General features: G+C 40.6%; 3 protein-coding genes across 5 annotated transcripts; 1 reads left to right on the plus strand and 2 right to left on the minus strand.

Annotated features, from left to right (window-relative positions):
- Nucleotides 1-52,483: 52,483 nt before the first annotated feature.
- Nucleotides 52,484-58,761, minus strand: DNAJB9 (DnaJ heat shock protein family (Hsp40) member B9). Of its 3 annotated transcripts, none has more exons than XM_033088215.1 (3): nt 58,522-58,761; nt 56,044-56,270; nt 52,484-55,063 (listed from the first exon to the last, which is right to left on the minus strand). In XM_033088215.1, exons 2-3 carry the CDS (start codon nt 56,258-56,260, stop codon nt 54,612-54,614), a joined length of 669 nt encoding a protein of 222 aa, XP_032944106.1. In that variant the 5' UTR covers nt 56,261-56,270; nt 58,522-58,761; the 3' UTR covers nt 52,484-54,611. The 3 variants fall into 3 exon arrangements, with proteins under 3 accessions (XP_032944106.1, XP_032944104.1, XP_032944105.1); XM_033088213.1 differs by lacking the exon at nt 58,522-58,761 and adding an exon at nt 58,050-58,201; XM_033088214.1 differs by lacking the exon at nt 58,522-58,761 and adding an exon at nt 57,905-58,043.
- THAP5 (THAP domain containing 5) lies at nt 58,310-63,283 on the plus strand. Its single transcript, XM_033088216.1, has 3 exons — nt 58,310-58,523; nt 61,576-61,768; nt 62,286-63,283. The coding sequence occupies exons 1-3, from the start codon at nt 58,444-58,446 to the stop codon at nt 63,189-63,191; spliced, it is 1,179 nt and encodes a 392-aa protein (XP_032944107.1). The 5' UTR covers nt 58,310-58,443; the 3' UTR covers nt 63,192-63,283.
- Nucleotides 63,284-81,423: 18,140 nt separating this feature from the next.
- GPR141 (G protein-coupled receptor 141) lies at nt 81,424-114,938 on the minus strand. Its single transcript, XM_033088056.1, has 2 exons — nt 114,745-114,938; nt 81,424-84,062 (listed from the first exon to the last, which is right to left on the minus strand). Exon 2 carries the CDS (start codon nt 84,046-84,048, stop codon nt 83,137-83,139), a length of 912 nt encoding a protein of 303 aa, XP_032943947.1. The 5' UTR covers nt 84,049-84,062; nt 114,745-114,938; the 3' UTR covers nt 81,424-83,136.
- Nucleotides 114,939-138,760: the final 23,822 nt, after the last annotated feature.

Consider the following 138,760-nt stretch of genomic DNA (forward strand, 5'->3'; position numbering starts at 1 on the left):
CACAGTTCTAAACCTATTCTGTGGCTTTGTATTCGCTTTTTCAAAAGTTTAGATGAGACTATCGCATACGCACTATTTCATATGCGTATTTTCACAGGAAACTTTGTTGTAAATATTTTCTCCATGTTACTAAATATTTTAACAAAGATTTTTGTCAGCAGTGAATTCCAACTTGCCATTTAATAAATACCCATTTGGGGACGTTTAGATTGTTCCTGATTTTTCACTCTTATAACTAGTAGGGTAGTAGACAAATTCAAAATTTTATCTTATGTACAAGATATGCAATTTCCACAGGATAAGTTCCTAGTAGGAGAATAGCTGGATCATAGAACATAAGATGTTGAGACTTTTGACAAAGTATTCCTCAGAAGGGTACTAATAATTGAAAGTCCATCAGCAGTGTATGAGAACGCACGCCAGACAGGGCACTGGAAGCCTCAGGCAAGGAGTGCCCAGGACAGTTATTATATCTGTACAGAGTGACAAGAGGGATTCTGCCACCTCTCCAAAGGCCCGAAAATGGTTCATTGAGAAATACTAGATCTACACTAAAAAGTGAAAACTAAGGTTTAGTAATAACGTTGATGTGTGCAGACTTCTAAGCAGCTATGAATACAGTGCGATTCTGGCTGAAAAGTCTATCTTTTCCTCAAAAATGAGAATGCCACCCCAGAGGGACTGAGGGTGGCCAGTCTCTCTTTGGTTTGGATACTTCTACCTGCCTTGACAGAATTCTCAAAAGTGACCTTATTGTTTTTACTCAAACATCTGCTCTTCTTTCTGAATTTTCCTGTCTTTGTGTATAGAACTGTCATCCCCACACTTGGCCAAGCCAGGCCTGGGAATGATATAAACAGACCACCTTAAGCCCTGACCCCTACCCACCAGGCCACTGCCTATCAATTCCTATGAGTTCTAGACCCGGCGTATCTTTCAAACAAAACCCAGTTCTGGGGCAGTCACTTACACCTTTGTCATTTCTTGTTCCCGCACGTTCTTGGGACCTTCAGTCTTATTCTTCTCCAATCTATCACACTGACACTACAGTGAAACTCGAAAAGGCATATCAGATCGTGTCACGTTCCTGCTCAGGATTTTAAATAGATTTCAACGCCTACAGAATAGACACAAGAACTAATGTCCTGCCGTCCCTGGTCCAGTTAGCCATAAAGCCCTCTCCCACGTTATACGGCTGGTGGCACATAGCACCCGGGCGCTGGTCATAGTTTCCATCCTGAGCTGCCTGCCTTCGCTCATCTTAGGCACCATATCCTGACTTGGGCCTTATCCCTCACACTTGTGATGTGTGATTTATCTTCCGAGGTACAGCCTCCCTTTTTCCTTCCCACCTGAGGCTCAGCACCGCGTCTCTGGCTTTGACTTCTTGTACCTGCCCTGCCATTACCGAGCGTCTCCCTTTGTCCTTGCTGCTGTCTGTTACTGTGGAAAAGATATCAGGAATTCTACCAGAATCAGTGCATAGTTCCGAGCTGTTCAGAGCAGGCCCACAACCTCGAGAGAGACAAACATTCCAGAAGGGGTTCAGTTGGCCAAGCATCAGGGTTGAAGGTCTCTAGCACCAGAACCAAGGCTGACCAAGGCTCTCAGCGGCAAAGCTCCATCTCAAAGTTCTGTCTCATTTGCTGTTTTTCCAAGAAAGCTATCAGAGGAGCGCTGTAGAGACAACGGAACTTCTCACAAAAGTATCCTCCTGCAGGTTTAGAAAGAATGATTTGTATTTGTCAATTTTTTGGAACTGAGGGAAGAGTTAGGATCTTAGCAAGCAGGGAAGCACAATATCCTGAATTGAATCTTAATCTATTAATAAATGAGAAGGTAACGAATCAAGCCAGCTATCTAATTTAAATGTTTTCCATGCAATCGGTTAATGAAAGAAAACAGAAACATTTCTCACGTAAAAAACACAGACATATATTTAGCTTATTAAAATGCTTTTTAATGTTTCTGATTAAAGAAGAATACACAGAATAAACGCATTTTAAGAAAATCAAACATTGACATGATGGTTAGTTTCCTTAATAACACAACTAACGTATTTATAATTTACCTGTTGAGTTTGAAGGGCTCTGCTACCAGCTACTTAACAAGAACTTACATGTCATAACCTTTTGCGTGAAAATAAGACTTAAAATTTCTTATGTGCACAGAAAATGAATATAAATATTGAAATAAAGCAGTGTCGTAAGATGTATAAATAGGCCTTATAAGAACCCAACTTGTATGCAAATCTTTGTCATAGTTTTAAAAATTATGATGAACAATAGTTTTAGGTTGGAAAGACTTCTATCGGCCTTCAGTCATAAAGTGTGTGAATGGATGAGGCTGATTTAACTGGGAAAGTACCTGAGCCCCAAACAAGAGCATGGGGTCTAATTTGTCAGGGAGTCATAGAGGACAGAAGGGGTCACAGAATAGAGAGAGAAGCAACAACCATGTAGCCCCAGTCTGACACAGGCCGTGTTAAAGAGATGCTCTCAAATGCATGTGAATATATGATCTATATTTTCACTGAGTATTAAATAAATACTCGCCAGATTAACACTTAACACGTCAAAGTATAAGAGAATGGAAGGTGCAAGATTCCTTTTTTTCATGAAAAAGATAAAATATTTATGTTTACACAAATGTTGATTATTAAACAAAATGTTGATTATTATTATGTGGACTTGTTTCCAGATCAAAATCATCGCTTCTCCCTAACAGAAGCACTCACTGACATCCCCTCTTGAGCAATAACAAACATTTTAAAATCTATCCAACTGATTAATAGTCTTTGGCTTTTAGGAGAGTTTTCAGTAAGACAGAGAGACTGGAGTGGAGAGGAAGGGAGGCCATCTGTTTTAGTGTTCAATTTTAATTTCCATTATTAATGTAACAATGGATAATTATTTCAGATAAAAGCTGTGTTCGTAAATATTTAAAACAGGACAAATATGTGGGTTGGCTAGATAACGTGGAGGGGATTTGGATCAATGAGAGCAGAATTTAGTGGTCATATGGTTTGTGTTTCTTGTTAAATTCTGGAATGGCACTGGGATATAGGACAGAAGTAAATTAATTTCTTTTTCACTCTCGTTTTCATGCAATTTTCCACATTATACCCTTTGCTATAAAATGTGCCATGTTCAATTAAGGTGTGCTAGTATGTTGAAGTATTTTTCAACACCTCTGTTGAAATCTCATGAATGAGGTCAGCTCACAGGGTCAAACTAATACATGCTAAATGCTTGTATGTAATTTTTTAGCTTGAGACAGGCTTAGAGGCATTTATTTGACGAACTCTTAAGAATAATTGGTTCTCCAGCAACCTTGACAGAATAGGCTTTTTGAGAATAAAATAGGTCCTCTTTCATCCCTTTCCTGCAGCTCATTTTAAGTAGCATCTTATAAAAATCCCAATATTAAAGTGACTTCTATTCACCCAATCAAAGGAACGTTTTTATCCTTTTGGTTGTTGGGTCCTTAAATTGCTCAGAGCCGCTCTCTCCAACTGTCACTGTTCATCATGCATATTTATTTTGCCTTATGCTATTAGTAGGATGGAATTTACTAACTTCTTTGCATGATCCTGTTATACTGATACACTTAACATCTGCCATAAATGATTTATTAAGATTTAGGGGAAATTATATTTCAACATATTTAAGGAGCAAACTTCACTGAAAACATAAATGGTTTACTCACGTTTCAGCACTCTCCAAAGTGTTCTAATTATATTTAAGATATAATTTCATTTCATTATTATTTTGGAGGCCCAAGCTGTCACAACCTATCTTTTCCTTTATGCAGCATTTTCCCCTTAAACACATTCATAAAACTTTCATTTTATCCCAATAAGTACAGGACTTTGGTTGTAATTTCTTTTTCAGATCAGATGCGTGTTTCAGAATATAGAAGATTTTGTGATTTTCGGAGTAATACAAAGGCCTATGCTAGGAATTTAACCCAACAGATGGAATACACACTGAAATTTAAGTCTTTTTTTTTCCCTTTAATTGCTGACACCAAAAGTTATGTTATTCAAATGGGTGAGATCACTTGGGTCACTAAAGCTAATGTAGTAAGTCTAGCCTGTTATGTTAAATCATTAGCTTAATGGATTAATATGTCTCCTCTGAATACACAGCCCTCTTGAGATTCGTTCAGCTTGTGAGTTCAGTTAATTTACCACCCCCAGAAAGCATTAGGCTTTAAACAGAGTTCTACTCCCTTGGGACATCAGCCTCACCAACTCAAAATGAAACTTTGCAGGGCCACCTACTGCATCTCCTCACCCATGCTTCCTTCCCTTCCCTCTGTTGCTCCCACTTGTTTGAAGAGACCTGTGACAAAGGACACTCAGCCGTACAGTGTTTAGATTTGTAACAGTTTTAACTACACTGCTGTATCCACAGCCCAAAAGCACCATTTAACTTCGGGCAACTCAATTCTTTGGAGCCTGAGCGACCTCATCCCTACAATAAGGAAGGAATTTTTATATTTTTGTGGATAAAATGGTTAAAAGGAACACTTCCAGAGCAGCTATGGGGAGGTGGGTAATGGGGAAATGTCTTTTCAACTAAGACAGAATCCGTTGACCTGAATTCAGTAAATATTAACTGTTGTTATCATCATCATCGTCATCATCATGAACAAATTTGCAACAATTTTCCACGTCCAGGGAATAGACAGCACAAATTGCTACAGCAACAACACAGGACAGAGGCTCATATCAGAACAAAACCCCATTTCTGTGTTAGTAAATAAAATGTCACAGGGTTTAGTCTGAGTATTTCTTTTTAAAGAATATACTGAAGCAAACATCCATAAAAAACCTTTAATAAATGTCTGTTGCCCAAAGCATAAACAATTCTTAATCAGAGACTCACACTAATCTACAATAGTGGAAAATGAAAAAAAAAAAAAAGGGTTGCAATCTGGAGGTCCATTAGTGAAAATTTCCCTTCAGTGTGTTGTGCTTGACTTTCAGGATGATGTGAAAAATAAATTTGAAATGAAAATTAAAAACAATATCAAAATCGTAGAATGCTGCAAAAGCAGTGCTTAGAGGGAAATTTACAGCACTGAATGCATACATTAGAAAAGAAGATGTAAAATCAATAATCTAAGTTTCCACCTTAGCAACCTAGAAAAATAAGAGGAAATTAAATCCAAAGTAAGCAGCAGGAAAAAAAAATTGTAAGAATTAGAGCATAAATCAATGAAATAAAAATAGGAAATCAGTAGAGAAAATTAATGAAAGCAAAAGCCAGGTCTCAGGAAAGATCAATAAAATTGATAAGCTCTCAATAAACTAAAAATAGAGGGGAATTTTCTCCACTATTTATTTGTAGATAAAGACTATCTACAAAAACCCTACAGTTAACATCATACTTAATGGTGAGAAAGTCAACATTTTCCCACTAAGATCAGGTACAAGACAAGGTCCTCTTGCACCACTCCTTTTCAACATTGTACTGGAAGTCCTTTATAATAAAATAAAGCGAGAAAAATAATAATAAAAGGTATACCGATTGCGAAGGAAGATATAAAACTGTATTTGTTGTTCACAGAAGACATGATCATCTGTGTAGAAAATCCAAAATAGTTGATTTTAAAAAACTCCTGAAACTAATAAGCAGTTATAGCAAGGTTGATTTTCTTATTAGTTATTGTTGTTAAGTTCTTACTGCACCTAATTTATAAATGAAACTTTATCGTAGGTGTGTATGTATAGGAACAAACCTAGTACATAGAGGTTTGGTACTATCTGCGATTTCAGGAGTCCATTGGGGGTGTCAGAACCCATCACCCATGGATAAGGGGGTTTCTGTATACATTTGTCCACACCCACAGAATGGACACTACCAGAGTGAATCCTAGGTTCACTGACTTCAGCCATTATGACGTGTGGATGTAGGTTCATTGTTGGTGAAAAGAGCACATTCTGGTGACAGGTGTTAGTAACACGGGAGGCTGTTCGAGGGCACGGGGACGTGGGAAACCTACCTTCCGATTCTGTGGTACTCCAAAAGATGTTCTAAAGAGCTTCCAACAAAAAGTACAGTGCCCCTGTGAAATTATTTTCTTTTCATGATAAAAATATAATGGAACTTGAATGACTTTATTCCAGTTTGCTACAGGCTTCACAGCTCCCCCGTGTTTTGAAACCGGCCAGGTTCAGGTCCCATGTACCCGTCCGGGCTTGGTGGCCGACTGAGGTGACGCTCCCTGAGAGTCAGGCGGAAGAAGGTGCCAGACCAAACCAAAGAGAGACAACGCCTTGAGCTCAGGCTCAGTAGTCCCGTTTTTGAGGAGGAATTAGAACTGACTGCTACAGTTTTTCTGAAGACTATCCACAGATGGTTAGAGATAGTCATAGATCAACACAATTATTAAACCTTAGTTCTTACTTCTTACTGTGAATTTAGCATTTCTCAGTGAACCAATTTCAGGCCTTTGAGAGGTGCAGAATTCCCTCTTGTTGTCACTCTGTGCAGATATCTGTCCTGGGCGCTCCTTGCCTGAGGCGTCCAGTGCCCTGTCTGGCGTGCATTCTCATACACTGCTGGTGGACTTTCAGTTCTTATCTTTTTGAGGAATACTTTGACAAAGTCTATCAAAAACGGAACACACTTATATTCTCTGATCCAGCAATTTCCCTTCTAGCAACTTGTCCTAACGAAACGATCAGGGATGTGCACAGAGATTGGTGCGTGAGGACGTCTAGCATGCTATTCGTTACAGGAGTGAAGAATTTAAGTACTACCCAACGGAACTGTCTAGGGAGCAGTTTCCCCCATTCGAATGGGCATGTTTAATCTGCAAATCCCTGTCCGTCTCCATGCCTTCCATCCTCCCCTAACCCAGATCTTATTCCTGCCCTCACTTTGCTTCATGCCTACTTCATGTTTGATCCAACCCTATTCTGCCCTCTGAATTTCACCTGTCTGTTCCTCATCCAGTCCTCACAACTCTGTTCTTCCCTAGGTAATAAATGGTTAATCTGATACTTAAGTGCAGGTGACAACACAGATAAAAGGCCAGATCCGTAGGGTGCTCTCTACTGTTCTCCAAGGAGAGATGTTTATGTTGGCACTCATGCCCTGAACCCCGTGCCCTGCGTTTGTGTTCACAAAGGAGGAATGCCAAAGGTGGAAATTCCAAACAAAGCACAAGACAGGAAAGATATGAATGAGTCAGGTAAACAGTCTAGAAATGGGGCTCTCTGGTAACCATCTTTATCTGGTCTTTCATCCTAGTCTAAACCTGGGTCCACTCTGGTCTCTGATCTGATCCAGTCAAGGGCTGCTTGTATACTGCTTTTCTGGAAAGTTAAAATAAGTCAGCGTTTCCAACAAATATTTATCTTGCAAAATATTACCATTATTCCTGAAATAGACTAAAATCATTATTACAAAAGGATACTTATTGAGTATATGAATACCTTCTTTAGCAATTAATGATAATAGTCAGCTCAAGAAATGGAAATACTAATAAGACATTTAGCTTTGGATAGTTAAACTATTAAGATGTATTATAAAACTTGCCCAAATACATTGCCCTAGATGTGATGATGTCATATCTTCGTGAAACATTTTCAGCAGTGAATACAATAAAAAGTGAGAATTAAACATAAATCAATGTTAAACAAGAAATGAGAGCAGTGGGTCTATCTGATTCCACCATTTGAGAATTTATACAGTGGCCAACAGTCATACAGATACTATTAGTAAATAACTGTGGGTATTTAAGAATGAAACGAAATATTATTTTGCTTCCCACTTATTTGTATATTTTTTTCCAAATGACTTCTATGATGCTAGGACATAAACACTTATTAAGTTATTTGGGCCTAAATGCTTAGTAAGTAGATGTATTGGGATTTCTTTTGCCCTAGGGAAGCAATGAAAAAATTACCAGACACTGAAAGTGCTGTTGACAGAAAAAGTTTCAAAACCCCTGCTAAAATGCTATGAAACTCTAGATATAAATTATACATTATTATTGTATCTTGGCCCTTTCACAAAATTGAACGAAACACTATTCATAAAACTGTATTTGGTTACTACAAAAAGTATTTAACTTCCAAATTTAAAAAGATTCTTAATTTGTTTGCTTTTTTTATGAAACTAAATACTGATAGCCATTGTATAGGATTTTATAATGGTAAATATTAAGTCCTTCATTTCAGAAAATTACTTTTCCTTCCATCTTTGGTTTCATATTTCTGTAATTTAAGTTCGCACAGACTTTTAGGCGAAGTGCCTAGCAAGCAGTTGCCAAAGAATGTATTTGTATGGAAATTTCTCTTCTAATGCATAAATACAGTAAGGAAACTTGAACCTCATTGATAAAGAAACACCTGAGGTAATGGCAATCAAGCTAAAATCTTTTATAAAATCGCAGGCCTGTGTTTTGTTTTCAGTATCCAAACTGGCACCAATTATCCAAATCAGTTTACTTTATGTAAATTAATCTTATCAGACACCATCCTTAATCCGGACAGTTATTAAGTGAAATGGGGTTTACCTCAGCTAATGTCTGCACAAAGAGAAAATAACATGCCAGGGATGTCCTGTTATTGCTTCCAGCACTGGGCTTCCCTTTGTTTACTTACAATCCCACCTCTGGCAAGAATGAGCAGGTGTAATTGTATTTTTGACTGTCATTTTCACAGTTTTAATTTGACCCCACATTTTAAGGAAAAGAGAAGAGGCATACAATAAAGGAGCCCTTTTGTTTATGCCAGTCTGGTTTAGTGATTAAGAAAAGGAGACAACAATTTTGCCACTAATTTCAAAAGGGACATATTTAAGAAAACCTGTACTTTCATGCTTAGAAAATACGGTAGACTGATTTTCCAACTGGCATGACTACTTCATTGCTCAAAATAAAAATGATTTTCATTATAAAATGGACTTCCAACTTGGATATTTTTCATCCCATTAAATAGGAATGCATTTTTTCATAAAATAATTTAGAGCTCTCAAGAAGATTTAGTCCTAGACATGAATCAAACATGGGTTTTACATTATCAAATTGAAGACATTTAAAAGGAGATGAAGGTGAATTTTGATGTCCGTTTTTAAAAATTCTTAATTGTTATTTTTCACGAGTAAAGATTAGCCTAAGAGAAAAAATCACTAATACTTGGAATCAAATGCACAGTCGCTGGCAACAGACTTATTATATATTCTTTTGTTTACGTTCAGACCTTGCATGCGCTAATTTAAAACTGACAGACAAAATCCTCATCACCTGGAAGCCTCGGAAAATGAGGTCCCCTCACAATGTCCCTTTGAAGGCAATGGCTCACATCCCATCCTCAATAGAAAGTGACACTTAATTTGGCAGATCCTGGTTTTAGAAACCCGAGAGGATAAAATTGTCCTGGTAACATCAAATACACAATTGAGGTTGAGTCGAGTGAAATTTGCTTCATTAGAGTGTCATAAGCAGCCAAAGTTGGGAGCTGGTAGAAGCGGGGGCAAGGGTAGGGGCGTTGAGAGACACTATAGGATTGATGATTTTGTGTTTTGCTATTTTTGTTTTTCAAAGACCTTCATTTTGCCAAGTAATTTTTTTATTACTTTAATACATTATTCCAGATTCTAAGTAAAAACAATTAAACCTTAAACACATAGTTAATTGCCACACATCTATGCCACGCTATTCCTCTATCCCCATGTCAGGTGAATCCTACTGAAGGAAAGACAAAATGATATTTTTGGTCTGTTTGCCTTGTTTAAACATCAACACATAATAAACTCCAATGACTAAAATAAGAGTCACTCATAGAAACTGGAACAAAATCAGAAAAGTCATCATCTGCTCTTGAAGTTTATGTTAATGAAAATCGAATGGGTATGATTAGCCTCCTGCAAGAGTGACCCAAGAGGCACTTGGAAATGACTTGTGCGGGAGACCAGGGAGTCTCTGAACCTCCTCAGGTCCCCAGTTCCCAGATAAATCACTACATCTGAGTTCTGACTTTGGAAAACCTGCATGACCACATGCTAGTAATAAACGCAAACGAAAACCAAGTGGCTCTCTGCACGGAGGTCAGAAAACGAGGAGTTGAAGAAGGGTGATTTGTTGGGTTTGATTCAGAAAGACCTGGAATAGAAGCCATTAGAAATACGTACACTGTGGTAACGCAGAGGCGATCTTCCAGCTTCTGCCACAACCTGAGCGATGCATCTTTCAAGACTACCTAATTTATTTTACCCTGATCTCCTAGGTCCACGTTTGCCTCGCAATTTCTTGACTCGCAACTTGGGGTCCAGGGAAGTTTGATAATAGGAAGAGCTGTCTCAGATAAGGAGGTTCTAGTGACAAGAAAGGCCAATCCCCACTAAATAATCATGTTAGCACTTACTTATAAATAAATTCATGAGACTTGTTAGTCTGAAGCCAATCCCCAGGAACTCGTCATTCCTACGTGAACTGACAGCATTGAGTTCCCCGAAACTAGATTCTGGACCCACAGAGATTTCATCCGTCTGCCGGAGTAAATGCGTGAAATGGTTCAAAAGAGAGCATGTCATGACACAGGTGTCAAAACGCACAGAATGTACAACGCCGAGAATGACCCCTGATGCCACCTACGGGCTTGGCGTGATAATGGTGTGTCAGAGGAAGGTCCCTGATTGTAAAGGACGTGCCCCTCTAAGGCAGGACGTCCGTGGTGGGGGAAGACGTGGTTAGGGGCAGGGGATGTACGGCAAGTCTCTGTGCTTTCGTTTTTCTAGGAATCTAAAACTGCTCTAATCATGCAACACCATGGATGGGCCGAGAGGATACTATGCTGAGTGAAAACAGTCACACAGAGAAAGACAGACACCACATGATTTCACTTCTATGCGGAATCTAAAGAACAAAATACACGAACAAATGAAACAGAAACAGACCCATAGATACAGAGAACAAATTGATGGTTGCTAGATGGGAGGGGGGTTGGGGAGATGGGGGAGAAAGGGGGAGGGATTAAGAAGCACAGATTGGCCATGGGGAATATAGTCAACAATGTTGTAATAGCTGTGTACAGTGTCTGGTGGGTAGCAGACTTGTTGGGGTTATCACTTGTGAATTATATAAATGCCTGACCACTATGTTTTTCCACATGCCTGAAACTACTAAAAAATGAATAAGAAACAAAATAGATATCGAAAGTCAGAAAGGGAAAAAATATAAAACTGCTCTAAGAAAAAGAAACAGTAATGCACACAACCAGAAGTTAAAGGCATATATTCTGCAGTCAAAGAGACCTGCATTAAAATCCTGACACTTCCACTGGTTGGGTGATATGGGACAAGTCATTTATCCTGCCTGAGCTTCATCTTCTTTCTCTGTAAAATGGAGGTAAGAGTATGTACCTCCAGCATTGTGAGAGTTAAATGAAATAATACACGTAAAGCATGTAGCATAGGGCCTGGCACACAGTAAGATTTCGTAATTTCCATACTCTGCCCAAAGTCAATCCGATAAGCGTTGACAAAAATATATAAATCTCACCCTGGCTCCTCAGAGAGCCTATGGAACACAGAGATAAGAGGAAAGACAGCAGGCTGCAAAAGCCAGCGAAAGAAAGCTTCCAGGCAGTAAGAGACGGTCAAAAATTCTGCAAAGCTTGTCGGCTGCGTCAGTTTTTTGCCATTAATACAATTGATATAAACTTTATTCTACTGTCTAAACTTTAACGAAATCGCAGACCTAGAGACTGAGAATTTTCTGCAATTAATCATAAGGGTCTTAATGTAAGAAAGTGATTCTTATAACAAATACCAAAGGAGGACACAAAACAATAGAGTATGAAGACCATTCCGCAGAATTGGAATGATGAAAGAAAAACTTGACAGAGGTAACCGCTCTCACCGAGTTTAGCTCAGGGGCTGGAAAATCCAATAATGATAAAACAATGGGAATTAATACCAGCTTACACTGACCCATTGTATGAAACAGCTTGATGAAACTGAATGTTTTACTGTTTGTAGGGCATTGTTGATGATTTCACTCCCTACATCCAAGTGTCCTGTTGCCATAGTACCAGGGACAGGTATACTTTCCCTGAGCAAGTTGTTCCTGTGGGCCTTAGGAATCCCTAGGAATATAACGGTTGTGTTTTCTTCTTCATGTTCGCTGCTACAGAAACTTGTGCCTGACCTCTTGTAAAGATGATATAAAATATCATGACTAGCATTTGTATATTCATGGATTCCTCTCCTTTTATTACATTCCCTTCGGCCAAGTTCTCTCAATTATTTTTAATTGATTCCAACATGACATAGTAATGTATGTACCTTTGTAAGCCATCATTTTGTAATAATATGAAGTGAAAACAAATTTTAAAATTTAATTAGGAAGGAGCTTTCAGGACACAATCCAAAAATGAAATGGGTGCTATGTGGATGGCTAGGTCCCATTAATACAGCTTTCGAAGTTGTTGTTGTGCTTATTTTCCTTCCGTTGCTGGCTTTGTGTCATGTATTACAAGCAGCAGAATTCAAGATAAACTGCACGGCGCTACATGTCATGGTTTACAGTTTGGTTGAGGAAAGAAAAGAGCAGGAGTAGCAAGACGAGAAGCAAAGCCAGGGACCCACCACTCTTGTTCAGTAACACACCATTAGATCATATCTCCACTGTACAGACACAACAGATGTCCATAACTCCGAGATCATAGATAATCATAAAATGTAGTACCATGAGTAGAAAGTGATAAGTTTAGCGTACTACCAGTGTTTTTCATTTAACTTAATTGGAAATTTATATAACTTAATTTTTAATGAGGGCTCTGCTTAACAGGCTCCCTAAAATAATGAGAATGTAGGAATTGACTGTCGCGAGTCAGCACCAGGCAGCTGCAGCACTCCTCTTCCTACACCACGTCTGGTTCCAGAAAGTGCCACGAAAAGTCCACTGACGGTTCAGTGCGGCTAGGGAATGTTTCCATCTTTTTCTTTTTCTTTTTTTTTTTGATTCAGGAACAGAAGGAAGAGATCAGTACTAGATTACAAAGCCTGGCTTACACTACCCCTTACCAGCAATAGAATTTACAGCACATAAAGCCCAGGAGTGTTACACAAATTCTAGTGTGATACCACTAAAATATGAAAGAGGTGAGATGATCTCACAGCTTTTATATATATACATATAAACACGTGTATTGAATGAAAATAACAACCATCACTTTTTTATTCCCTAAAATACTTTTCTTTTATCACTTAATACACACTTCAGTATGTGTTCATTATTCCCAAAGTCAAAAATAAGAATGGTGTTTCCAGACCTTACTCCAAAAGCCCTCATTAATTCACAATAAAAACATCACTGACTGAGTCCGCTTTTGATGTGGTTAATATTGGAGGAAATAGTTTCTAAAATTAGAGTGACTAGTACTTGAACAGTATTTCATAGTCTGTATATACGGTCTTACTCTTCCCTATAGCCCTCAAAAGCACGTCTTATTTTCATCTCTATTTTGTCTATAAGGAAATAGAAGCTCAAATACAGGTGTCGGTAGTGACTGATCGAAAACCACACAATCTAGTCGACAGAAAGACCACACATCTCCTCCTATCTGCCTTTTTCCCTTCCTTTCCTCTTTCCTAAAGTATTCTTTGGGGTAGTAAATTAGTCAGCTCGGGCCGCCATGACAAAAGACCACAGACACGGTGGCTTAAACAACAGGAATATATTTTCTTACAGTTCTGGAGGCTGCTAGTCCAAGACCAATGTGCCATCAGGGTTGGTTTCTGGCGAGTCCTCGCTGCTGGCCTACAGATGGCTGCCTTCTCATTGTGCCTCCCAGGGCCTTTCCTCTGTGCTGGAGGGAGAGGGGGGCAGGGAGAGGAAGAGAGAGAGAAAGGGCTATCTGGTGTCTCTTCCTCTCACGATAAAGCCACAGTGACAGTCCTACTGGATCAGGGCTTCACCTCATGACTTCATTCAACCTTGTTATCTTCATGAAACCCTCATCTCTAAACAGAGTCACATTGGGGGTTAGGGTTTCAATACATGAATTTCGGGGGGGACAAAATTCAGTCTACAAAGGTAGTTAGCTATTATGTGACAGACTCTAGAGATGCAAATACAGTGATGAACGAGAGAGACCTGGACCCTGAGCAGACACTGAGTACATCCCCATTTCCCCTCACACAGCACTACCTATGGAAGGCACGACGTTGACCTGCCTTCTTCATACCATGATTGAAAAAAAACGAAATCATGGACCTATAAAGAATAAACTTCAGACCATTCGTTTGTCTTAAAATTTGTGGAGACTGAGATAATAAAATTTGCTCACAAGTCCCCTGGGAGGAAGGTGAGTGGGGTCCTTTCTAAAGGGAGAACGGGGCTGGACCAAGACTTGCCAGTAGAAATGGTTATTGCAGTGGTGGGGGGCGGGGGACAGGCAAGAAATGCCATTGTGAATTCTGGGAGGTGGGTGTTGTGCCTTTCTCTCATCTAGCCTGCGAGCCACAGAAAAGCTTTGTTTTCACCAGTTCCAAAACTCAAGAGCCTTTCTAGTTAAGAAGTGTCTGCTGTTCAGCTGAAGCAAATTCACCAGTGTGTCAGAAATGTTTCTAAAAGAACACAGAGAACGGGGCTGAACGGCATCGCGGCCCCTGGAGACTGTGATTCTGTGTCACCTCCCTACAGTGCAAATGGAGGTTAAAAAAAAATGTGGGAGAAAAAGCATTCTAAGACCTTTGTTTAATGACATGCAAATGAAACAGTTACTAGGTAGCCAAGCACCATGGATGCTAATTCTGCAATGTTCTGTGAATCCATTCTTTGCTTCCCAGCTGGCGGAAGCTTTATATTGAATTAGACATAATATGGGCTCTGAGTCAGACAGATCTGGCTTCTGCTCTCACTCCAGAGCTTACTTGTTTTATGAACTTGAGCAAAATACCTAGTCTCTCTGAACTGTGGTTTCCTCAGCTGTAGAAATTAGAATAACCTGCTGCATTGGGCTCTCTCGGGTTCAAGGAAAAGCGATATGGTCCAGTTACCACAGGATACTTATTCTAAAGATGAAACGGAAACTATCTCAGTCCCCATCCAGATAGCGAGCATGTGGCTCATCATGATTCTGAGAAGGGCAGGTGCTGCTCTGATGGCCCTCAGGGCTCAAGGTCACCCAAAGGTGAGAGTTCATGACTTCCTCCAGGAGCCGCTGTAGTGCAGGGGATCCTGCTGACTACGCCAAGTGTCATGCAGGGTGTCGGGGGGGGGGGGGGGTCTCCGCTCCCGCTCCCCACACAAGAACGCAGGACATGGTGAGGCCAAAAAGGAACACCCACGGAGCCATAGGTAGGGGAGTCACACCACTATACTCTCGCTGGCGGCTGGGTTGGAGACACGGAAGCAGGAGCAACACAATTCTCAACCCTCACTGCGCCGCTTGCAGGCTCAGCCCCCATCGTCTTGCTAGCTCCCCCTTTTTCTGCTAGCCTAGCCACGGCAGTTATATTCATGGCTAATGGCTCACTGGTTACAGCTGACGGCCAACTAGCCACAGCTGATGGCCATTTGATCACAGTCGATGGCCATTTACTACCTGAGCCAGCACCTTTCTATGTGAGGCCGAGAGCCTGGAAACTGCTTTTTGGGGCTCTGTCCCCACAGCCGCTCTGCCTAAAGGGTGAGTCTCTCTGTCTCTCTGTGTCTGTCTCTTTCTCTCTCTCACTCCCACTTCCTCCCCCTCTCTCTCCGCCCCCCTTCTTTTTCTCCACCTTTCTATTCTACCAACCTCTCTCTACTCTGCATTTTATGACTCTTGTTCACTCCCTGCTTCTATTGCCTTCATTCTATGGCCTTTTCTTTGTGGATTCCTTCCCATCTGCTCCTGCCACTCATTGTATCCTTGTGTGTGTGTTATTTTTAAGCTGCCTAAGAGACAGGATCAGATCAAATTACTACTGAGAACAGAACTGTCCTTGGGACGGAAGTTGACGTCTGTGCCATACAGACCACTATGCAGCCTGTGGGGGCCTGCCCTAGACACTGATGCTCTCACGTGTGGCTGCAGGCTCAGGTCCCACAGGGAGAAGCATGGTTTTGCCTGCACACAGACCTGCTGAGCAGGCAGGTCCTCCGGGCTTTCTCAGGAGAGCAGTGTAAGGTAGCACTCACTTGCATGAACTGCCCAGCACAGGCGCTAGTGAGGGTAAGAAAAACGGGCAAGCATCTTGACTAGTGCCTGGCTTATAGCAGATGCTCAATAAATCTTAGCCCCCGTCTTTTATTCCCACTGCTACCAGTCTAGTGCAGGCCTAATTTTTCTCTTACTACTGTAGGTTCCCGCAAGTCTCCTTGCCTTCACTTCATCTCTCTCCAATTCATCTCCCACACCTCAGCCACAGCAATCTGTAGAGAACAGGTGGAATCATTCATTTATTTAACATATTTAACTTAAATCAAGTGCTCGTTATGTGCCAGACACTGTCTTAGGTGATAGAAATACAGAAATTAATAAGGTGTGTATTCTTCCCTTGAGGGACTCAAAGAAGAGTGAAGAAAACCAATAATCATAAACATATACCATAAAAGGTGCAGCGGAACCCCCCAAAACAAACAAGTTCATCCCTGGTCGGCAAAGAAGTGTCTAAAGAGGAGGCAACAGGTGAGGCTTGAGATAGTGGCTCAAAAAAAAAAAAAATGCTCAAGGAGAAGTTCTTTGCACAAATAGGACCAGATCATGAAACGTTTGAAATTTTCATGCAAGGAATCAGAACATTGTAAGTTAGAGAGGCAAACACAACTTTTAGGGGATATTAACAGGGAATAATGTAAAAAAAAAGAAAAAAGAAAAAGAAAAATACCGTAGTCCATAATCCAGCTGGATTAAAAAAAAAAGTAAACAATGGCACACAGGTTTCTTTACTGTAGGATTTCTTAGAGTTTTTTTAATATGCAACTGTGTTCTGTGAATCTCCAAGAGGAGAATTTGATACAAGGCATTTTCCAAACTAATTTGACCTGGAATCTCTTTTTCCATGGAATGCCTGGTAGGATGTGTCCTTAAACCCGTGTCACTATATATCATATTCTCGGGTATAAGGTCACTCACTGTCTAAGAGGAGGCGTTAAGGACTTTCTGCAGGAGAGTGAGGTGAACAAAATCCTCCCACAGAGCCCAACGTCCCATGTAATAAAGTACAAACTCCTGCTCTGCCCCCCAGCCCAGCCCCACACTGCCTCTTCAGCCACAGTTCTCCACTCCTTCCTGTTATGTTCCCCACACACTGGACAAACTGGACACTTCATTTCCCCTAAGCGTGCTTATATTCTCCTGCTTCTCAACAGTCTCCTTTTGCAATTCTCCTGCTCCTTCAGGATTCATCTCCAAGACCACTTCTTCAATAAAGTCTTTCATGATTCCCCAAATCCGATTCAGAGTTATTCTGCTCTCCCCCTGTGTGCTGCTTTCATTTCTAACTAGCCCTTATTTCACTCCATTCCACCCAACAGAGGGCAGCGTTCACGTGTAATGGGAGAAAGGAAAGGGTGGGGCACGCTGGTCACTGCTTGGGAGAACCACTCAAGAACCGGTTCTAAATTTCTCCTTCTATATCACTACTTCCTCTTTGGGTTCTGAGATGGACCCCTGCCCCACTAAAACCCACACACAAAAACGTACACAGCAGAGGATTCCAAAATTCTCTCACTGCACACAAATACGCAGAGGAAATTCAGCTTCCCTATTTTCTCTGTAACCAACCTAATTCTCTTCATTAGCACCCACCTGCTGAGTGGCGATAAAAACTGAGCTCATTCCAGTCTTCTAAATTCATCTAATTCTCTCTAGAGAACAGTCTGTTTGGGGATAAATGTCCAGTCTCTCAAATGTCCTCTCTCTCCCTGACTTCTCCAAGAGGCCATCTGGGCATTTGAGGCAGTTTCCTGTGTCCTCCTGACAGTAGGGGAGGAGGTCCAGGATTCTATACTCTGCCCCTCTGCTCTTTCCTGGGCTGGCACCCATAGAAGCACCCCTAACTATCCCTGGGGCTTCTGCTGACATCTGCTCCGAAATTTCACAGCTGGCAGGATGTATGGCCTGACCTCTTGCAGTTTCCTTTGGCCTCGTGGTCTGATTTCAGCTCATCTCATCTCTCGTTGAAGCAGTTGGTCCTGACCCAGGTGGCTTACCACTGTGACTCTCAGCCACAGAAACCCTGGACAGGCCAGAGTCTCAGCTAATTTACTCTGCCGCCATCCCTGCTGGGGCCTGCAAGAAAATCGAGGACTCCATCCAAGTAGGACTGGAACAAAACGACAGCCTAGAAAGAAACAGTCAGGGTGAGGTACAGGGTGGTTGCTCAATAAAAATTTGAATGGAAGGTTCCAAAAAGAAAAAAAAAGTATAAATTTTTATTTTATCAGTGCCTATGATATTTTATTAAGAAGCTCTACTATAAATGATAATATAAATTTCATCTGAGGATTTCAATATTTCTTATAACCATTTTAACATAAGCAGATTTGATTTCTTACTGATTGTAGCTTATCATCATCACCATCCATAAGCATTATTTTAGCAAGAGCAAGGTCCCTACCTTCAGATCCTTTGAATTTTAATAAAAATAATCATGGCATAGATAATCAAATGAGGAACAAGCAGATAATAGTATCTAAACAAATTATTGCCTTTAAACTGAAAAACAAAATGAGGACCTCACAGACTAATCAGTGAGGAAGTCAAGTCACAGAAAGAGCCTGAAAGTGAGATGAGGGAAGTGACAGGAGAGAAGTGGGATTTGGAAATTTAGGCAAGGTAGGGTCAGGGAATTTCTTGCATAGTTATTCTCCACAAAGGTAAGCGTGCCATATTATTCTAATGAAATTAAGCATCTCTAAGAGTGCCTTAAGCTCTTCTCCAAATATGAGACTATCTAAGTGAATTCCAAACTGATAGAATCTTTGAAATTGTTTTCTAAAACATAGGCTCAGAATAATAAAGAAGAGCAAAGAAGAAAATTAAACCCTTTCTAATATGTTAACTGCATCTGTATTAGTTCACTGGTCAGCAATTGGCTTCTGGCTTCCTGTTAATTGTGACATTAGCAGAACATAAGGCTTGCTATTGAATCGTTTATTGGGTAGTAGTGGCTGTAGGGGGTGGGGGGATTAAATATCATTTTAATAGTGGGTCAAAAAAAGGCAGGAGCTTTAGAAATCATCTTTCCTGGGAATATCTTTGAAGTGATGATCTTTAAAAATACGTATATTTTATATTTGATACAGAGTCAGGATTTCATGGGTTTATTTATTTTTTGTTTTAAGTAAAATCTTCCCTGAAGATCAATGTACCACCTAAATATGAAGCCAAGCTTTGACTATTTCATCACACCAAACACCATTTCTTTCCCTCTGAAAGGTGTTGAAAGGTTCATTTAATCCAATGACTCAATTGGAACCTTTTATAATGCATTTTATGTGGCACACAATTCATCTAAGTTTTAAAAATGCATTGGAAGAATACCTTTGTACATTTCAACGACCCTGAGTGAGCCCCCAGTCATTTTACATTCACGGGTATTGTGCTACAACCTGCTTGCTTCACTGTAAACTTTTATTTCCAATTAACTTCTGCCTATGATCTATTTAAACCCTCAGAGAAGGTGGGAGAGGTAGGAAGTCAGAGAGGCAAAGGGTTTCTCCTGGAATAAGGCAGCTCGCAGTTGGCTTCTAGGTATCAGAGGAGAAGAAGGCCAACAACAGCCGCAGAAGGAGGGGGATCTTGCCTTTCTTCATTCAGCCTATGCTGAGCCCAAATGAGCTCGAGCTGGCAGGTGGAGCTGAAAAATGGAAACATTCCAGCAAAGCAACAAGGATAAGAGCCCAGCCAGTCCTCCCAGACTCAAGAAGCATTGGTTCCAGGTGACCAGCAGGATTCAGGATCTGAAGATCCAAACCATCGAGGGCACTCATTAGGACAAATGAGGACAGAAGCAGAAACAAGATGCTAGAGCCCATACAAGCATACGCATGTCAGTTGGAGGAAGGCAGTGTCAAACAGCAAATAACTGATCCAAGAGTAAAAGAGCTGAGGGCTATTGTAAGTGAAGCCAAAGGAATGGCAGAAGACAGGATGCCACCTCCCAAAGTGAGCTGTGTCCACTGGGCTCATGTCACCATTTTGGAAAAGTGAAAAAGACCTTCCTTTCGTGTGCCTACCAAGACATGACCCCTTCCTTTCTTACGGAGATTATAGCTCCTTGATGATGTGGACCTTTGTAACACACTTAACTCTACCAGCACTTAATTGGCACCAGCAGACCTGACTTCTCCCTCCAGAGAGATGACGTCAGACCCCGCTGAGTGCTTGCTCTGGGTTGGCTAATGCCACTCAGAAGTGTGGCATCATGGTCTGCTGCCCTCCACTAAGCCACGTCAACCACTCCTCTCCGTGGGGCCTACATCCCTCTGTGTCCTGGGCTCCCACTTACAACAGACAGACAGGACACCGAGCAATTTCCACTCAGAGTCCCTCACTAAAGAGTAAATGGTCTGAGTTCAGAGTCAAAACCTGAGCTGCATATTGGGATCACTTGGGGAACATCTGAAAAACACCCCGAGTCTGGGGTGGGCTCAGATGTAGATAATTTTTGGAAGCTCCCCAGAAGAGTCTACTGTTATGAACAATTGTCCAGGTGTGGGCATTACACACAGCAGCAAAGAAACGCACCACAAAGAGAATATACACGGAGTGTGCTGCAGGTAAACGCCATTGCTCGGGCGAGTCACACCATGATCACACGCACAGTTAAATATTCTTTGTTTAACGAAACTGAAGCCAAAAATAAACTTAAGTTTACAATTAACAGTAACTGTGTTAAGTCCGTCACTTTTGGCCTGGCTATAAGTTCTCCACAAATGGCAGAGTTCAGGAAATGCCAGTGATTTCCTTGGAATACAGACTATTTAATGCTGTGGTAACAAACAGACCCCAAATTTCTCAGCAGCTTAACAGCAGTGAAGGCTCATTTCTCACTCATGCGTCATGTCTGTCACAGGCTGTCATCTGATCCCGCTCCCCGCATAAGAACGCAGGATGTGGTGAGGCCAAAATGGAACCCCAATGGAGCCATAGGTAGGGGAGTCATACCACTATGGTCTCACTGGCGGCTGGGTTGGAGACACAGGAAGCAGGAGCCACACTATCCGCAATCCGCCGTCCACTTCTCTGCCTGCCAACCTCACTTGCTAACTGCAGTCTGTGCTTCTCTGCCAACCAACCAACCCCCTAGTGTAGCCATGGCAGTTATATCAGTGGCCAGTGGCTAACTGGTTACAGCTGACGGCCATCTACTACCCGAGCCAGCACCTTTCCACGTGAGGCCGAGAGCCTGGAAACTGCTCTCTGGGACTCTGTCCCCACACAGGCCAATTGGGGACTTCGTTCTTCTTTGTCCTCAGTTCAGAACGCTGGGTTAGAGTGCCCATTGCCTGCGGCATTCCTGAGCAGGAGAGCATGGTATGCCATGTGACAGCTTTGAGAGTTCCCTTTAGGATGTGACACACATCATTTCTCTTACTCCATGATCAAAGTAAGTCACGTGGTCACACATAACATCAATCTTACCATGAGCCCAAACAAAGCTGGCTTACATGCAATAGGGAGATTTGAGCAAAACAGATTAAAAATGTAGACAGGCCCTTCTCTTTGGTAGAATTATTGTATTTCCTAATAATAGCTACAAGTTATTGAGCACTTCTTATGTTCAAGGGGCTGCAATAAGGATGAGACTGGTACTACTGAATATTCACAATAACCATACCTTACTCTTATGACCATTTTACAAATGAGTAAACCTAGGCTAAAAAGAGTAAAGCAATTTTCCCAAGGTCACATAGTTTGAAACAAGCTGTTGAGTTGGGTTTGAGCGGCTCCAGAGCCAGCCTACTGGTACAGTGGATGTGGGGACAGAGCCAGGAGTGCAGTTTCCAGGCTCTCGCCCTCACGTGGAAAGGTGCTCACTCACTCGGGTAGTAAATGGCCATCAGCTGTGACTGGATGGCCATCAGCTGTGGCTAGTTGGCCGTCAGCTGTAACCAGTGAGCCATTGGCCATTAATATAACTGCCGTGGCTATGCTAGCAGTGAGGTTGGTTGGTGGATTGTGGGTTGCGGATTGCAGAGAGGCGGATTGCAGTTAGGACTGCGGGTTGCAGTTAGCAAGTGAGGTTGGTTGGCAGAGAAGCGGACAGCAGGTTGCAGATCATGTGGATCCTGTTTCCTGTTTCTCCAACCCAGCTGCCCTGGAGACTATAGTGGTATGACTCCCCTATCTATGGCTCCATGGGTGTTTCTTTTTGGCCTCACTATGTCCTGCGTTCTTATGCGGGGAGCGGGACCAGAGACCCTGCATGACACCCTGCATGACAGTGGACAACTGTCAGATTTGCTCAGAACTAAGGGGTTTCCTGGGATGTGGGACTTCCAAAGCTCATTGCTAAATCTGAAACGATCCTGGGCTAATCTATGAGTAATGGTTACATTACCCTCTTATTGATCAGGCTTACAGTAAATGACAGTGCTTATTGTTTTTCAAATCAGGGAAAAGCTCTAAAACCTGCTAATCGGTGAGTATAAAAACAACGTGACATAGTTCCTACCCTGCAGGAAAGTGATTCCCAACCTTGTTTTTTCATTTTTGTTTTTTTGTGTTGCTGTTGTATTAACAGAGTGGCAGCTCATCATGGATATGCCCAAGAATCTCCTGGCCAGGAAATCCTCAGTGGAATTTATTCATTTAACCTGGGCTTCCATGGACCACGCAGACCTGCAGACCAACACTGCCGTGGGGACAATCACAGGGCAACGGATTCTACCCCAAAGCTCCCCGTCCTCTCCTCTATGACTGTGATAGTCCTGAGTGGGTCATATTCCTCCTTGGCCATAGTTTTCACCGTTTTGCAGCCATTCCCACTGTTGTCAATTCTCCTACAGCTGCAATCACTGAAGGCTGATGACAAACTTCTGCTTATTGATCAACCACTATACGCGAAGCAGGACGCTAGCCCTTTCCAGGTAGCTCAAGCCCTCCCTGACCACAAAGGTTGGGTTAATCAGCCTTGCAGCATACTCCAATTGTTCACTCTACCTACATTCTGACGAGAGTTTCTGTTCTTTTCCAGACCTGGTGATTGCCGGTGTTCTTGCCTATATACCCTTGTATGCACCATGAGAATGGGACTAGGCTTTTATCCATCACTCTATCCCCAACAATCTCTTTCTCCCTTAATTACAAAGCAGGACCCCTTGGAGACAGTCCACTTAGAGGCAACCTGACACTGAACCAGACTGCCTGATTTCAAATTCTGACTGTCACTCACTGGGCAAGTTTCTTAACCTCTCTATGCAAGCATTTCCTCATCTGTAAAATAGGGGCAATAAAAGTGCCTACCTCACAAAGTTGTTAAGATTAAATATGAAGCATTTAGAACAGAGCCTGGCATTAATGACAAATCGTTCTGGTTTGCCGGGGATTGAGGGGGTTCCCAGGATGTAGAACTTTCCATGCTAACACTGAGAAAGTCTGAAGCAAACCAAGATGAGTCGGTTTCCCTACCTGGCACATAGTAAGCTATATACACATATTAGCTTTTTTTTTTTTTTTGATTGATTGATGTACTTGGTGATATGTGGAAAGGTGGCTCTTTTGGACCATAGTTAGAGTGTTACATATCTCCAATTTCTGTTACTTTTCAAAAGTCAAGTCATTTGAGCAAGTAGGCTGCACACCACCTAAAATGCTCATCCTGGGACAGGACTCAGTATGTTACGGATTCTTCCTTCTTCAAACCTATCTGAAGTGGGGGCCTGAATCATCTCTGGTCCCTCTCCCCCAAGGTTTTTATACTAGAATCACAAACTGCCTTCTCATTGATTTATTTACCCTTAAGACCTGCTTGTTGGAAGTGGGGCTTTCTACTTATTGGCTCATTTGCTTGATCTTGTTTAACGAGGCAAGGTTTTGTAATACTAGGAGGTAAAACATTATTACTGCCAACAGAACCCAACGTTATTTGGCTTTCCATGTTTGTTATGCATGAACAAATGACATTTCTTTACCTTTCCACATCTTTCAAAGCTCCATAATCACAAATAGAAGGTAAAGAATATCTCTTAGGCACTGACCCAAACTTACATAGATACGCACATAAATGTAACATAATTAAAAAAGCAACGTGCCTGCAGATCTGGACATGTGTGACTTAATTAAAAAGTAACATGAATTTTCAGAATTTATCATTCCAAAATGATGATGTCACCCGAGAAGGAGGTGAGAGGGAGTGTAGGCAACAGTAGGACGTGTGAGATAAATCCCAGTTCGGCAGTACTGCTAAGGAATCTGAAATTACTTACACATTTTGATCCTGTTTTCCCACCTGGATGGCAGGGAGAATACCTGCTTCGTAGGACTTTTGTGAGGATTAAAGGAGAGTAATGTATATTAAATCATTGAGCTTTCTTCTTCCCACTTTTAAAGCTAAGTGTTCCAGGGGCGGAGGAGGAGGCCCACAGCCATTCCAGAGAGGATGCTGCCACACAAACTATTTTGGAGTAGCTTCCACCACATCCTTGTAAATTCTAAACAAACAGAAATTCACTCTGCGTCAAGTTGGACGAACACAGTGGGCGACTCCAGCAGAGCCACAGTAGCTGTAGTAAAAATGGAAATCTACAGTCCCTGGGAGCGTTCCCGGACACTTCCAGTCTGGCGCCGCCTGATGGGAATCGGTGTTTGCACAAATAAACTCTTAACATGTGTAACGCGCCTCGGTTGATCTTTTAACAGTCGTGGTGTCAGCAAAGGGAACGGAAGCAGACCCCCACCACCCGAGTTGTGCCCCGTGAACTCGGGCTTTCTCACTGCCTCGGGAGGTGGGGGGCCAGCCCCTCGCGGATCCTGGATCCCAGCGCCACTGCTTTTGCGTTTTGAGCTTTCATACTTTATTTGAGCGTGTCTTTGTCCGGACCGGGTCCGGGAACCAGCCCGAGTTTGATTGAGTCTGGGGGTGAACTGGGTCCGACTTAGGAACCAGACTGGGTCGGGAACACAATGGGTTTGACCTGGAAACCGGACTGGTTCCCACTTAGGAACTGCACTAGGTTTGGGAACAAAATTGGGTCCGACTTACAAGCCAGATGGAGTCGGGGGATGGACTGGGCCCGACTTCACTGGGTTTGGGGACGGACTTAAACTGGACTGGGTCCACTGTGAGGCCTCAGGTGAACACAATTTTGTTTTAAGGGTACAAGTAGGTTAAGTTAACCTTACCCAAGAATCTTGAATTCCAGCAGCCACGGTGGAGAACGTTTAACCACCTTAGGTAAGCTGATCCATTTTCTTATCCATTTATATCGGAGGTGCCCCAAGGAAAAAGGGATCTCAGCCAACCGCTCACTATAAATAGCAGAGGGAAAGTTATTTTTCTTCCTGAACAGTTTCTGATGAACAGTATGAGACCTGCTGGGACCTATCACTTATTCTAGAGCCTGAGGGTGGGATCCTAGAAAAACTGGAATTCTTACCAAAGTCAGCTCTCCCAGATCTCTCTCTGTGGTGCCTGGTAGAGAGAGGAAGGTAAAATGTCACAATGTCACTTCTTTTCCAAATTCAGATCAGCATGAAAAACATTGATCCTTTTTCTCCCAGGGACAGTTATTGCCTTCTTGTTTGTCTCCTTTTGTGCCCTGAGAAGTTGGCTTGGCAACCGTCAGGTTGGGGGACCCAAAAAATATGGCCAGACAAAATGTGGGTTGCACCCCACTTGTGACTAAATATAGCTGGGTAGAAATATGGGTTATATTGTTTGTGGCTAGGGTTCTACCAACTGTTTCCAGCTGTCGAGGGAATTGTCTCAGTCTTCCTTTTGGTTATCTTTGGGAGTGGCTCTGGATCCTGGGAGAGTAGTATCTTTTGCACCTTCTTTGGGGGCCCCTCTTCTGTCAATGGGGTTGTTCAGTACTGCCAGGCTCCTCCCCAGAAGCAGACGGCATCTTGAGGTGGGTAGCTCTCCAAAGGTCACAGATTCTCATCTCCAGTATGAAACCTGTATTCCTTTTGCCTTTCTGCTGCTTGCTTTTTCTCTCTGTTAATGCACAAGAAGACAAGTCTCCTTAACTCTGGCCTCTATCACTGAATCTATTGCTGAGGCCACAACTACACAGCAAACATCCCTAGAATTTCTTCCTAAGGTGGTTTAGATAATACAGTTGCTTTAGATGACTTATTAACTGAACAAAGAGGAGTGTATGCCATAACAAATACCTCCTACTGTACCTGGATCAAGACCTCTGGAATTATAGCAAATACAGGAAATCAACACAGAAGCCACATGGCTAAAACAGGTTGATACCTCTTCAGGTGCAGCCTTTGGTTTATTGGATACCAGCTGATTTGGTCATGAGGGCCTTGGCTAAGGAGTATACCCCAACCCCTGTACACCATGTTCTCTTGAACGTCTGAAATGCCTGTTCACAGCCATTAGCAGGACATCAGATGGTTGCACTGTCCTTGGAGAAACAGAAACAAAATGCAAAGCAAGAATGCTTCCACAGATCTGGCATCATAACTGATGAGTTTCACAGTGAGACAAGAGCAGTCGAACTCGGATAGTACAGTGACGCTAATACCAAATTTTGGGTCAATCTTTCGAGTGTGAGAGGATGAGTAAAAGGTGGAAATAGTTTAATTAAACAAGAAGGCCATTAGATTGAGGTGGTCCTATTGCAGTGGTGGCCTACATAAGGAAGCCCATAAATGTCTTAGGGTTCACAAGTCAAAACTCGAAGGACAACCAAAGACAAGCAGCCAACTAGGCTTTCCACTGTAGCCAAGGAATAAGTTCCTTGCTTCTTATCCTCTACAAATGTCTCCCTGAGCACTTGACAATGAAGTGCTCCTAACCACTTCTGGTACGGCCTAGCCCAATTCCGATTGGTTTTTTGCTCAAATAAACTCTTAAAATGTAATAAATAAATAAAGTAATATGACGAAGCAGGTTATAAACTAACTCTGAGGCAATTCTGATAGAGGAGTTTCAAAACGTTTTGAAAAATGATAGAATTTTTCAAATTTGTTTAGAGCTTCCAAAGGTGAATGAATTGATTCTATTTTCCTTTAAAAAAAAAACCACCAAAAACACATCACATTTATGATAATCCCTTTTACATAATTAAAATGACTTCTGTCTGAAACTACAAAAAAAAAAGAAATGAATTCTGATTTCAGACACTGATTTAAATATTCTAATCACCATTGATGCTTGATATGTCATAAATTAAATTCGAAAATTATTTCTCCTTATGTTCATTCTTCAGGGTTTACGTAACAACAAATACTGCTATGTATATTACACATATGGGACTCTTGCGGATGGCTGGCTACAGGAAGGGCAGAGTTCTGTAGTCAGAATGAAGAATAGGTTTGTGTTTCTTATCTTGACTTTTAGGATAAAATGCCCACATAAGTTGGTTAAAATTTTCTTGGGCTCAGTGTGATTACATAATACGCCTGTATCCCTGTCTCTTCACTTTGCTGTGAACACTTGGCCTCAGCGTGCATTATCAGAAACAGTGAAACCTACTTCCTAGTTCTCTTATTTCTCCAAGTAAGAGGCATTTCTACTTGTAGTGACTGCCATAACTGTCTCGAAGGAAAAAATATGCCCTCGGCCACAAAGATAACGTATAGGAGGATTTATTTTTAAAAGGTTCGGTTTACTGATTTAAGAGGCACTTGGTGAGTCTTCAGACCTCAGTTAGGGCTGTGATTGGAGGGAAAAAAAATGAATTTTCCAAGCAATTAGGTGGTAATAGATCTAATGGCTTTAGCGCAGGGGGGCGGGGGGCCGGGAAATGGGTATATTTAACTGTGACAAGTGGCTGCCACACATGTGTCATAGGACCTCTTTTGAGAAGTATTTTTGCTCGAAATACCTCTTTTAAATTATCTGAAAATGCCTTTTATAGGGAATTACAAAAAGCAAAGGACACCGGCATTCTGCCCTACTGAGTCGATAGCATTCACTTCCCTAAAAACGATCCCAAACTATGTGCTTACCTATACACCAGAAGGTCTCAGAAGGGTATTTTACAAGGCAATGTGTCAGCTTTCATAAACTTCCACAGGGGACCCTTTTCCTTGTGAAAGAAAAAAAAAATGACATTGAAAACACAGTGGAATTTGAACATGAAAAGACTTCCTAGCAGCATGAGAATGCAATAGAATCCAACAAAATCAGTATATTTCATATTAAAGGAAGGCCCGGTCTTCAGCTCCTTCATGGGAAAAAGAACAAACCATCAGTTACTGTTTGGGAGCAGAGGTATTCAAAACGAATGGAGATTTCCATTCCTCGTTTACTTATTGTTAAAGGACAGGCTAAGATCGATTCATCTGAATATAGAGCCACTTTACGATAACTTATTCCCAAGGTAAAAATCTGTTTTAAGCTTTTTCTGTTCACAGTGTACAATTTTGTCATTATTTAACCCTACTTTCTTCCCTGACAATTCTTCAGAGTGCCAAAATGTGTTCTCCAAAGTCTGACAAGGGAGGACATCCTCCATCCTCCAGTTTCATAGGAGCGGGAAGTAAATTCTCGGAGCTTTGTTGCCATCCTCCCCCGAGTCCCAGAAACATAATCTCTCCAACCTACAGCACAGAAAAAAGACTTGGCCTTTGGGTAGCCCAAAATTTTTCAAGCTAACCACTGGATGAGCATTCTCTAAAAGAGGGCATACAAAATTAAAACATAAAAAAAAAAAAAAAAAAAAAAAAAAAACTTTAAAACTGGTGAACCTAAAACTTGGCTGGAGACAAAAGAAGTTAAATGTCCACTCTGCTAGAGTTGAAATAATTGTTTATGAAATGAGGACTTTGAGTTCCTACCATCAATTAATCCATCGGTATCAAATGGAACAACTGCCAACCAATTCAGTGACTTCAGCCACACTGATAATGAATAGCGATTTCTAAAGACAAACCATTCAGGAGGTGATCCACAAAGTTTACTCAGACAACACCACCAACAGGTCCGTTCCACTGCTAGTCTGGCCCCTTCAAAAGAGAGATCTGAAGGGTGCTCAGTGTTGTCTGACACCGAAGCATAATGTATCAGTGCTAACAGAAGGGCAGTGGCTCTCCTAACCCCAGGAGCCCTGCCCCCAAGACAGGCAGCAAGGGGACAATGGTAAGAGAATCAGAAGGTGCGACCAGCTCAGAAAAGCCGGGACTGGACCTCAGTGCCATGTAATTCAGCCAAAGAAAGCAGCACAGGCCATGAAGCCAAAGTGGCATGGGGTTGAGCTGAAACATGCTTATTCATAAGCATAGCCACAGCTGGTATAGATTAAGCATGAATATTTGTCAGGAATTGGAGTGATCTCAGCGAATGTTGGCAACCTTTGAGATAGGTTTTAGGAAGTCTATCCCAGTTTTAGGAAGAAGGAAACTGAGCCTCAGGCAGGCAGTGCGGAACCAGAATCAAATCCAGGCTTTTGCCAGAACCGCTCAGGAGCCCTGGCTAGAAATGTGCAAATGGCCAAGGGGAGCGTGAAACTGACATGAATCAGGCCGACATCAAAGGAGGGTCAGTGGGGAACAGTGGACTTTCAAGCAGCCAAGTCCTACAGGAAGGACCAACAGGGACACGTGTGCTGCCACTTTGGAAGGCTCTGCTCAGCCTCGTCCAGCAGCTCTGACCTGTCCATCTTTAGCCCTCTGCAATTACAAGCCACCTTCAGACAGGGAGAACAGAAATAGCCATTTGGGTAAACATGGATACTCAAGAGCAAATTCTGCAAGTCAAATAGAACACCTTCCTTTCTCCTCACCTGTTTTTTAGAAAATTGTGAGATCTATTTGAGAAACTTGCTTTGAACAGTGTACAGTGTACCGACATGTGGAATATTCTGCCTTCGTCTGAGGAGCTCAGAACATTTCATAAACATCCTCACAGTAGCCCTAGTGGAAGAAGAATCCTTATGATCCAATGCCCTGAAGCTAGGCTGGGAATACTGCAGGAGCCAAGGAGCCAGGATCTTCTTGTGGCCCTGGGGAGGGCGCGGGGGGGGGGGGGGGGGGGAACGGGGGGGGGGAGAGATGCAGTAATGCAGTCATCTGGGATGGAGAGAAGACAATGGTGGTTTGCAAACTGGAATCAGGCAGCTTGTTTGGTAGAGATTACACACACAGGCTTCCCAAACCTCTGAAGGATGAGTGGGTTACTATAGTGAATCAGGAAATAAGCAGCAGAGGCCATGGGGCCTACAGACCAGCCGCTCTTACTAGGACATGTGCCATATACAGTTTCACACCCATTAAGCTGTGCTGGTAAATAGCCAGCCTTAGTCTTCAGTGTCTTTAAACAGTGTCCATCATGTTATGTTGTCCTCAGTGGATCCATGCATCTCTGCTTAGAATCCTTCTATTTCTAGAAGCGCGGTTTGTAATGAAATAGATCTGACTGGTAAAACCCCTTGTATGGAATTGATTATCTTTACTAAGTATGTGTATAGCACTACACGTACAAAGAATTTTGTTGTTGTCACTGCTGGTTGCCTTTTCCAGTGGATCTGTTCAGGTCCGTGTGCCTATTTTCATTGTGCTCCTAAAGGCAGAAGGAGATCACATTGCTACAAATGACCCACTAAACTCAGGACCAAAACCGTTAGAAGTCATACGCTGACACCCAGCACAGTTGGTGGCCCATGTTTTCTTTCAGTGAGGCAAAAGGGAAACAAATACCGACAACGAACCAATTTCCATGTCACTAATGATTATAGACATATAGACTGAATGATTCTGACCACATGCTTCTCTCATCTTCATTTCACATCAGTGCTCGTATTTCTGATGAGAATTACTCCCTAAGTAGCAGATGAACTGGTCTCTCAATTTGTCTTCAGTTACTGAGACTTGGGGGCACAGATGCCATCTATCAAGTCCCGTGCAAGCTCTCCAGGGCTCGAAGGGCCACTTCAAGTGACAGTGTGCTCACAAAGACACAACACACACAGAGAAAATGTCCCAAGAAACTAATGTCCCCAAAAGTGTGCGACAATATTCAGGTCAAATCCTAATCAATAAATCCAACGGCACAACTGCCAAAGAACTCTTTCTGAGCCACAGTCAAGAGCCACCTGGTGTTCAAACAACATTTCGCCAAACCAACACCCAGCGTAACAAACAAACAAGGAGCATTCTTTAGACTTCGCCGTGATGCTATTTGGGAACACAAGCTGAGTGAATACAGGTTAAAGCAGTGGTTCTCAGAGTGTGATTCAGCCTCACCTGGACCGTGTTAGAAGTCCAGCTGGCCCTTGAAAGACACAGGTTGGAACTGCGCAGGTCCCCTGACACACAGATGTGTTTCAATCAAGTCGGCCCTGTGTATTCCCAGTATTTTCACATTCCCAACCGTGAATGGGAAGTATTGTTTTCCATCTGCAGTTGGCTGGGTCCCCAGATCCAAAGGGCAACTGTAGAGTCCAACGTTACATCCAGATTTTCAACTGCGAGGGGATCAGCACGCCTAACTCCTGTGTTGTTCAAGGGTCAACTGTACATATCCTCAGGCCCTGACTCAGACTTGCCAAACCGGAAACGCTACAGGAGGGGCCCAGCAATCTGCGTTCCTCACTTTTCCAGGGAATTGACCTGAGCGCTAAAAAAGAGGCATCTTCTTCAGGTGGAGTCAGAACAGAAATGATTCTGGAAGGAAGAGAATCGTGAGTCAGACTTGATAAAAAAGACTTGCCTGATTCTCTCTTGGTAGAAAGCTCTACAGGCAAGACCAGAAAAGCAGATTGAATATATACCTTTTCAAATAAGTTGAGTCTCTGCTTAAATGCTAGACCATATCATGTAACTACTTTGGCTGATCTATTGTCCACTGATGTTCCAGCCTCAAACATATATATTCCCCAACCAGCCAGCCAGCTATCTTAAGAAAATGGGGAATCACTCCAAAATATTTCAGATTTCATGTATTATTCAAGATGAAATATGAAGTAGTTCCCTTCACTGATAACTGTCTTTTCTTTATTTTGTGAACCATACATTTAAAGGCAAAATTTGAAGGAAAGTTACAAACTATAAAAAGGCTGAAATTAATGTGAACATGAGGCCAAAAAGATGACTAAATTCTAGTTGAGATACATATATATATATATACGTATATATGTATATATTTACGTTCTCATTTCTTGCTACATGTACTGTTTTTGTAAACACAAATACGCTACACCTTTTCGTTAGGCTGCATTTCACAACAATTTTAGTGTTCTATTGCCCCCTTGTGATGAAAATTAGAAGTTCACTATTTCTGAAATCTAAAGGTTGACTGAAAGGCTCATTTATACCCAGTATCAAGCTTAAATAGAAATTGACAAATCCAGCTAATCATTTAATTGATTCCTCTATAACATCCAAATTCGTGATGATAGGTAGAATTTGTTCTTTCTCAACTAGATATATGGCATTATCTAGATGCAGACAAAAACAACTGATGAGAATAGTCAATATTTTTTTCAAATAACAGTATATTGTTAGTTTTTTTAGGGTGCCTGGAAATAGAAATTCAAAACGTAAGAATGCTCTGATTATTACCGGGATTATTAATTATAAAGTCACTGAAGACTACACAGAGAATTTGTGGTGGGCGTCTCACCATTTATTTTGTAAATACAGCTCTAGTTCACAGATAACTATCACTAGATGAAAAGCCCAGTTTAATCTAAATTTTATTATAAAAGTATAAAATTTACAGCTCTAGAGATGACTTCTCAATGGTGCCATGTTAAATGCCACCACAGCAATAAATTTCAGTGATTCATCAAAATGCACTTCAGGTTGAATTACTGGGCTTATGAATGTGGTGTCAAGACTGACAATTTCAAAACAACTCTCAAAAGAAAAAAAAAGATAGAGATGACAATTTCAAAAGCTAACTACATTTGCATTTATAATATGTCAAGTTCTCAACTCTTATACGGTATCTGTTATAATCTCTGGGCCAAATGATAGGCCGTGCTAGGACCATGAAGGGGTCTGATTAATAAAAGTAAACTGATTCAATCTCAGTCCAAGCAAAAAATTGCAAAATATAATTATCGACTCACCCTTCAAGGAATTCCAGTTCCCTCCACCTCTGAGATTATTAGGCGATGACATTTATTAAATGTTGGCTAGATTCAGAATGACGCGCTAATGATAGCCTGAGAAACCGTCTTGTCTTTCAAGGACCATCTCAAATGCCAGAGTGTCTGCAAAGACAGAGAGAATTAATTCTTCATCTTCGATGATACGATAGTGTTTTATTTCTACAACTAGCAACACACTTCACAGAATATTTCACAACTACTCTGTGCCCATCTACCTTCCTCACTGTGCTCTGACCTCTTTAAGGAGAGGAGCCACATCTTAATCATTTGGAATCACTAACATCTAGCATGGTGCCTGGCACATAGTAGGTGCTCAACAAATGTTTGCTAAATGAATTGAACAAATTAGGGTGAATGGTGTGATACAAAGGCATTGAAAGTATAAGCATTGCCCTCAATTGGTTTATGGTTTATCTGCATAGGCTCCCTAAGTGCGTATTGACTAGTTTGGTCTTTGCATGATTTTAAGTAGGGTAAGAGAGCACTTGTGATCTCTCCTGGGATTAAGAAGAGCTTCAGCTATATATATATATATATATATATATATGGTCACGGAATGTGAAGTACAGCGCAGGAAATGGGTTCAGTGGAACTGTGGCTGCTGTGTGTGATGTCGGAGGGGATGGAAGATTGGGGGGTTGTCACTTTGTGAGGGGTGTAAATGTCCAACTATTACATTGTTTTGTATACCTGAAATTAATAATATTTTTTTTAAAAAAAAAAAAAGAAGAGCTATGAGAGGATGCTTTGTGAGCTCAATTCCCTTCGTATCAGCTTTTCCAGTGGCTTCTTGCACAAGCTTTTCCCTAAAGGCACAGAACTTGTTGTGAAGTCAAATGCAGTGGGGCCCCTTTATTGTCCTCTCTGCACAATGGCTGGATGGCCCCCAGCTATTTGCACATGGGCAAAATCAGGAAGTGGCTATAGCGCATGTTTTTAAGGATATGAAGAAGACCACCACTGTCCAATAATAGTTTCTCCAAAACTATGTCTAAAAAAACCCCACTGAAAGAATTGATTGCACTGTGTTATAAATTGTCCTAACCATTTACAATGAAATTTCCCCTTGGAGGGGTGGCCTACCCAATTCCCAACACCTTGGCTTGTGATGGTATTTACTGACTATGTACAGTTCTGCTCTAACAAGAACTGAGAGAGACCAAGAGGATTCTGGGTACTTAATAAGGGAAATGACATGCTGAAGGGTGAGAAGGAACATAAATGGTCTGCCAGTGAAACAAGGCAGCCCTGTCATTCTAGACCCCTGCCTTCCTGAGGCAGCTCAGGAACCCACGCAGGTGGCTTTCCTGTACATTTCCTGCTATCATGGATCCACCCAGTTTATCACTGCTATGCCTCCCCTTCAAAGTGACAGCTAATTAATTTGAGAGATCATTCCTTGTACGCTGAAGCCTCAGAATCTTCTTCCTTCCCAGGTAACATATGCTAGCCTACGTGACGTGGACAGTCCTCGATTAAACCAAGCCTGGCCTCAGCTTAGCCTGCACAGTAAATGACATCCCCGACAAGAAGGTTTGAAAGCCCTCATCTCATAGTCTTGGACAGAGTAGCCTGATTGTCCCGTAAGAGAGTAGCGAGATAAAAGGACACAGACCCAGGGCAGGATAATAAGTCAACAAATTGGGCAAATGAGAAGACTATAACAGACGGTGAGAAAATGCAGAAATGTACTTATCAGCGCTGGGTCAGATCTCTGACTCTGAGGCCCATAGCTGCCAAGGCAGAGAAGGGAACTTGATGAGTTACAAGACACTCACCATGCTTGAACATGGACTTGAAAAACGCTCTTCAAGAAGCAGTGTGCTTCTGTTGTCTAATAAAAAGTCCTGGTGGGAGACTAAAGCCAGGGAGGAAGAAAAATAGCACCATGGCAACCCAATGGGAAATGTACTCTTCAGCAGCCGTGATCTTACAGATTCCTTCAAAACACAGTCATGGGGCAACTGTCTGTATTTCAAGATTCTGGGGGAACAAAGAGTGTCCCTGAAGATACCAATGTTTCATAAACAATTCATACTTATAAATGTTTGCATGGAGTAATTTTCAAAAATTACCTATAGCAGTTATTTTAAACAACTTCCTATATTAACAATAGTTCTAATTTCTCAACTACATAAACAAAAATCACGAGGGATCCTCAGATCTAAATAGGCTCTTCAGAGTCTCCAGCACGTCCATGTCTCAAAAACCATCACAGCGCAATGGGCCAAAGATGAGAACTGTTCAAGTGCCACACAGGTTAACCTCTGATCCTATGTCCTACAGACTGCTTAGATTAACTTTGAAAGGGTACTGGATATTTGGAAGTGAGGAAACAGACAGGCATACCCCAGGATGAATGATATAGGGTGGGAATGTGTCATCAGCCCTTCCAGTCCCATACAGAGATAAAGTGTAGCTAACAAATTGAAGGGAATTACTGAGTAAAGCCTCCTTTCCTGCCCCCAGACAGGAAGTCTTGTGTCATGCTAAAGAAATTTGAGAAACAGTCTACCTGGCCTGGAATCCCAGATTCACAATTTATTAAATGTGTGACCTTAGGAAGTTTCATTAACCTCTCTGCACCCTGGCTTCCCCATCTGTTGAGGAGAACAATTGCACCCATTTGGGGAGTTTGTTATAAGGACTTTGTTAAATATGTAACATGCTTACAACAACACCAGGCTCATAACCAATGCTATTATTATTAAATAGTTCCTTAAGCTCTAAAATTATAGGTGGGTATAATCAAATGTCTGTGAAATTGATTGACTAGAAATGATAGAACCGTTTCAGCCACACGTACATTTAACACACCCCAAAATGTACTCTGTACTGGGAACAATGTTTGTTTATTCACACATGTAATGAGGAGTCCATTCTGTTAGTGAAGACCGACAAGAGTTCGTCAGTGCTTCGTAATGAGACACCTCTGCATAGAAAATCCCAACAGGGAATTCTTCCTTGGCAGAGCTGTTGCAATACCTTGCAATTCCCATAGAATTTGCCTTCTGCTTTCACTCCAGTTCCAGGCTTCACACATTGGTTTTTTTTCTCCAACTGGGGAACAAAAGTATCTTAAGATTATTTTCCCCAGATATGTTTGTGTTCATTTCTCTCAGTTGAATATTGTTTTGTTTTTTTATTTTGCTTTTGGGTTTTCTTTTTTTCCCCCTGCAATCTCTGTGCTCCCTTACGTCTCTGTAAAGGATCTCAGTCCTCCGCTGGGCACATCTCTTGGCCACACCATGAGTGATGCTTTCCGCATGCACATCCAAGCATCCCACATCCTTTCTCAGGAGAATGTCTCTGGCTGGCTGGTTCCCTCCTTTTGTGTGTCTCATTCATTCTTTCTCATTCTCCCATATTATTTGTCCTTTTAAAAATGACGGGAAACTTTGTTGCCCAAATAGGCTGTTATTCCAAGATGGCTGGTCTTAGTGTGCTCAGAGCAGATACATAATTAATGCGGGACATATACGAGTGGGATAATTTGTTTCATAATTTATAGCCACAGGCTCATCTGTTTTGTGTGTACTTTTCCCTTTTCCCAGTATCTAAAGTAATCGGATTTACGCCACTGCTTATGTTGACTCCCTGTTGTTCTTGTGAAATAACATCTGTTATTTTACAGTATTTAATGCATGTGTACTGGCAGCCAGACACTTACTGGAAATAACAATTAAGGGCATAAATAACACACATATGATGAGCTCTAGCATTCACTCATGCATTAATTCTACCACCTTCCAGATTGATTCTCTCCTGCACTGTGATAAACCTTTGATTTTGAAAAGTTTAGCTTCTTTCCTGTGGGGATTTTTGTCATACATTTTATATAATTGTCTGTTTTCGTGGGCTGCGAAGTGTGCATGTGCGTGTGTATGTGTGTTGGGTGCTGTCTGATAACTGATCAGGAAACAGAGACACTCCCCATTGCACTGTCCTATTGCAACGCTAGCCTTCCCACCTGCATAGTCTGTACAACAACATCAAGCAGGACTCATGGGTAATCCCTGCTGATAGGAAATTCACATATCCCTGCGCCTCCTTCTAAAGGCAGCGATGTGCATTTCTACAGAGGTTTGACAGACTGGCGAGGGTTATTATCTGTTACTGTTTGCTGACCACCCGCAGCCCTCACGATGGGTACAGGAGGCAGAAGGGGAAGGATGGCTCCTTAACGCGTACGCGGAACTAGCTCAGAGCCAATGGAAGAACCATAATGGCAGCTTCCAGGGTCAGAGCATTCTAAAAAGGTTCCTAACGTGCACTTGGAGCCCATGGAAACTGTCACTTCCCAGACTCATGAGAGGGGAGGGCTGGCAGGGAACAGCTGTGAATTCTCTCTGCTTTCCTGTGAAACATGAGGGCTCCTCCTTTATAGAACGTAGGGCCAGGATGCTCCATGGATGTCACTGGCATCTGTTGGGTGCCACACACAAGCTTTGAGTGTTTACTTCCCTTCAAGAAAACAGGAATAAAGGAGAAGGGAGTCATCTGAAGTGACTGATGGAAGGGATGGTGCTTCAGTAGATGGCATCACAATGGCAGGACAAGCCAGATGCATCGGCAGAGAATGGAGCTGAAACACAGCTGTGAGCAAGGAGCTGCTGTGATGGCGAAGGCAGGCTGGGCTCCTGCTCCCCTTCTTTCTGGAACTGGCCGTCAGACATGGAATGAAGAGGCTTTTTCTTTTGTTTCAAAATAAAAGCATAGCTTGTAACACTAACAGTACTCTTACTTAGAATTTTCTATTTTTTCTTTCTAAAGACCTTTCAAATATTTCTAAATGGCAGAGCATGAGGTTGAAGAGTTTTCTGTTTGTTTATTTGTGGAGGATGACAGATGACTGAGAAGGTGGAATTAGGTCATGTGTATACACTCTGCTTTCCAAATAACACTCAGGATTCTAGCATTCGAGGTGAGGGCAAAGCTTTAGGTGCTGAAATATGTCATGATAATATCAAAACCAAAAAAAGGTCTAAATATATAAATATCCAAAGACAGGGAAATGATTACAGTATAGCTATATGGTGGAATTATTAGACAATCACAGAATTATGCTTTCAAGTCATTTTAATGATCTGGGAAAATGCTTACTAGATATAATGGTAAGTGAAAGAAGCATCATATAAAACTACCTGCAATGTGATTTTATGTATCAGTTCGTGTGTATAGATGTCTACACACACACACACACACACACACACAAACACACACACGAAGGAAACACGTCACATTACTATTAACACTGGTAGCGCCAAATGGGCGCATTAGGGGTGATTTTAATTTTCGTCTGTGTTTTGTCAATCTTTCCATGATCAATGTATTTTACTATTCAAATCAGAAAATAACTTAATATTTTTAAATGCCTAGGCTGCTCTAAAGTGATAACTCATCAGCAGGACAGACATTTACCTGTGAGACAGAAATTTCAGAAGATTTGTAAAAGTCCATCTTACCCAAAAATCTCTTCCATCAACATCTTACAGGTACCCCAAATTCCTGTAATTCCACAACTTGTCTTGAACAAACAGTATATATGCTATAGGATGCTGTTTTTTTAAATGACTATACCTTTTAATATCTATGCATTATTTATCTATATTATTACACACGTGTTAGGAACCGACCCGACTCAGTTTGTTTGTAACTGTTAGGGTCTTTTTCATAGATCGGAGTAGGCTCTAATGGCTAGAAGGAGGTGACAGAGATGGTTCTCCTCCCACAACTGCCCCACCAGAAGGCATCCAGCACGATGAAGGCAGGTCGCTGAAAGGCTTCTGTTCTGGAGACAAAGATTTAGCAGCCCGCAGGCACAACTCAGCCACACTTACTTCTCTTCACTCAAAGAGGCACACATGGGACAGCATGGAATTCTGAACCTGGTGGGCCCGGCAAAGGTCTAGGATTGGACTCAGTGGATTCTTCCTCCCTGTTCACCAAGGGCAGACGTGCTGGTATATTTCTTGACAATTCACACATCCTAAATCCTAATAATTTCACTAAAAAAAAAAATTATTTCTAGTGTCCATTATAGGAAATATAATTCACTGGAGTACTCCTACTCATTCTTCTAGAGCGTGGCCTTCTGGTTAGTCTTTCAATGGTAACCGACCATCTCGTCAATGTTTTCCTTGATGAGCGTATGTCAAAGTTTAACTATCAGCCCTAAAGAGGTGATTAAAGCTAAAACCCACGCACTTATGGAATTATAATAAATTATAGACCATATAGTGATGTACATTCACCAAAAAAAAAAAAAGGTTGAAAGAATAACCAGCAAATTACTATTAGTGATTTTCTCTAAAACAAATAGAATTAGGAAGAAGGGACATTTTCTTCACACTCTTCTGTGTTGGAAGAGTTTACAAAAGCAAACATTACTTTTATATATTTCTACTAATAATTTTTTTAAAGGACAGAATAAATGATAATGGAGCCTTATTTAAAGATTGACCTCTGTAACCTTCAGAAGTACACAGCAGTGTACTGAGGGTTTGGAAAAGCACAGGATGAATAAAGCTTATAGAGAGTGAATTTTCCAGGAATTCAGACGGGTTAGAGCATCAAGTAACCTAAATAGTAAGCAATTGAAAATACACTTTTAAGCAGTTTCTCTCTGACCGTTCTTCCCTCAACCCCTGCCTCCTATCCTACATACCTCAGCCCCTTTAGAGATACTTTCACTTGTTTCTATCACTAGAGGATTTTAGTGGGAACATTTGAGAAGCTATGGCCTTTGTTATAATATTATCAACCATTAACACTTGTTGTGAATTAGTTTATCAGATTATCTGAAATCATGATCAAACAATTACCTACAAGGGCCAGAGAATGAGAAAAGGGTGTGCTTGGTGGCTGGTGGTGGTGGTGGTGGTGGTGGTGGTGGGGAGTCCAAGAGGAAAGGCATGAAGGAGAGAAAGAACAGTCTGGAACTCAAAAGGTAAACGGAGAAGGGATACCCTGAGCCCTGGGAACAGCCGAGCCATTAGCCCTCTAGGGACCAAAGCTCTGAAAAGGTGCGTGTTGGGGGCAGAATGGGGGAAGTGGAATGGAGGGGTCAGGGAGCGTGGACACGGCATCATTTTATATCACAATTTTGTCCCTTCCCAGGAAAAACACAGACATAAATTCAGCTGCAGACAGCTATGACAGTCCTACGATTTGCAGCCAATGATTTACATCTGTCAGCTTCTTTGCATCAAGCAAAAGAGCTGAAACTGCAGTCTGTGTTCATGATCAACGGAGATTTGGGAGACATTTGCTTTATCCTGCCTTTTGCTTACTTAGGCATCATGTAGATACAAAAGACACCCCCAGAATTTGCTTAGAACATGGGGTAGGAACGATAAAGGAGAAAAATCACTGGGAAATATTGCCACTTGCACTGCAATTCTGGAACCATCATTTTCACTTGTGAAATGCTCACTGCCCCACACCAGTAGCAGGAGCCTTTCCTGATTGATTCAAAGGCGCTGGCACCAGGCTTCATTTGTCAGGGAAGGAAAAGGCTGGATTCAAAATGACCCTGATAACTTGAAACAAATGGAGCAAAACTTCATTCTCTGCGTCAGTGCCAGGGAACCACTCACTGCTGCCCTTCCAGATATGCCCCCCGACCCGCCACCCCCATTTCTCACTTGCTCTTAGACCCTATAAGCATAGTGAAGGAAGAGAGCTAGAGGAGCATCGTCGGGATAAGAAACTGTAACTGTTTTTTGTGCATTTGACTTCGGTGGTCGTAGGAAAGGAGCATGCATATCTCTGTCACTCACTCTTGCTGTCACTCGCTCCCTCTGTCCCTGCCGAGGACAGCTTGAGCTCTGTGTCTGAATGATTACCAGCCACTCCAGAATGTCTGCTTGCTTCTCCCTCCTGACAGCCCACCCTTTCCCCTTCCCTTTTTCCGCATCTCAACTCCTGTTTCCAGCCTCCCTGCCCATGAACCCAGCGCTGTGAGCCATCCGTCCCTCCATGCTCCATCTTTCGGACAATTAGTTACCTACAGCCTGTTACAGAGGGGATGTTTGAGAAGCGAGAAAAGGCACTCCCCCACCCCTCATCCTGCAGTTGATATTCCTGAGAGATTCCGAAAACTCTGCCCTCAAAACGACTGTAAACAATTTGCAGCTGTTGTGTGTATCGAAGTACAAAGAGAAGGTATTACATAAAAATTACAAATCTATTCTAACAATGCTCAGTGCTTCCTGGCTGAAAGCCACCCTCCGTCAGCAGCCAAGTGAAAGGAACCAGCCCAGCAAGTAGGATCTGGTGCCCATGGCAACATACATTCCTGCTTTGAACTTGTCAATCCATCACAAGGAAATCATATTACTGGGATGTTTTTCTGCTACAAATAGCTTTTGTTTTCACATTTTAATTACAGGGATAGATTTTCCTTGATTTCTACCTAAATTCTTCAAAGACCTGGACAAAAAAGAAAAATAAATAAATAAAAGTAATGTTTCAAAAAAGTCCTTGAAATTCCAAGCAGCCTTTGCGCTGAAGAAAGGGAAGGTGTAGGAGGAGAAACAATGTGTCTGTCTCCATTTTTCCCACTACAATGTATCTGTCCCCATTTTTCCCAATTTGTAAATATGACCATGAAAAGTCAAAGGCTTAGGCAGACAGTCTCTCAGCAATTTGCTTCTTACATATTTAAAGAAAGTTTCTCATCTGTAGACATCGAGACACCAATATGCGCCTCACAGGAGTGTCGTGAGGTTTAATTAATGTATGTGAAGCGCTAAGGGTAACTGCTAAGGATGATCAAGTAATAGTGCTGGTTCAGGCTGGATGGGGGAGCCTCGGTTTCCCTGAGGCCCTGAGCTCCTTCCTTCAGTCATTATCAGCCAGAAAAATGCTCATTTTATCTGCCTGTAACTGCTGAACTGTGGACCATGGCGGTGGAAGTTTATGAACACATTTTATGAACAAATTAGTAAGTTCATTAAAAAGGCTAACTTAGCACCAATTCCCAACATTGAGGGAGCTGAGGAAATAGGAGATGGCACCTGTGCTCCACTGTGTATTTGACAGGAAGCTCCCAGGATGACGGAGTTGGACCAGGAGAGGGAAGAAGGCATGAACATTTCAGCTGCAGATTTTAGCAGTCTTCGTTCTGACCTCAGAACTAGCCATATGATAAAAGGGGGTGGACATAAAAACTCTCACTGGAAAAGAGGATTGATCATCTCTGATTTGTGAGAGCCTATCTCTGTTCATTTTTCATTCTGATTTTTGCGAATGGAAAGAACAATGTATACAAAATGAAGAACTGATTTGCAGACCCTGCCTCTCCTCATTTTGTCCTCCTGTAGGCAGGAAAGATAAAAGAGGTGACCGGGACCCAGGCCCAGCACCCACTGGGCTATTGGTTCTTAAGAAGGAGAGGCTGCTGCCTCGGGATTCTGTTGACTGAGGAGATGAGACCAGCCACCCTGGTCTCAGCCACCCTGTCTCTGCCATCTGACTGTGTCCACTTCAACAGACAGACCAGACCCCGTAGAGTACAGAGTGCAGGCAGAAGGTAGCTGTCCTGATTCCCCTCAACTTTTCACCCTGGCTCTCCTAGAGTGCTCTGCCCTGCCCATAAGGGAAGTCATGGGCAGGTCAGTACAGGAAATAAAAAGTCCTCTAAATCATTGATGGAGAAACTGAAACACTTTTGCTTTGCTGGTCGGAATGTTAAATGATGCATCTCCTGAGAAAAACAGTTTGGCACTTACACAAAAAGTTAAACAGAATTACCATATGACCCAGCCATTCCACTCCTAGGTATACACCCAAAGGAATTGAAAACAGAAACTCAAACAGAAACTCAAACATTGTAGGCCAATGTTCATAGCAGCATTGTTCACAACAGCCAAAAAATGGAAACACCCCAAGGATCCATCCACAGGTAAATGGATAAACTAAATGCAGTATGTACATACCAAGTCGGAAAATGAAGTCCGCGAAAGCATCCTAGAAGTGCTACAGACCTCATTGCTGAATATCACTACGGTCACCTTCGAAGTACTCCCCTTGGGAAGCTGTGCGCCACCGCCAGTGCCTAGTCCACGTTGCAACAAGTTGGCGAACTTAATTGTCAGGCCTCATACAATGGACTATTATTCAGCCTCAAAAAGAGAAGGAAATTCTGTCACCTGCTACAACGTGGATGAACCTCGAATACATTATGCTAAGTGAAATAACTCAGCCACAAAAGGACAAACGCTGTATGAATCCACTTACGTGAAGAATACATACAAAGTCTAATTCACAGAGACAGAAAGTAGCACGGTGGTGGCCAGGGGCTGGGGAGTAGGGAAAAAGGGAGTTAGTGTTTACTGGACATAGAATTTCTGTTTAGATGAAGAAAAAGTTCTGGAGATGGATGGTGGTGACGTTGCACAACAGTGTGGATGTACTAAATGCCACTGAACTGTACACTTAAAAACGGTGTATTATGTATATTTTATCACAATAGTAAAAACAAATTAAGTCCTCTAAGCATTTTGGGCAGAATATCTGACCAAATTTGATACTAAAACTTGAGTCTTTATCCAGGTCCCTCCCCGTCCTTCATGCAGAATAGACACCCCTGAGGCTAGACGACTTGCTGTGGGGACCCCGGGACACGGTGGACCCCTTCGTCTCTGTTGCTCCAGTTGCTACCACACGCTCGGGCCCCTGGGGTGGGAGCCAGAGTGAGAGCAGGAGGAGGAGCGGGAAGGGCAGGAAAGCTCTTACTGGCTCCGGCAAGGTTGTTCTTGCTTTGGTGCCCACTGTGTTGAGCGAATAGCCCGTTTTGTGGAGGACTTTGGTGGGCTCTTCAGAGACCACTCCTCAAGAGAAACACACCTACATGCACACACACACACACACACACACACACACGACCTCTTCTGTCCTTGCCTTGATGCTATTCACCTTCCTACTCAGCCCCGTAGTTCCCAGTGGTCTGTTCTTACATCAGTGTCACTTTGACCCCAAAGAAACTCCTCGAGGAGGAAGACTCTCTCAAGACAACCGGGTCCAGTTGCCTTCACCGTGTGTCCCTATCTAGCGAACACTGAGGCAGCCCTGCCCCCACACCCCGGAGGAGGCAGCCGCTCCCCTCCCGGCCATGTGTCTTTCCCAACAGTCCCTGGGGCAGCTGCAGCCATCATCTCCACTTGAGACCTTCCAACCTGAGGCAGAGTTCAGTCCAAGTGGCTCCCACACCCCAGGAGACACGTGGCAAGCTCTCTGAGCGGGTTTCCTAAAGCTCGCCTAACTTCAGGAGGGACACAGGACGGGGGCAAGTGTCTGCTCTCTACGAAGAAATCCTCCAAGACCCTTCCTCACCTTCTCTTCTGTGGGCTGGAGGAGGAACCGTGGGGGCTGCACCAGACTTCACAGCGTCTTAGCACATCTGGCCCTTAGCTTTAGAATGTGGTTACTACTCAACTCAACTGGATGGCTCGCAGCCTCTGACCACAGGAAAATTTGCCTGTAGCATCCTGTTAGATTTTTCTTTGCTTATTCGAGGCTTTCGATCTTTTAGTAAGATGTCCAATGATGCAGAAATGTAATAAATAATATATGTGTTTATTCTGGGGGTTGTGGCAAACACAGCAAGAGAAACTACTGAAGACGGATGGAGGGTGTGAACAAATTTGCGTAAGTGCTTAGAGGCCTTCTAGGAAAGGAGGACTCAAATCCCCCAACCTTTTGTCTCAAGATTCAACCATTAAGAGCTGAGCACTACACTGGCACTGACCAAAGGTCACAGCCAGAGAAGGTCAAAAGACCCCTGTGACTTAAAAAAAAAAAAATCACTAAGAAAGAGAAGAGCCAGAGAGCAGAGAGCTGGGCCCAGCACCAGATCAGGTAGCCTGTGGGGCAAGGGTGCCAGTTCCTCTCTGAGTCTCACTGCAGGGTTTCTGGGGGCCGAGCTCTGAAGAGTCTGGTCTGCGGAGAACGGGAAAACTCGCAGCTTAATTTCCCCAGGTCTACAAGCCCACTGTGGCACAGGATATTTGATTTACTAAAACATTATTGTTATTAATATCTTATGCAATTTAGCCTTCAGATTGCATTAAGATCTTTAAAAAAGTATTAATATCCATGATCTGCAATAAGTGTAAGGCATTAAGGCGGGACACCTTGGGACAACTGAAAGCCATAATCCATCACCCAGGAGCTGATGGTAGAAGAGAAGAAGGCTGCTGCCTTTACCTCATGAAGTACCAGGAAGGACTGACCTTCCGATACACATGCAAGAAAAGTGACAGTAGAGATGCTGTAGATGGTTCCATTCTAGCCAGGATGGTGACGGTTCAGCTCCTGTCCTGGGGATGTGGCTCCGTTTGATCCCTTTCTTCCCTATAATTCTACGGAGATGCTAGTTACAGCTGGGGTCCTCCTAAGTCACATTTTTCATGAGAACACTTGGTCTCCCAGAAGAACATTTGTTCTACCCCAAGAGATCCTTAGACAGCACGGACACAGAAGGAAGGGTTTTGCATCACCAGCTAGCAGAAATACTAGTGATGGCTGGGGGCAGAAGGACTTCTCGCAGCCAGAAGTCACTGTTACGTAGGAAATTCCTCCAATAAATAGACCTTTCTAATAGTGTCTGTCACCATCTACTTCAAATTAATGGGACCACAGTATTGAAATATTGTGGCAATAGCCACGATATGTCCATTTGGAAAACATTACCTTCCCAGAAGAGCCAAGGGCCACCTGACTAAGACATGGATCATACCCTTTGGCCTCCCAAAACGTGATAATGAGAATGAGATGGTTGATGTGAAAGTGCCCAGTACTGTGCCGGAAACACAGAAGCTGTTTCACGAGTCGTAGATGAGCCGAATGTGAATCTGAATCCATGAGTAAACAGGACCCTGAAAAGGTGTATCTCGCCTTATGTCAGCAATGGCCAAGGAAGAGAGGCCCCTGCAGCCACGCATGTGAATCCCTGCGTCGAAGAAGAGGGTGGGAGTCCTGAAGGGACAATGGGAGGAACGAAAGGAAAACCTCGGCCTTCCTCATGGTGGAGCTTTACTAGTAGCAGTTCTACCCTCTGTTTCCCTACTCTTCCCTTTTATGACTGGATCCTCCCTTCCTTCAGGGGCCCTCTGCAAAGGACAAAAGCATGCATGAGGCACAGACGACGGCCAATGATAGAAACACAGCAATGGAACACAGAGAAAGAAGAAAAAGGACAGAACGTCATTCGCTGTATACCACAAGCAGCACTCAGGCTGTCCACAGCTCCAAACAAAGGAAGGCCTCCACCTACTGGGGAAGCAGAGGGGTTTGACCTTGAAGATGTTATTTGCAAATGTAATATTTGAAATCTTCCTCCATCCTCCATGTTAAATCTGGCAGCTGTTCTAAAGCTATATGCCAGCGAAATCATGCTTGACAATCGTATTTGTTTCTGGCTACTTAATGCATTCATTTAGCCCAGTATTAGATATTAATAACATTATATTCCCTACAGCAATGCAAATAATTATGGACATTTGTAATATTCTAGCTTCTGCTGTGACGCAAATGTTAATGAATCAGTGAAACTAAATGAAGAAAAATAAGAGAAAAAAGAAAAAAATCTGCCCCTCAGGCAATGGGCTAAATAGAATAAAACTATTTTTTTTTCTTTTTTACTGGTAATAGTGGAAACAATGAAGAATTAACCATTTTCAAAGAAGTCTTTTCACCTTTGGGCAATACATTTTTTTAATCCATCTAATTAAAACAAATACTACATCTTAAACTACAACTCCACCAAGTGATTTTTATGAGAAATAATAGCAGCACTGAAGATGTCACAGACCCTTTATGTTGTAATTTAATATGGAAAATAGCTCAAGACACAAGAGAAATAGCACCTGACCACCCAAGACACAGCCCACACGTAACAGTCCATGTCTCAGAGTGCAGCTGGCAGCTTCCTGTCACTACACAGAGTGGTCTGGCCAACACATGACCAAGGACCCCCCGTGTGAGAACGTATCAGCCCAATGACATTGGAAATGAAATTGAATTTAATGGTTCTGTATTTTTACTATACAGCAGAAACAGCTTAAGAAAAGAGGGGAGAAAGAAAAGGAGACGGAAGAAGAAAAAAGTGGAGTGGAGCGAAGGGCCAGGACTAAGAAGATGCAGAGATGAGGAGGAGAAATCAACAAATGAGAATGACGAGGAGCATGACGGCGGGGGGACAAGAAAAACTAAGAGGCTGGTGCTCTGGGGGCTGAGTGAGGGAAGAATATTAAGGAAGAGAGTGTTGAACTGTGTGTTGGACAAGCCCTGAGAAGGAGAAGTGGCCAATTTGTTTGTTTTTGAACATTGATTTTGCCATGTGGAGCTCCTCAAGAACCCTCACAAGGCAAGTTCTGGTGGAATGATGGGGATGGAAACCCTTGGAAGGGATTTTGCTACAAAGGTGAGCAAAGAAAGGAAACAATTGGTTGTAAAAGTGGAGTCAAGAGAAGCAATTGTTTTTAATGTGGGAGAAATAGCAATAGGTTTGTTTGCTGGTGGGACTTGTTGAATAGAAGCAAAAAATCGATCACAGGAGGGGAAGAGAGGCATTTCTGGTGCAATGTTTCTGAATGGCCTGAGTGAAGTGATCCAGTGCACAAAGGAGGGGTTGGCCTTCAGTGGGGACGTTATGAGTTTGGTGACAGCAGGGGGCCCCCAGAAAGACAGAGAAAGTTCTAAGAGGATTGTGGGAAACGTGGGAAGTTCTTTTCAGATTACTGCCATTTTCTGAATGAGTATAGATGCATTTATCTTTGCACTGCTCTTTGTCCATCCAGGTGAAGTTTCTAATTTCCCCAGTACTGGCTTTCTATATTCATAATTGTTATGTCATTTTCCAGGTGGCAAACAAACCCAGAGAAGTCAATGAGAACTCTGGGAATAAGAAAAAGAAGGACTTTCAGGCCCTTGTTCCCTAAGATTCATTACCGTGTATATTATATCTCTTAGTCATGGGTATCCTACCCTTATGACGAACGTCCAACTTTATCTGGAGCTTCCTAACGTTGCTAGCAGAGAAAAGCAAGGTAAACTATACATAGTACTTAAAGTCATCACTCTCTCTTCAGATCACTCTTCTAATACGTTTTTTCTATTGCCCATAGTAGCTCTCTAGGGACATGAGTCCTAAAACATGTTCATGGGAAGCATTTCAAGTTTTCAGAAGTTTGCCTTTTCTACAAACCTTTGTTCTTTATATGTCTAGTCCAGAGTTTCCAAAGAGTGTTACCCAGAAGTTTTCTTTTACTAAATTGGTCCAGAGAGACGCTCACTGAAAAACAGTCTCTTGATCATAGATTTTAGCAATGCCTCAAACTATATCTGTTTCTTGGAGCTAGCCAATGAAAATTAACATATTAAGGACTTTGAGAGGCCTTAGAATAATGAGGAAACTTTCGTAACCCAGTGTTTCCTATACCTGACTACAGAATTCTTACTTTCATTGAACACACACATAACACACTTTGGAAAAAGCTAATTTACAGCTATTCCTTTTGCCAAAATATAGTATTCCATGATACAATCATTAGGCATATTTTATTTTGATAATATTAGTCCAGGATTTAAGAAAATGATGTGACTAATACATTATTGCAGCATATGAGTAGACTAGCCTATGCCAATTAACATATATCTCTACCTGCACAGGGAAAGGAACAGGGATGAACGGATCACGGGCCTCTCTGAAGAGCAAAGAACAATGTTTACCTCCATATCTTAAATCCCACGTCTGTGTGTCAGCGAATGAGAATTAGTATTATCTAAATGATAAGACTGAATACAAAATAACAAAATAATATGCATTACCAAACACCATTCAATTTCTAATTATGAAACATATAATATAGAAAATGCTAAAATATTTAAAACAAGAATGATGTAGCACTTTTAAGTAATAACTATATTGTGAAATTATAATTTTAAAAAATTGAATAGTTGAAAGTGTTTGTAATACTGATTTAAACTGCTAATTTAATGAGTGACAATTACATCATGTGTCATAACACAAAAAAAGGCTCTACCACGAGGCACGGTTGGCACCTCAGCAGCTTACGCTGGTGGGGAAAAAGGTGAAAAAAATGAGTGGGCAAGGCCAACGCTAAGGGAAAAAATCCAGGTGTAGATTTGACTCCCTGCAGGCCAGTAGTTCAACATTCAAAGTCAGTATTCAAATAAATGAGGAAAATTGAGGCTTACCTGAGGCAGGAGGAGTCAGGACAGAAAAGGGTAGCTGGCAAAAGATTTTATCAGTGGGCCACGGTAGTGACCATCTTCATGCAAAAAAGAATCTAACAGCCTTGACTTTGATGAAAGAAACTCAGATCTCTGATTTAGCAAAAAAAAGTGAACACCATTTAGCAAATAATTCCCGTTAAAAAACCTACACAATGATAAATACAAACTATTCAAAGGTATTCTGATATGTAGATATTAAATAGGTGGCTAGGCCTACTTCCTACCTAAATGACTATATCCTGAATTGTAGACTCGTAAGGCATGGAATTCGATTCTGTAATTCAGAAAAATCACAGATGATTCCATTACGGAATTTAGGGGGCTGTCCCAAATAGTTGAAACCATAAATGTTAAACCTACCAAAACCAAGATTCTGCAGTATTTAAGGGGAGCTTGCTTCATCATCATTCATTCATCATTCGGGGGTACAAAGAGAAGAGCCCAATCGTCTTTTAAAAATCTAATGGTAAAGAATAAATCACAAAGGAAGAAAAAACATTCAATACCACTGATGTCTCATTTTAATATTCAACTGTTAGTAGTATACACAGCCTTCCCCTCCATCCTCCTAATTCTTCTCTAATAGAGCACCTTTTTCTCGGTATGAACACTTTTTCAGGAGACCATCAGTTTTAGGGGAGAATAGCCCAGCCCCCGCGGGTGGCCTTCACTGGCCCAAACCAATCATGGTGGTCATATTCCCCTTGTTAGTGATTGGTGTGGCTGTGGACATGTAACCGCCGGGAACACTTTTGGCCAATAAGATGGGATGGGAATGTTTCTTGAGGGCCTTCTAGAGGTTTCATTGCCCATGACAGTCATCAGGTACCGCTCCTGGAACTGCCTGACGGCTGCCCTCCCTGTTAGAGAACAGAATAAGCTTGTATGGCCTGGGCAAATTTAATTTAGGAGTTTTCTGTTAGTTGCAGACACCCTGATACACGGTTTTGTTTTGTTTTGTTCTTTACAAATATACTAATGTACAAACAGTGCATTCACAGATATTCAAACATTATAGGTTGATGTAAAATGTAGTCTTCCCCGGCCTGCCAGCCCCCCTTCTCAGAAATGATGTTACCAGCGTCTGTTAGTAGACCTGGTGGTTGTCATTAAAATTGAAACGATGTTTAAATCACTCGTCTTTATCAATTTTAGACACAATCGATTGCCTACCATGATGACAGAACTCACAAACCTTTTTCTTCCACCTTGCCTTCTCATCTTTGTCCTTCCAACGTGAGGTACATTTTACATAATTATCCTATAAATATAATTACATCTTGTGTGAGCTGTTTATAGATTGATCTGAAAACATTTATAATACAATTCTATGAACAACTTTGTTGTAAATTAGATCCACGAAACAAAATCCTTGTTTTCCAAATGAGAAATTCCTGTGTGTTAAATTCTAAGGCATGCTCTCCATTTCTTTCTTTATTCCTTCATGAGGATACTCAGCTTCCATTCTTGTTTCGCATGCTGTACATTGTTAGAGTAAAAAAACAGTAATTTGTTTTCATAAAAAACATGTGGGTGGTAATCTTTGAGTTCTTGCATTTTTAAAATGCCTTTATTTTGGTCTCACCTTCCATTACTAATTTATCTGGTTACCAAGTTGTAAGTTAAGTTAAAAGGCATTTTTCCCTCAGATCTTTGAAGACACTGCTTCATTCCAACACATGGTACTATTTTTCAGGGGTCAGTTACACTAATTCTTGCTACTTTGTCGGGAAACTTTTGGTCCCACTTCCCCACCAATACTGCTCATTTCTCTGCAACTCTTCCCAACAAAACTCTACACTGCTTTTCTAGACTTGTGTCTTCTATTCCTCTCTCCCCCTCCCCTTTTATAATGATTTTTTGGTGTGGTTGGGGTTAGGAGAGAAAAGAATCCTTTTGTTCCCACGAGACTATCTTGCCGGCACTTGCCAGAGGCTTTATTATAAATGTTTACATTAGGAATAAGGTAAGTTTTTACTTATACATGCAGAGTAAAAATAATTCTTAAGACTGTGATACTCACTTATATTTTTGTTTATATTTACCTCATTATTTTGCAGACACAAAGGATATTTCACCTTGAAAAACATATATAGGTTTCTTTTGCTGTGCAGCTTTTTAGTTTGATATAGTCTGCCACAGAAAAGATGAAATACTGCCATTTCATGGATGGAACTTGAGATTATTATGCTAAGTAAAACAAGTCAGACAGAAAAAGTCGAGAACCGTATGACTTCAACTCACATGTGGGATATAAAACTGAAAGCAACAAGGAACAAGACAAGGAAAAAAAACTCACAGAGACAACAGTTTAGTGGTTACCAGAAGGTAAGGGGGGAGGAGGTCAAATATATGATGGAAGAACTGACTCTAGGTGGTGAGCACACAATATATAGATGATGTAGTACATAAATATATACTTGAAACCTATGTAATTTTACTATTGTCAGCCTAATAAATTTAATTTAAAAAATGTGTAAACACGTATATGTGTGTGATTATTCTATTCCTTACAATTCACTACTCAACTGCCAGAACTCTTGATACCATATCAGCCATTAATACTGATCCAATTAGTAAAAGGATGAAACTGTGAGAATGATTTGTTCTTTATCCTAATAGTCATTTTCATTCTTCTGTCCTTAAATACTGTCTTATTTTAAAAATACAATTTGGTAACAATATCACTAATTTTTATTTTCTTGGGAGAATAAATTTTTCATTTACATACATTGTACTGTCATAATTTGCTTGATGATGGCTTTTATAGGTGTAAAATTGTCCTGAAAAAACAATTATTATTTAAATAACTAGAGCAGGGATCAAAAAAAAAAGCATGTTGATGAAATGCAGGCTAAATAAAATCATAATGGGCCTTGTCTGACAGGAAAATCATTTTCAGGGACTAGTTAACTGAAATGGATGATGGAGGAAAGAGGCAGGGAGAGAGACAAAAGGAACACAAGCATAACACCTGTTTTCATCTTTACTCTGCTTTGTGTACTCATACACATTCTAAAAGTTCATCATGATTTTTGCTTCAGTTTTTATTTAGGCCAATATTTACCAAACTTTTACATTTGCACATTTGGATATGATTAAGGGTACTCAGTAAAAATGGTTTACGGTCTAGTAAATTTGGCAAGGGATACATGCACAATATAGATAAGCATACTGAAGGCTCAAAGAAGCTCCCAAAGAGTATTCTGAGATCCAAATTTCCAATGCATGTTGGGAGGAGAGTTCCCCCACACCACCAAGTGATGCTCCAGACACGAAATGGGTGTCCTACAATTCAACTCGATTCTGAAACTATCTACTCAGAGATAGGATCAGATCCCACAGGCTAAGGCTCTCAGATGCCAACTGCATGCCCAAGTTATTACCTGTATTCTAACTAACTGGCTACAGATTAGCAGTTCCCATGACCTTAACAGTTCCTTAAAGAGCCAAAAGAGAGGTTAAAAAAACAGAGAAAAGAGGGGGTTCAAATCAGTGTCAAGAATGGGAAAAACAGGACAATAATAAGGCCCTGGAGAAAAAGGGGACAGGTGCTAACAATATAAAAATAACCCTTAAACTTAGTCCTAATTTGAATTTTTTTCCCCTCATTTGTTCTGTTTGATAGGCTACAGATAATCAACCCTTAGATCAAAATTCAAGGTATGGTTATTTTCTTATTTTCAAACAAAAGTAGTAGGTATAACTTCCAGGAAATTAAGGTACATAAATATAGTAAGTTCATTTTGTTCAGCTTTCAAAACAAGGATATTAACAAATACAGCTTTATGCAAAATTTCTGCTTTTTCCCAACCAATCTTAAAGAGGAAAGAACCGGTGGCAAAAATACTTGTTCCTAGCAAATACACCAAAAGTATAATAAAATCTTCAAGCTACCAAAATTTATGAGGGAAGGAGGATAAGAAAGCAAGGGAAACTATCAAATGGCAATCAGAGAAGGTCACATCAGGGTTTTCAGGTTAGTCAAAAGTAACTTCTGGAACATGGTCTATAGTTGGCATAAGTAGCCTGTTGCTTATACCTCCAGAATTGCAGAATAAACTTTTAACAATGAAGTGATAACGAAGATCATCTTGTAAATATTATATTTCTCTCACACACAGTCTTGTATGACACATTTACTACTTTTTATATGTATCCATAGGATTAATACTCATACGGAGTATAATGTGGGAAAGTGCAGGACTAAAGAAATAAGTCTGAAAACAAAAGCACATATTTCTTAGGATTTAAAAATATTGCACATAATAAGGTTGCGCAGAAATTACTGGCTGTTTTTACAAACAGAATGAGGTATTAGTCAATCTCTAGATAAAGACGAGTGCAAAGAAGAGGAACCACACATACACAAAATACATGAATCCATATTAAGCCCTGGAGAGCCAAGAACTAAGACAGAAATGTGAAAAGATATGTAAAGTAGCTATGATTCCAACATTACAAAATCATTAGCTAGGGACCAACCAGGTAACAATCTCTTGGCAATATTTCTTAAATTTTTAACTTTCTTTCAGCCTAAATGACTACGAGCAAAACAATCATTTCCTTTACTCCAATTCAATTGAAGAAAGGCATGGCTCTGTGGTAAATATTAACCCATGCCTTTTTGAAGCTTTCCGTGGAAATTTACCTAGATACTGCTCTTCTTTGCTGAATGACTCATTATACAGTTCCACTACACTTAGCAACCCAAGTCAGATGCTACAGATCATGCAATTTTAAATTAGCAAAGGTTTCACTGCAAAAGTCATTCAAGTTCACACAATTTAAATCTACAATAACTTTTACAGTTTGACCTAAAAATATGTATCAGGCAAACTCAATCTTTTCTTGGTAATAAAACTGGCCATGTTAATAAGCCCAAGGGCAGGTAGAGAGAAAAGACCAGGCAGGCTTTTTGTTTTTTTGCGTTTTCTTTTAAAGAATCTTTCCTAATCAGGGAAATTAATAATTAGCTATTTCTCTAACTGAATGTTGCTTAATTTGTCAAATACAATTTACATATATGTAATAACTATATCAAGTTAAGTGAAATCATGCACTTGTCAAAAGAGTTCACAGAACATTGTTTTGCATCAGAGATATTGAAGAACAGTCCACTAGTTGGGTTTAATGAGAACAGAAAAAAGAATGAACTACTGTCCTGAACAGTCAGTGTATGTAGTAACCATGTTTCCTCTTCGTTGAGTGACAGTCCTGCAGTGCTTGCTAGATCCGTGGAATCTATTTTCAGTCTGTACTGTGTGCCGACCGGTGGTGTCAAAACCACTGAAAGAAAACATTTTCTCCATATCTTCAAACATGTCATCAAACAGTCCACCTCCAAAAGAAAACTCTTGGAAATGATGCCTTTGTCTACTAGAACCATCCTGGCGTGTCTGGAAGTGATTTTCAAAATGCTTCTTGGACCGAGTGTTTTGGTTTTGACCAAAAAAACCAAAGTCTTTAAATAAGTCATCAAAATTGAAGTTAAATGACTGCTCAAAAGGACTTCCACTACCTCTTTGTCCTTTACCATTGGTAAATGCACTGTGTCCAAGTGTATCATACTCTTTTCGCCTATTAGCATCTGAGAGTGTTTCATATGCTGGAAGAAATAAAAATACTTTAATAACTGAAGGTAATCAAAATTATATACATCCAAACATCTTCAAATAAGTCCATTCAATTCTCTATTTCAGAGATGGATTTCACATTATAAGTAAAACCAAAACACCAAAAATATAATAAAGTTAAAATGAAAGTTACAAAAGGCAGGGACTTTCTCTTGTTCGGTACATCCTATCAGCAGTTAGCACAATGCCTGCCCCGAGTAAACAGCCAATAAATATTTGTTAAATGAATGTTACCATTTACAAATAAACACGTGGGCAACAATGACATAGAGTCATTCTTCCTATTATTTGTGTAAAATCATTACTATTAAAGAATGTGATGGTCAAATATAACTAATTGGAGGAACTTAGTTTTTTCACTTCCTTGCTAGTTTAAGTAAATATTTAACTCCAACCCCCTACTCATTTAACTCCACCCACCATTAATTACCAAATGTTCCAGAGGTTCAATTTATTTTAGAACTAGTCTTAAGTCAAAATCTGTTTCATACTTTTCCTTTAAAGACAAATGTGGCTTTGAAATGTACATCAAGTGAGGAAGAAAAAACAACATGGCATTTTAGTCTCTTTAAATTTGTTTACACTCGGTATTTTTTATAGTCAATCTCCATACTCAGTAAAAACTATGTTTCATTAAGTTAGTTTATGAGTTTTGGATACCAAAAATTCTTCTTGACTTAGACACAATAAGCAATTTTAAAAATATAAAAGAAATGATATATTATCAACACTTTAAAATCTGTATGCCAATAAAAAAATATGCTGCCATTCATCCATCCTTTCAGGAATCAAAGTATCGGTTATAAGCAAACAGTCGCAAGAACCTCCCTATATTTCAATGCAGATCCACCTCCCCCTCCCATCTCCACAAAATCCTCAAATGCATGCACTTCTCAGCTATCATTCTCTTACTACTTTATACCTGTGAGACCTCAGACAGCCACTGACTTACCTTCTGCTATCTCTCTGAATTTTGCTTCCGCATCAGGGCTCTTATTTTTGTCAGGATGGTACTTCATGGCCAACTTGTGAAAGGCCTTCTTGATTTGGCGCTCTGATGCCGATTTTGGCACACCTAAGATATCATAGTAACTCTTTGAGGCCAAAATTAATTCCGTTATCATTAAAATGCAGATTGCAAAGATGAAAACTGACTGGGGAGTAGCCATTTCCAATATCCTAAAAGAGAAAAGGGGAAAAAGAAAATCCATGAAGCTAACCTTAAGAATTTTCCTTTTAAAAGAAACTCAGTAAACTTTTAGGATACAAGGCATACTTAATACACGACCAAATGTTAAGCATATAGTATCTTGTACTTATCCTCATGCTATTTCATTTATATAGGTTTTATTAACCCTAAATTGGTTGTAACCTTCTTCAGAACAATTATAATTCAATCAACTCGAGAAAAAGCGTTCTTGTCTTTGCCTTTCCACCAACAGTCTGGCTATACACAAAGTAGACCCAAAAATACTCAATAACTGAGTTTTACCAGTTAATAGTGAAGACATCCTACGTGACACTGTAAAAAGGGTGGAAAATCCAAATAATATTTTAAAGGATCTCAATCATCAAGAATTCATATTCCAAGGTTAAAAAAGTGGTTTAACTTCACAGAAAATAAAAGTACATTACCAAGGTGAAGGGCTCAATAGGTTTAAATTAGTAATCTTTCCTCCCTAAGAAAGCACCAACATCAGCTTTCGTTTCAGCAAGGTGAACCAAGGATTTAAATAGAGAATCTCAGTATCGCAATAATACTGACAATGCAATCAATCATCCAGTCGAGTGTAATCACTTTTTAACTGTCAGACCCCAAATATTTAACAGAAAGCACGGGTAAGTCTGGTTAAAAACTCCTGATTAACAGAATTCAAGATTTCTGCTAAGGCTGATAGAAAAAATGAACTTCCACAGTTTGCACTTCAAAGTCTCATTCTCAAAATTCTCAGTAGCCATTAACGTACTTCTCTAACCTTAGAGAAGATTAACTTCAAATTCTTGATCGTACCGATGTAATGGCTTAGGAATTAAAAGGCACGATTGCTTTTGTGACCGCTGTATCCCAGGACTCCCTAACGGCCTCCGCGGACACAGCGAGGCTGACGAAAGACACCACGGTTTGTGGAAACCGCCTGCCTTCCTCTCCTGTGGCCTCTCCTGAGCGCAATTAGCAGGTGGATCACTTCTTTCCAGCGAGTCACTCACAGTCACGGGCACCAGGGATCAAGTACAGACTCCTGGGTAACGCACACGAACCGCGGGCGTGCTGGGGACGCCACCAGCGCGGGCTGTTCCCAATCAAAGGGCGGGTCTAAACCTGGCAGGGAGGCTCCTTACGAGTTTTGTAAACGTCACTCCCCCGTCGCAAGTCGAGTATCTACCACATTGTCAGCAGACTGCCTTTTGCATGACACGGACATCTCAGTCCCGAGAGGGACCCACCGGACAGCAGCCCGGGCCCTACTCCCCGAGCCGGGGGCCGACCGGGCTGGACGGCGCAGCCTTCGCCCAAAGCTGGCCTACACTGGCCCTGTCCGCCCAGGCGCCGCCGCCGGGGCTGACCGCGGCCCCGGGTCCAGGCCTGGGAGGAGCTGTCCGACGCCCGACAAAGCCAGCGCCACAACCCCCAAACGCAAAACGCACCCCGTCCTTTTTCTTACTCCCTTCTTCAACGACGCCAGGCAGCCCCGAGCCCTTGCGGCGACCGCGGGGGACAACCAGGCCCAGTCAGCCCGCAGAGGCCGACCGCAGCCTGGGGACGCTTTCAACCCTCCCCCCTCCGCGACTCCGGCCTCGTCCCGCGTCCGCACCCTCCGCCGGTGACTGCTCCTTCACAAAGCGGCGGCGCCGACCAGACGAACGAGCGGCTCCACGCAGCTGCTCGGGCCCGGTCCCTCCGCCGCGCCTCCGCGGCTTCCAGAGACCCGCGCTCGCCCCTCGGCCCCTACTACCGACCTCACCCTCCTCCTGCCGCTCCCGCCGCCGCCGCCGTGCCCCGTCGCAGCCGGCTCCCTACTGGCGGGCGGCCGCGGCTGGCGTCCCCACCTCCGGAGAGAACCTACACGAAACGCTTCCCTATTGGCTCTCGCTTCCCCACCTGACCCTGACGCCCTACGCGCACGTGTAAAACTGTTGTTGCCGCTCGGCCCATGCGTCACTTCCGGTTCCAACGTCCGAAAGGGCGGTGCTGAAGCGCGCAGAAGCGGAAGTGAGTCGACAGCGGCGGCGTCTTTGCTCCTGGTCCTTCCCCGCGCAGGCGCGGTGGCGCGGGGGGCCTTGACTTGCGGCCCCGCCTCAACGAGCGGGATACACCTCATCGGCCTGGGTCTCCCAGGGCCCCACCGGGGAGATGCCTCGCTATTGCGCAGCGATTTGCTGTAAAAACCGCCGGGGACGGAACAATAAAGACCGGAAGCTGAGTTTTTACCCGTAAGTCGTCCCTGGAGCAGAAGAGTCAGCCTTGCTTTTGGCCGCGGTCCCGTGTCACTTAGGGCCGGGGTTTGGGGCATCGCCGGTCGGCTCTAGAAATTCGTCCTTAGCTTTCCCGGCATGATCGGTCCCTGCGAGGGCGTGGGGCGTGAAGGCTCGAGTTCAGTTGACCTAGAAATGTGCAGCTGAGCAAGGACGCCGGGCCAGTGGCGAGGCTCGGGGACCTGTTTGGGTGTTAATAGCGAAGTTTGCGCGGTGCCCCGTTTTCACAGCGTTTCCCCACCTCCCCTGACGTCATTTCGTAGACAGACAGCAGCCACCACTGAGGGTACACCCCAAACCTGCCCAGTGGGAGGGTGCTCTCCAAGTTAATTTATGCCCACTGTGAGTTAGGTGGCGTAGATGTTATTTAATTCCATTTTCTCCCGAGGAAACAAGCCTTTCAGAAAGTAGGGAACTGATCTTGAAGGTTTCGTGGCAGAGCCAGAGTTAGAACCCAGCTCCTGCTCAGGGCTCTGTATATAGTCTGCATTCATACACAGAGCTGGGTGTTATTCTGGATACGAGTTGCACGAAATAGTTCCGCGAAACCACAGAAGTACGTACTCATTTTTATTCAGAAGAATGGGGAAGCAGGACTGGGGAATACCTTTTAAGAGTCCAGGCTCCAGAGCCAGACTTAGGAGGTTCCAATCCTGGCTCCGCCACTTTGTAGGTGAACGACCTTCTGCAGATTATTTGACAGCTCTGTGCCTGTGGTCTCTCCCCTGTAAAGATACTGGCGGTATTAATAGTACCTGATTCACATTGCGTGTGTAAAGGGAAAAATAATTCACATGTGGCAGTATTTCCAGAATTGTTTCCTACTTGAAGTCCTTCCGCAAAATAAGGAGATACTTTTGGGGGCGGCGCGGGGGGGCGGGAGGGGGCGGGGCCGGGAATTCAATCCATGGGCCACTGATGGGAAAATGCTGATATATTAATGGCTCTGAGGTTTGTAGCAAAAGATCGTGTTGAACTTGATTTAGCCCGATTTATTTGGCCTTGGATTTGGGGGGCATAACCCAGACTCAGAATTCTTTAAATTAATCTATGTTCATGTAGTTACTGTTTTTTAAGGAGGGAAAAGTAATAATACCTAAGGGAGTCAATTATAAAGATTTTTTCCTCTTAAAATGTGAATTGACTGAAAGTGGAATTCTTTAAATGAGTTTTTAACAGTTCATGTGTAATCCGGAAAAGAAACAATGAATTATTTTTATTACCCTAATACCACCAAACTTGAATTGAATTTACAAATACTAACACTGTAGCGAGCTGTAGTATAAATTTATACTAATTTGGGTATTCAGTTAACATATACATAAAGCGCACCGTTTATACTGTGATGATTTTATGCTTTTTCGGGAATTAATGAGACAGTGAAGCAAAATTACCAAACAGATAGAACCAATATAGATACTAAGTTGTACAGGAAACATATTCTAGGACTTTTCTTAGCGATTTATCCCATTGAGAAGGCATTGTGTAGTACAGTTACCAATAAGAATAGTCACAAAGTGCTTTTTTTGCTTTAAATTGTAACAGCATATAGGTACAATAGAAATAATTTACAAACAACATCCTTGTACATGAATTTACATTATAAAATATTGGAAAGGTGCATTCTCATTTTAGATATAGCAGAAAAAGTAGGAACTTATCTCTGACTAGCAGAATTGAGGTCCTCTGAAAGTTCTTTTTGCCTTTAAATGCCTTTCTTCGGTAAGCCCATCTTCCTCGTAACCTGTTGCTGATATATGTGTGCAAGGTTGAAAAATCTTTAAACCATGTGTGAATATTATATTTATGGTAAGAACGTCCAAAGATAGATCATCTGATTTTTCTGTGTAAGGATATCAGGGTTAAACACTATTTACTACAAAGTACCCAGACTTTTCCCCTAACATCTTATAAAGTTACCACTATTTAGTGGAAAAAGCTTGCTACTATAAAGCATAAACTAAATGGTTGGGATTGGCAGGAATATATAACTATTGCTCTTTGTATGAGAAACTTTGTTGTTACTATTTGTAAAAAATAAGTTATTATGTAATATATCTTAGACTGTGTTGTTGAAACATCATTGTAAAAAAAAGTTACTGTTAACTTGCTTAATACAGTTTAACCCAAATCTATTTAGACTAGTTAGAAAAAAGTTTTCTGGCGTTACCTGGTTTTGCCTGTAAAACACATTGCAATATGTTGAAGGCAACTCTAAATCAAGATTATTGTCAGTACACATATGTAAAGAGCTGTCTTGCTTTTCTCTTTCTTTTCTATTTGATTTGTTTCATGTTGTAAAATATCTGAGTCTGTTCTTTTTAACATGTTTAGTTCTTTTCTTCTGTCAGTTTCTTTTTTCAGAACTTGGATTTTAGCGTTCCCAGTTCATTGGTTATAGAAGTCTATAAATATTGGACTAAATGACATGTGGGTAGAATTGAGGCCGATTCTGGTAAAGAGAATGGAACATTAGTAGTTTTATAAGATTTGTTATTTTATTTTCAGCTAAGCCATTTGCTTGATTAACTTCTTACTTTAAAAATACTAATATAAATAAGAGCCTAAAGCTTGCTGCTTCTTTGAATTACAGACAAGAAGTCGTTTGATTTATAGTATTAGTATGAAATAATATTTGAATAGGATTTTGTAGTTTATACAAAGTTCTTTTCTAGTTGTAAGCAAACTACACAACAAAATAAAAATAGGATATAATCCACAGAAAATATCAATAGATTGTATTTTTTGTTGAAACAGATGTATTTTACTTGAAGGGACTCTGAGTTGCACCAGCCATTCTTCACAGACAAAGCTTTGGCTGCACATCTTACACCTCAATCCTCTTTCCTGCCGAGGTGCTATGGTTCGTAATTATCATGAGGATTCTCTCATATGGTAGAGATGGTTGCTTTGCTTTTGCAGCACTTGATGCATGGGTTACGTATATATGCAGGCCTGGAATCTGGCAAAATTGTAAAACTACAGCAAAGTTTTTCTTTTTTAATTTCAGGTTTCCTCTACATGACAAAGAAAGACTTGAAAAATGGTTAAAGAATATGAAACGAGATTCATGGGTTCCCAGTAAATACCAGTTCCTGTGTAGTGACCATTTTACTCCTGACTCTCTTGACATCAGATGGGGTATTCGGTATTTGAAGCAAAATGCAATTCCAACAATATTTTCTTTGCCTGAAGACCATCAGGTATTGGAGGCAGGGTGCACGGGAGCGGGGATAATGCTGAACAGGGTCGTAGAGGGCAGGGTGACAGGTAGTCAGGTGGAGGGAGTGAGAGGGAAAGGGAACTGCTGGGAAAACAGATACTTGAGGAAAAGGAAAACTGATTTATGCTTTTACTGAAAGTGTGATAATCTTTTTTTAACTTTAAACCACTGTGAAGCATATCTTAAAAGGAGCAAAAAATAAGACATACATAAATTATTAAGTTATTATCCTAAATTAATGATCTGAGATTTTTTTTTACTGGCCTTTTGAATGATCTGAAATGTTTCCATCATATAGTGACTATGCTTAATGCTTTTTAAAAAAACACTTTAAAGTTTATTTGAGTTATCATATACTTAGAAAAATTTTTTTAACTGAATGAATTTGCTTGGCCAATATTCTGCTCAAAGTCATAATTAAGTATTCAGCACTGACTAATCAGAGAATGAGCCTAGTAAGGACATCTTTTTTAGAATTTGAAAATATTATTTTCTAGGAAAAAGACCCCTACCAAAAAAAATGTCAGAAGAAAAAATTAGATGATAAGAAAGAATTGTGTCTAAAAGCCAAGTCAGAAGAATCAAATGAGCCAAAGAAAAATACAGTTAACACAGATGTCCTCCCTGAACATGCAGAATTACTTGATTCGTCTGCCTTGGTGAAGCCACCAGCTCCAAAAACAGAAATTATGCACAATAACATATTAACTCTTAATCTAGTTAAACAAGATACTGGAAAACCAGAATTTACCTTGGAAACACTAGTTAACCAACACATAGGTATAGGTGGTTTTCACACATCCTTTGAGAATCTAAATTCTACAACTAATACGTTGACAACTTCAAAATCAGAAGGTATCCAGCAGTCTTTGGAAACCCAGGAAGTGCTTGAAATAACTACGGATCATTTTACTAATCCGAACGTTACAAATAATTCCATGGGAATTAAGGCAGCACAGGAAAATCCATTCTTGTTCAGCACAATTACTCAAACGGTTGAAGACTTGAACACAAGTAAAGAACCTGTTATTGCCATTTTTGTGCCCACAGAAAATTCCAAAGCTACAATTAACTCTTTTATACCTGCCCCAAAAGAAACTGTGGAAATGGAAGACGTAGACATTGAAGACCCCTTATGGCAGAATGTGGACTATGACACAGAAGTTCTGCAAAGTGAACATTCTTACTGTAGGCAAGACACAAATAAGGAACATCTTTGGCAGAAAGTCTCTAAACTGCATTCAAAGATAACTCTTCTTGAGCTACAAGAGCAGCAAACTCTAGGGAGATTGAAGTCTTTGGAAGCTCTTATAAGGCAGCTGAAACAGGAAAACTGGCTCTCGGAAGAAAATGTCCAGATTATAGAAAACCATTTCACAACATACGAAGTTACTATGATATAGAGTTCCTAACGCTGTGACTTTTATATAAGCATTTTGCAGCCAAAGCAAATTATGTGAAAAGTGAACTTTTCCTGTATAAAATTCTCCTTTAACGGAAGCTACGAAAGTCCTCTCGTGTTAGGACCTGCATCCTGTTCTTGTCCTGCACATTTTTTAGAAAAACCAGAATGTTCTTGGGCTGTAAAGAAAAAGTTTTTATTGCTGGGTAATTTTCTAAGTTAAAGTTAAAATATAGTGAGTAAATAGTATGTTAAGTCATAAAATAAGAGAATACAGGTACGGCAAATAGAGCAAGGCTCGGGAATAGTCCTAGTTCTGCCATTGGCATATGGCTTGGGCAAGTTGCTTATCTAATCTGTAAAATAAGGACACTTGCTAAATCTCTAAATATAGTATGTTTCTTTATAGTTCCTTTCTTTTATAGTCAGATATTTTTACTAGAACAACTTTTTTATAAGGTAATCTATGCTTGTGTAATACTGGATGTTGGCTAGAATTTGATATTAACTATTGGATTATCCTCAATATTTATTGAATTCTGTGTTGTTGACCTTTTGACTGTAGTTATCCATACTAATAAAGGAAAAGACTTCTTTTATAATTTTATTCCAGTTGAGCTAAAATAAGGAACCACCACCCATTAGCCCTGTTCTTAGGAAAGGTACTTTAAACTTAAAAGAATATGTTACTTTAGTACCTAGTATGTGGCTGACCATCATAATACATACTCGTTTAAGCTTCTTAACATCCTGTATTTAAGATTCTAATTTATAAACCAAAAATTTTAATGAGGTTAATTTTTTTAAATATAACTTTATTTTGGAAATCATACTTTGTATCTATTTAAGATGTGTAGCTTTTTAAAATGTGTCATTTTAAAATTCCAGAATGATAGACTAATACTTAATAGTGTACATTCCCACTCACATACAGTTTATTAAAATTTATAAGCAAAAAATAGGTATGTAGTGATGACCTTATGGAGACATGTAAGATAGAGCACGATAGTGATATAAATAAAAAATACTGCTTATATCCATATGAACTTAAGAAAAGGAAACATAAAAGCAAAAACTTAGTGATAACAGCAGAAATGTGAAAAATTGATGATCCCTTAAAATTGTCAGTTAATATAATTAAATATGTTTCTGTTTATGGTGTTGGCCAAGTTCCTATCAGTCTGATTCTTAGTTTTATCTTTTTATATAAAAAATACTGTTACTTATCTTGCGGGATGGAATGAGAATTCTGTAAGGTAACAAACATGTTTTTGGTCCTGGAAAATAGGAGGAGCTCAATAAATATTCATTGACTGAACAACAAGTAGTATATTAATTGTTTTGTAAATGCATGGTGATTATTTTTTATTATTATTGCACTTAGTTTTTTCAGACTAGTAAAGTTCATTGGCATTGTATGGGTAGGTGTCAGCTAATTACAAAAATTTGATTAGAGGTGTTGTTATTGTGTGACGGGGGCGGGGAACTTAACGTTTTTATGTAAATTATGTACAGATGATTGGTAGAGTTAATGTTATTTCTTAGTATTCCCATGTAGTATTTTGCTAATAGTTCTTTAAAATAAATAATATAGATCAAAATAGCACTTACAAGGCATTATAAAATGTTACAACTCAGTTTTTAACTGTATACCTTGTAGTTATTTTCTATTTGTTTAAAGTTATTTAACTAGCTTTATTCCTTTAAACTTAATAAATTATAAGTATTTAAGGTTTTTTTCTGGATTTTCTATATTCAGTTTAGCATGTTCTCAGCTTATTAATGTTTAAATATATTGAGGGTTCTAGCCAACTTTATTTTTCACTTGGATTATTATAGGAGCCTCTTCCCTAATTTTGCCTATATTTTCAGTCCCCCATTTTCATGTCATCCTAGACTCTGCTGTTAGCTTTTTACCTAAACTATAGATCGAACTATGACACACACTCACCACCTAACTTCCCTGGCGCGGAAAGCTGTGATTACTCTCTGGTAAGGCCAGACTCATTACCATCACATTGTCTGTGATCCTCTATGATTCTTTTCATCCTGTGTTCTAGCCACATTTCCCAAACATGCCAGACAGGGGTCTGTCTACCTGACTGCTTATTTTATTGCCTGTAGTCAACCAGTCTGTCAAAATTACATTTTGACTTGGGTGGAGTTTCACTTCTTTCATCCCAGGCAAAATTGTTCTTTCTATGCTCCTCCAGGGCTTTGTTTTATAAAACTGTAACCGTGTTTACCTTATATTTTTGTATATCATGATATCTATGGCTATGTCTTTGACTAGATTGTAAGCTTTTTGAAAGCAGAATTTTCATTAATCACTTGTTTCTTTGACAATGTAATAATCATGCAATAAATATTTAGATGAATATTTTGAATTTGCCTGCTTCAAATTTTTGGTGCTTGTCACTTAAAATGAAGGCCCTTCTTAATAAAATAGGTCTTTGCCACCATGAGAATGATTAGGGAAGGACATAGGTCTTCCTATAATCTTTTAAACATTCCGTGTTTCCAATGAACAGTATAATTTGCCAGTTATCTGCTATGCTATCTGCTAATTGACTGTTTGTTGTTCAAGGCTGTCTCCACCCCAGACTATTTCCTACTTTCTATCCTACGTAATTAAAAAAGGAAATAAGTCCAAGAAAGCTGTATATCGGAATGCCGACCTGCCAGGGAGATATGTGTATCCAATTTAGAAAGACTTGGTCGATACAGCACATGGTATTGCTCAAAACATCAAGCATCACTTTTCTGCTTATTTTTTCTCTAGAATAAAAAATCAGCCATGTATTAAGAGTTGGAATACTAATTTGCAGCTGAAGTTTTCTATTTCTAACTAAATTGAACAACTCTGCCAGCTAATTTGTTGTTCAAAATACATCCTGTTTGGCTTTTTAGATGATGCTGTTATGTAACGTGGGGGAGGTGGGTGGGTAAAAACCTCATTCACAACTCTCAGGAAAAAACTATAAAGACAAACGGGGGGGCGGGGTGAGATAGATCTGTATGAAGAGAAACTCCTGCAAGGAAGGGTCTTTGTTTCATGTTTTTTGTCTTAACCTCCCATTTAACCCCCTGGCCTCTCAGTTACTTGACCTATTTTCAGAGAACTTCCTCCATCCCTCTCTGCCACCTCCTCCCCATGGTCAATGGTAGGCCTTTGTCGTCACCAGGAATTGCATTCCCTTGAAAAATGTCAGCTTCAGTCGCCTCGCGTGATCACCATCTTACGTTCTTCAGCCGTTACCGGAACAACTCACACTGCAACCAACCACTTGTCCACAGTCCATCTCTGCAGTAGGTGTATTTTCCAAATATGACAGTAACATACATCTCATCCCATATTCGCTTTTGTAGTGTGACCTTGCCACCCCGTTATCAAGAAGTAGGGTTTATTTCTCTACGGTTTTGAGTCTGGTGGGTTGTGTGCCTGCTTTGATCAGTAGAATACAAGGGAAATTGACACTGCCAGTTCCAAACTCAGCCCTTGATTGGCCTGGGAGCTTCCACTTCCTTTTTGGAACCGTCCCTCTTAAAATACCAGAAACCATGTAAGATGTGATTACCCTGTAACCGTTCTGGAAAAGCCAAAGACACAGAGAGAGACCCTGGAGAATGAGACATCAGATATGTGAGTGAAGAAGCCAACAAGCAACCGAATTATCACAGAATCCCAAAAGACTCAGTATTTGAAGTCAACAGATACCTCTGGAATTGGAGCAGGGGGTCTGAAGACATGCTAAAAAAAGAATTCATTAAAGTTTATTAAGTAGCAGTAGCTATCCCACAGAGCTTGGCAGGTATCCCTTTCCTAATCTGCAAAAGACTGGAAGTTTATTCTTTATAGAGGACAGAGTCTGTCTAGAAAAGATAAAAAACGGCACAGACACCATGCTAAAAGAGGTATTAAGGGAAAGTTTGTAAACAATAGTGAACTCCAACCCCTCTCTGACCCTGGCCTCTGTCACATCCTCAGGTCCCAGAACTCTGGCAACCAAACTAATACCCTCCAGGTTGCTCTTGGGTATTTGACAAGCTCAAGAGAAGAGAAGATGTCACTTTGGGCATTCCACGTGGGTCCCGCTAAGGCACTCGACAGCAGAGAATCTCAGCCCTCACGATGCGTCAAAATCACCTGGGAACTTTTACAATGTTTCCTTACCTGGGATCTCCCAGGGAAGCTGATTGGTCGGTCTGGTAACAGCGGGGCATCCGTATTTATAATTAGCCCCAATGATTCTCATTTACAACAAGAGCAGAGAACCATTGTTCTATAGTGAAGCTTACGGACAAAGCTCATCCCTGAGTACAGAGCTTCACATCAACTTTTAAATGTGCTGCTCACAACAGTCCGTATGGACAATTGAGGACAGCAGTTAATATTAAAGATAGCGACCTAGATAAATGAGTGGAAAATGGCAATTTGAAGAAAACAGAGACTATATAGACAGAAGAAAATTTAGGGGAAAGAACCCAACTATATTTAATGTTCTTGCGGAGACACGACTACATTGCATCCCTAAAAGTAAAAGCAATGCCTTTTTAAAAAGAACTATAATGAAAACAAAAAGAACTCTAGTAAAGTGTGATATTAGAAATAAAAGGTTAATAGGAGAGTTACAAGATTAAAATTGAAGAAATCTCCCAAGAAGTAGAGCCAAGAGACCAAGAGCTGAGAAGTAAGAGATTCAAATAAAACAAGTCCATTGTTAGGGCCTGTGTCTCCCACCCCCAAATTCATATGTTGAAGCTCTAACTCTCAATACCTCAGAATAGGACTATTTGGAGATCGGGCCTTTAAAGAGGTGATTAAGTTTAGATGAGGTTATTAGGATGGGACCTAATCCAACTTGACTGGCGTCCTTATAATAAGAGGAAATTTCAACATACAGAGACATTAGGGCTACAGGAGCACAGAGGAAAGACCAAGTGAGTACACAGTGAGAAGGCAGCCATTGGCAAGCCCAGAGAGGCCTCAGGAGAAACCCAAATGTGCCGATACCTTGGCCATGGACTTCTAGCTTCCAGACTGAGAAAACAGATACTGTTTAAGCCACCAATCTATGGTATTTTCTTATGGCAGTCCTAGCAAATTAATACATCCAGGAGGTTCAATATCCAAATATTTTAGAAACTTAGAACAGAAAAAAAAAGGAACAAAAAAAGTAATAAAAGAAACAGTGAAAGAAAATTTTCTAGAATTGAATATGTATTTCCAGATAGAAATACTCGTTGTGTGGTGAAAACAATGGATGGTAAAGGCACCAAGGCCTTTACCAAAAAACACCAAGGCACATGATTTTTAAAAATCAGAACTTTAGACATAAAAAGGATCTTACAGACTTTCAGTAAGAACAAACAAACAAACAAACAAACAAAAACAAGCAAAGGGTCAAGAATAGAACAGCTTCAAATTTCTGAATGGCTACACTGGAAGCGAGAAGACGAGATCAATGACCTGGAAAATTCTGAGGTCCTAGGGATTGTATTGGAAAATGTATCCAAGGGAAATAAGGCCTTAAAAGAAAATCCAGAAAACGGTTTATCTTCTGGAATCATTTCCTAGATGACAATTTATCATTCACTTGATGTAGACATTGAAAATAGGCACAAGGAAATCCAAATGAAGAAAGAAGCAAAGGGAATCCCAAGTTGGTGGTTTCGGGAGGCTGGACCACGAAAGCTGGACCACAGGCTTCAACAGCTCCCAGCCCGAGTTGGGAGGTCCGAGGCTCAGGGACAGAGTTCTTCGAGGTGAAAATAGAGTACAAATGTGCTGATCACCTTCGGAGGAAATACACCTGGGGTAGAATTTAGGGTTGAATTAATGATAAAGCCGAACAAAACTATACAAACACATCAGGCAAATATTGACACGGAATGTGTGAGGAAAGGTTAGGTCTTCATACTTTACTTAGCACATAATTGGATTTACATAGCCAAAAAATTTAAGTACAATATAAACACGGATGTATTGGAAAGATGAGGGCTGGCATGGGAGGGGTGTGTGTGTGGGGAGGGGTGCACACATATGATTGTACTGAGGCCAAGAGCAAGGGTTGGGATGGTGAGGTAATTAAAGACACCAAAATCCTCATTGACCACACTGAGATATCAAAAGATGCAAAACCTTGAAACACAGCAAGCTGAGCACGTTATTTGGGGATATATAGGTACTCCCTCAAGAATCGGGTATCCATCGGGAGGAGTTGATTCTGGGGAGCGGAAAATGGGGGAGGCCTGCATTTTTCTGGAACAGGCCTGTAGAATGTTGATGTTTGAAGCACGTGTATAAGGACTCTGGGCTCATCCCTACTCGTCCTTCAAAGACTGACCCACTCGTGATTGTATCTCGAAAGCCTTCATTTGCCCTTCTATATGCCCTTCTCATTTAGGCTTTTAGCCGCCTTTACCTACCCCTGTCATAACACTTATCACCCAGTATCATTATTGCCTCTTTACTTGTTTTCATACCCTCACCGTGTAAGCTTTTTGCAAGCTTCTCAGCTTCATCGCCGTGCACAATTCCTACTGCAGAGTAGGAGCCCCATAAATGCTATTTGTCACGTGAACAACTTGACACCTACTAACCCATGTGTCAGGAACTATTTTGCTGAGTCTAATTCTGGTTCCACATTGAGAAAGTCACCAGATAAATGAACGCATTTGCAGCTCCAGGAGTGTATCATTGTCCCATTTTTCAGGCAGGCCCTGTTAAATTACTAACTTGAATTATAACGTAAATAATGCTACTTTAAATCTTGTACGGCATGCAATAAACAGTACCTTGTACAGGTAAAGAGCTTCCTTCTAAAGTGTTGTAACTGGGAACCTGGACTGTGGGAAGCTTCCAGGAGGGTCACTGGATCTCCTAAAATTTAATGCAAAATTTTATGTATATAGACATTTTTTTCTGGAAAGAGAACCCATAATTTCTGTTATGTTGGGAAATGGATAAATGACTCCGAAGATTTTAAACACAACTGCTCAGGGCAAAAATATTTTACATTTTACATTGCACCATTCTTTAGAGAATCATAAAGCTCATTACATATTTTATTCTCTAAAACTCTGAAACATAAACATGGGAAAGTTACTATTCTAGACTTGAATCCACAAAAAAACATCAATTCAGCTATGTGATTTTAATTAATTGGGAGTAGAACTCTAGGACTGCAAGAAAAATGGGCCCATATCCTAAAGTGGGTCAGGTAAATTCTACTCAGAATTCTTACAAGTTTTAGACCAGTGTTATTTCTTATTTTCTGGAAAATAAATTTTAATGTTCAAATTACTAAATAGAGTGTCAGAAAAATAAATTCAGAGATTAAATATGTATTATTTTTGATTATTGGAAAATACTGTTTACGATTAATTCACTTGTTTCTTGCTTACTGAAATATAATTCAGGATGCAAAGCAATGGTACAGGAGCCGGTTTTCAGAGCAAGCCTAATCTTTATTTTTTTCTGTGCATGGTTCAGGTTTTCCATTAATATAAAGGCACAACAGACTAGAATATCATAAATGTGAAATTAGGTTAATTTTATTGAGCTCGCAAACTTGCTTAGTCTACGTGAAAATGAATTCACTGAAATGAGACTAAAACGTATCAGAACCATGGATGAAAAAGAAGTCAATCAGTTCAGTGTTGTTTCGTTAAAATATGAGGAGTTTTTTGGGGAGTGAGGAGGGAAGGGCAAAGAATATCACTCAAATCTTTCAAACAATCCCAAGAAAGTCGTTCAGTAGGAAAGCATCCGTGTCTTTCTCTTTGGAACATTAAGTAATATGTTAAAGAGATAGTTGTTTTGCCTTGTTAAAATTTTGTACTTTGGAGATGCTGAAACATTCTTTGGCATATCTACTTTCAGTCCACCGGTTTAGTTTCATTTATTTGGGAAATGATACAATGCAAAGGGGAACTGTAGAATAGAGAAGGGATACAGAGCTAAGACTCAAGACTGAAAAATCTGGCTTGCCTCAGGAATGTAATCTAGTTCCCTTTGTCAGTAGGCAGAAGCGCAGTACTGGGTATCAACACAATTACTGTGTATCACCGAAGAAAAGTACTGTAAACAAGCCTTTTGATGAGGAAAAAAGAGAGAGAGAAGCCAGTCCAAGTAACACTGAGGTAAGCAGCTCCTGCTTCAGTGAAACAGCTAGTCCTGTGGGTAAGAGACACCACCATTAAGAACGGAGAATGGAGCACCTGGTTTTAACAAATGTTTCCCATGGGAGAAATGGCTTCCAAATTTACATAAAGTTGTCCACGAATGTCTACCCTTTCCATCTTCTTTTGTTAATCTGGGCAGAACTGAAATTAGAATTTCACAGTGTGTGTGTGGTGGGGGTTGGTCCTATATATCACTGAAGAACCAGTTCAAATGTCACCTTTCTAAGGCACACACACACCCACGCACACCCACGTAGTTCACTCCTCTGTCTTCACAAACTCTATTCATGTCATTATTATAACAAAATCATCCTTTATTGTAATTACCTCTTTATATGTCTGTGCCTCTGATTAGACTGCAAGTTCCTAGGAGATGGAGATCAAAGTTTATCCATCTTTGACACTGTAGAGGAGGAAAAAAATTCCTCTGTACCCTTAGATTCAGTGTCTGGGTCTGTAAAACAAATTGACAGTTTATGAACACATTAACATGTGCATGGCACATGCATGTGGGAAAGCTCAGTGGTGAGTGGTCAGATCTCAGGGCTTCGATAGCATCTTAAAGAAAAGTGACAAGACACATAAAGAGGAAAAAGGGTTAAGTCTAGGAGAGGCAAACTGGGAAGGTAGATATAAGGGGGAAACCAAGGGAAGATAAATGCTGTTTCAGTAGGTATCTTACTCGTATGTATAATAGATGACTCTGGTACTGGTAAAAATCTAGAGTTGTCTGTGATGGTTACGAATTTTTCTATGCCCCCTTGGTAGTGGAGAGGAGCAGGGCACAGAGGTTTTTTTGTGTGTGTTCCCTCTCAGTTTTCTTCAGCTCAAAACAATGCTTATGTCAAAGTGTGATATATTTTGGGATGCATACAATGAACCCCTTCAGCACCTCGTCGGCCTTCAATTAGTTATGGAAAACCTTGAGAGTAATATGTTATCTCTTGTGGCCATATTTGAATGATGGATGGTTGATAAAATATACTGCCTGCTTTATGCTTAGATCTAGTTACTTTTAAATACTATAGAACACTGACTGAATTCAAATTTTAAATTGCTCAGTCTCAAAGCATAACTAGCTCTGTGCTTGCTCTTCTGCTCTAATGTATGTCTCAGACTTACCTGTTAACACCAGATAGAGAAAGGCCGTAGACATTAGACCAGGGGTGTCCAAACTTTTTTCAACGGTTTTCACCAGGGCCATATGCGGTAAAATACACAAACAGCCGGGCCACTCACTCGAGGTGAAGTACGTATTGCCTCACCTGGTTTATTTAAGTAAACTAAATATATTTTTGGAATTTGCTGCGGGCCAATTAACAATGGATTGCGGGCCGCAGTTGGCCCGTGGGCCACAGTTTGGACACCCCTGCATTAGACCATCAAAGGAGATGCGAACCTCAGAGAAGATTTAAATAGGCACAGAAGAAGTTGAAGATAGTTAAAAATATGGATATCACTCTTTTAAATTTGAGGCCCTACTCAGAAAGTTGTGAAGTATTTACTCCAAGACCGACATTTCCAATTGCAAAATATAGAATGATTAAAAAATAAATAAAACTCAAAAGTCTAAAAATCCAGTAGTAGTAAAGGTAACTTATTGGTCATTCCTAAATCTTCTTTGTGTTGGATTTATCTAAATTCTAAATTGACTTTTTAAAAATCAAACCTCTGATTATTTTCAAGCTAATTATCTTCATCTTGAGTGATTTATGTCTTGATTTGGATTTTATTTTATGAAGTTGAAGCTCTATCTGCATTTATTCTATAACTTCGCAGATATATTATTTCTAGAAGTGTTTTTAGCTGTTTCAGTCAATCATGATTTTTGCAGTTGAACTGAGAGCAAATTAAGTATGCTTTGTGATTCTTAAAGAACCTTCCATTCTAACTGATTGCCAAGGAATGTTTGCTGCTAACTCCCTCGAGGTGACACATATTTACATTTTATGGTTGGTCTGGGAACTATGTGATCTATTTAGACAGCAAAAGTCACTTTCACTACACTTTAATACAATATGGATTTTCTTTAAAAAAAAATTATTTCTTTTTTTCAGTTACAGTTGACAGTCAATATTATTTCATATTAGTTTCAGGTGTACCGCATGGTGGTTAGACATTTATATAATTTATGCAGTGATTTCCTCCCTGCCCATTATAGTCTGGTAGCCACCTGCCACTATATATAGTTGTTGCAACATTATTGACTATATTCTCTATGCTGTGCTTTACATCCCCATGACTATTTTGTAACTGCCAATTTGTATTTCTCAATCCCTTCACCTTTTTAACCCAGCTCCCCAACCCCCCTCCTCTCCGGCAACCAACAATATGGATTTTCTTAACGTTACATTTTAATGTGAATAAAGCTATGCTTTATTTACTGATCTTCCTAAATTTTGTAGCAATTCATTTTATAGAGTAATTCAACTTTGTCATTCTTAGCAGTGTATCTATTTTGGTTAATGTAGCAACATCCCAAGACATGTCTCTGCAAGCTTGTTTTATCTCTTCCTCCTAAACTTGTTTTACTGCATTTCCAATGTGGGATTTTAAGAGAACCTATGGAGAATTTTGTTTGTTTGTCTTTGTTTTTGTTTTACCTATGTTTTGCCAAAGTCCTTCTTTATGTAGAAAAGTGTTGGTAGTTTTGACCATGGATCATCTTATTGTATTTCTTGAATGTTTGGTAGACTTCACCAGCAAAATCACCTGGCCTAGAGTTTTCTTTGTGTCGAGTTTCTGGGAACAAATTCAACTTGTAAATAGAAACAAAGCTCTTCAGATTTTCTTTTGATCTTGTGTTAGTTTTGGAAAGTTGTGTTTTTCAAAGACTTTGTTTCATCTAAGTTGTCAAATGTATTGGCATACAGTTGTTCATAATATTTGTTTATTATCTTTTGATGTCTGTAGGATCTCTAATGCTATCTATCCCGTCTTTTATTCCTATTATTGATCCACCTTGAGTTAAGTGTCATCTTTCACCCCCTTTACGTGGGAAAACAAGGCCCCAGTGGTGACATGTATAACTTGCTGGCTCAAGACAGCTCGGTTTGCTGTTAACCTCTGACTTACCGTGTACTGTGTTTTCTCATGTGTATGTTTGCCTGAAATAGCTCACAAAATTTTATTTGACAAAGGATGAACACTATTAGTAGGATGAAAAATAATACCAAGGATAATCCATGTCTAGGATAATCCAGGTCTGAGATACCTTTGGCTGCAACAATTCAGGTTAACTATCAAACATACATAGAGATATTTCAGACCTAAATTTAAAAAATTAAGGATCATAGCTGCTACAAATTGCAGTATTTTAAGGATTTCTTTTCACAAGTCATCATTTGGTGACGGGCTGTTTGGCGCTGATCATAGTGGTCATGATTCTGGCATCGTCGTGATGGTAGATGCTAGAATCAGCTTCTCCCCTCCCTGTACAAGCATCCCACACAGAACCTACCATGCCTCCCTCCCCTTGAATCTGGGCTGCTTTAGTAACATGTTTGGTGAGTAATGTGACAGAATGATGTTCTGGGACTTCCAAAGCCAGATCATAAAAAGTCTCACAGCTTCTGCCTGTGACTCTTGCAGCAAACACTCCATCTCGGGGTAACAAGTTGTCTTGTGGGAAGTCAGACTACCCTGAGCTCAGCATGTGGAGGTTCTCCAGTCAATAGTGTGAGCGTAGCATTCTAACCATCCCCCCAAAGGCAGCAGACAGGTAAGTGGAACCATCAGGAACCCTCCACACCGGCCCCTCCGCCAGCTGTAAGTGACTTCAGTCAGTACCATACGGGGCAGAAGACGCCCAGCCACGCCCGAATACCTGACCGGTAAAACTGAAATGCAATCAAATGCTTGCATGCCTTAAGCCACTAAGGTTTGGAATTGTTATATAGAAGATAACCATAACAAAGACTATTATGTAAATGGAAGCAAACATCCCTGCCATCTGGCCTTATAAAGACATCTGTGGTAATCTGGATTAGCTGAGAGAGACCTGGAAATACGCCACCACCAAATCTGCCGCGTTAAGTAGTATATCCTAGGCAACCTTGATCTCCACGGTGCTAGGATGGGAATACAATTTCTAAAAATTATAAAAGTGCTTGCTAACATATTAATTTCAACTTAAGATTATTGACTATATCTGGTCTTCAGCCAACAAAGACTTGCTTTTTATGTTCAGGGTACTGTAATGAACAGGACTTTCTGATTATCGGGCGTCATCCTGAAGAGAAAATAAAAACATTTTCCTGTATAAGGAAATATCCGAGTTGTGATGCAGAGGTTGAGCTGTGAGATTTTGGCTGATAAATATCTTGGACTAGCTTAGATTTCAGAATGCTCTGAAACAAATCTCTGTGATTGAATGAATCTGTGATAGGGGATTTGCTTCCTGAAAGAAGGATCTTTTACTGGCCTGTTAAAAGGCTTTATGATGGATGAATATGGGGCGTCCTACAACTTAAAAGTTACTCTGTGCTTTGCAGCTGCTTTTGCTAAGACGATAATAAGCAATACAACAAAGGTGAACATATAAATAAAAATGACTGCTAAATTTAATCAAATGTTTAGCGTTTATTAAACAACATCCTGGATCATCAATTTCTTACAGTAAAAGCCTAATACCTAATTTGGCTTGGTGAGAACCTAATTGAAAAGTATATATAAAGTAATTGAATGTGTCTTTTGTGAGTTTTTAATCTTGCTTTTTATTCTTTAATGAAGAATAATTGTATAGCCACAGAAAACGCAGTCAATATCTAAAGTCATTGAGTCCTTCTCTGCTGAAATAAGAATCATTCTCATTAAACAACAGCAAAAAAAAATGTAGAGAAAGAGTTGCCATTAAAAAATAATCTCCTCGGGGCATATTAAAATCACTGTAAGCCTCAAACAGATGCCATGCTTCTATAAAGCTAGCTCTTTCTATTTAGCTTTAAAGTGGTACTATCCAAATTGTTCAGCTCACTGACGAAAACAAGAGAAGTTGAACTGACACCCATGCCCGCTGAGACAAAACTGAGGAGAATCACCTAAAGTTCCAGCCTTGTTTTTAACTCAGAAGGGCAATTTTTAAAGTATCATTCTATTGCCTTAACAAAAGTCATAAAACAGGGCAGACTTTTTTAAGAAAATGGCTTGTAAACACCAAATTATATCGATCCTAAAGCTCAATGGCTATGTAGGTTAATAATAATCACCAGTTAGGAAGTGTTCATTGCTCAGGATTCAGGAAGCCCTACGTCACTGGTAGACAGGCTTGTATTTGGCAACCATTGCTGGGGAGTGAGGAGAAAAGCTATCGTATCACTGTGGCCAGTGAACTAGGGAGATATTTTAGTCATTGAGCAGACCAAATTGTTCCGTGGCTGATGATTAGATGGTAAATGCAATAAAAGCCGTAGTAAAATAAAATCTGTGATTTTCGGTTATTTATGTATATGTCAAAAGGTATACTTGTGGATTATTCTTATGCATTGTGGAAGCTCTTGCTCCCTCTCACACCCTGGAGTATTCATTCATTCATTGATTCATTCATTCATTATCCACAAATATTCAATGAGCATGTGTTGCTAAGAGTTATTCTATATTCTAGGTTTGGAACATTAAACCAGAAAAAAAAAAAGTCCTGCTCTCTTGAGGTTTACATTCAACTTAAAGAGAGAAAAATCTAATTTTTAATTTTCTAATTAATGTATTTTATAATGCCAGAGCAAAAGAAACAGTGTGAAGAAAAATAAAGCAAAGTATGGAATACAATGTAATAAGAATACATTTTTGATGGGATGATCAGCGAAGGTCTGTCTGCGGAGGTGGCATTTTAGTAGAGATGAAATGATGTAAATGAAATGGAAAACCAAGGGACTATGTGGAGAGAGAATGTTCTAGGTGGAAACAGCAAGTGTAAAATCCCGAGGCTGGAACTTGACCAGTAAATTCAAGGACCAGCAAGAAGGCCTGTGAGATTCAAGGGACTTACTGAAGAACGGTCTCACTGCCGCTGGAGAGCTGTCCAGTAGCTTTGGATTTTGTTGTGTGGTGAGAAGCCATTAAAGAGTTTTTGAGCAGAGAAATAAGGGAGCCCTTTAAACTGCTGAATAAATGACAATAGAGAGGCAAGTGACAAAGCCCTGAGAGCAATTACTGGCTGTTAGGAGGCTGTGGCAAGAGGAGCCAGTACCTTGGATTAGGGCGTGTGCTGGGTATTGTTTGCTTCTCCAGATCCACTTTCCACCCTTCACTGTTTTGTGCCAGCCCAGGAGGCTGGTTTGATTCAGCTGCTGGGGGACACTGGCAGAAGTGGAGGGCAGGAGAAGGGTGAGTGGAGGGCAGGAGAAGGGTGAGTTGGGTATTTACCTCCTGGTTCACCCCCTGCAGGCTCACAGGACGCGGTATGTTCCGGTACCATGGCTCCTCCTAGGGGGCATTCTCCAAACGTCTATTCTCTCCAGGTTCTCTAACATCTCCCACCAATAACCCCTTCACACCTATGGTGATAAAGTCTCTGCACTGTTTCTAATCCTGAGATTTCGTTTTATTCCTTGTTGAATTTCCTAAATTCTACTCACACCTTTAAACCATCCCTTCAACGAGCTGCCTGTTCCTTGCTGGGCCTCCAATGGCACGGGGCGACAATAGTGAGGATGGTAAGTAGTTGGATTCAGCATATATTTGGACAGAATCTGCTGAAAGTCTGGATGTGTGCATTCCGCATGAGATGCGGAGAAGGGACACAACTTGCCTTTCCCCTGAATAAATTTGAGGTCCTCTACCAAGTCAGAACACACCTCGATTTATTTTCAAGTAATTCATAGAATTTTCAAACATGGATATGCCAGAGTGTATTAATTAATCACCCCACTCGAAGGCACTTAGTTTTTTCTGACTTTTTGCTAATACAAGTAATGCTGCAGTGTATAGACTTGAATGTATATTTGCGTGCGTGTGTGGCTTTCTTCAGAACAGACACGTAGAATTACTTTACGAAGATAAAAGAACCTTTAAAACTCCTATAGGTTTTTCCAAATTGCTCTCCAAAAATCAGTACTACTGTGCCCTTCCAGCAATAGGCTCTTTTACCCTAACTATCGGGAGACATTCTCAAGCTTTTAGAAAATCTGATGGAAAATGTTTTGTTGTTCTCTATTTGCTTTTCTTTGAATGTTAGTGGTATTGAGCATCTTTCCGTGATAGTTGGCCAATGTTTGATGAGGAATAGGATAACACACAAATTCAAATTAGTTCCCCACAAAATACTTCATTACAAAGGAAAAACATAAAGAATTTTATGGTGGAGAAATCTGTCCTACACCACCTTTATCGGGGGACCAAGGTGAATGTCATCAGTAATGGGACAAGTCACAATTGTGGACCACCTCACGGTAATGAACGTAGTGGGAAAACAGCATCATTTCTGTGATTCTGCTGCAAAGATGTGTGATCCGAATCTCATCATGAGGTAAACCAAACTGAGGGACAAACTACAAAAAAACGCATTGGTGTCAAGTTTATGGAAACAAAGAAAAAATGAAGAACTGTTCCGGAGTGAAGGAGACTGAAGAAACATAATGAACGAGGTCCGTGGGTTAGATGGCAGTTGTGAATCAATGCTAATCTCCTGATTTTGAAGGTTGTGTAATAATTTGTAGGAAAAACAGTCCTTGTCTGTAGGAAATTCACACTAAAATAGTAGGAAGTCATGGGACTTCAGGTCAGCAACTTACCCTAAATGGTTCAGGAAAAACATGTTATTTGTATTCTCTTTGTAATTTTTATGAACACTTGAGATTAGCTTATAAAACAACAACCCACTTTTTCACATTAGGAATCCAATATGTAATCCTCGCGAACATTTCTTTCTTCTTGGCGCCCAGTAGATAGCACATATTTATCCTTGTGGCAGAGAGGATAAATCTTGACTTTTTTTTCTCTTCCCTTGTGTTTTTTGCTAACGTTGATTTCAACAGTTGTAAATCTCATGTTATCACACTATCTACAAGTCAGAATGAAAGTGTGTGAGAGCTAATCACAGGCTGTCATTGAGGAGGAAGACGTAAAGTACTGGCCTGCTAGTCATACACTCCAGCCTTTTCAGGGTTTCAAATGTAGGAAAGTTTCCTGAAATTCTGTCTTAAGGGCATTCAAATGTTATACTAATTGGCAAGCACTGGGGGGAAAAAACCACCTAATATTAATTTGCAAGAATCAACTTAGGTTCAAATCATTATTCAAATAAAGCACATAAATCTCCGCATATGAGCTAAGCTCCAAAATACTTGCTTTCAGAATTATATTTGTTCATGTAGCTACAGAGATATATTTTAACAGTATCTTCTCTGTTAACTTGCCACAGAAAAACAGAGTTGCTATGACATATTCCTTTTAAGAAAAAAAAAGCAGGATCTAGTGCTGAGTTCTGAAAACCCTAAAAGGTTATTATTCTTCCTTCATTTTCCTTCTCCCCCCTACCCTTTTTAAAATAAGTTAAGCACAAAATGTAAGAGGATTGGAAAAGCAGATCAATTTGTTATTTAGGGCTGCCATCTAGTGTTACAATAAAGAACACATTTGCTTTTTTCCTTTTGTAAACTTTAGTAGTGATAGTATTTTCAAAATGACAGAAGTTAGAAGTTAATACTACAGCTAAAAGATTTTTAAAATAAAAGCTAAATATATTTAAGGTATATAACATGCTGATTAGATATTTACATGGTGCAATGATCACTACTGTCAAGCTAATGGACATATTCTCTCCTCTCGTAGTTACCATTTTTTGTGTGCACCTGAAATCTACTCTCTTAGCGTATTTCCCGTGTTCACTACAGTGCTAAGTGTAGTCATCATGCCTGTAAATTAGATCTCTAAATTTATTCATCCGACACAAATACAACTTTGTACCCTTTGACCAATATCTCCCCATTGCCCCCACCATCCCAGCCCCTGCTAACTAACCACTGTTCTACACTCTGCTTCTATGCTTCTATAACTTTGATTTGATGTTTTAAGATTCCACATACTATATATGATATATATGTGTGTGTGTGTATATATATATATATCACATCTTCTTTATCCATTTATCCATTGATGGACACTTAAGTTGTTTCCATATCTAGGCTATTGTGGATAATGCTGTAATGAACATGGGAGTGTAGAAATTTCTTTGAGATCTTGTTTTCAATTTCATTGGATATATATCCAGAAATTAGATTGCAGGATCATCTGATAGTTCTATTTTTTAATTTTTTAAGGAAACTTCATACCGTTTTCTGTAGAAGTTATACCAATTTACACTCCCACCAACAGGGCACAGGATTCCCTTTTCTTCACATCCTCTTCAACATTTGTTATCCCTTGTCTTTTTTATGACAACCATTCTAACAATGGGAGGTGATATCTCATTGTGGCTTTGTTTATATTTCTCTGATGATTAGTGGTGTCAAACATCTTTTCATATACCTATTGGCTATCTGTATGTCTTCTTTGGAAAAATGTCTGCTCAGTTCCTACCCATTATTTAACAAGATTTTTTCTTTCTTTTTCAATTGAGTGAGTTTTTAAATATATTTTGGACATTACTCCTTTATCAGATATATGATTTGCAAATATTTTCTCCCATTTGGTAGATTGCCTCTTCAGTTTGTTGATGGTTCCCTTGGCTTTTGAATCTCACTTGTTTATTTTTGCTTTTGTTGTCTGTGCTTTCAAATACAGAGCAAGACCTGAGAATTCTTTATTGTGTAGACAGCTGTGTGCAGGGCCCCAGCCACCAAATGCTAGCAGTACTTTCTTTTAATTGAAACATCCAAAAAGGGCCTGAGAGGCCATTGTCACCCTGATTCCTGCCTGATTTCATTTTCATAGCAATTAGAGACAAAGCACGGGCAAGTTGAAAATTTTAGTTTATTCTGTAAATATTGATGAATAAGATATTTTATATTATGGCATATTGCATTTCTATATTTCGAGTAATATTTCTTATAGACCCACAGAAATAGGCCTTTCATTATAGTATATAATAATATAGAAAAAAAGCGTCATTGCCTGACCTCACATATTTAAAATGTGGAAGAGATTATAATACAATCTACAAGCTAACAAATATTATGATAGTAAGACATAGATATATAAGAAGAGAAACTTGGTATAATTCCTGTAAGTAATTTTTTTTAATTTTTAAATATTTTGCTATAATTATTGTCTTACAAATTTTATGAGTGTTACAAATTTTCTTAACATTTTTATGGGTTAGACATTTTCTTACAAATGTTATGGACCAAAGTGAGGAAAATAAAAAACTAAGAAAAGTGGGAAATGAAGACAAATAAGAAGTACAAAATATAATTTAAAAGACAACAAAGGATACAAAAAAGAAAACTTAAAACAGGAAAAAATTTGGGAACAAGTCATATACAGTATGTTGTTGCTTTTTCTTCCTCAAAATTAATTTTTATGACTCAGTAATTTTAGTAATCATAGAAACTCACAGGGTATTTCTTATTTATCTGATGAATTTGTGGATTCATATAGTATAGCAAATTAAGAAAAATCTTTAAATCTTGAACATTTACCTTGCTGGGGGGAAAAAAAAAGCCTTAATTCATTCAGTTCTATTCCTACCATGAATTGCTTCAGGTTTTCTGAAGCATTAAATATGAAACTGGATCAGTTCCTTGGAAAGTTTTGAAAATATGAAACTTTCAGGGGAATAATAGAAATATGGGCAGGACAGAAGAAAACCTATAAGCCTATGTATCAATTTAGCAGCCTGATCTCATAATCTAATGATTTTTCTACATATTTCTCAAAAGTTCTATTTTAAAGAATATCCTTTTCATTTATTTAAAGACATAACTTTGAGGGTTAAAGGGAACTCTAAAGATTACAGTATAACTTTCTGTCTTCAAGGAAAATCTAAATTGCCTGTCAACCAAGAAAGTCTTCAAAAATGGAAAAGGAAAAAAACTTTTAATCACTTCCCGTGGGAACTCATTTTCATGCCTAGCAGCATATTGGTCAGGAATATTCGGTTTCACTCTCACCGTTATTTAGACATGTTCAATAAGTTCTGTAAGGATTTGTGGAGATACTGAGGGCGTGGATCCAAGTCCTTAAACTTGACCTTTCAAAGGGTAAATCTAGATAACCTTCTTGTTGAAGTAGGCCAGGAAGAGTTCTGTTTCTGTTGATTTCTACATAAGTGACTTCCGACCAAAGTTATGATAATCTAGAAAAGTTTCTTACCGTTCTCCCCCCCTTAACTGGTTTTTGTCAGGAGGTCAGTTGAATGGACATCTTATCTGGTTAGCAAAGTAGCGTTTTTGGCTTTGGAGCTGAATCACAGCCAGCATTAATTTACCTAAGGTTTTAAGTGGAATGAAAAGAACTACAGAGCTGAGTCCTGGCCAAAGCTTAAGAAAAGACCATGTTTTCAAACTGAGGGAACTAACATAACCTCATCAAGTTCAGAAACCATTACACCCACAGTGCTTGGATGGGCCAAGTAGACCTTTTGTTATTGGAAAAGAATGCACTATTGCAACTCCAGGTGGACTGAACATCCCTAGTCTTTGGATGGGTAGCATTGTACACGGCAGGGATTAAACGAGGACTGGAACAAATGCTCTGACACCGTACAGTCCTTTTGTGTGGCTGCATCCAGCCCTGGTTTTCATCAGTAAGGAGAGAGCATTCCGACCTCCCGGTTCCCGTTTTCACTCCCAGTGTGCAGGAAGGAAATCTGAGCGCTGCGGCTAACGGCACAAAAGGCAACGCCACAGGTCGATTATCTTCTGCTTAAACCAGTGGCTTCCTCCAAGAACGAAGAGCAGCAAATCAAAGCAGCTGATCGCTGTCACACTCAAGAAGATTTCATTGTAAAACGCCACGTTGTCGTGGCAGTGATTGGAGTGGGCCACCGTGTACAAGTAATAGAGCCTGAAGAACTGGTAGGGGAGGAAGCAAGTAAAGATGACCCCGATGAAAAACAGGTTTTTCACCTGGGCCCAGAACTCCTGGTGGGAGAATAAGGAGTGGCGCAGCTTCCGCACCATGGACATGGTGATGATAACCTGGAGGACCAGGAGGACGGCCGCAGTGGCGATGACCACACTGACTATCAGGTAGTTGACCACCTGCACCGAGGGGTGCGCCAGCTCCTTGTGGAACCTGAAGCACTGTCGCTCCTCGTACTCCTCGTTATTCCCGTACTGAGAAACGATCAGCGGCACCATGATGACGACCACCAGCAGCCACATGGCGGTGCTGGCGGCCACGGCGTGCAGCTTCCTGTAGAACTCCACTTTGTCCTTGCGCTTGAAGAAGATGAGGTACCTGATGGCCAGGATCACCACGTAGAACAGGAAGGTGAGGTACATGTGGACGTGCAGCATGGCGCTCACGAACTTACAGAAGGGCAAGCCGAACAACCACTCGTGCCTCACGAGGTAGGCCAGGCGGAACGGCACGGTCAGCAGAAACACGCTGTGGACCACCACCAGGTTGACGACGGCCGTGGTGGTCACAGAGCGCGTGTTCATTTTCGCCAGCAGGAACAGGATGGAGATGACACCCACCAGCCCTCCCACGAGCACTGCGCCGTAGAGCGTGGTTAAGTGGGGTGTCAGTATCGGGTCACAGAATGTGGACACATTGTGGGCTAACATACTTCAGAAGTCACCTGGAAGAGACAAAGCACAGGGTAACTGACAAACCTCCAGAGCGTTGTTCATGCCTCCCTAACACTGGCAATGGGACCTCGGCATTCGTCTGTTTACGTGACATAAACTTCATGTACCTTAAGAATGTCCGTTCCATGTCTGTCCACTCCAGACTGAAAACACAGAAAATCAGTGACGCCAAATCTTTGATAGCTTAAAGACCTGCTGAGAGGTTCCAGATATATATATATATATATATATATATATATATATATATATATATATATATAGTCAGGACAGTTCGCCTAAAACTGAATTGCAGACCATATGATGATGAAACACCGACACTACTATATCTTGAAAGCTGCTCTTCCCTCTTTCTGGATTTCTCACTTTCCTATTTCCTTTACTGGGTTTATCCTATAGTTAGATCCTATAGTTAGTTCATTCAGCATCGCCTCCAACCCTTTCTTGCCTGCCTTCCTGTACAGACTTTTTGTTTTTATGTGACCTAGTTTTTGCTAGTCTTGTTATACTACTGCAAAACTTGGAGGCAGAAGTGAAGCCAGTGAAGGATGTCAGTGTGGGATGATTTCTAATCTCTCAAGGAGAGATCAAATCACTTGGCTAGACCATAGGGGATATTGGGTTGCTCTGGCACTAGGACCCAGTGCTACTCAGCAGGGACTTCAGGAAGCTGTAGCTAGTCAGTGATGTTTCAGCTGTTAACCCCGTGGTGGTGTTGGATATTTTTCCCTGACTATGTGGATCATGGCTTTGTAGCAACCAAGCCTGGTTCCCAGACATTCCAAGATATTCTGTAAGCTATTAGCTTTTTTTTTTAATTTAAATATAATATTTTATTTGCATTTTTTTAAATCAAAATTTATTGGGGTGACAATTATTAGTAAAGTTACATAGGTTTTAGGTGTACAGTTCTGTATTACATCATCTATATATCACATTGTGTATCCACCGAGTCAGTGTTCCTTCCATCACCATATATTTGATCCCTTTTATCCTCATCTACCACCCCCCTCCCCCCTTACCCTCTGGTAAACACTAAACTATTGTCTGTGTCTATGAGTTTTTGTTTCTTCATTTGTTTGTCTTGTTCTTTTGTTGTTTTCAGTTTATATGCCACATATCAGTGAAATCATATGGTTCTCGACTTTTTCTGTCTGACTTATTTCGCTTAGCATTGTAATCTCAAGATCCATCCATGTTGTCGCAAATGGCACTATTTCATCTTTTCTTATGGCAGATTAGTATTCCATTGTATATGTATACTACATCTTTATCCAATCATCTATTGAAGAACACTTTGGTTGTTTCCATGTCTTGGCCACTGTAAATAAAGCTGTGATGAACATCAGAGCACGTATATCTTTATGGATAAATGTTTTCAGATTTTTGGGGGTAGATACCTAGGAGAGGGATTGCTGGGTCATATGGTAATTCTATTTTCAATTTTTTAAGGAACCTCCACACTGCCTTCCATAGCAGCTGCTCCAGTCTGCATTCCCACCAGCAGTGTATGAGGGTTCCTTTTTCTCCACCTAATGAAGTTTTTAAAAATGTATGTAACTATTGTTCTCAAAAACAAACGTACGTATAGTGGAGTGTTTAGCTGTAAGTATACAACTCATTGAATTGTAACAGAGTAAATATACTTTCACCAAAGAAAATCCCTATCCTGAAAACTAGCATCATACTGTATGTTTGTCTGCTTTGAATTTTATATAAATTCAGTCTCCTTTTTGTGTGTGTATCTAGCTTCATTCACTCAATATTGTATTTTGAGGCTCATTCATGTGTATAGTTTTAGTTCATTCTTATTGCAATATATTATATCATTATATGAGTATATCACAATTTATCCATTCTATTATTAATGGACAATGAAATAGTATTATTTCCAGTTATAAGTCTATTATAAATAACGCTACTCTGAACAGTCTTATAAATATCTTTTGTAAAATAAGTATGCATTCCTGTTGGTAATTTGCCTAAGTGTGGAAGTGATGGATCGTAGAGTATGCATATGTTCAGTTTCAGTAAAAACTGCAAAAAGTTTGCAATATAAATTCCCACAAACAGTTGGGGAGAGTCTGAGTTGCTCCACAACGTCAAGAATTCTCAGACTTTTCTGCCTTTTTTCATTTTTGTCATTGTCATAGATGTGGTTTTACTTTGTTCCCCTGATGAATAATAAAGATAAGCACATTCTCATATATTTGTTGGACACTTGGCTGTCCTGGTTTTGTGATGTGCCTGTTAAAATCTTTTGCCATCTCTATTTGGTCGTGTGCCTTTTTTCTTATTGATTTGTAGTAGTTCTTCATATAGCCTAGATATCACTCCTTTTGTTGGATGTATGTATTGCAAATATCTTCTTGCATTTTAATTTCAGTATTTAATTGGTGTCTCTTTATTAATAGGCCTTCTAATTTTTAGTTAACCAATTTATGAAATTTTTCTTCAGAGTCAGCACTTTCCTGTCCTATTAAGGAATCGTTGTCTACCCAAAGGCAATAAAGATAATATGATGCGTTTTATTTAACTTTTTTAAAAAAATTATTTTTGGAATTCATTTTTACAATCATGTACATTCCATTAAGAATTGATTTTTAGTATAATATAAGGTAGGAGGCCATGATTAGATTTTCCCATATGGCTAGCCAATTGACCCAGAATCATGGATTAGAAAGGTCGTCCTTATTCCCTCTAAACTGCAGTGTTGCCTTTGTTATAAATTAGGTGACAAGATATGACTCAGTTAGTTCATTTTAAGGACTCCACTATGGACTACTGGTTTATTGATCTACACGTGTGCAAATATACGCTGTCTAAATCACCATTGTGATTTATATCAGGTAGTGTTATACATTGTATGTGTAGTATGGCTTTTCCAGCTTTCTTTTCTTTAAGATCACCTGAGCTATACTGACTTTCTATATCAATTATAGAAACTGCTTATAAACATTTCTGGGGTTTTTAATGGATGTGCATTGAAATTATAGATATTGATAGCTTTCAGTATTGAGTCTGCTAGTCCCTGAACATAATATGTTCCTTCATTTTCTTATGTCTTCTTTAGTTTGTCTCATAATTGGTTCTTAATAAATAATTATTAATTGAATGAAACCAAACATTAAAAAAAATAAACAGATAATCTATAAAAGAATTAAAAATAAATCAGCATCAGACTTTTGACATATTGAATGCTGGGGGAAAAAAATATGAACGGTTTTGAAAAACAACTTTGAATTTAGAATTCTGCTTTCAACCAAACTATCATTCAAGAGGGAGAGAAGATGAAAGATTTTCTGATACATGAACGCACAGAAAGCTTACCTCTCTCAGATCCTCCTTGAATTATTGGTGTATATTCCAGCAAAATGAAAAAGGATATATAAGATACCAAAAATATTGTAGTGAATCAATATATAAATGAAACACAATTACATCTAAAATATTACTCCCCCCACAATACTATAATGCCTGATGGTTTCAACATGGAGGGAATGGGAAAAATAAAAGAGAACTTGTATGTTAAGATTTTTGTCTTACTGGGAGGTGTTAAAGATAGTATTTACTGTAGAGAAACAACTATATATATATATACATATATATACACACACACACACACATATATATACATATACATATATATGATTTTAACAACTATATATATACACACACACATATATATATACATATACGTATATATGATTTTAAATTATATATATATGATTTATATATATATACATATATATACATATATGTGATCATATATATATGATTTTGAGTTCTTGATGAAAATTTAAGAATAATCACTTGGTAAATAGAAGTTGGTGTGCCTTACAAACTATCAGAAGGGAAAATGGAATACAGTAAACCCAATAAATCCAAGCAAAGGCAGGAAGGAAAAATAAACAGGAAACATGGTAAATGACAGATTTAAAAAGAAAACAATAAGTCCAGACTTATCTGAAATAATAATCAATATAAATTATATTCTGTTCCTTCCTCCACTTATACAAAAGAGAAATTATATACAACTCTATGAATATGCTAAAAACCACTGATTTGTGTAATTTAAAACAGTGACTTATATGGTATATGGATTGTATCTCAATAAAGGCATTAAAGAAAGGGAGAGAAAAAAACTGGTGTCTTAATGGGCCTCTTGTGATGAGGAAGAGGAGATCACCATTATGAATAAGGGGCAGGAACCAAGGTAGAATCCATGGTGCTGCGTGGCTGCCTGCATGTTGGGAGCAGAGCAGTGAAGTCTGACTCAGATCCCTGGGCGCCAGCTCGGTGGCCTTGGTGTCGGTAACAGGGAGCTTTGGGTGACCTGGCCAGACTCTTGTTAAAGTCCTGGACCCACCGACCTTGTCCTTCATTCGTCTTTGCTTCCCATTCACCGTCCTCTCCCTTGTTCCTTGTGGTCCTCCATACCCACCCTTGTCCCAGGAATGAAGGAGCCACCAAAGCTGTATGATTCACCACTGTGTCTTCAGGGCCAGAGGAACACCTACACCAGGGATCAGAAGGCAAAGTCATAGAATCTTAACATTAGAGAGAAACCTGGAGCTCATGGGTCCAACACGCCGTTGAAACTGAGGAAGACACTGCAGCTCCCCCAGGCACCTCCGTGACCTCACCCAGGAGTCAGCAGCTAAATATCAGTTCTCTGCTCCAGTCCAGAAGTGTCCTCTACTGCAGGAGCTCTCCAGAGAAGGGACAGCCAGCCCACCAGTGGCACAGCCACACTCTGCGCCCACCCTCGTGTACCCCTCTGCAAGGACACCAGTGAGCAACCAGGATGAGCCCCAGCTCCAGCCCAAAGGGGCAGAACAGTGAGAAAAGGCTGCTGGACAAATGGTTTTCCTGCCTTTGAGATTTCCTTAGAACAAGCTACATTCTGTCATGTTCATCGAAAACAAATAGGATCCTTCACTTGAATCATTCAGGGAAAACTAAGCAGCATTTCATCCAAAATATTTTGAGAAAAGATTCTGGAATGACAGCTTCACGCTAAGGACAGCCTCAGGGTAGGTTTTTTTTTAAAAAAAAAGTCTGTCTGAAAATAGCAGAAGCCTTATGGAAACAACAAAACAGAACTGTCAACTCTAAAGAAATCCATTTGAGGGCATTATACGACGAAGGAACATGGGACCGTCCCCCTCCCTTCTTTTTTTCGAGTTTGTTCTCTCACAGTCATCTTCCTGGGCCTGTCCTATTTCTGAAGTTTGAAAGGAAACTCCTGGGTCTTCAACCAAAATTGTAAACAAAAAATGATGTGTAGACGATTTCAAGTGAACTTAGAGCTGTAGCCTCACTAATCAAAAACACCAGTTCCAACTGCCAGCAGCATTTGGGGTTCGAGCTCTTATTTCTACAGTCATTGTTTCTGACTGTACAGCTCCTGGTTACTCATAAGGTAAATGAAAGCTAAACGTGCGGCCCCATGAGGTTGAAACTAAGAAGCTTTGTTTTCGTACCAAGCAAGAGCCACATCGCCTTGTCACTATTTTCTCTTCTCCAAATTAAGGAGCACTGTGAAGTCTTCCCATTCTGGGGAAGAGCTTTGCACTGACCTGTACGCCTGTAGGTACTAACGTGTGCTGTGAGTTCTGATCCTCACACGTTATCTCCTTAATGGGAATCTTGCTGCAAATATCTTGTTATCCAAGGATTGTGCCATGTTCCCGGGGAACTTCAGTCTGGGGGTTTGTGTTCCTGGAATTCCCAAGTGCCCAGGGTTGCAGTGGTCTGGCCACCCTCACCACGTGATCTGGCCTACTTGACCTCCGCAACCCCAAAAGACAGAGAAGGACCTGTCAGGGAGCTGGTAAGGGAGGAGGGCTTCACACACACAAAGTTTGGTATTCAGCAGTGCTAGTGACTTGCTCTCCTCCAAGCTTCCTTACAGCCCAGCGAAGAACGAAAACAACTGTAATAAGGCAAAGAGAGGATGTCACTGGAGAAGGCTGCTTTTTCATTTTCATGCCACGCGATTCACGCTGGATGCATTGCATTAAGATTACCACAAGCAGGGTTTCTTCCGTTCTGTCCCTCGATGACCATTTCTTGCACTTATCCAAATGCCCATCTTTTACATTATTTTCTTTTTATCATAATCACTACCAGGGTTTTGCTTCTTTCTCCTTTCTCCGTGTGTCTGTTTCTTTCTTTGTTTCTAATTTTATTACAAAAGAGAGGCAACTAAATTGCAGAAACTAAAGAAAACTTAGAAGATGAACTGAATTTTTCCATTCTTAAATATTTTAATGTATTTTCTGCTAGTATTTTTTATGTATCTATGTTACTAGTGAGATAGATGGTTATAATCACATTGTACCTCAATTTTCAGCCCATATTTTTCACTTGTAGTATAATTGAAGTAGTTAGTCTTAAAGCTTCTATACTTTCAAATGACTACATAACATCTGATCAACTGGACATCTTCAACATTATTGAACTACATTTTCACTGATGGGGTGTTTCTAACTTACTGTTGTTATAAATAGCTCTATGATAAACATTTTTGTAAATTAAGCATCTTATATATTTTGGATTCTTTTCAGAAGGTGGTAGCCACAAAAAGTGTGTTCATATGACATGAAATATTTGTGGATATAGGTTTATAGTGCCAAATTTGCTACATTGACAGGTACAAAATATTCAAGAAAACATTTTATTTCTGCTGTCTAATTTGAGCTATTCCTATAAGTAGTTTTTTTGTTTGTTTGTTTTTAATACTTTATCCAAATGACTCCAGTCAGCCAGAATCTTGACTCACTGTTCTTGTAGGCAGAATTCTGAAGTGAACAAAACAAGGGGCTGTGGGTAAAATACTTTCCCTTGAAGCCTACGCCATACTCTCTGCCCTCAGCAAGCTAAGCCAACAATGAGGGAACGCTCTTCCAGAAGTTCTAAAGGTATTCTGTTCAAATCATACCTTCCCTTCACATCTAAACAGAGTTCTGGAAAAATCGTTCACCTCTGTCTTGGAGCCCAAAATAATCTGCCAACAAATCCAGATGCCACAGAGATGACCTGGAGAGATGACCTCCGTGACTTTTGAGAACACGGAGCCTCTTCATTAAGGAAAAGATGGCATTTCATTTGAGAATTTGCCAACATCTGTGGCTGAGAGACACCAGCCTCCCGGGTGAATGTGAAATATAAGCTGACGCAAAGCAGAAAGCCCTTCCTCCAGTCACAGCTACTGAGAAGTGAGCCGGGCAATCGGTTGAGGCTCCCCCCTGACCCCCAGTCCCAGGTGCCTCTGGGTTCATGCTTGGTCACCAACAGTGAACGTTTCTATTCTAGCATGATCTGTAGTTAACAACAGCGGCCCTAGCCTTTGTTCCTGGAGCTGTGATGGGAATTTCACACACATTACTTCTAATCCTCCCAAGATGTCTAGGAGGTGAGTGTTTTATCCCAAATATCAGATGAAGAAATTGAGGCTCAGGAAACAGGCAACTTGCCCAGGTTCACTCAGCTAACAGGTGGTGCACAGAGACCCAGATCTTGAGTGCCACCTCCCAGGGGTGCAGCAAGGCACAAGTCCTCCTCCTGTGACAGAAGGGGACATCCCTGCTGTCCTCCGAGCTGCTGGGCAGCTGCTATTCGTTTCTCTACGTGCTGGTTTGTATCTCGACGACCAGTTACCACAGTGCTGAAAGGCAATTAATTTGAATGCAAGCTGGAGACTTGAGGGGGTCATTAAAATAGACCCACTCTGAAGCCAATAAATGTTTGCGAAGCAATTCATCAGATTGTAGTATATTAGAAAATAAAACTGCATTACCATTTAAATACCCACATTTAATTTGTCCTAGAGTCCTGAGCCCTTTTCTTAATTCTTTTTCACTTTTTGAACTTTAAGTCCTCAACTCCCCTTTTTTGAGATTGGAAATCACACTGAGAGTTTGTTACGTGGCTCAACCCCAGGTAGACCTAGCCCTGAGTGGACCATGTCTAGCCATCGAAGGGCACGAGGGGCTGGCATCGGTAAGTGCCTGCTGCCTGGACTCAGGGATCCCTGGCTGAGCAGCTGGGGGGCAGCCCTCTCCTAGGAGCCTTCCCTCTGACTGCTTTTTTGCCTGGTCCCTGGCCCACTTCCCAGCCCCCCTCGGCGTATTGAGCCTCCCTGAACCCCGTCCATCTTCCCTTACTCTGGCACTCCTATCTTCACTCCATGCCCTCCTATTAATTTATATGTAGCTCTCTGATCAACGACCCTCCCAGGACCAGCCAGCCCCTGGGATGTCGGTTCCAGCCTGGCTCTGACGTTCTTTAGGGCCTACTTCCTCAGTTATTCCTGCCAGCCCCTGTTTCCCAGGGCTGCTCCTGCTTCTCTTCATCCTTGCCTTATTTCTCATGGAAACCCTGGAGGATTCAAGCTTTGTCATGCTCTCATTCCCTCACTGCTTCCCTTCAAAGTGTATCCCCTTGCCCGATCCCACAGGGGCTAAAGTAGTTTCCTATAGAAATTTCCAGTGTGCGTGGAGGTGCCACTTACTTCCTTCGTTTCCTGTATCGTTCTCAGCCGCTTTTTTCTTGGTCTGCTACCCAGCCGCCTCTGCACTGTACATTCTAACCAGGGCCAAGAAGAGCTCTAAGACTAGAAAATGGAGTCCCTTCCTACAGCAGTGACTCATGACTCTCATATGTGTGGCAAAGCGTCAGGATTCGGGGAGGGAAGAGCTAAGTTTCTGGGAGCATCGTGGTGCTCTATACAGGAAGACGAGGACCAGGTTGTCCATGATTAAACACAGATGAGATCCCTGTTAGACGTTACTATAGAATGGATACACGAAGCTACTATTAACCATTCGGCTGAATGAGGGAAGAGGCACCAGACATCCAAACAGGGGTCAAAAAACCTCTTGGCAGATTGTTGTACAGAAAACTCATCACTGAATCTGATGGTCAAATAAGATGACCATCTAAGATTCTGTAATTTAACAAAGACCTGGCTTTTGCAGTCAGATCTTACTCCACCTCTTCACTCACCTAGACTTCTACCTAGGGCCCAAACAGCAGAACTCCCTGCAATACTCTCGCTGAGCAAGCAGCTGGAGGTGTTTCTTTCTGACCTTCTGGCTGACACTTCAGCTTCTTTAAAAGTCACAAAGACTAACATCAGTAGCTTCTCTGGGTTCTGACCACAGAATTCACTTCAGCCCTCAAGGGCCTTACAATAGAATACTCAGAAAGTACGTGGTCCTCACCATTCCAAGACTGGACAGTGGGGAAAGGCATTTGCTAGAAATCTCAAACGTATGTCATTGACTTAGTTTCAGTATTTTTCCCCTGGACTATTTTCCCCTTAAATATTTTTTTCAGCTCAAATGACATTATAGCATTGCAGTTCATATTCTGTATTTGTTCATTTGCAGCTACAACTGCTATAAGTAATGAGAGTAGAAATTCTTTGCCTTTCCCATGTTTTCTGAGTAGGCTGGAATAGTGGGGGTGAATGGTGGCCAGCCCCCAAAGAGATATGCCCAAGTCTTAATCCCAGAAACCTATGAATGTGACCTTATTTGGAAAAAGAATCTTTGCAGATGTGATTAACTTAGGCATCTCAAGATGAGATCAACCTGGATCAACCAAGTGAGCCCTAACCCAATGATAAGTGTCCTTCAGAAAGGCTCACCAGCAAGGGACACAGAGGAGGCACACAGAGGAGGGACACAGCGAAGAGGAGAAACCATGTGAAGACAGAGTCAGAGATTGCAGTGTTGCAGCCACAAGCCAAGGAATGACTGGAGCCACCAAAATCTGGAAGACACAGGAAGTTTTCCCCCTTAGAGACCTCGGAGGGAGCACAGCCCTTCATTTCAGACTTGTAGGCTCCAAACTGTGAGAGAATAAACGTTTTGTGGTCATTTGTGAGGGCAGCTCTAGGAAACTAATACAGGTGGCTGTGATTTTGGTGTTTTCATTGTACCGAGAGAAGAAAGTGACGTGTGGCAGAACCTCTGGGTCTGTAATGTCAGAACCACCCAGATCTGCATGGACATTTTCAAGTACAAACTGGCTGGGCTCCAGACGTCAGCCTCGCCAGATCACAGGAGAAAGTTAAGCTCATCCGATGAAACTCCCCATTTACACATTTACAAATAGTAGAGGTGGCTACTCGTCCTACCTCTAGTAATGTCCCCACGACACTTGTCACGGAAGCCCACAGTGGGGCTCTGCCTGACATACTGTGTCTGCACATTCCAAGCTGCCACTGGGCACCTGAAACTTCACAATATCCCCTAAGTTCTGTGAGCCAAACAGGTCTTCGTGTTCTCCATCGCCCTTGTGATCTAAGAAGAGCCAAGACTTAATGTGGATGAGCTCCCAGTACCAGTTTATCTCTCATTCCTGCTCAGGGCAAATGTCAGCTTTCCTTTGCCTACCAGTGGCTTTTTCAAGAAGTTCCACAAAGGGATGTCACTCCATTCGTCTCAAGTCAGGACCACCAGCAGAAATGATTTTCTAGGGCACATTTTCTCTGAAGCTTCTAGATTATCCCGAATCACCATTCCCTGTCTTCATAGCCATTGAGGACATCTAACTGTAAATGTTTCTGTTGATTTGTATATTGATTGAGCATTTTCCTCACTGACAAGAATCTCCATGAGGGCAGTGACCATGACTGTTTAGTCCAGTATCAGTGTGATGCTGGGTACATAGTAAACACTAAATATTGTGTTGACTATTTGTTAAATTTAAGTCTTCTAATCTCTTTAACTCTGTATGAATTTTTTAATGATGGAACTTTCCATATAATTGATCCATTTCATGCCAGAGAGAAAGAATACGTTGCAAAGCTATGGAAACAGGGGACTTATTTCCTGGTGTATTTATCACCTTTGAAAAACTGCATTTAATTTAAGGTGCTTATGTTTTCCCAAGAGATGTGTAAATATTATATGTTAATGAATGAGGGACACAAAGTAAAAGCAGACACAGTCCTGTGCTCAGTAGCTTATAATGTAGTGAGGGAGGCAGAAGCGTGCGATGGAAATCCATGAAGGTAGAACGAGATGGGGCTTTGAGAGCAGAGTGGTGGGAGAACACTCTAAGCTGGGGGGAGGAACCCAGGAAGGCTTTAGGGGGAGATGCTGCCTTTGAGATGGAACTGAAGGATGGAAGGGATTTGGTAGGCTGGAAAAGATTAGGGGAGAGAAGGAGGAGTCAGGAAACGTCAAGGGATGGAACAGCAAGAGACACAAAGGACAGACACCAGACTCTGAAAAGTTTATTAATGAATAACCCTTCTCTGTTGCAGCCAATCAGCACATACACAACGTCCACGTAGACTTTGATTATCTAGTCCTAGTTGTTCAGAGATGTCTTCATCTATGTAACTTATGGGGGGAAGGGAGGTGACAGTAAGAGATGTATTTGTATTTATCTTTTATTGATTCTATTTTAGACCGTGCGCTTTAGACTAGAAGAAAGGAGCATAGCTTTTCCCTTTTGTAGATTTGAAAGCAGCTCTCATTCTTCTGACAAGACCTCAGTCCACGTTTTTCTGGGCCACATTCCCTGCTGATGGCTATTATGTGTTTAATAAATGCTGTAAATTTTAACCTTACTCAGAGACACACATAATTAGGAAGGCCCATTCGTAATCAGAGACACCCATGGTTTGGACATAGCTTTGTTCCCTTTCGATCTTATCCACCATGGACAATTGAAGCTTATTGGCTAGGGAACCTTTCACGTATTGTCCTGTGCACCATATATAGATAGAGCTGACCTAATAAACGCTCCTAACACACTTGGCCCCGTGGGAGGCACTTTGTTGATCTCCAGTCTACGTGGGAAGAAGTTCTCTTTAATATTTAGATACAGAGTCTGAGTTGAAAACCTAGCTGAATGTTCAGCAACTTTAGGTCCTCTTTTATAACAAATGGGATACAAGTAAATAGAAGTTGAAAATTCATTAAGAAACAGAAATTCTTAAGAAGGGAACCGTATACACTGAAAGAAAAATATGATTTACAGTACATGGCTACCTGAGCAATAGAATGTAACTCACCAAAGAATGCAGAATTGCCCAACAAGCTGTGTAGCCAGCAGTTAGTTTCCAGGAGGTCCAAGTTATTAAACAATCCTGTTACACATCTAACACTCTAGAACCTAGTAGACCATAAGACTGCATAGTAACTGTCTTTTACCCACTACCTTTTTCTCGTAACAGTGTGAGGAACACCTCCTCTGTTACTAGTCCCAAACTCTTCTGGAACATGATAGCAAAATACAGCCCTTTGGAGTCAAGTTAACTGGCTATCATGTTTCCCCGAAAATAAGACCTAGCCAGACAATCCGCTCTAATGTGTCTTTTGGAGCAAAAATTAATGTAAGACCCGATATTTATGATATGATCTGATATGGTATGGTATGGTATGATATGATATGATATGATATGATATGATATGATATGATATGATATGATATAAGACACAGTCTTATATTATAGTAAAATAAGACTGGGTCTTATATTAATTTTTGCTCCAAAAGATGCATTAAAGCTGATTTTCCGGCTAGGTCTTGTTTTGGGGGAAACACGGTAGTTCCATTAGCAAAATTGCAGACTCTGTCAATGACCCTGAATAAATATAGTAATTTAAATAATATAGGAGAACAATAGCCTGAGCCTAGCTCTGCCACTTATTGGCTGTATAAATCTTTTCACTTCAAAGTACTACCCCCTCAGCTTTATAGAGGATAAAAATAGCATATGCCCTGCCAAACCTATAGGCTCTCAAGAGAATAAAAAGGATTACCACCCACATTTGTCACCAAAATACCTGCCATCAAACCTATCCTTCACTGTATCTCAGAGGAAAATCCAGACCTCCAGGTCTGGGGTGGGGCCAAGGGCAGCAGTGGCTGGAAAGGGATGATGAAATGGAAGACAGGCAGAAAAATAATAGAAAAACCATTCGCTTTGCAGCCAAACACAACTGTATTTGAATCCTGATATTATTACCAATTTGGTCTTAAGCAATTTATTTAATCAGTCTGGGTTCAGTTTCTCCATTTGCGTAATGGAAATTACATTATCAATATTGCAGAATTGTTCAACAAGATAGCAGAGAGATGGAAAGGGCCCAGGGTAGATGATGATTGACATTACACAGAATACTCAAGTACAGAAATAAGATTTCAGTCACATCAATATGCGTATATAGCTAATGGGTACTTTGCACTGTGAATTAGAGGTTCTTTAGCAAAAAGATAGCATGTACTGAAAATGGCATGTTTAAAGATATGGAGCAATTGCAGATACAGGGTCTGGGAATTTTCATAAAGTAATAAACCTCAGTGCAGACAAGTGTGACGTGGGGACCATGTGGAACGCAGAAAAAGAATTAGAAGAATCTAGGCAGCAAAACAGGAAGAAAAATCTCAGCACCGAACAGATATCCCTTAGGCTATGGATTTTGTTTTTAACAATGTATGCATAAGACAGCGTAAATTAGCACCAGAATCTAATGGCATTTTGTCTGATGTTTTTATATCAGAACCAATGTTTAGCTTAATTGAAAACGCACTGTATATATTTGCGACAGGGACATGATTTGCCGGATGCCTCACCCCTCCCTGAATGCACACCCTCTGACATGTGACTTTGCAGTCCCTCCCACTGCAGGAGCAGAATGTGTTTCCAGCCCCTTGGCTTTGTATTTGGCAGGTGACTTGCTTTGGCCAATAGGCTAAGGTAGAAGTGACACCGTGCTGGTTTGGAGCTTAGGCTTTAAGAGACAATATTTCTGCATCTTTCTCATGACTCCACCATGACCCTGAGAAGAGCATGCTGGGATAGCCGCTGGTCCCAGGCAGAGGAGAAAGAGCACAACTGGGTGCAACTGAACCACCCAGCATTGCCCAGCATGGTTAGCAGATACCGGATGTGGGAGCAAGCCGGATTGAGATGTGCAGAGCCACCCGCTGAGCCCAGGCCAACTGGCCGACCCTCAGCAAGCCACAGGTCCACGAGGGTAAACAGCGGCTGCTTCATGCTACTGAGTCTTGGGGTGACTTAATACACAGCATTTTGTTGGCAGTCACTAATTAAATACCACGTTTTTCAGAGATGTCTTGTTTTTTAAAATACTGTCCCCCATCTGCTCATGCATTGCCCCCAGAAAGCCAAGCACTCTTTGCCACCTTTCAAGTACCAGCTTTGCTTTGAAAAGAAATGGTTTTTGATTCACAACCTGATACATTATTCGCAGAAGCAGACAAAGGTGGTGTGAGGAATGAATGCCAGTCTAGCTCCTACGGTCCAAACAACAGCAATATTAAGTAGGCAAAATTGACCCCCAAAGTACCCTTTTTGTCTTTGTTTCTTTCGTACTCTTTATCACCTGTCTCACACACAGCAGGCACACATGCGAGGACCCTGAGTCCCTTAACCACCAGCATGAGCCCTTGGGTCCTTGTTCCTTCAACAGCATATGTGCCTGTTAGGGCCAGCGCAGGGAATACGGAGGTGAATGTCACCGTTACCAAGGGAACCACAGGTGGCACCCAATCACTCCTCTTCCATGTGTCCCGCCAGTGTCTCTGTCACTCAGTAATGTCCCCACCCACTTTTCCTTGGGACTTCTCTCTGGGAGAGTCTATCTCCCTGGGATCTTCAAATGTTAGGACTTAGCAAGTAGGAAACGGGAGACGAAGAACAGATGTCACGGGAGCGTTACAACGCGTCTAGGCACCTCGTCCCAACGGTGGCTCTGGGGCTGAGAGTCCTGAGTTGTTACGCAGTGGATGTGTTTGTCCTGCCTGTTTGGGTATCTGTCATCTGTTTTTCCCATATCAGAGGACTCAGGTCTCTAAACCTCTAACATCCCAGCTGCATTTACTCAAAGCTTGCAGCTGTCATTCAGGTAAATCAGTGTACTCTTTTATCTGGAGCTGAGAATTTGCCTCTCTGGGATACCTGTTTGCTAGATCACTCCCTGTTCAAGAATATCTAAACGTATCCTCTAGGGAGTATTCAAGGCCAAGGAGGGATACAAGCAGAAGCTATGGGGTTTCAGAGAAATTGCCTGCACTTAGGCGACTAACATAAAGGTTCCTGGCGGTGTTTGAAACTGGCTTAAATTGAAATCAATGGCATAAATTCGTCGGCAGAAGTAGATAAATTTCTTAAAGAACTGATTTTTAAAAGGAGGAATTAACCTAAAGGAATTAATCTGTGATGAAAACTTGAAGACACCGCGTAGACTCCAGGAGGCGGCCCAGTCTTCTGCGTGAATCACACTATTCAGGCAACCACATAGCCAACACACAGTGTACCTGCTCTGGACCGCAGGACGTGATCTTTCCAGCATCTGTTCCCCGGTAGCTCAGAGTGAGTTCATCTGTACTCCAGCAGGGCTGTGGCCAGCAAGACACTCACTTTTGTTGTTTATCAGGAAACCTCTAGCTTGGTGCCACTCCAAGTCAATCAGTGTCACCATCAACCAGGGCCCCACCCAGGCCGACTAAGTCAGAACTTCTGGGTAAGGCTCAGCAGTGTTTTCACAAGTCCTCCAGGCAATTCTTGACCATGTTCAAATGTGAGAACTACTCATTTAGATGTCCCTGAGCAAGTCACCTCTCTCTCCTGGGTGTGTCTGTCTACAAAACTAAAAGCTCAACTTGGAGTACCTCAGTAGACCCTTGGAGCTCTGTCGTTTTACTCCAAGTAATTTCAGTGTCACCCACTCCTTTTTCAATTCCGTTTTGATTCATGGATGTTGCAGAGTATAAAGGAAGAGCCAGATCATGTGGTGACCCATCTCCACTCTCACCCTAAAGAACCTAGACCACCATTAGTTGTAAGAAACATACTGAATATTTAATTAAGCAGGTGTGGAGTTCTGAAACTCAGGAGAAACAACCATCCTGTTATATACAGAAGTAAAGAGCCAATTAAAATAGTGTAAGCGGAACAAGAAAAACTTCCTGTTGCTGCCTAGCTCTGTCAAGAATTAATGACCATCACAGTGACGTAAGCATCCCTAGCACCCAGGCTGTGGGTCTCAAATACAATTTCCCACCGAGAGAAACCAAAGCTGCCACTGGAGAAAAGCGAAGGACAGGAGAGAATTCTAGATTTTTCAAAGATCACTAAACAAGTCAACAAAAGCAATGCCTAGACCTTGTTTGCAATCCAACGCAAGACACCAACTGAAGAAAAGGTACGAGGCAATCAGAAAATGTGAACAGTAGCTGGCTATTTGATCATATTAAACAATTATTTTGGGAAAGATAGTAGGATTTCAGTTTTGTTTCTTAAGGGTTCTTCTCTTTAGAGATACATATCAAAATATTTATGGGTAAAATGATATTACATCGGATTCAGGTGTCGGGATTTGGAGGAGGTAGAATAAAGTTGTAAGTCAAGTTGCCATAGCTGGGCGATGGATACATGGAGTTCATCGCTCCCTATTGTACTGTGCATTTCAAGTTTTCCATATGACACTTTCAATGAGTCACATGAAAAGAATAAGGACAGAAAGCATTTTGCAAAGGAAGACAAGCGATGGTGAAAGACAGCTCTACTTCCATTTTCTGTGATGAAGAGTGAATATGATTCAAGTGAGTACCACCGGTGGAAGCATTGCCAGTGGGGCTCCCTCCAAATCACCTGGTATGTCAGTTTCTCTACTTGGAACCCGTCCTTGTTTTACCCTCCGCAGAGAGCACTTTGTGAACAGAGAATCCGTGCTGCGAAACAAATGCTGAGAAAATGCTTAGTGCAGTCATGCTGGGCACACAACAGGCATTCAGAGACTGTTCACTCAATAAAAAATCCTCCACATGGAAGAAACAGAGGCCAACGGACAAACAACAGACACACTGTAGCCCCTGCCCCTGCTTTGGGTACCCCAGCCTCCCCGCCCGTAAGTACTCACCATGCCTCCGGAGAGCCCCTTGTGATTGTCTGACCTTCACCCTTGGCAGGAAACATCTAGTTACTGTATCCCTGCCTTCAATGGGTGGTGCTAACAAGGAAAGGGGACCGTGACAGCAAGGATTTTCACATAAGTGAAAATTAAAATAATGATAAGAACTTTTTCATCTATAAAATCAGTGAAGTACAATATCGTGATAATCTTTAATGCTGGCAAAGATGAGGTGACACTGCTCGTTAGAGTTGAAATTGGGACCACAATTCTGGAAACTGGGCAACGTATGGCAGTTCATAAATAGTAATCATTCTCTGAGGCAGTAATTTCTCTTCTTTACTAAAAGAGGTACCAGCAGTGCGTAGCAAATGTACACACTAGATGTAAAGAGATTTGTTAACAATACATGAATTATGTTATATCCATATGACCTACTGTGTCACTAACATGATGCTTAGGAAGAAATATTAAATCAGATAGAAAATTCCTGTGATAAATAAAGACAAGACGGTTTCTACACTATGATCTCTATAATATGAATATATGTATTTATTGAAAGGGACCATATCAAGTTATCTAAGAGTAGTTGCTTTGGGCAGTTGGATCATGAATTTTATTTCTTTCTGCATACTCTTTCAAAGTTTTCCAAATTTTCTGCCATAATAAGAATGCTATCTTCATAGTCATAAAAACATTTTTTAGCCTGTAAGTTCTAATATTTCTCCACCATGCAGAATTGCCCTATATTTCTTAATTGCCCGACGATAATGCCTTCGGTGACAGAAACAAAACTGCAGCAAACACTCAGAATAGGTGCTGTGGCTTGTGCATCTCTGTATAGTTTGCCTTGTCTCAGTTAAAAATACAATTCAATAACTCCTCCGTCTCAAGGTCGTTTGGAAGGTAAACATGACACTATATGTGAGAGATTCTTTATAAGCCTTTAAGTACACAGGTTCCTTAGTGTGTAAAATGTTGAGAAGGCTTGGATGAGATGCCATACCTGATATGCATTGTAAGCTATGAAACATGAAAACGGTAGCCATTGTTACTTATTTGAATGGGTATTTACGCAAGGCATGTGGGCTTTGACATCCTGTCAGTGCTCTGGCCATCTCGCATAAAGAAGCCAGTGGTTATGCAAGGAAAGGAGCTCGTCTATATGGGAGCAATACCCTGACTATGCCTCCCTGCCCCCCGCACCAGTTCCTGAGGTAACCTGCCTTTCCCGCCTGGACACATGCCTTTCCCGCAAGCACTGCCTTCTTCTCAGATATGACACCATTCCTCATTTTCCCAGATCTCGGGAGCTCAGCTTTAGCTTTCACTACTCCCTGCAAATGGCACCTCACTTTGTCACTACCTAGTTGGTGCTCCCATTACACTGCAGAGGAAGTACGTGTATTTGTAATATAAAAGTAAAGTCAGGAAGAACAACTCTGCTTAATTAGAACGCAGAATATTTGGGGCCGACTTATTTGCCAAGTCATTTGTAAGGAGACAGTTGAAAAGAAATGCTGGCATAATCAGAGACTGAATGCAGAGGTCGGTTCAGTGACTGAATTAATTTTTTTACCTAAGTTCAACCATTTTTCCTCCTCATGCTTCGATATGGCCTTATATCCTTAAATCTGCTGTGCTGCTGTGGTGATTCAAATGAGCTGACTTCTAGATCCAAAGCATCTTAGAGGTCATATGGTATCTCAGAGGTTCATACACACACCAATGTTCTTTTCAATTTGGGAAGTTTTTCATATCCAGACACTTCCAGCACCATAGAATTCCCCTCTTGTTTTACGAGGCAGTCTGTGATATTGTTAGACAAAAATTATTGTAGACAAGTTCTTCATTATATTTGTACAGAAGTCAGCCTCCCTGTAACTACTTCACCATAATTCTGTTCTTGGCAGCTATACTATATAAATGCTTTCCTTTCTAAGTGCTATTTCTTCATCAACTGAACATTTCTATCTGCTCTTTTTTTCTCAGTTTCTGTACCCTACCATCTTTTCTTATTCAGGCTTATAACTAAGGTTTCCCCCAGAGTGTAGGATTCTGAGCTTTGGCTCTGGAGTCCTACCTTTATCATTTACTAGCTGGACCATCTTGGGCAAGTTACTTCATTAATATCCCCATACTTCATTCTCCTTGTCTGTAAATTGGATGATTATAATGCTACATATTTCAAAAAGTTGTTGTACTAAGTGTTTTACTTGCATGCCTATAACCTACATAAAACACATCATAGGACATGTATAGAAATTGCACTTCATAAATGTTCATCATTGGTGCGGGTGATAAAGATAGCATGGTTTCTGGGACCTTCCTCAGATGGCCAGACTCCCTGGACACCCCAGTTTGCCAATGGCCTTCTTAGACTGTAATGGCAGAACCAGCGGCATAAACATGCTCCAACCAGGGAAACAGCACACAGCGGGATGCTTGCCACTTGATCGGGATATTAGCTGCTTGAAATTGAGCCAGAGAGTTGATCTCCCTAAGCCTATCGTTTCCTCATCTATAAAATGGAGATAGTAAGATTGTCTGCTTTGTAAGGTAGTTGTGAACATTTTCGTAATGATACCACACAAACGTACTACATGTAAATCATGGCTCTAAGAGCTCTTTATAGAAGTACTTAGGATCATCTTGGCAAGCAATGAACGGTCAATATTGATATGACAGGGGAAAGTCTGGGAGGTTCAGATGTGCCTGCCTGACTCTCGGGTGATGTTTTCCCCCTGGGCGGGCGGGCAGAGAAGCTGAGGTTGCGCCACCACTGAGAAACCTCACACATCTGACCACATCTCAGCCCAGCTCCACTACCAAACACTTGAACAGGAAGAAGGTAAAGAAAAGAAGAAGAGGAGAAGAAGGTTGGGAGAAGCATAGGGGAGAAAGAGGAAGAGGAAGAGGCTGTAGAAGTGACCAGGAGGGTGGTTACTCGCCGGAAGAGGGAATAAGAGGAGAGCCACAACATGAGAGGGGCTTCTCTTATTTTCCAGTCAGTCTCTTTGCAAGGGCTGATGGTCAATCATTATGATTTATCTGGAAAACACCTACAGACTTCACACCCTCACTCGCTTATACAGAGGGACTGCTGTGAAGACTAGAGAACCCGAGCTTTGGTATCAGACGCGTTTTCTTTGTCTGTAGGTGCATTTGCAAGGCACTTATCATGCAGCCACACCACTGGTTGGATTTAGCGGAATCTCTGCTAAGTATAGCCTTTAACTCGTTTGACTAAGACTCTTCTTACAGATCCTTTTTGCCATTCATTTGTGAGTTCTTTAGCACGGCCAGAAAAGTTACAGGCATCACAGGGGGAAAAAGGGATATTCCCGCTTCGTCTTGGTACTTACGGAAATCTTGAGGACCAAGAAAAGTTCTCTCCACTGGGAGACTTCACCTCAAGCCTTTTTGAATCTGTGAAGTGCTCCTAAGCATGTGGGTGTTCAGATTTCCTGATGGGCCTGAGCCCCTCTGTGCTCTGCATGTTGGAGACTCACCTGTCCCATGCCCCTAATTCTCAACCTGACAGATTTGCATCATTTCCCTTCCTCTGTGTCCTCTAGACTCTTGGCCACAGAGTGTAGTGGTCGTTGCCACTGATAATAAGAGGTGTCCCTGTGACAATCTGAAGGTGAAACTAAATAGAGCCATCACTTTGGCTGTGTCAACAGCATTTAGGCCAGAGGGCTTTGGGAGAGAGCAGACCAGCCACGCAGGAGGAGGCTCTCAGGCTTGCTCTGAACCACCCTCCTTAGAGCGTAAGTAGCTGTGTAGTCTTCAGTGGTTTCCGGAGATTCCTGCACTTCCTGTTCCCCTCCTCCAAAAACCAGCTGCAGCTCCCCTAGTGTTCACTCCCTGGGCCCTTCCAGCGCCCTGGCAGCCTCTGATCCTCTGCATGAAATCCCTCCCTCTTGGGAACCCTTGGAGTGGTTTCAGGTTGTTTCCACGAGTCTCTGGTTGGTGCCTTCATGCCGGCTGCACAGTAGAATTGCCTGGGAAGCATTTGAAGAACAGCAAAGCATGGCTCCCACTTCTGGGAAGGGGCCGAGGCACCCGTAGTTTTTAATGCTCTCCCAATATTTCCAATGGGCCCTGAAGGATGAAAACCACTGTCTCAATCTCACGTTTTGGTTTCTTTTCTGTCAGACCTTCATAGTCATTTCAAAGCAGGTTTATCAAGTCAGAGAACTCGCCCTACCCTATCTCCTCCCTCAGTGTTTTTCCCACATATTCAGGGGAGGCCGATACAAGCAGTTTTCAGAATGGCCCAGGGTTTCTGGGTACCTGGCAGAAGCAAGTGCCGGTGCAAATGTAAACATACGAAGAAATAAAATGATATAGGAAAAGTAAATGACTAAAAAATAGATCAGACAGTTTGAAAAATAACCAGAATTGTACTTTTGAAAATGAAAAATATACCAATAGAACGGGCATCGCAAAGGACATATTAGGCAAAATAAAACTTTTTTTTTTTTTTGAAAAAGTTGCTTAGAATGCAGCACAGAAGGAAAAAAAATAGTAAAAGCAAACACTGGAAACCTTCCTTCACATTTTACATGTAATTCCTCTTGGAACCCTCACAGCAGTGCCATGAGGTAGGTACTGCTGCACCCCCATTTTAGAGATGAGCAAACAAGTACTCGTAGGTTACGAAATTTGCCCAAATTTCACACCTAATGAGAGACAGTTGTAATAGTCAACCCAGAGAGTCTGGCTTCAGCTGTTTCTCAACAACTCTGCTACATCAAGAAACCATAAAAAAAAAAAAAAGTGACATTCAGGTTAAATTTGTTCCAGAATACCCAATAGAAAGAGAGAGCAAAGTAAGGACAATTTTTTGAGAGAGAATGGCTGAGAATTTTCCAGAACTGATGAAAAATACCAATCATCAGATTTGGTAAGGTCAAAAAAATGTTAAGCAGGGTGAATACAAAGAAATCTGTAACTGGACACAGCAGAGTGAACCTGCCAAATGCTAAGGAAAAATGAGATGCTGATGCTGCATGCAGCTCATTGAAGAAGGCAAATCACCTAAAAAGAAAGGTTTTTACACAGACAGCTGGCTTCTTAAAAGCAGTAGGGTATTATCTTAAAAACAATAAGTACAAATGACCATTATCCTATGAAGTGCACCCAGCAAAATTACCTTTTGAGAATGTGGGCATGATAATGACCTTTGTACAAACAAAACTGAAACGCGGTAACACCGATTTGTCCTTACTAAAGGAACACGTAGGGGCCATATTGAAGGAAGAGAGACAGTTATGTAAGAAGGACAGTCTAAGTAATACAGGAAAAAATGTTAACCAAAGACACTGTGAATATATGGGTAAATCTAAACAGATTTTGTATAAATCAATAACCCTAATATCTAATTTATTGGACGAAATTACAAGACAAGGCTAACATACTAGGCAACCATATCGTATTCTCTGTCAGTGTGTTCTAAGAGCTGTGTATTGTTTGGGGAGAAAGTGAGACATTGTTTAAAACTTCAGGGTTGTTAAATGAATGTGGAAGTTCATATTTCTTTGAAAGCACTAAAATAATAAAAATAGAATGTATATCTTCCAAACTAGGAAAGGGAAGAAAATGAAATGAAGTAAAAGCAAGTCCGATTGATTCAAAAGAAAACAAGGGAGGAAAGAAGGGAGGGAGGGAGGAATCGATGTATCTCTGTCATCATTATTACAAAACAGGCCTTAAGTGATATAAAATGAATGCTGTAGTAGAAATTGGGACGGCCAACTATGAGGAAAAGGAAGCAGCACCTCATTCTTTCTGGAAAGTTTAGGGGCTGAACTGAAAGTTGAAGGAAAGAAAGGAAATGAGCATTTGGCCAATGTTTGTTGAGCAGCCGCCTATTCCTGGCCCTGAGGTAGGGATTTATTTGCATTCTCTCCTTTTAATCCCTAAAACAACTCTCTACAAAATGAATTACTACCTTGTGGTTGAGTAGATTGCCTAAGGGCTCCTATGAGGCTGAGCAGGAAATCCAATCCGATTCTGTCAAGCAGAAACCTCTCTCTGTGAGAACTGAACCTTAAGGATTGGTGTGGAGAGTTGACAGATACCTGGTTAGATGTGAAATCTAGACGAACAACAACAAATTTTTGTATACCTATCCCTTGCAATATTTGGGACTTACTGATAAACAAACAAACAAACAAACAAAATCACTACTTATCTGAAATTCAAATTTAACTGAGAGTCCTGTATTTTTGTTTTCTAAATGTAGGGGGTGAAATGAAAGGGAGGCAGAGTTGAACCGGGACACGACAGTCCTTGTCAAAAGTCTCCCGTCGCATGACAACCCATTCAAACATACAAAAAATGTATAGAAACTACCATTTTCTTCATTGTTATTTAATTTTGTTTTTTATACTATTGTGTCACATATAATCTATAATAAAAGGTTGGTGAAGGAAAGAGGCTCAGGAAAAACAGTCATACTGTCTCTCTCTGCCTTATTCCATTTGGAGCATTTGGAGGACGTGTTTTTACTAAGTCACAAGTGAATCGTATGACTGATTTGTTGTCCTTAAGTTTTCAAATGAAACTCCTAGGGAAAGATTCCCTAGAATGACGTCCCATCTCAATGACACAGTTCCATGCATCATGGGGTCCACGTTTGCTTTGTAGGACAGGCTGACGGTGCAAGTCCTGGCTGGACTGGAAGAATGAAACACCTCGGCTGGGTTATTCAGAGATTTCCTGGTGGCTTTTAAATTAAGCTTGGTGGGAGCGAAGAACATAGGTCGGACTTTTCTACAATGCAGAACATTGCCCACTGGGCCATATCCATAGAAATATGTAGGAGCTGGGTGTACAAGATAATGTGTACATTACATGTGCTTTAGTTGGCATGGAAAAATAGCATATGATATTCAATTTTAAGTATAAAATGACACGACTCCACATGTGCCAGCTACCCACGCACACTTGTATTTTTTCTGCATATTTGGCGAACGAGGATTCTAATTGAAAATTCCTTTTAACCAACAGCAATGGCATAGCATGTGGTTGGAGAGGTTTGGAGTTCAACCTTTCCTGTCCTAGGCCCCACCCCATCTTTCCACCCTCACGTCACCAATGGACACAGCCTGACCTGGTGGTGGTGGTAGGTGACCTCTGATTTCAGCCAGGGCCTTATGTTATGCCTTAATGAAAGAGGAATCTATGAGAAGGGAGCTGGCCGCGGAGGCTGGGCATACAGTGCCCCTCCGCTACTACAGCACTGAACTCCAGTTTCCACATTCACCACCACCCCACCCCAATTTTCCAAAAAGTCAGACTGTAACAAAATGCACTTTGCACTAAGTTTATTGTCATCGTATAGTACTCCTTCTTTGATGATTCAGAAGGGAACCCAAAGATCTTATGCCCTGGAGCCATCCATTCAATAATTTATTAAATTGAGGCATAGGTTACAGTGAAAAGCATGTAGGGTTTAACACCAGCTCTGTCACCATCTGGATGAACTGAGGACAAGTATTTACCTCTCGGAGCTTCAGTTTAGTGAACAAGAGTGATCCTTTGAGGAACAACATTAGGAAGCACAGACTGGCTGGCAGATAGGCCCTTCGGCCTCTCAAGGCCCAGTTCCCACTATATAGGGTCAGAAAAGCAAAGGGTCTGAGGCACCGTTCTGAGTCTCTGCCATGCTCGGAAATTGGCGGTTTATGTGAAATAAACCCCTGGTAAAAATAAGACACCACATTTATATTTATACATGTTTACCTATTACGCATATTTATATTCTTTAAATGAACAATTTACACATATGTAATGATTTCAAATGTAAAACACTTTGTAAAAATCCAAGTTGATTTGACATTTTTGGCGCTTCATAATCTAGATCGGAGGTTTGCAAACTGCCGCCCAAAAGCCAAACCCCACCTGCCAACTGATGTGATAAGTAAAGTTTTATTAGAACACAGCCACATGCATGTGTTCACATATGCTCTATGGTGGCTTTCCTGCTACGGTGGCAGCTGAATAGTCACAACAGGGACTTGTATGGCCCACAAAGCCCACGATATTTACCATCTTTTTATCCCACCCAAATCTTGCCAGTCTCTAATTATGGATCAAAGGATTTACTTTTTCTTTTGTAAGGAAAGTTGAAGGCAGTCTATTTAGAGTCAGTATATTTAGGGCAGGAATTTATTCCCGGGTCCTAGTGGTACCGACGAGGTGGCAGGGCACCAGACCGGAAGCCCTTCGCCATTAGAAGTTTGCTAGATCAGGCTTCAGATTCCCCCTTACGTAGACAATCTAGTGCAGGCATTGGAGGATCAAAGCTTAGCACCATGTTGGGTATAGTAAGTGCTCAATAATTGTTCAGTCTCTCCATTTCAGTGACTATTTAGATAAGTGTCAGTGACTATTTAGATAAGTGTCAGCTTTTCCCCTGCACTCTGTTTATTTCAGCAGTGACAAAGAGAAAAGGGAGACAAAACATGGCCCCTGTGTAATTTTGTCTAAGCGCAGACAAAACAAGGCTACTGGGCCACCCAGGAAATACTGAACCCCCATTTTCTTGGTTAAAATTGCTATTTCTTCACTGAAACATAAAATCATATCTGCTTTCTGACACCTAGTGTCCGGTACAGGCAAGCCCCCCTTTCTTAGACCCTCTTCTCAATCACCCCACTGAAGCCAAAATCCTGGAAGAGGTTGTTTCCAACGTCATCTCACTGAGGCATCCAGTACGTAATAAGCCCAAGTTGTGCAACTGAGGTGTGCTCCTGGTCTTTGGCTGAAAGTCCCTGGCAGGCAGCACGGCGAGATGAGTGGGGATAGTTTGTTTTATTTGTGGGCATTATTAAAACTAAAACATGTACGATGGTGGCCGGAGGAAAGAAGGGTATAATTATTGAATAACACTATGTCCTGGGCATGTCTCATTATCTCCCCCCGATAGGGAACAGGGGCTACAATTGGTCCTGCCTGTGTGATGAAGCCTCCATAAAAATCCCAAGGGTAAGGGTTCAGAGAGCTTCTAGGTCGCAAACACATCCCTGCTGGAAGGGTGACGCACCCCAGCTCCTCGGGGACAATTTCCTTTGCTGGGACCCCTCCGAGGCCTTGCCCTCGTATCTCTTCGTCTGGCTGGTCATCTGTAGCCTGTATGGTATCCTTTAGTAAGCCGGTAAATGTCAGTCAACGTTTACCTGAGGTCTGTGAGCAAACCCAAGGAGGGGGTCAAGGGGTAGCCAAATTGGACAGAAGTTGTGGGTAACCTAAGGGCCTACTACTGGCTACTGGCATCTAAAATGTGGCGGGGGGGGGGCGTCTTGTGGGACTCGGACCTTAAGCGGTGGCATCTGACACTATCTCAGGTCGAGAGCATCAGAATTGAGTTAAATTTTGGACACACAGCTGATGTGGAGAATTGCGTGGTGTGGGAGAAAAGACCCCACACGTTTGATGACCAGAAGTGTGAGAAGTGAAGGGTTCTGTGTGAGCAGTGCAGGAGACACACGGAGGGAGAGACTGGGTAGTTTTTCTAACACACCAGGAGACACGGAACAGGAAAGAATTTGTCTTTGGGGGCAGACCCTCCCTTTGGGCAAGAAAAGAGAATGTTGGTGAGCCTTTCCGTAGTACAAATGGAAGGGAAGTGCCACTCTGAGTATGGCAGAAGCCCAGACCTAGATTTCTGATCAGTGGGCCTGCTCTTCAGAGATGATTATTCGAACTTATTGTGGATATCCTCTAACTGGGGCTTAACAGGAAGAGAGAAACCTGGGTTTATGGACATGCAGGTAAGGAGGAGAGAAGACCCCTGCCTAGGAATGATGAGTCGGCCCCAGTAGCCTGGACTCAAACCTGCGCGGGCGAAGGAGCGATGGCAGCTGGGAACCCCCAGGAAGAAGCACCAATGCGCTTAGCAGATGATCTTTCGCTTCGAGTGTTTCATTTCCCTCTACAACGTTATCATTTTTTTAAGTTGTCATCAAGCCTTCAATATAGTTCACAGGCCAGGGAAGGAGAGCCTACAGGCCAGACCCTCATTTTGTAAGTGAAGATTTTATCTGATCACAGCTATTCCTATCCACTTAGATACTGTCTGGGGCTGCTGTCACAGTAAAACTGGAGAGCTGAGTCGTTGCGACCGAAATTGTATGGCCCACAAAACCTGAAATAGTTTTATCTGGTCCAAAAGTTTGCCCAAAAGAAGTCCGTCACAAACTCAAGCTAGTTGTGTTTGAGAGGGAACTGGAGGGGCTTGTCCGTCTTTTGGGGTGAAGCCGACCAGAGAGGTGCAGATGAGGTCTGCAGATGGATCTCAGGGCAGCAGTCAGAGCTCCGGGAGGAGGGGGGACGCCCGCTGTTTTGGGTTTGTAGAACAGGGCAGTTCCGCCCGGGGCTTCTCAGAAATCCTTGGGGAGGGGCCGAGCTTCCTGTCATCACTTAAGCGAGACCTTGGGCCAGGAGCATCACTGGCTTATGCATTTGAGGGTCCATTTAGGAAGGGTTTATCCTCAGACTGTGTCTGGGATTAACCTCACACCCCGGCGCTCCAGACTACGACCTCAGTGTGCCGTTCAGTGCGGAGGGATACTGTACAGGTGCACCCCGAAATCACATCCCCAAGTGAATAGTGCGCGGCTGTGTCCCTACCAGCTTCTGAGGGGCAGGGGAACGACTGGAGGGGAGGAGGGGAGGCCCTCTTTTGAATAAGAGTGTTTCCGGCATGACACGAGATATATACAAAGCTGTGCGTGCTTTTCGTCTACATTTCTTAAAGTGTTTAAATCCTGAGATTTAAATTTCCCTGGAGAAGTGAGTGGACCATAAACCAGCTGTCGTAGACTGAATGTCTCTTTCAGAAAATGAAATCAGTCCTAGAGAGAGAAGAGAGGTGCATTTGGATCACAAGTCCTCCCCTTCCTCATGTAGCTGCAAGGAATCCCCAGTGAAGGGTGCTCAAATTTTAGTAGCATCCGCTGGCCAGGCCGTGGGGGGCACACTGACCTCTTTATCGGAGAGCAGAGCGGTATGCTAAGTCCTAGTACATCTGACTGTTGGATGGTTTTCCTGGACATCTATGCTTAATGCTTCCACTCCTACCCAGTCTCAGAGCAGAAAGCACTCAGGCGCTGACTGCTGCTCCTTCCTTAAGGAAATTTCACTCTCCAGTCACCCCATCCCAGAGACCAGCTTGCAGGGCAGTCTGTAAGAAGTGTTTCTCTCTCCCTCGTAAATTAAAGGCAACCAATCAAACTCTTTTAAAACAATGACTTAATCCCCAGGAACTGCAATCTTCAGTTGACCAAGTATTTTGAAATCACAATTATGTCCAAAGTTGAAAAGAGAAGCAATCTTTGGACTTAGCAATTACTATTTGTAGAGCATTTTGAGTTCTAGCTTTCAGTTTCTAATGCATAGACTGTGTTTCCCGGAAAATAAGACCTAGCCAATCAGCTCTAATGCGTCTTTTGGAGCAAAAATTAATGTAAGACCTGGTCTTATTTCACTATAGTATAAGACCAGGTCTAATAATATAATATAATACAATATAATATAATATAATGTAATATAATGTAATGTAATAATGTAATGTAATAATGTAATATAATAATGTAATATACTATAATATAAAATACGGGGTCTTGTATTAATTTTTGCTCCAAAAGATGCATTAGAGCTGATTGTCCAGCTAGGTCTTATTTTTGGGGAAACAGGGTAATCTCAATGATGGTGTCTCTTCATCTTTTCATTCATTCTTTCATTCTTTCATCCATTCATTCATTCGTCCATTCATTCATTCATGCATTCATACATTCATTCCAGAGATGTTGAATACTTAGCATTTGACAAATACTGTTCCAGAATACAAAGATGAAAAAGGCATAGTCCCTGACATTAAGGAAGTCATATTTTTAGGAAAGAGACTCTGCTTAGATTGTTTCATTTTGATTGTCATGAATAATACCACTGTCATCAAAAAAGGATGCAACAATAAGAATATTTTATGAATATTTTGACATAACTCATACTAGATTTGAAGACACTTTGCAAAGTAATAGCTCAGAAATGTTGACCAATTACAAAATTTTGCTCAATGTTTACTTTGAAGGATATCACTAATTTGCACATATTTAAATCTTCTTTAAAATATTTTTGACACATTATTTTAGTCATAATGTGCTAACATCTCTTAGAGTGCTAGCACAGTAGCTTACACATAGTGGGCACCCAATAAACATTTTGTAGGTGCGTTGAATTTTAGATTTGGAAACCATTACAAATCAGCTTGTCCTATGGTCCTTAAATTTAATTGGGTTATGGACCACAATGAAAATCTAATGAAATTTGTGGACCTTTCTTCTTCTATTACAAAAGCACATATTTACATATGCAGGCTTTTGTATACCACTTCTGCATACTTGGATCACCCTGAGGTTCATCCATGAACTCCTCCGGAGTCACATAATCCAGTCTACATCTTCCATTTTATAATTGTTAAAAATCATTGCCTCGAACAGGGATTGGAGAATTATGGCCCTGAGGCCAAATCTGGCTCATCTCTCGTTTTTGTTCATCCTGTGAGCTAAGAACAGCTTTTACCTTTTTAAATGGTTACATTTTAAATGGTTATGTAAGTACCTGCATGTTTCCTTCAATCTTGGCCTGCAAAACCTAAACTATGTACTCTTTAGTCTCTTATGGAAAAATTGACGAATGCCTGGCCTAGAATGGTTAGAAAATATTGTCCAAATCACTCAGCCAATTACTAGGAAACAGGACTAGAATTCATACCAGCTCATTCTTTAGCTATCAGTCTTCTCATTACTCCTAATTGATCAATTAAAATATTGACTAATTGATTGATTTAAACCCAATATAAAAGAAAACAGGGAGTTGTAAATCTGGAGTACTTAATATAATAGTTTCTTGGATAAATAGTTGTGCAGTTGTGTAGGAAGTTGAAATCCAGAGAACTAAGTGACCCATCCAAAATCATATTACTAATTTGTTAAAGAAGCAAGACTAAACTCTTAGACTCATGTTGTGCATTACTGACTTGTTTTTTTAAATATTGCATTCCATTCCATTCCACATAATGCAATACTTTTGTAAAAAGGAAATAATGGTATAGAAGGAACTTAATGTGAAATTATTTGAACAGATGTTGCCCTTAACTTTTTTCAGATTCCTCCTGTCAGGTAGTACTGTAAAAATGGAATGAAAAGAGTTACAATAACCATTATTATATGTGTTATTTTGAATATACTTCTTTCAGAAATTTCAAAGTGCCCCAATGCTATTGATTGTTTTCTTATATTGATTAGGGCTGCCAGAGTGGTTTCAAACTGCATATGACAATATTACAGTAATAGAGTTTAAAGATTTTCATAGTGGAAATAAACAAATAAATAAAACTGCCTAAAAGATAAGCATCTGAACAATATGTAAATGCAACACCAGATCCCCTAGAGATCTCTCTAACGTGTCAGCCAGAGTCCCTTTTATTTTTGACAGATTCTGAAACCATTCTGTCCATATTTAACCAATAATGAAAATTGGGTGTCACCTTTACTGTAGTGCTTACTACATAGGAAGGGTTGAGCACTTCCTATAAAGAAGGAGTCTGGTCAGAGTTAGGAACTTTGCGTTTTACAGCAAGACGAAGATTCTGAATTAGAACTGCACCGGCCAGTTCCACCTGCCCTCTTTATGCATAACTTTCATTTGTGTGACCCCCACCCCCACCTCCCCAGCTGCCCATGTCTTCTGCACTTACCTGGGAAAGCCAGATTCCTCAGGAGGAGGCGCAGAGATGGGCCACCTGTCAGACTTCCACACAGGGTTCTTTTCTAGTAGCAAGACTGCTTGGGCGCCTCCATGGTCTGTGTGCACTCACAAGGCTTGGCCAAGCACAAGGAAGCAAGTGTTCTAAGTTCCGCAGAGCGTCAACAACCGCCACAAAACCTCAAAACCATTTCAAACCCACGAGCATTGAAGAACCAAGCTCTTAAAGATGAACAGTCCCAAGTTGCAAAATTACAGAAGGCCAACTCTCAGGAAATACGTATTAAAGTTTCATGACTATTGTAAGAGTGTAGTTTTTAAAATTTCATTCAAACTGAATTTTGTAGAGAATGAGGAAAAAAAAAGACCGTGAAGTTATGAAAAGCAAAAAGGGAAGATAAACTTTGCTGTGTTTAGTGTAAAAGAAGATAAATAGAATATCTCTATATCATATAGATGTAATATACATAGTATTTCCTTTCAGGAAATTCAGAGTTGTTCTGTGCCCCATTGGGGACTTCACACTGCAAAAGACACTATGATCAGCACATTTAATTAGAGTTAAGACAGAGGATGTTTAAACCAGAGGCCATTAGAATGTCAGAGAAGGGGAGTGCATTTGTCCACCACCTAATGTTTAGACCCTTAACATCGTCTCCAAAAGAAGCTGCACACACAGTCACAGAGACATAACGCAATGATTGAAAGGAAATCAAGTTCCTCAAACTGCTCTAATTTGCCTACTGTTGTATGCAACACTATAAATTAATATTTTAAATGTTGTAATTATCTTGTAAATTACATGATAATGTGTAGAAATCTGTGAGTTTAAAATGTTAATTTATGAAATGTCAACATTTCAATACTCCCATTTTTAAACTCTAATTTGACATGTCTTCATTTTTAAAAAAATATGGGAGCACCAAACTTGTACCACTCCTGGGTTCTCTCTACTTTAAAGATCCTAATTAGAATTACAATTTGGTCATTTCTGGCCTCCTTTTCAATGCTGGAACACTAATATTCTCAGCAAATACCGTGTTTCCCTGAAAATAAGACCTAGCTGGACCATCAGTTCTAATGCGTCTTTTGGAGCAAAAATTAATATAAGACCCAGTTTGATTGTATCATATCATATCATATCATATTATAGTAAAATAAGACCGGGTCTTATATTAGTTTTTGCTCCAAAAGACTCATTAGAGCTAATGGTCCAGCTAGGTCTTATTTTCGGGGAAATGCGGTAGTTTGCAGTTCTTGTTTTCTATTGTTCCTCTTCTCATTCCAAACATATTATGTTAAGTGCACCTGACTTGCTTTTTTAGTTTCAAGGGAAGAATTCTACATCTGGAAAGTCTTCAGTTTCAGCAGGTATGTAATCTTTGTGTTATAGGAGTAAAAATGTTATATGCTTCAAAATAACTCATACTGGAGAAATTTCAAATTTTCGTAAAGGTAGAGAAGACTGTTACAGACAAACCCCCTTCTGAGAACAACTAAAAAAAAAAAAGATAAAATATAAAACCTATTGATTTGAAGTCTTTAGAAAATTGACCAGACAGTGAGAACCTAAAGAAACAAAATCTTTAGGAGAAGGGAATCTGATTCTCAGCTCCGCTTTTTACTCAAGGTACTGCTGATTAGTAATTGGCCACTGAGAGTCAGAAAAATTGAGTAGGAAGGGGGTAGTTAGGAAGCCCAGATGTGAAGGACATCTGCTTCATATGCAAAATTAGAGTCCAGGGATCACCCAGGAAGTGGTGCCCCTGTAGTCAACTTCAGCTTTCAGGTGGGACCCCTGGAGGGCAAGACATTAGGAGAGGACATGAAGTAGAAATACTGTGCATCACAAAGATTGAAGCCCAATTTCAAATCAACTAAATTAGATAATCGCTGAATAGATTAGGGGATTTGCCACCATCATAACAGCCTCCTCCAACCCCATGCAAAAGGAATCTCTGGAGAATGACAGGCCTATGCAGATCAGCAAATCACCTCTCAAATCCGTAGGTGCAATGTCCACATTTCAATAAATCTTAACAAGTGTGTCAGGAGACAAGACTAAATAACCAATACTATCAAAATAAACAGAAAACAGAAACAGATGCACAAGGAAATAGAAGATTGAGGGAACTTTAAAATAACTGGTCAATAGTTTGTAGAAACAAGATGAAATACAGAGAATTTTATATTTATACTACAACCTATATTTTTTAAATCAAGTGGAAATTCTGAAACTGAAAGACAAAGTAACTGAAATTAAATACTTCATTGACGGGGGCTAATAGATTAGACACAGAAGATGAAAACTGGAATAGGTCAGTAGAAAATATCAGATTGAAGAATAGAGAAGGAAAAGAAGGGTAAAACATACATAAAATCACATAGAAGACATAAAGAACACAGAGAAAAGGTCTAACATGCCCATAATTGGTGTCCTAGAGAAAGGGAAGAGAAAGAATTGGGCGAAAGCAATACTTAAAGAGGCTGGAAATGAAATATATATATATATATATATATATATATATATATACACATATGTGTATATATATATAAATTTTAAAAAGACATAGACTCAGGAAGTACTATGAACCCCAAACAGGATAGCAATAAAGAAAATCCACACCCTGGAAAAATTGTTAAAAACCAAACAAGAAGAAAAAAAATCTTAAAATCAGTTTGAGGAAAAAAATTACTTTCAAATAAGCAACAATAAGAGTAAAAACAAACTTCTCAACAATAACAACAAAACCCAAAAGAAATGGAAGAACATCTTCAAAATTATGACAGAAAATAACTGCCAATTTAGAATTCTTCATCCAATGGTTTATTAATTATCTTGAAGTCAAATAATAACATTTTCAGAGAAACCCAAACTACCATGAATTGTTACCTGCAGACATGAATTAAGGGAAATAGGCAAAGGAATTATTCAGGAAGAGCAGAAGTGCATCCAAGATTGAGGTCAGAACTACACACAGAAACGAAGAGCAAAAGAAAGAGTAGATACATGGCTAAATCTAAATAAATTTTAAAGCTAGAAGATAATAATAATACTGCCTAATAAGTTCAAAATATAAGTAGAATCAAAATACATGACAATAATAGGGTAAAACATGAGAAAGAGGTAAATTAAATTAAAATGTCCCAAAATGCCTGCATCTTCCCAGTGGTGGTAGGAGTATTAATTTATTTTAGACTTTAATCAGTCAAGAATGCTGATTGTAATCTCTGGGGTAGGCACTAAAAGATTAACAAAATAACATATAATTAACAAGATAAAACAGAACAAAAATGATAAAAATATTAATCCAAAAATGCCCAAAGTAGAGGAAAAGAAATATAGAATTGATTGACAAGTAAAAACAAAGATTAAGGAGTCATTTTAAACTCCCTAATATAATAATAATATGGAAATAAGTGAGTAGTCAAGAACAGTTTTTCAGATTAGATGAGAAAAAGTATTTACAACTCAGTGTTAATTAAGTGATTCACCTAAAATACAACACACACACACACACACACACACACACACACACACACACACACACACAGCTAAAATAAAAGAATGAAAAATGCATAACATGAAAAAAATATTTTCAAAAAGGTCAGGATAATTGTATATATTTATCAGACATGATAGACTGTAAGACAAGAAACATTATTGGCAATAAACAGAAATTTCAGTATGATAAAAGGGTCAATCTTTCTAAAACATTACAATTCTAAATTTGTTGCACTTAGTGATGTAGTTCCAAAATATATAAATCAAAATAGTGACACACTAATAGGAAAATGGACAAATCCATTATCATAGAGAGATTTTAACAAATATCTCTTAGTAACCGATAGGCCACACAAAAATTGAAGGTAGATATAATAGATTTGGACAATGCAATCAATAAACTTAACCTAATTTACATACCTTCTACCCAGCAAATGCAAAATTCACATCAAATGCCAAGCCAATTAACCAAAGGACGGGTTTAAAGGAAATCTCAACAAATATCAAAAAAGTAAATTCTACAGAGTACATTTTCTTACAACAGTGCAGCAATGAAAAAAGGTAATATTAAAACTTTTATGTGTTTGAAAACTACTCGATATACTTCTAAATAATTAAAGGCTAAAAAAATGAATACCAATGAAAATTAGGAATATTTTTCTTTGAATAATGGACATTCAACTTATCAAAACTTTCAGAATACAACTAAAGACAAACTTAAATGTTTATATTAGAAGTAAAAAGCTGAAAATAAATAATCGAAGCATCCATTTCCACAACTTAAAAAAAAAAAATTAGACCTAGAGAGATCCAAAAAAAGCCAACAAGTAATAAAAATAAAAGCATATTCAACAAAACATAGAACATGTCTTGGCCACAGTAAATAAAGCTGCAATGAACATTGGAGCATACATGTCTTTATGGATAAATGTTTTTAGATTTTGTGGATAGATACCCAGGAGAGGGATTGCTGGGTCATACGGTAATTCTATTCTTAATTTTCTGAGGAACCTCCACACTGCCATCCATAGCGGCTACACCAGTCTGCATTCCCACCAACAGTGTATAATGGTTTCTTTTCCTCTACAGCCTCTCCAACACTTGTTACTACTTGTCTTGGTGATAGCATTGATGGGGTGACAATTATTAGTAAAGTTACATAGATTTCAGATGTACAATTCTGTATTACATCATCTATATCTCACATTGTGTGTTCACCACCCAGAGTCACTTCTCCTTCCATCACCATACATTAGACCCCGTTTACCCTCTTCTATAGCCCATCTCCTCCCTTACCCTCTGGTAACCCCTAAACTATTGTCTATGTCTATGAGTTGTTTTTCCTTCATTTGTTTGTCTTGTTCTTTTGTTGTTTTCAGTTTTATATACCACATATCAGTGAAATCATACAGTTCTCTAGCATTATAATCTCAAGATCCATCCATGTTGTCACAAATGGTATTATTTCATCTTTTCTTACCGCCAAATAGTATTCTATTGTGTATATATACCACAACTTCTTTATCCATTCATCTATCGAAGGACATTTTGGTTGTTTCCATGTCACCCCAATAAACTTTAATTTAAAAAATAAAAATAAAAAGTAAAACATTAAATAAACATGCAATAAGAAAATAAATCTAAAAGTTGTTTTTTCAATTAAATTTTTTGGGGTGACATTGGTTCATAAAATTATATAGGTTTCAAGTGTACATTTCTGTAATACATCATCTGTATATTGAACTATGTGCTCACCACCCAGAGTCAGTTCTCCTTCCATCACCATATATTGGTCCCCTTTTCCCTCCTTCCCCTTTATCCTCTGGTAACCACTAAACTGTTGTGTGTGTCTCCGTTTTTTTGTTTTGTGTTGTTCCTTTGTTGCTTTCAGTTTTATCCCGCATATGAATGAAATCATATGGTTCTCTAATAAATTTGATAAATCCCTAGAAAGATAGATCAAGGAAAAAAGGAATGTGCACAAAATACCAATATCAAGAAGGATTTTTACAAAGGAGGGCTTAACTACAGATCCCACATTTAAGAAAATGAAAATAAGAGGATATCATAACAGTTTTAGGGTAATACTTTCAGTGAAATGGTGAAATGGTTTAAAACCAAAACTACCAAAATGTCATAAAAAGAAATATAAAATATAAGTAGTTTACTATCTAGTAAAAAAATTGAATCTGTAACTAAAATCCTTTGGGAAAAAAATCCCAGGCCTGATAGTTTTACTAGTGAACTCTTCCAAACACTTAGAAATAGTATCAATCTTACATAGACTATTGTAAAACACAGAAGGAAAGAAATAACTTCCTAAGTCATTTTTTGAGGTCATCATAACTTTGATAGCAAATACTGGTAAGAATACTACAGTAAGTCACTCAAGAGAGGCCAACTCTCTCATTTATATAGACACAAAACTCCTACACAAAATAGCAAAACAAATCCAGTAATCTATACAACTGATACTACACTATGGCTAGGTGAGAGCAATTCCAGGAAGTCAAGAAGGTATAACATGGGAAAATCAATGAATATAATTCACCTCATAATCAGAATACAGGAGAAGACTCATGATCCTTTCAAATAGAGGCAGAGAAATCACTCAGCAAAATTCAACATCCATCCATGATTTTTAAAAATGAAAACCTATAATCTGAGAATAGAAAGATATTTACAAAATCCTACAGCAAACGTCATGCTTCAATGGGAAATATTGAAAGTGTTCCTCTTAATAATCAGGTATAAGTCAAGGATGCCTTCTGTCACTACTTCTATTCAACATTATATTCTATTCAGACATCATCAAGAGAGTGAAAGGGCAAACCATGGAGTGGGAGGAGATTTCTATAGTCATACAAAGGGCTGACAAAGGGCACCTATCATATATATATCCATAAGAAAAAAGACACAATATAATAAAGTTAATATATACAAAATAGGTGAATAGGGAATTTTCAAAAAAATTCCCCAGTAAACACATGACATGTTCAGTCTTATTAGTAATTTGGGAACTGTAAATAAAAACTGCAATCGAATACCACTAACTATGTACCAGACAGCTGAAATTCAGAAGACTCATAATCCCAAGTGTTGCAGAGGATGTGGAGTAAATAGAATTTTCATACGCCACTAGAGGGAATACAGAAGTGGCACAGCTAAAGCTTGACTTCTAAAGCTAAACATACATGTACTTCAGGAACCAGCAATTACATTCCTAGATACCTAACCAACAGGAAATTCATACGCGTATGTAGGTGTACCCAAAAAGTTACAAGAATGTTTGTAACAGCAGTATGTATACCAGCCCACATCTGGAAACATCCCCGATGTCAATAAAAAGTAAAATGCATTACCAACAAAATGTGGGATGTGTAGGGTCTTCATGGTAAGATGAAAATGAATGAAGTAATGCTATATGCCAAAACATGAATGAATTTTGCAAACACTGTGTTAATAAAAAGAAATGTAATTTTGTGCGATTACATTTATACACAGTTTAAATACTGGCAAAACTGACATGAGATGTTATAAGTCAGGTAGTCATGCCCACTGGGGACGAGTGGGAGGAGTGAGTGGAAGAAAGGGAACTTCTGTTCTATCTCTTGATCTGGATGGTTGTTTCTCAAACGTGCTCAATTCTTGGTAATTCATCTGGCTGTGCCTTTATAATTTGTGCACTTTTCTGTCTGTGCATTATACTGAAACAATAAAAGTTTATTTTTCAAAATGACCCGTACTGGAAATTCAGTGCTATAAGTGACTTAACATTAATTATTTTCATAGTTCTATTGTTTCCAAGAAAGTGTGCAGCCGACATTCTCTCTTTTCCCCGAGGCTTTAGATAAAATGTTCTTCTTCTCCGAATTACTTGTAGGCTACCACTCGTTTTCCTGGGTTTGATGCTAACACATCCTCTTCCTCACTTTGTAATCGGTTTGACCAGTGCTTCATCCCCCCTGAAATACGTGACAGGATGATTAGCCCGAAATCCATACTTAGAGCTCATTTGGAACAAATTTGCATCTGGAAATTGTGAGCTTCCAGCTCTTACCTGTTAAATCAAAATGCAAAGTAAACTCTGGTTGAACTCTGCTGCAAATCTTCAAAATCACCTTAATCTCATAAAAGGAATGGTTTTCAATATTGGGGCCCCATATAAAAAATGAAGCTGGTGATGATAGCATGTCAAATATTTGAAGAGCAGGGGAGGGATCTGTAAGTGCAGAATCTCAGTGTTTGAAGAGATGCAGATACTGGAAAGACCCTTCCAAGTAATCATCCAACCTGCTTGTCTTCTGACAGCTCTGACATTTCACGTTATTCATTACTTACAAGCTGAAATGTCTCACTGTACCATCCACCCACACATTCAATTTCCCCTTATAGCCACGGAGAAGAAGCTGAGTCCCTTTTCTGTTCCACAGCCCTGGAACTGCTGGAGGATGTTTGCCCTGTGGGTCTGAGCCTTTGCTTCTCCAGGCCTGAAGCTGTGGTCTGTTAAAACAATGTTCACAGGGCGCAGTGGTGAACCCCTCCACCCTCATGCTGCTTTCACTACCCTTCAGTTTCTTTAACTTCCTCTTTCTTGAGGGTTTATCCAGAATGGCGCCAGAGGCCGTCAGTGGGCTCCGACGTCTGTTCTGTGTTGCTTTCTGGAAGAGCCGCCTGTACACCTCCCATCACCCTGTGCTTTGGGACCCAAGAGAAGACCCTTGATCTTCACTAAAACTTTACTTTGCTCCAGGCTTTTACTGAGCTTTTTGGATCCTGACTCAGACCACTACATCTTCATTGAAGATGTCCAACAGAATAGACTGAGGTTCAAGGGGCCTCCACCAGCCACCTGAAAGTTTCCAGCTGGGCACCAGTCCATTCATGAGTGTCCTTCGGCCAGAGTTACGCTCCAAGTGTCACAGAGCCTGTGCTTCCAGGATGTCAGAATGGCCAGCAGTGACCTTGACAAGTGCCTCGATGAAAACCACGGAACCTATGTCTAACGAATGTTTTTCATCTTCATCCTGGTAACCTGTTTAAGATGTCCCCATCCCAACTTGCCAGCCACGTGACTTAGGATGTGACTGTGCACTCACCCTAGACTGCAAAGATTTAGAAGTTCACGTACACTCAAGTTCCTCCCTCTTGTCTAGTAAACTGAGTGTCTTTAGCAAGACCTTCTAAACTCTCTGAGCCTCGTTTTGCTAATTAAGTCAATGGGGGTAATTATGGATGCCTCTGTTGTCGAATTTTTTTATTTTAATGTGTTTCTTTTATGATATGTGTGACCTTTGTCTGAAGCAGCACTTTCCCTGGTAGGTGTTCTATGAATTTCAAACTCCACATGCAGAGTGCTCTGAAACAGAGACCATCAAACATCCCCGCCAGTGCACGGCCCAATATCTTTACCATGTAATACATTCAGACACTATATTTCCTCATAGAAAAAACAAAAACATCAACAACAAAAAAACACCTTTGTCACCTGTAAGGAAATATCAGTACAGGGGCTGGGGACGATGATAATGACGGTGATGACATCCTGATATACAAACTGAGGCTTCCACCTGGACGTCTAAGCCCACCATACTTCTATTGTTGGGATAACTGGTGTCACTCACCTGGAGTTCTATTGATATGCATGTCAGGATATTATAAAGTATGTTAGGGCAGTGAGAAATGAATTTTAAAGGGGAACAGAAATGCACCTCAAATCTATATTTCCTCTTAGCAAAGGACTAGATTCAAGGCCTCTGGAGTTCTCAGAAAACAGGTTCCACGGTGCCATTTTTAAAGTAGAACCTGTTCTTTTTAGAAGCAGAGCAGCAGTCCCTGCACCGCGGGGCACCACACACTCCTCTAAATAGAGAGGAAATCTAATGATATTTTGACTTAGGCAGGAATTTTTAGAATGTGGGGAAACAATTCCACTTTTCAATGTATTTATTCACCAATAAATTTCACACACACACACACACACACACACACACACACACACACACATCCCAAATAGATCTAGGAACTGAAGCATTCCAGGCCAAGCCAGACCAGCCCACAATCATAAGCTTCAAACATCCCAACCCTGTTTACAAAAATATTCTTGGGACTTTTCTCTTAACATTATGCTTCTTGCCTCACCTTCTATTTCTGTATGTACCCAGCTCTTGACAGTTTGGCTTTGTCTCTCTTTCGCAACCCCGCGTTTTCTCCTTGTAGCTGAAGGTAGATTTGGCTTTTGCAGTTGCTGCCTGCACCCCGATGGAGCCCGAGCCTGGAACCCACCATCAGGGATGGTTTCCTTGGTTACCTAACGCTCACTCCTCAAGGGAGAAGTTCAGGGAATTTCCGCCTGAGAACGGCCAGTTCTTGCAGAGATACGTAAAAGACAGTTCCAGTGGGCCTTTTCTTCAGGGTCCCTAAAGTTTCATTCTCATTAAAAAAAAAAAAAAAAAAAAAAGAATCATCTCATGGTTTCCTGTTTACTTCACACCTTTTTATCAGTCTTCTGTGCTGGTCATTGCGTCTCCAGAGTATACTTTTCTTGGGAAATAAGTTAATTTATTCCATGAATGCAATGGTACCAGGCCCTGTGTGTAACACCATAGCTCCGTCAGCTACCTGTTTGTTTGATGCCACCTGTGCCGGGGCACATGTCGTCACACACAGGCCTCATCACACTGGCCAGCGCCCTGCTGGCAGCGGCTCTTTGTGAACTGATTCATTCAGGTGCACAAGTCTTCCCGTTTATACACTCTCTCTCATTTTCTACCGACTTGTACACCAAAACCTTAATTTATATACCATAATATAGTCATTTCTTTAACTCGGTATCCAGTATACCGTTCAACAGAAGATGATGTCCATGAAATCAAGGACTGTGGTTTACCCACAATTAACTGACCAGCACTTCGGACAAGAGCACAAAACACATCATATATACTCAACAGATGTTTGCTTCGTGGGTGGATACATGGGTGGGTGGGTGGGTGGATGGATGAGCAGAAAGATGGATGGCTACTTAGTATGTGCCAGACAGATATTAAGAACTTCGTCTGAAATAAATAATATACAGGGATGTAATATACAGCACGGTAAAAATAGTTAATACTGTATTGTATATTTAAAAGTTGCACAGAGTAATTCTTAAAAGTTCTCATCACAAGAAAAACTAACATAACTATGTGCGATGTTAACTAGACTTACTGTGGTGATCATTTCACAATATATACAAATGTCAAATCATGTTGTACACCTGAAACTGATATGTTATACGTCAATTATATGTCAATTAAATTAAACAAATAAATAAGAATTTCATAAAAATTTTATATTATCCCCTCAACAATACTAGGGTATAGGAATCAGTAGCCTCATTTTATAGGTGGGGGAAAAAACATCAGAAATATTGTGGTAACTTGCCCAACACTATTGTTAACAAATACTCTTATTACTTGGTACTATGTTTCTCAGAATTGTATTAATGATCAATAATGATGAATAATCCCATTAGCCAGCATCAACTGAATACTTATGCCTTCAATAAGTATTTTCTTCCTGTTCTCTTACATAATCCTCAGGCAACCCTGTGAGATAGTGCTGTTATTCTGTCCATTATATGTATTCTTTAGTGTCACACCGAAAAATGTTCTATATTGCATGACAATCTCAATGAGAGGTGTGAAATGCTCTCTTTTCACTTATTCACACTTCCCTCTCCATGGCCAACCCAGGAAATAGACCATACAAAAAACCTCTGCTTTTGCTTTAATAGAAACATGATTACCCAGAACAAATAAAATCAGTGGATACCTACAGTTACTCCCCCAGTTCCTCATGACTACAAAGATAATCGTCTGGATCATTAAATTGTCGTCACTAAATTAATTTGAATTTATCTCCCATTAGTGTTAGGGGTCAGGATAGGACCACAAGGTTTTGACATGCTGTAATAGTATTACAAAATATACATTTGTTTTACATGCCATCTCAGACAATTACATAGCTAGTTAAATGGGGTGTTTTTATGATAAGAGAACTCAACTAGGAATCAGGTTCATCTAACGTCATCATTCCTAATTTGATTTGGTTTGATTTTTAATTTTCATCGAGGTATAATTGACCTATAAAATTGTATTAGTTTCCGGTGTACAACATAATGGTTTGATATTTGTACATATTGTGAAATGATCACCAAAGTCTAGTTAACAGCCATCACCACACATAGTTATAAGGTTTTTTTCTTGTGAGGAGAACTTTTAAGATTTGTTCTTTTAGCAACGTTCAAATATGCAATACAGTACTATCAACTATAGTCACTCATTAATTTTACATTGGCTTTCCTAACAGAGTTTGGTAACTCTTGTAGGGTTTCTGCATTTAGAAAAAAATCTTATTCTCTCTTCTCTTTCACTTGCATAATTTCTAAATTCCTATACTCCAGGTCACTTATTCTCTCTTCCATCTGATCTGTCCTATTACCAGCGCTTTTTAATGCATTCTTCATCTCATTCACTGAGTTCTTCAGCTCCAGAAATTCTGTCTGTTTTTGTTTGTTTTGTTTTGTTTTTTAGTTTCAATCTCTTTGGTAAAGTACTCCTTTTGTTTATTAATTTTATTCTTGAATTTACTGAATTGTCTTTCCGAGTTTCCTTGTATCTCATGAATTTCCTCCCAACAGCTCTTTTGAATTTTTAATCAGTTACATCTCAGTATTCCATGTCTGTGACTTCAGTTGCTGGAGAATTGTCATTTCCTTTTTGTGATTACCATGCCACTGTGATTTTTCGTACTGTTTCATGAAATGTGCCTTGCTATTGCGTTTGAAGTAGCAAACAGCTTATTTACCTAGGACGTTGTTTACTTTGATTCTAACAGTTCAACAGGCAGGCCAAGTGGAAACCTTTCTTTTGTTTTCCAGAAGGTGGTGCTATAGCACAAGTTTTTGGGCTCTCAATGCTACACATTTTCACTTTCCACATGTGCCAGAAAGGCAGCGCCACTGCCACTGCAGCCACCACAGCAATCCCAGCACGTTGCAGGGTCCACTCTGGGGAGTGGAGTCGCCTCGACGACTTCCTCCCTTTCCTCTGCCTCCAAACTTGTCTCTATCCCATTGGGGTGGCTGCAGTTCTCTCCCCTCAGGTGGGTTTGACCTCCACAAATTCTCTCTCTCTCATGAGTGCCGAGTTTTGCACTCTCCAGATTACCTTTTTCCTGATGGCAGCAAGTGGCAGAGGCAGGCTCACAACTTCCTTCAATCCTCAGCCTCCTCTGAGGTCCTGACAACCCACTTTCAGATGCACAACTGGGTGGATCTCCCAGGTGTCCTGTGCAGGCACTTTTGTGGGTTCATGGATGGTCGGTGCGTTGTAGAAATGACTCATGCCGCCATGATGCTGACACTACTCTCCTGAAAAACTTCTTTAAAGAGGTGTGGCTCTAGGGTGACTAATTTTTCTTGGTTTTCCCAGAACATTCCTAGTTTTAGCATGGAATTCTCACATCCCAGGAAACTCCTCAAGCCCAGCAAACACGGATGTTCAGTCACCATTCATAGCCCTTCAAAACAAGCCTCTGGGAGCTCATACCAGCTCCACACAAAAGTAAGGCTACACGGAAACCTGTTAAGCCAGACTCTACTCTTAGAAAACGGCATTTCTTTTCTGTTTCTTAAATATTCACCTTTCTGAAAACGCAAATCTAAATGACATATGTCGGTTCTGGTCAGCATTTATCCTGATGGTGCTGATGCTGAAAGGACAGTTGCCCAGCAACTACGGTGAGACTTGTGAAAAATGACACTTATCGTGTCATGGCTCCTACCGAAAGCCAGGACACACATCCTCCATGGCAGAGGGTGGTCTCCAGCCAACTGATGCTGCGTCAGGACCATGGTACACAAAGGACTAAACCTCCTATAGCTTTGGTGCCGAGGGACCAGGATAACTGTGGGCACACCCCATAACAGGGCCAGTGTCCCTGGTGGTGACACAGTAGTGACCCAGCCAGCTTCAGGCCCTCCACTGGCCGGGCTCACAACAAAGGTTAGTATAGTTTGAGTGGAGTTTTATCCACGCTGGTGCACTCGCTCGCATTTTGTAGCACATTGTTACTCTCCACTCGCAGGCCCTCATTGGAACGAGCATCCTCAGGAAGCACGTTTCATGTTATGGGATGCTCTAGCCAGGGATCAACAAACGTTTTCTGTCATTGGCCAGAAAGTACGTATTCCGGCTTTGCAGGCCACATGAGTTCTGCCACCACTACTCAGATCTGTCGTTATAAGTCAAAAGCAGTCATAGACAAATGACTGAGTTCTGATAAAACTTCATTTATAAAACAGGCAGCAGGCCAGATGTGGCCTTGGGACTATAGTGCATGGACCTCTGCTAGTAATAAAAACAATTATAGTTAGATGCAGAGTTCTAGAGCCAACAAGTCTTAAAGCAGTCCTGGAGAGTGTAAGATGAAATCCAGTTTTATCCTCCTTCACCAGAGGTTTCAGATCACCTCAGTCTTGATCTAGTTGAGAAACTCTGGAAGCCTCAGACCTCAGAAGTTTCACTAAAGTCCGGCCATTCTTGCTTCTTGCCCAGGAAAACTGTGAGAGAGTACATGTAGATCTTCTGAAATTCATCTGGTTAATTACTTATTCCCTCCGCACTATCTTTGAGCGTATAAACTGAGGAGAACCTCTGTTTTAAATATTATGCCAGGATAAATATCTCATCAGAATGCTGGTCTTAACACTTTTTAAATTTCTCTTCTAAAGACTCTCATCTGTTCAGCTGGTCCATAGTGGGTTTCTAGATTGTTCTCTTGCCAGCCACGGTACGTAAACATCTCCCAGGCCTCTCAGGAATTTGCCTGAGTGAACGCAGATGGCCTGGAAGTGTGAGAGCCTGCAGCCAGGTAGAACCTTGTGGGACATTTTGTTCTGAAATGAGTTTTAAGCTGTAAGCTCACCCATTTTAAATTTCAGAGTCTTGTTAACTAGTCAGTATCACCTCCCTTAACTGAACCATTACAAACAAAATGGTCTCATTATACACAGGCTTTTAAAACCTCACACTTTTAGAGATTGTGAAACCTATTCCCTGATCAATTTCCTTCCCCTCGAAATGTCCCAAAGTAAAAGTGAACCCCATTTTGGCTGCTCACAGCTCCCCCCAAATAGTACGTCTCTTTTAAAAGGGTCTGTGCCACAGTCACTTTAGAGAGCTTTGCCGTAAGAAAATAATCACCTTTATTCACATAAGCAGAGTCAAGGGGAGGGCACGTATTTATCACGTCAGAAACATTTTTTAGATAAGCTTCCTTGGGGCCAAGTCTCTCAGTTGGCTGCCTTGGGCAGGTGGCTCACTGGGGACACACTCTAACCCATCTCTTCCCAATAAAGTCTGTGGAGGCGTCACACTGGGGTGTGACATTGTGGCAGGCTCCTGTATGAGTTTGCTGTCGTCCAAACAGCCCAGAGTTGTTGATATAAAATGAACAGTTTCCCTAATAAAACACAACATCTGAATTTTATGTCCATCGTGGGTCACCAGCCCCAGCCGAGCAGAGATTTTCAGCTTGTCTTCTCACTAGGTACCTGGAAAGCTGTGCTGAGATCCAGCTTATAGAGGTTACACTGCCATCCATCCACCAGAAGATGTTTGGAAATAACTCACCCCAGGGAGGCCTTTCGCATCCATCTCAGAAATAGCCTGGCCGACCTTAAGAGAGAGTTGGGAGCAGTGGGAGCTGGAGGCTGGTGGTCCATCCACGCTGGCAAACACACCGTGCCTTCATGCTCTTGGTCAGCCATTACCACTTAATACAGAGAAGCAAATAACGTGAAATAACATGAATTCCTATGAAACACAAAGCCAACCCTACTAATACTAAAACCCACCTTGACTGGACTTCCAAGCCCTCCTTGGTATACAGCTTCCCAGATACAAAGCAACCACTAACTTTGCTGATGGTAGCAATACCCCAGATAACACATATTTTTAGCATAGGGTCAGAGCCAACCTATATAAACCACGTCAGGCCGCTTCTCCCTCTGCACTGAATTCTGGGAGACCTTTCTCTCTCTGAGACCATTAATTCATGCTTGACTCACGTCAGCTTTGCAATTTAATTCGTCTATGGTTTCTTTTTTTCTTAATTTCCAAGAACTCTGTCTTGATTTATAACAGCTGTGAATCCTCCTTTGCTAATGTTTTTTGCTCTTTGCCCCATTAACTCCATTTCCTAGCATACTTCTTGTGTTTTCCTGATATCAGTACCTCTGTTTCATGCTATTAGTTTTCTTGAAAGAAATTTTTTAAAAAATTTTATTGGGGAATATTGGGGAACAGTGTTTCTCCAGGGTCCATCAGCTCCAAGGCGTTGTCCTTCAATCTAGTTGTGGAGGGCACAGCTCAGCTCCAAGTCCAGTGGCCGTTGTTAATCTTTAGTTGCAGCGCACACAGCCCACCATCCCATGCGGGAATTGAACCAGCAACCTTGTTGTTGAGAGCTCGTGCTCTAACCAACTGAGCCATCCGACTGCCCCTCTGGCAGCTCAGTGGCAGCTCACTGTCTTCAATCTAGTTGTGGAGGGCGCAGCTCACTGGCCCATGTGGGAATCGAACCGGCAACCCTGCTGTTCAGAGCTCGCGCTCTACCCAACTGAGACATTCAGCCGCCCCTTTCTTGAAATTTTTGAAGAGTGAGATCTCTATGTTCCTATTTTGAGTTGAGGCTTTAGACTTCCAACACTGTTGGTCACAAGTCTGCTTTCATTCCCAAAGTTGAATCCTTATCCCTCTGCTGTGACTAGTAGAAGCCCTGACCATGGACTAGTGGGTGTGTTTGTTGAGAGGGGACAGGAGATGAGGGCAGAGTGTGCAGGAGGCCACGTGAGTGGCCTTCAGTGCTTCCTGTCAAGCACAGGCTTCTCTGGGAGTCTCTGTGTCAGAACTTGCTCTGCGGAAACTCATGTGTCCGCTGCTCCTTTTCCATTTTTAATTCCTAGCTGTCACTCAAGGCTGCAGGCTCATCTCTGCCTCTGGGTCCAGCCCACAGTCTCTCCTGGGCTCTGCCTGCCTAGTGCAGTGTACGTGGAGAAGCAGCAGGGCACCAATTGGCCTGGCTATTTTGAAGGAAGATTTTTAATGAATTACCCTGGTGATGGTTGACTTGTTTGTGTTTGACTCCGACTTGACAATTTCTCTGGAGCTCTTTGGGGAGAAAAGGATCCCATCTGAGACATGTTTTTCTCCAACCTGTATTTTGGGGTTGTATTCTTTTAGCTTTGATTCCTTCCTAATTGCAATGCCTCAAGACGGACTCCATATTTTTCTATCGCTGTTAAGAATCATTTCTGTTCAAATGCATTAAGATCTGTCAATGAAATTTGGAACAGAAGAGGGGATAGATACAAGTGCTGCATCCCTCAACTTAAAACAGAAGTTTCAAGAGGTTATTTAACCTCATTAACAAAAGACAAATCTTGGCAAAGGTATATGGATTAGCTTTATCATTGGCTGTGTCTCTCTCCATCTCTTTGTCTCTGTCTCTCTGCCTCTCTCTGTGTTTATGTGCGTGTGTGTGTCCAAACCTTAAAATTATCTTTTAAAGTATTATGATCATCAACTTTATGAGTGAACAAATACAATTGAGCCTTAAGAACTTGCAGTTAACTTGATCAGATTTCAAATAAGTAGGAAACTTTGTACTACACCTGACCGAGTACATCCCTTTTATCTATTTTTAAGTGATTTGCCCCAAGTAGCCTTTGAACTCTATCATTTCAGGATATGAACTTATTCATCTCTGGCCACTGGTGCATAGCGGTGGCTAACATACACATCGGCACTCCATCATGTTTGCTGGATTCAGCTGACGTTAAGAACCAGCATTCTAGTCAAGTGTGTCTGACCCGAGAGCTTCCATTGTTTTCACTGCACCCTACCATCAGAGCTAACTCCGTATTTCCCCGAAAATGAGACCAGGTCTTATATTGATTTTTGCTCCAAGAGACGCATTAAAATCATGCTAGGCCTTATTTTCCAGTTGGGTCTTATTTTCTGGGAAACACGGCAATTGCTCTAATTCTACAGTGAAGACACCATTGTCTCCCAAGGCGATGTAAGGAAGCTGCATTCTCATGCAATCCACTTCCACTCGCCTGAGGCCTCTTTCCAAGCAATCTTTCACATCTCCAGGAACTGTTCTGGACAGGAGTCTCCGGCAGTGAGTTTTAGAGACCAGAACCCTAGAGAGGACAAGAAGCATGTCTCTCTTTTGCTTTTCCTAGTTACTCCCCTGGTGGCCCACAAACAAGTTGGAACTATTGACTAGATGTGAAAATAGAATGTAATGTCAGGAGCAGCAGCTTTGGAGAAAAACAGGGACAGCTAGTTTGAGCTGAGGTTGCACTGGTGCTAGAATTCAACAGTGTTAGCTCAGGATAAGCAAACAGGGCTTAAAGGACATATGATCGACTGCGTGCAAGTGCTTTAGCTTTGGTTTAAGAGGAGAAAGGAGGTTGTACATGCAGGTTTATGTGGATACAAAAAGGCTTAAAATGGGCTGGTGGGATGTAACTTCAATTATCTTCCCAAGGCTGAGCCCATGAGCCCAAGTCTCAATCCCAGAGAGGGTAAAAGATTTATTTTTACAAGGAACACTCTCAGACCTGGCAGCAGTAGAGTTGCTTGGCTTTCCAGATTGTCAATAAAGTGCAAACAGAGTGCCGTGTGCATGGCCCTCGTTTCTGCTCAGATCTCATGAACCATTGTGATTTTAGCCCCGTGGATCAGTGCCTGGATCATGGGGGCCTCAGAGTAGCGACAGAACACCCCTGGAGACCAGGATGTCTAGCGGTAGGCAGTGTAAGCCCAGTGGACACTGGTGCAGAAAAGCAGCAGTACCTGAACCGCATTTGTAATTACTGAGACAAATGAGATGCCTCCTGGGGAGCTCTCAGAATCCGTGTGACGGTGCTAAGGAAAGTGGCTTTCACAGGGGACGGAGGTCACACCACAAAAATAAGGTAACAAGCCAAAATCATTTGAGAGTTAATATTAACATGACCTCACTGTTACCCACAGCTATTGGGGTCTATGAAAATTCTGATTTTATTTCCTTTATTTTTAACCATTTCCTCCATTCCTAGTGTTTAGACATAGTTTCACTGTTTTACCTAATACAATAATAGGCTGTGAAGTCGAATCGCCCGGCTCGGACACCCAGTGTTGCAGTTTATTAGTTGTGCTGCTGCCCTGTGTTTACGCCTTAACCTTTCTGGGTTCACTGTACACGTCTGCGAAGCAGGACCTCACTCAAAGCATCACTGTGAGTATTACATGAAATGATGGGTGCGAACACAGCACCGGGCTTGGCCCACTGTCAGCATTAAGCTTCTGTAAGCCGTGTTGTTATTGTGGTTTGTGTCAGTGTCATCTTTGTTATTGAGTTCATTTTCATCTGGGACATTAGCCCTACTCATCTCATTTCACTTTTCATTTTCTTAACACTTGTTTTAGCACAGACTTCAAAGGTTTTCTGAACAGTCATCTGTACGCCAAAGCTAAACTCTCCCTATGCATTTTCCTGTTTCCTTTTGATCAGTAGTGGTGTTTGCTGACTTATTTATTCCTTCACTATTCTCTAAATCACTTATTCAACCATTATTTATTGCGCCTACTGTATGCTAAGCCCTCTTCTAGGAACTGACTATGTGATATTAAGCTGCCCTCAAGGAGCTTACATTATAGTGGTGGAGATAAACAACAGATAAATATGTAATGTAATGTGAGGTCTATGAAAAAAACTACAGCAGGATAAATAGGATAAATTAAAAAAGTGACAGGTATCAAGTTGATGTTACAGTAATTGCGGTTTTTGCAATTATTTTTAACCTTTTAAACCGCGGTTACTTTTGTACCAACCTAATAATATGAGTTTAAACAGAGAAATCAGGAAAGGCTTCTCTTTATTTGTAACAGAGCATGGGAAAGTTGAAGCCCTAGGGCACTGATAAAAGCAATAGAGTTCTCAGAGGTGAGCAATGAAGAGCAGTCGCCCTCATAGCAAAAACAACAACAACATCAGCAACAAAAAGGTAGAGCAGCTAGAAATACAACAGAGTGAACAAGAGAGCTAAGAAGAGCCCTTCTGGGGCAAATCAAGCCTCAAAGACTACCCCTTAGGGTGTCCGACGGACACTTGTCTCATTAGGGAGACCACCTCAGGGATGATGTAGATTCCTGATCACTGCACTGTACACCTGAAGCTGAACAATAATGAATGCCAACTATAATTATATATATATATGTATATATATATATATATATTCACAAGAAGTGGAGTACAGCATTAGGAATAGAGACAGTGGAAATGTAATGGCTGTAATGTGATGTCAGAGGAGTAGTAGATTGGGGGAGGGGTTTATCACTGTGTGAGGGATAAAATGATAAATGTCTAACAAGTACATTGTTTTGTGCACCTGAAACTAAAAAAAAAAAAAAAAAAAAAAAGACTACCCCTGCAAAGGGTCCCAACTTTAATTGGATCAGACGATGGAGCAATTTATGGCACAAGGTGTTGTCAAAAACAATAGAGAAATCAGCTAGCAATTAGTGGAGGTTAACAGGCAGGTGTGATAACCAGGCCGAAGCTTAACAAGGAATTCAGGGAAAGAGACCATTAAAGAGAACTGAATAAAACCATACTCATCCCTGGGAAGGAGGCCGAGGAAGCTGCACGAGCCTGAGGCTACACCGACTAGGGAGCGATGTCAGAGCGTGCACGCTACATGGGAAATGGACTTTGCTGAGCTAGTCCAGCCACGTCACTAACTAAATAAACAAGGAGGTAAGTAAGCAAGCAACAATAAGAATACCCCAGGGGATGGGGAGGACGCAGATGACGCAGTATTCTTATTTGCTACAATATATTATTAAAAATGTCCAGTTTTCAACAACAAAAAAGTGTTGAGACATAATAAACAGGAAGGCGTTGCCCATAAACAGAAAAAAGAACAAGTAACAAAAATTTGCCTTTGAGGGTTTCAGAGCAGCTATTATAAATATCAAAGAGCTAAAGGAAAGCGTGCTCAAGGAGGTAGAGAAAGGAAGGTATGATGACGGTGGCTCATCAACGAGGGAAGATCAGTAGATATATATGGTACAAAAAAAGAGCCAAGTGGAAATTCTGGAGTTGCAAAGGACAATAACTGAAATCAAAATTCACTGAAGTTGTTCAACAGCAGATTTGAGCTGGCAGAAGAAAGAATTAGCAAACATCATAGATTGATAGAGATTATGTAATCTGAAGGACGGAGAGTGAAAAAGACAAAAACCACATGATAATCTCAGGAGACACAGAAAAAGGATTTAACAGTATTCAACACCGTTTCATGACAAAATAAATAAATTCAACAAACTGGAAAGAGAAGGAAATTTCCTCTATCTGATAAAAGGCATCTACAAAAATCACACAGCTAATAATATCATACTTAACGGTGAAAAACTAAAAGCTTTCCCCCAAAGATTAGGAACAAGGATGACCGCTCTCACCACCTCTATTCAGCATTGCACTGGAGAGTCTAGACAGAGCCATTAGACAGGAAAAATAAATAAAAGGCACCATGATTACAAAGAAACAGGTAAAACTAGCTCTAGTGTCAAATGACATTATTTTTATATCGAACATCCTAAGGAATATGTTTTATACAGAAAATGCTAAGGAATCCTCTCATAAATGAGTTCAGCAAAGTTGCAGGATGTAAGATCAACCCACAAAAATCAATTGTATTTGCTGTACAGCAGCAATGAACAATCTGAGAACAACGTGAAGAAAATAATTCCACTTGCAATAGCATCAAGAGCAATGAAATACTTCACAGTAAAATTAACAAAAAGAACTGTAAAACTTGCACTGTTAAAACTACAACATTGTCAAAAGTATAGAAAAGACCGAAATAAATGGAAAGACAGCCACGTTCATGGATCAGAGACGTAATGTTTTTAAGATGACAATACTCCCCAAATGGTTCTACCAAATCAGTGTCATCTTTATCAAACCCTCAGCTGGCTCCTTTGCAGGAAAGACATCATGGGGACTGTGGAGTAGAGAACAGACGGAGGAGGTGAGAGTAGAGGTGGGAAGACAAGCTTACGGGCAATTCCACTCCTCTAAGTGAAAGACGGTGAAAGCCTGGACTAGGCGTATGGTGGTGGCGATGGAGAGATGAGCAGATTCAAGTCATAGTTAGTGGATAAAAGCTGCAAAACTGTGAAAATAAACATACGATGAATATCATGAGTCTGGAAATGAACATGATATTGGGCTAATTTATTCTAATGAGCTCTTCAGAGCACAACTGCCAGATAAATCTAAATAAATAATGAGAAACTACTCATTGACTAAGAGGCAAAGTGATTCTTCAGCAAGTGTTCTGCCTAGAAAACATCTTTCTTGATTGTTCTTGGCAACTTCTCAGAAATTCTGATTTAATTGTTTTATCGTCAAGCAGGAAGTCTTGCGGTAATTTCTAAAACCTCCTTCCCCAAAGTAATGACTTTGGCAGGGATTAGGGGGAAAAAACCAGCACAGATGCCGGGGACTCCTAATAAATAATAGAAAGCTGTTTATTTCAGAGTAGATGTTTAAAGCTATTACATTATTAACTTCAAGGATAAATGGATGTCGGAACTTTTTTTTTTCCTAATTTCAGTTTTATTGAGCTATAATTGATATACAGAATTGTAAGATTTTAAAGTGTACATCATGGTGATTTGATATGCTGATACCTTGTGAAAGGATTCTGCTCTTCTAGTGAATTAACCCACCCATCACCTCACATGTTTATCTTGGTGTGTGTGAGAGAGAACATTTAAGTTCTATTCTTTTAGCAAATTCCAATTATACAGTACAGTGTTATCAACCATAGTCTGCAATTTTTTCTCCTCTCGTCTTCAAGATAACTACAGCAGATAGCAACAAAGAGACACATAGGATAAGTCGTGGTTTTCTTGTAAATATGAGTTCATTCTCAGGTTGGTAAATCGAAGAGATTAAACGTACTAATGTCTATTTAATCATTTCATTAAGTAATGGTATCTTTTACTTTTAGCTTCATGTTTTATACTTCAGGTATCAGCTTTAGTTACTCAGTAAAATTCACCCTTTTAATTTAAGACTTTCATTCTAATTATTGATTTCTTTACACAATATATTTAACCCTATTTCTGTACCTGGTATTATCTCTTTTGAAACTCATTTGATCAAAAAGCATTTTAACATCTGCTATTGTGTGTGCTTTCAAAAGTAGATAGCCTAGAGGGAAAATGCTTTGCTGAACCAACAATAAAAATACTATTTAAAAATTCTCTGGACTAGCAGATGCAGTTGGCATGGATTATTAGAATTTTTAGTTGACTATGGCAACTCTAAGATTTTTCTATTCACTGAAATAAAAGCCCATGTCTCATTTATCTTGTTTTTAATAAGTAGTGCATTGTTTTGTTTTGTACACAGAGTTCTACTAAATAGATGCTGAATTCAATAATATCGAAACTAATGTATTTTTACATTGAACATTTATGCTGTAACTATATTAAAATGTAAGAGTTTTATAATGCGATAAACTCTGCAAAGTGTTTATAGAAATTTCAGGATCTGAAAATTAGATATCTTCAGGACAAATAACTTTTTTGTTCTAGTAAATTTAATTTAATTCTAGGTAAGTGAAAATCAGGGAAAGGGTTGGCTAATAAAGTTAAGGAAGAAAAAAAGTAGGTCCTTACAGGAAACCCTCTGTGAAAATATTTTTAAATCGAATGCATTACATATGATAAAAATATGTATTCATTTACACAGACTCCAGATAGAACCAAGCAAGTGTGACGGGATGTTATTCTGGCTGCAGTGAGACTCCACCTATTCATATAGTCATCCTTTGGCTTAAATCACACCGCATATCTTTCCTTGACAACCAAATCATGTTAGAGGGAAAAGGGACATTAACAGTTGCTCTGTACTGGTCGTGGGGCTTGGTCCCACCTTCATAAACTGACTTCAGGCAGTTAAGACCCCAAAACCTCAGTCTTATCTGTACTAAGTACAGTTAACTCCAAAGATACCGGGCCAAATTATTACCACAAATAAAAAAATAAGACATCCAGATGTGTAGCAGAAACACGAGCTAGTAGGCCAAAGAAGCAGAGATGATAGATGCTAATCATTACCCACGGGTATTACAACTGTTACCGCTCGTGCACTCGGCAGCACAATGTCCGCCCAGAGCCCTTCATTCCCCAATCTGGTGTATTTCAAGAGGGAGGGGAAGTGTTTTTGTCGCATGTTCTCACCTTACTGTTGCTCTTGGGAAAAGGGTTAGACTTTGAATGCATCCCTATGAATTCAGTGGGTCGCTATCTCCAATGTGATTTGGTGTCATAGAAGCGGGTCCTGCAGACCATGACGAGCACGTGTGAGACATAGCACGTGAGGGGTGCGT

Source organism: Rhinolophus ferrumequinum, chromosome 20 (genome assembly GCF_004115265.2).
Source record: "Rhinolophus ferrumequinum isolate MPI-CBG mRhiFer1 chromosome 20, mRhiFer1_v1.p, whole genome shotgun sequence".
NCBI lineage: Eukaryota > Metazoa > Chordata > Mammalia > Chiroptera > Rhinolophidae > Rhinolophus > Rhinolophus ferrumequinum.

Excerpts from the sequence above, each read along its gene's own strand:
- DNAJB9 (XM_033088215.1), bottom strand. The coding sequence starts at position 56,260 with ATGGCTACTCCCCAGTCAGTTTTCATCTTTGCAATCTGCATTTTAATG. Across the intron at positions 55,064-56,043 it reads ATTCAGAGAGATAGCAGAAG|CATATGAAACACTCTCAGAT; the intron begins GTAAGTCAGTGG and ends TATTTCTTCCAG.
- THAP5 (XM_033088216.1), top strand. The coding sequence starts at position 58,444 with ATGCCTCGCTATTGCGCAGCGATTTGCTGTAAAAACCGCCGGGGACGG. Across the intron at positions 58,524-61,575 it reads CGGAAGCTGAGTTTTTACCC|GTTTCCTCTACATGACAAAG; the intron begins GTAAGTCGTCCC and ends TTTTAATTTCAG. Across the intron at positions 61,769-62,285 it reads CTTTGCCTGAAGACCATCAG|GAAAAAGACCCCTACCAAAA; the intron begins GTATTGGAGGCA and ends ATTATTTTCTAG.
- GPR141 (XM_033088056.1), bottom strand. The coding sequence starts at position 84,048 with ATGTTAGCCCACAATGTGTCCACATTCTGTGACCCGATACTGACACCC.